The 143,321-nt window shown below is 48.8% G+C and overlaps 1 protein-coding gene and 1 long non-coding RNA gene across 3 annotated transcripts; one reads left to right on the top strand and one right to left on the bottom strand.

The window, feature by feature from the left end:
• Positions 1-68,377: 68,377 nt before the first annotated feature.
• LOC114899133 lies at positions 68,378-93,195 on the bottom strand. Its single transcript, XR_003794517.1, has 3 exons — positions 92,966-93,195; positions 92,146-92,397; positions 68,378-69,539 (listed from the first exon to the last, which is right to left on the bottom strand). It is a non-coding gene; the product is annotated as an uncharacterized LOC114899133 (long non-coding RNA).
• Positions 92,393-106,083, top strand: TBX3 (T-box 3). Of its 2 annotated transcripts, XM_029229577.1 has the most exons (8): positions 92,393-93,290; positions 94,951-95,218; positions 96,129-96,188; positions 96,451-96,597; positions 98,581-98,657; positions 99,991-100,148; positions 101,609-102,285; positions 104,126-106,083. In XM_029229577.1, the coding sequence occupies exons 1-8, from the start codon at positions 92,902-92,904 to the stop codon at positions 104,585-104,587; spliced, it is 2,238 nt and encodes a 745-aa protein (XP_029085410.1). In that variant the 5' UTR covers positions 92,393-92,901; the 3' UTR covers positions 104,588-106,083. The 2 variants fall into 2 exon arrangements, with proteins under 2 accessions (XP_029085410.1, XP_029085402.1); XM_029229569.1 differs by lacking the exon at positions 96,129-96,188.
• Positions 106,084-143,321: the final 37,238 nt, after the last annotated feature.

Raw genomic sequence — 143,321 nt, 5'->3', positions numbered from 1 at the left:
TGTTCATAAAAGCTTTACTCACAATAGCTAAAAGGCGAAAACAACCCAAATGTTCATGGACAGATGAATGGATAAACAAAATGTGGTTTTTATATACAACAGAACACATACCAAGGAAGGAAATTCTGACACCTGCTCAACATGGATGAACCTTGAAGACATTACGCTAAGTGAAATTATTAGCTGGTCACAAAAGGACAAATATTGTATGGTTCCACTCCTAGGAGGAACCTAGAGCTGTCAAATTCATAGAAACAAAGTAGAAGAATGATGGTTGTCAGGGGCCGGGGGAAGGGGGGATGGGGAATTAGTGTTTAATGGGTACAGATGACAACAAAGTTCCGGAGATGGAGGTGATGGTCACATAACAATGTGAATGTACTGGGAATTCCCTGGCGGTCCAGTGGTTAGGACTCCGTGCTTCCACTGCAGGGGATCCCCGTGCATCCCTGGTTGGGGAACTAAGATCCCACAAGCTGCATGGTGCAGCCAAAAAAAAAAATTGTGAATGTACTAAATGCCACTAAAATGTACACTTACAAATAATCAAAGTGGTAGATTTATGTTATGTATATTTCACCACAATTTTTTAAAGTGAAAAAAAGAACACATCCAAAAGAAGAATACGTCCACGGTCCTCTGACCTTCTGATACCAAATGCCTTCATGCCAGCCCCACGCCTACAGATCACCAAATGGACAGGAAAGGAGGCAAAAGAGGAAAAGAGGCAAAGAAGGTTCCCTCCTCAGTTGGCCCAAAAGATCCATGTCTTCCAAGAGCACTGTGGGTTCAGCCAAGCCCCAAACACGTTTTGCCTGCAGCACTTCATTCCGGCTGTAATGAAATTACGTGTGTGTGCTTACAGGGAAAGGGAGCGGTATGGTTTTAATTTATTTATGCTCAGCGTCTCAGAACGCAGTAGGGTAGCTGCTGTTTGATGCTGGAGGCATTCTGCAAGGCCTTTGCCTAAGCCTTCGTTCTCTTCGGTAACAAGAAACCAAGGTTAGCTCAGACTAAATTGTCTTGAAAGTCTGAGCGGAGAAGGGGCTCCAAACCTAGAGCTTGCCAAGGAAACACATTCCCTCATCCAAAGTAGGCATGAAATAAGGATCTGGTTCCTGGGACCCAGGGGTTTCCCACAGAATTCAGAAACTCAGAATTATCCCAAAATCTCAGGAGCATTGTGGTACAGAGTCATTTGGGAAGAGAGAATAGAGAGAAAAAAAAAAAACCTTTATCAAGAACCTACTGTGATGCCAGGGACTTGACAGATGTTCTTTCCATCAAACGCCATTTTTCTGATAGGGAAACTAGGCTCCGAGAAGTAAATCGAATGGATTAAAATGTTAAGTGGAGCTTGAACTTGGATAGGGCTGATGCCAGCGTCTATGTGTTTCAGTTTAACCACCTGTTACCATTACCATGGCTGTGTAACAAATCACCCCAAACCTGTGATGTCAAACAACCACCATTTTATTATGTTCACAGATTCTATGAGTCCTAAATTTAGAAAAGGTAGAGCAGGTATTATGAGTCAAACTGTGTCCCCCACAAAAAATATGTTGAGGTCTTAACCTCCAGTATCTCAGAATGTGACCTGATTTGGAAATAGGGTCTTTACAGAGGTGATCAGGTTAACGTAAGGTCCTTAGGAACACCGAATCCAAGATGACTGGTGTCCTTATAAAAACAGGATATTTGGTACACTGTTGGTGGGATTGTAAATTGGTGCAACCATTGTGGAAAACAGTATGGAGGGTCCTCAAAAGTTAAAAATCGAACTACCATATGACCCAGCAATTTCACTTCTGCGTATTTACACAAAGAAAACAAAAACACTAATTTGAAAAGATATATGCACCCCAGTGTTCATTCCAGCATTATTTACAATAGCCAAGATATGGAAGCAACTTAAGTGTCCACTGATGGACGAATGGTTAAAGAAGATGTGGTGCATATATATATCCATATATACAATGGAATATTACTCGGCCATAAGAAAAATTCAGTCTTGCCATTTGCAGCAACATGGATAAATCTAAAGGGTATTACGCTAAGTGAAATAAGTCAGAGAAAGAAAAGTACTGTATGATCTCACTTATATGTGGAATCTAAAATACAAAACAGATAAACAAACAAAACAAAACCAGACTCATAGATACAGAGAACAAATGGGTGGTTGGCAGAGGGTAGGACATGGAGGAGGGTGCAAAATAGGTACAGAGGATGAAGGGGTACAAAACTCCAGTTATAAAATAAGCCACGGGATGTAATATACAGCATAAGGAATATGGTCAATAGTACTGTAGTAACTTTGTATGGGGACAGATTACTAGACTTATCACGGTGATCGTTTCATAACGTATGCAAAGGTCAAATGACCTCTGAAACCTGACACCTGAAACTAACATAATATTATACATCAACTATATCTCAATGTTTTTTTTTGGAGGGGGGGGCGCCGCGGGACCCGCAGGATCTTAGTTCCCCGACCAGGGAGCAAACCTGCGCCCCCTGCAGTGTAAGCGCGGAGTCTTAACCACTGGACCGCCAGGGAAGTCCCTAAATTTTTAAAGAAGGGAAATTTGGAAACCGAGACACACGCACAGAAGAAAGACAACGTGAAGAGACACAGCAAGAAGGCCACGTGAAGATGGATGATTGGAATGCTGCTGCCAGAAGCCAAGGAATGCCAAAGATGCCCAAGAAACGACCAGCAGCTGGAAGAGGTGAGGAACGATTCTTCCCCTGCAGGCCTCAGAGGGACCACGGCCCTGCCAACACCTTGATCGTGGACTTCTGGCCTCCAGAACTGTGAGACGATAAAGTTCTGTTGTTTTAAGCCCCCGAGTTTGTGGTGCTTTGTTACGGTAGCCCTAGGAATCTAACACGCTAACGAGAGCAGAGGCCAACACAAAGCTGAGTGTTGCGGTGCCAGCTCGTCATGTCCCCTGCATCCAGCCCCAGTCTCCTGTAATCTGCTTTACACATGGGATTTCTGCATGTGATTGCATTTGAAAATTATTCCATAGTTATAAAAGCACTTTCATTTTACGAGACGGGAGATGGAAACTGAGGTCCAGAGACAAGGGGGACTTGCTCGAGGTCACCCAGCGGCTCAAGCAGCGTCTTAAGACAGGAAGGCAAGTGTTCCGGCTGTCGTTCCTGTTTTCTCTGCTGTCGCCACTCATTTGGGGTAAAGGCCCAGGCAGCTTGGGGGCAGGCTGTGTTCAGGGTGTCATTTCACGTGGCTCCACTTCAGAAGCTTATTTTCCCCCCCTTTTCATCGTTGCCCTGAGACTAAAAGATGGTGCCCTGATTGCATCAAGCGCCCAGGCTTCAAGGCCAGCGGGGCACGAGGGCTGGGCCGCCCCTCCTAACCGTGACCTTACAAGCTGCCCTCTTGGCAAAGGTGAGCGGGGGGTGGGAGCTGGCAGAGCAGGCCTGGGGCACAGGGTTAGGCCCTGATAACCTGAGATCAAAGCAGCCTGTCAGCAGTGTCAGCTGAGAGGCCGCCAAGACAAGCGACGCGGGCGGCTTTATCTCCCCGCTGGCCCGAGAGCCGGGGCGGGGAAAGCACCACGGTTCCCGGAAACTATTTCTGGAAGGCCAGGAGGGAGCTGATGGGGCCCTTGCTCATGGCACGCTGGCTCCGGGTCTCCTGCAATCTCACGCACCCCGCCTGGTTTCCTCTGTCTCGCGCTTGGGTTCTTTCCTGCTCTTTCATCCACAATTTTCCATTTTCATCTGTCCGTGTGCTCACACACAACAAAGATGGTTTTCTCAGCCCTGCAGTTCCCGCTTTCCATTTCTCTCTTTCACACACAGAAGATGGCTGTTGCCCTCACCTCCCTGCCAACACACACACAGCTGCCTCTCTGCCTCCTGGCCCTGTCCATCCTCACATTCGCAGACAACCAGATTTCTTCCACCTTCCTTTATACACGTGTGCATTTTCGCACGCGTACGTACACACACACACACACACACTCACACCTGCCTGGTTTCCAATCTCCAAACCCTCTTAAACCAGAATCCAAAGACAGCTGCCAATTAAAACAATAAAAACTTCTAGCCTTGCTCTCAGTTATTATGAACTCTGGGACCATTTATACCAGCCGATGCCTGGACTTTTTATTTTTTTTCCCTTCAAGGTGTTGACCCTTTCATTTGCAGCTGGAAGAAACCCAGCCACTGTTCCTGCTCCAGCTGTGGCCTCTGTCAGCTGGGCAGCCCACAGCTGGCCAGTTTCAAACACACCCACTGGAGCCCAGGTACCTGGGCACTTTTAAAAAGGAAGAAGGGGGCTTCCCTGGTGGCGCAGTGGTTGAGAGTCCGCCTGCCGATGCAGGGGACACGGGTTCGTGCCCCGGTCCGGGAAGATCCCACATGCCGCGGAGCGGCTGGGCCCGTGAGCCATGGCCGCTGAGCCTGCACGTCCGGAGCTGTGCTCCGCAACGGGAGAGGCCACAACAGTGAGAGGCCCGCGTACCACAAAAAATAAATAAATAAATAAATAAATATAAATAAAAAGGAAGAAGGGGGGAGGGGAGGGAATCTACATTCCCAATACATTATCTGAGAGATTCCAGAAACTTCCACACACCAAAAGTTTGAATTTTCCTCTCTACCCTTAAACTCACACCTGATCTCTTGACCGGGTGTCCAGCCTGGCCAAAAGGAAGAGAGAGGGAGAGGGACATTGATGTATTTGCTACTTTCCGCCATCAGCACCTGCAGGCTTCAGAATTTCCTCAGACTAGCTGGGCTGGGACTTCCCTGGCGGTCCAGTGGTTAGGACTCCGCACTTCCACTGCAGGGGATACGGGTTCCATCCGGGTCGGGGAACTAAGAGCTCACATGCCGAGAGGTGCAGCCAAAAAAAAAGAAGAAAAGAGAAAAGAATAGCTGGGCTGGTGGAATGGGAGACGGGATGGGTTCAGGGAGTCACGCCCTTGCCTAGAGGCAAAGGGAAGGAAAGGAGCATTTATGGAGCCCCTGCTGTGTGCTGGGTACCTTTCCCATCTGTTCTGGGAAATGTCCAAGAGGCTGTGGGTCCCGCACTCAGCACAGTGCCTGGCACATAATAAACACTCAATACTTTGCAAATACGTTGCTCTTTTTCTTAGCACCTTCACAACACAGCATGGATATCCCCATTTTGTCAATGAGGAAAATGAAGCTCAGAGGGGTTTGGTGACAACCACCTAACACAGCCCATACATGCCAGAGCCCGGCTCTCCCCCCCACACCCTTCCTGCCAGCCACGTAGCAGCATGGTTGATCGGGGGAAATTGTATTGCATCCTTTTGCTTCTCTCACAGAATCAGGTTTTGGAAATGTGCTTTTCCTAGCTTCTTGCGGGTCTGGTTAAATCTGAGTATGACACCTGAAAGGGCTCCTACAGACCCCCTACAACCCAATCACTGATGCTGAGATTAAAAGCAAACTGAAGCAAGGGGAAGAATAGAGGGGCTGTGTAGTTTTCACCTACCCTTATCAGGGTAACAGCTTCTCAACGTTGCTTTGGGAAAACAAACGTTCTTTTACTGGGTATAATCATAGTGGAGCTGTCTATCACGAGCTCACCACCAAAGGGAGGGCCTAGGACCCAAGCTCAGCCAATCAGATGCTCCCTCCCAGGAATTTGCATCCAAGTTAGGGCTGAAGCTTTACAGCTCATTCATCTCTTCACCCGAGTCCATGAAGCCCTGTTACCCAGTTCCCTTAGCGCCTGTTTTTTTTTTGCTGTTTTTGTTGTTGTTGTTGTTGTTGTTGTTTTGCGGTACGCGGGCCTCTCACTGTTGTGGCCTCTCCGGTTGCGGAGCCAGGCTCCAGACGCGCAGGCTCAGCGGCCATGGCCCACGGGCCCAGCCGCTCCGCGGCATGTGGGGTCTTCCCGGACCAGGGCACGAACCCGTGTCCCCTGCATTGGCAGGCGGACTCTCAACCACTGCGCCACCAGGGAAGCCAAGCACCTGTTTGTTTCGGTGGCTTTGTTCCTCTATTCTACAATCTCCCTCCTATCCTTCCAGTAAATTCCTTCTTGGCATACATTAATGAAAGTCACTTTTGCTGCTTGCAATCAGAGAACTCTAGGTGTTACAGGAAGGCATGCAACCAAAATCACCCAGCAAGGCAGTGGCAGTGAGGAGACTGGAACCCATTTCTGAATCCCAGTTCGTTACTTCCTCTCGGGCCTGGAAAGACGTAAGCGGCTTAATTCTTTCTTTCACCCTCTGTATCACTTAACAGCTCTGCGCCTCAATTTCCATAACGGAAAAAGAAATTGGAATATTAGGTCAAATACTATGAAATTGCAAGTTTTACAGTTCCAAAAAAGGGCAAATATGGGACTTGCCCTGGTGGTCCAGTGGTTAAGACCCCGTGCTTCCACTGCAGGGGACACCGGTTCAATCCCTGGTCGGGGAACTAAGATCCCACTTGCTGTGCAGTGCGGCCAAAAGATTAAATAATAGGGCTTCCCTGGTGGCGCAGTGGTTGAGAGTCCGCCCGCCGATGCAGGGGACACGGGTTCGTGCCCCGGTCCGGGAAGATCCCACATGCCGCGGAGCGGCTGGGCCCGTGAGCCATGGCCGCTGAGCCTGCGCGTCCTGAGCCTGTGTTCCTCAACGGGAGAGGCCACAGCAGTGAGAGGCCCACATATCGCAAAAAAAAAAAGATTAAATAATAAAAAATATAAAAGGGCAAATAGATTGGCAATATCATATGAAATGTGTCCAGATCCCAATTCCAGTTCATCAGGAGGGTTTTTCCACATTAACAAGGAATTCTCTGGACACCCAGCTGGTGTTCAGTTTCAATTCTGACACTACCTGGAGATAGGGTCAGATTCCACTGGTTAAGGGCTCAGTCCCACGAGACTGTCCCTCCTGCCCCACCCCACCCCATCAGACACCAGTCAAAAGCCCAGGTTGTTACTTCTGCTTCTGACCTACCAGTCACAAACTGGGGGTTCCAAAGACCCCCTCCAACTCAGGATCCCCGTTGGAAGTACAGATTGTTACCTATACTTCAGACCAACTAGCTATAAATCATAGGTTCCCATCACCGCCCCCGCTCCCGCCTCGGGTTCAATTAATTTGCTAGAGCAGCTTACAGAACTCAGGAAACCCATTTACTCACTAGATTACCAGTTCATTATAAAAGCATATAACTCAAGAATAACCAGATGGGAGAGATGCATGGGGCAAGGCACGTGGGAAAGGGTACAAGGCTTCTATGCCCTCTCTGAGGGCACCATTCTCCCCAAACATCCATGGGTTCGCCGACCTAGAAGCTCTCGGAACCTTCTCCTTTTGTGGTTTTTATGGAGGCTTCATTGCACAACCATGATTGATTACATCATTGACCATTGGCAATTGGTATCACCTCTAGCCCCTCCCCACCTCCCCGGAGGTTGGGAGTGGGGCTGAAAGTTCCAACCCTCTAATCCCTTGATTGGATATCCGGGCAATCAGCCCCCATCCTTAGGTGCTTCCAAAAGTCACCTCATTCACATAACAAAAGACACATTTATCAGCTCTCATCACTCAGGAAATTCCAAGGGTTTTAGGAGCTCTGTGCCAGAAACAGGAACGAAGACCAGATACATATTTCTTATCATAAATCAGAGTATCACAATCACCAACGCCCCACCTGGACTCATCCGGCCCTCGTCTCACTGGTGGTGTGTAGCCCTCCTCTCCAAGACCTCAGAATGGGAATGTAATGACTTCTGTGACTCAAAAGTCCAGGAGTGGATTCTAGTCTCAGGCAGAGATGCAGCCAAACATTGAGACTAAGCCTTTGTGAATTTCCCCTCCCATCTCTCAGCTGCAAGTCTCATTTAGTTGACTTTCTTCCAAACAGGCTCTCACCTCACGGTAGCAAAGAAGGCCCTCAGAAACTCCAAGCTAACATCCTACTAAAGTAGCAACCCCAGCCAAGAAGGTGTTCCAATTTCTTCACCATCCTATTAAGAGTCCCAAGAATGAATCCCATTGTCCTTCCTGGTTTAGGCCGGTCACATGGTCAGCCACAAGCCAATCACTCTGGCCAGGGGTCAGAATGTTCAGATTGGTCAGGCCTTGGTCACGTGCCCACCCCTGGACCCTGGGGATGTGGGTCAGCTTCACCTGAATTGTCTGGACACAGAACAGAGGAGGAGCAGCTTCCAAAGGAAAAATCAGGGTGACTTACACAAAAGGAAAAGCAGGAAAAACTGTCGATGCCCATCCTATATGTCCTGCTGGTTCACAGTGGCATAGCTGTACGTAGTTCAATGCACAGATCTGGGTCATACATACCTGCATCTGAAAGCTGCCTCCATCACTTTCCAGAACTTAGGCAAAGGTAATCTCACTGAGCATCAGTTTCGTCATCTGTAAAGTGGACAGAAAACAAGTTTCAGCTCACAGGTTTATAAAGATGAGAAAAAATGCAAAAATAATAGGAAGTCTTTCACAAAACCAGTAATAATAATGCAGTAGTTACTTTGAAAAAAATCTCAGCTCTCAATGCCCATAAATATCCTAGTTCCTGGCTTCTAGACGAGATTCTCTTGTCTTTCTCTGTCCTCTTTCTTCCTCAGTTATTTGATGCTTTGCCTTTTTTTTTTTTTCTCCTGCAAAGAGTAAATACACACACACATACCCCCCCGCATACACACTCACAAACACGAGTCCAGCCCAAATAACCCACTCATATAAAATAGAGGAGGAAGTGAAGATCTGTGGAATTCATTTATATTCAGCTGTGAGCAGCCAGAGACTCGTGTAGTGGAAAATATGCAAAAGGCTTAAAGGAGGAAAGAAGGTTTAAACTTGTAACTTTCCCAAATCATATTGAGACATTTCGTTCAGCCCTAATGACAGGATGCATAGCACATCTGTCAAAAACTGTGCTGCATCTCCAAGCAGAGACTAAATAAATTGAGCTTCCGCACCGTGACAGCATAGGCTGAGATTACTGTCGGTTTTGTTCCACTTTTGTTTGGGTTTTTTTGCCTTTTTTTTCTCTCCAAGCCATTTTGTTTTTGTTACCGTCTTTGTGAGATTTGCTCCTGTTTTCTCTCTGGTTCTTCTTTCTTCCACGCAAGTGGGAAAGGACCTGAGTCTGCATGGACCGCAAAAATCCACCCGACAGCTTCCAGAGGCTCCACATAGGTCGCAGGATACAGTATAAGGTCTAATGATCAGGCCCTGAGGGTCCCTCCCACCTGGACGCCGACTTCAGCAAAGACCCCATATCTACTCCTTTTTCTAGTGGCCGATGCAGGAGGCCAAGATCAATTAGGCAGAGAAAGGCTGTGATTTGGTGTCCCACGTGGTCTGTGGTTGAACTGATATTAGCTAGTGGTGGGCAAAAAACTGATGAAATCTATGGTCGATGGGTGAGAGAAGGGCACAGTTTCAAGGATAAATCTGGGCACTTCCTTGGGTCTGAAGAACCTAATTTAGTGGTGAGCTGGTTCCTAGGATTTCCACTGACATCAGTGGAGCCCCACTAATGCAAGATCAGCATCGGGGGCTTCTCGGCTGGATATCTTTTTTGTTGCTGTTTTGTTTATTTTTTTTGAAGCTTAATCAATTGTAGAGCTATCTGGTGGGATCTATAGCCCCATGAGCTATATTTTATATATGGCTTTTGTTTTCTATTTTTTGGCCATGTGGGATCTCAGTTCCCTGACCAGGGATCGAACCCTCTACCCCTGCATTGGGAGCATGGAGTCTTAAACACTGGACCACCAGGGAAGTCCCATTGGCTGGATATCTTGATGGCACTCCACCATGCTGGTGCTCAGGTCATCTCACCCACATACCTTAAGGTGTGGCACTCCTTTCTGCCTTTCAGGGTAACACTAGGGCACCAGCCTCAGAGGGACAAGGGACGGCAAAGTCCAGAGATGAAATCAACACACTGAAATCGCACATCCTTGAATGGATGGGGCATTCAAGAGTGGAAAACCTGAAAGCGAGTCAGAGGAACTTGGATCAATTAGATGCAAGGAAGAGATGGCTGAGGAGCTCTTGAAAATATTTTCCAAGCCAGTGGCAAGAGAATGAGCTTGGAGAGGGAGACGTGGGCCAGACGAGCATCACCCTAGGCACACATGGGAGCCATGGAAAGGCGGAGAGCAGGGCAGTGATGATCAGAGTTGCATTTCAGAAGATCACGCAGGCTGTGGGGTAAAGAATGGATGGAGGGAGGGAAGACTGGAAACAGTTGACAGAAGGCTCCTGCGGAAATCCAGAAAAGGGAGGGAGATGGGCAGATCGAAGACATTGGGAAGAGAATGGAGACAAGTCAACAGCTCCAAGAACTGTTCAAGAAATAGGATTAGAAAGAAAGACAGTTTTAGGCACAAGAGACAAGGGGTGAGCACCTAAAAACTTCCACCCTAAGAAGAGTGAGTCTAAGCTATTCCCCTACCTTTAGTTTATCTAACACAAGTTAGAAATCTTTTTTTTTTTTTCCTTTAAATTGTGCTCATGGACCTATGGTATCCCTACATGTCTCCTGTCATCGTCCTTGTGCAGAATGCTTGATCTAGCAGGCTCTGAAATCAGACTGCCAGGGTACGGTTGTATTATTTAGAGTCTTCATTAGAAGCATGTAGAGATTGGATGCATTTAATAGTTCTCTTTGATGATCTTAGTAGGTGAGAAGAATTAGTAGGTGAGAAGAATTAGTAGTAGTAGTAGTAGGTGAGAAGAATTAAAGGGATGAGATTTTGAAGGCTCCAGAACATTTAGCAAGCCAATGTCCTTATCCAAATTCAAAAGGATGTGATCTTAATGCAGCCCTTGGCAGTGGAGTCAGGAAGGCAAAGCTGTGATGGAGAGACACTGTTCTATGTAAAGAAGAGAAAAAAATACTTTCAGGAACTCAAAGCTTAGAGCTGACATTGAAGAAACACTGAATGGTCCCCAGCCCTCTAGCGAAAAGCACACGTATCTGCCAGCCTGTGTCAAATACCAGCTAATCAACAATCCAAGTTGCTAAGATTGTCCATCCAGTGGATCTTATCCAAACAGGCTGTCCTCAGGCTGAGCAGGGTACAACTAAAGGAGCAACCAGGGTGGGTAAACTCACCACCCTAGAGTAAATTAAGAGCTCACTACTCAATCCAGATCACAAATGGAAATGTTCTACGTGGACATTGGCCATCCTTCATGAGTAAGGTAACTGATCATCCCAGTGTGTCTGGGACTTTCAGGGCTAAAATAGGGAAAGTTCCAGGCAAAGTCGGACCCCTGAGCCCCACTTGGAGCTCACATCACCATTTTGAATGGTATCCTTTTCAATGGTGAGTTCAGAAAACATATTGACCAATGTGGGGTCCATGTTACTGGGAAGGAAAGAAACTCAATTTGCTCCCTTGCATCTATTCCATCCATCTTTTCCAGTGGAAAGGAAATTGGTACAGCTACAGGGGTGAGCGCACGCTCTGAAATCAGATGCAATGGGCTTAAATACTTGCTTTCCTCTATAAAATGGGAACATGCCTAACTCATGCCTCTGATGTTAGAAAATGTATGGCAATACAGGGCTGGACACGGTGCCCGGCTTGCAGCAAGTATTCAAAGCCATGAGCTGTTTTTTATTATTAGAACTTTCCATCGAACCCCACCCCAACCCCAATCCTCTTGATGGAACGCTACTTAGAGCTTCTAATCTCTCTCTTGGCATTTCCCATTTGACCTAGGCTTTGAGAAGCTTCTGTAATTCATCCTCCCTTCCCCGGGCCTTAACTGATAGAGTCCAGTTACCAGGTTCCTCTTTGCAAATTTGTAACTGAGAAGATTTAGAAAACCTTTGACTAAAGTGACTAACATGACTGAATATGAAAGGAAAGCAGAACAATCGTGTCTTTCCCTAAGAAGGAATGGGTTATCTCTAGGGGGAAGGGAGTTTTCTAAGCCCCGAAGATGTTTGTTAATGGACATAATGTGTATCAAAAGCTTAACGCGATGATCCAAACAAGGCCACCGTCAAATTATTATCTCCTACCTGAACAATGGCAGTGGCCTCCTACCTGGACTACTGCTTCTGCCTTTTGGCCCAAGAGTCTGTTCTCCACCCTGCAGCCAGAGGGATCTTTTTATTTATTTGGGCGGGGGGGCGCTGTGCCACATGGCTTGCAGGATCTCTGGTTCCCAGACCAGGGACTGAACCCGGGCCACGGCAGTGAAAGCACCAAATGCTAAGCCCTGGACTTAGGGAACTCCCCAGAGGGATCTTTTTTTTTTTTTTTTTTTTTTTGCTGTACGCGGGTCTCTCGCTGGTGTGGCCTCTCCCGTTGCGGAACACAGGCTCCGGACGCGCAGGCTCAGCGGCCGTGGCTCACGGGCCCAGCCGCTCCGAGGCATGTGGGATCTTCCCGGACCGGGGCACGAACCCACGTCCCCTGCATCGGCAGCGGACTCTCAACCACTGCGCCACCAGGGAAGCTCCCCAAAGGGATCTTTTAAAAATGTAAGGCAGCTTGCCCTGGTGTCCGTCATCAACAGGAGAAAGGATAAACTGGTATATCCAGACAAAGAAATACTACCTCACAATAAACAACAAAAAAGTATTGGTCCAAATTCGAGCATGGGTGAATTTCAGATACATTCTGCTGTGTGAAAGAAGCCTTACACAAGACTACATACTGCGTGATTCCATTTATATAAAGTTCTGGAATAGGCAAAACTCACATATGGTGAGAAAAATAACAGTGGTTGCCTGGGGGCAGGTCAGGAGGGAGAGGTACAGCGATAATACTCTCTAGCTTGATAGCGGTTAGGGCTGCACAGGTATGTCAAAAATTGTCAAAATTCAAAGAATGACATGCTTAAGATTTGTGCATTTCACTGTATGTAAATTTGCTCTTTAAAAACAAATATTAAACTCTGCTTAGTGATATGCATGCCTAAATGTTTGGGGATGAGGTCACAGGATGTCTCCAAGTTATTTTTGAAATGCAACAAAACAAAAAGAGGAATTGATAGATGGGTAGAGGGATGAATATAGGAGTAGACGTGTGATGAAGCCAACAGAGGAAAATGTGAAGTGTAGAATCCACTCGGTGGGTACATGGGTCCTCTCTACATAATTTTTCAACTTCTCTATATGCTTGAAATTTTTCATAATAAAAAATGGGGGAGATTTCCTGGTGGTCCAGTGGTTAGAACTCCAAGCTTTCGCTGCTGAGGGCCCGGATTCGATCCCTGGTAGGGGAGCTAAGATCCCACAAACTGTAGCAGTGTGGCTAAAAAAAATTTTTTTAATAAAAAATAAATTTTAAAAACGGGGTGGGGTGGGGAAGGGGAGTAGAAAGGGAGATATGTCACTCCTTTTTAAAATAGCTTCCCTGTTTTAGTCAGATGCAAAGCCACAGCACTTGCCCTAGCAGGGTCTACAGGATCTGGGCTCCTTCTGACTCCTAACTCTCTGGCCTCATTTCCTGCCACCATCTAAACAATCTGCAATGATGATTGAAGCCTCTCGACCACTTTACTTCCAGCCATGGCAGCCTCCTTGTGCATCCTCCCACATACCAACCTTGCTCTGGTGTCAGAGCCTTTGCTCTTCTGTTCCTTCTGCCTGGAACACTGTTCCCCCATTTCACAAGCTCGATTCCCTGACTCCTGCAGTCTCTGTCCCCGTGTCACCTCCTGACTACTCAATATGAAACAGCACTTCCTCCCATCACTCTCCATCCCTTTACTTATTTTAGGTTTTTATCACCTGCTGGTACAATATTCATTTGTTTATTGCCTATCCCCGCTCCCCGCCCCCAGCAATATAGCCACTTTGCTTTGTTCCTTGTGGTATGTTGGCACCTAGAATGGCACCTGAAAGATGTTCCTTCAATACTCATTTAATAAACAGGTGAATGAATGCATGTGATTACTGACACTCAGTAATCTTAACTGAGTACTTGGTAAGTGCTGGCCCGGAGCTAAACCATTGACTCCCATGCTGTCAAATAGCCTATGGCTATTTTGACAACTGAGAAAAATCGGAGTTTGAAAGATTGATTTACCCAAAGACAAGGGGTCAAGGCTGGAAAAATCCAACTAGTTCTTCAGTTCCAAAGCCCAGAATCTTTCCACCCTGCCACAGGGCGGGGAGGGTCTAGAAGAGGGAGTCACATGGGAGAGAAGGTGTGAGCAGGTCGCCAGGACTACCCTAAATGCAGACGGAAAGACCCAGGTGCTGGACTTCCCTGGTGGTGCGGTAGCCCGTGCGCCACAACCACTGAGCCGGCACTCTATAGAGCCCGCGAGCCACAGCTACTGAGCCCATGTGCCACAACTGCCTAAGCCCGCGCGCCTAGAGCCTGTGCTCTGCAACAAGAGAAGCCACCGCAACGAGACGCCCGTGCATCGCAAGGAAGAGTAGCCCCCGTTTGCCGCAACTAGAGAAAGCCCTCGTGCAGCAACGCAGCCAAAAATTAATTAATTAATTAATTAAAAAAAAAAAGACCCAGGTGCCCACACATCCAAGGACATCAGACTCTTCTCCATTGTCAAACTTCCAATGACACCTGGTGCCCCCGGCCCCCAGTCTACCAGGATCAAATGGGCTGACCAGCATTACTACTGGGCTTCCAACTTGAGTGGCTCTGGTACCTCATGGTCTGTGTTTTTTTGTTTTTTTGGGTTGTTTTTTGGGTTTTGGTTTTTTTTTTTGGCTGTGCCACGTGGCTTCCAGGATCTTAGTTCTCGCACCAGGGATTGAACCCAGGCCCCAGCAGTTAAAGAGCAGAGTCCTAACCACTGGACCGCCAGGAAAGTCCCTGGTCTGTGTTAATAAACTGCCTCTCAGTTGCAAAGATGACCTTAACTCCCACGTCAAACATCTTTCTTCTGTTTCCTCTTATACACAGGCTATATCTATTGACCTTAACACAGCATTTTTTTTTAATAAGTGCTGAAAAATGTTAGTTTTCTCCAAGGTTAACTAGTCCATATCAGATGATCAAGTTCAACATATGGGGGAAAAAATGTCAAGAACATTTGCAGTTATTCACAGATAATCAGTCAGTGAATGGGCATTCAAGAAGGGAGGCGCACGTCAGTTGTTGCCACATGTGTGTACTGAGCACCTACTATGTGCCAGGCATTGTATCACACACTAGGGGATGAGGAAGTGGGGAATGGAGTGTGTTCCCCACAGAGCTCAGTCACTTCCTGTGTGACCTTGGCCAAGTTACTCAAGCACTCTGAAACTCGGTTGCCTCATCTGAAAAGTGGAGATAATTTCACCTCCTTAACAATGCTTTTATTGTGAGGAACACAGGAGACAATGTACATTACAGGGTTTAACACAGTGGCCAGAAGACAATAGCCCAGGAAAAACATGCTAGTTCCGTGCCCACGTCTCCCTCCCCTGCTCCCTCCCACTTCAAGGAGACCCTGAGACATACATGGGGAATTCTGAGGTCTGGGCAGACCAGGTTAAGTGCTCCAAGTGAGGAAGTGACCCACAGACTATTTAATTCTTTAATTCTATGCCTAGGAATAACTCACAAAGGAGGTATTTTTGTCCCCATGTTACAGAAGGGAAAACTAAAGTTCAGAGAGAATAAGTAACCTGGCCAAGATAATACGGTTTTTAAGCTTTAGAAGCCTCCAGTTCTTGTCTTGTTCATCTCATGGTAGAGAGAGATGGATTCCAACCAGCTGCAGAAATCCACACGGCTGCTTGGAGGATGTAGCCATTTCAAGAGTCCATTTTCACAGCATAAAGATCCGTTTTCCTCTAATACCAAACTCGGCATTCCTGAGGAGTCTGCGTCCTGGATTCCATAACCCAGAGCTTTGCCACTTTCCTTCCAGTTTTGGCTTTAGCCCAAGTGGACATCAGGACAAATTTCCTCCTCTGAACACAAGTAAAACATTCAGATTCACAGAGACCTCCACCCGACACCACCCATCTCCTTCCCCTGTTATCCCCATATCTAAAGAGATTTGAGAAAGATGCTGCTCAAAATCTCTTTGTGAACTCCCTCCCACTGGTTGGTTATGTCAGACCTACTTTTTTGTCTCTTGGTGACAGGGTTTTTTAAAAAGGAGAGGGGAAATCCAGCAGATACTAAGACGTCCTCCTCAGACTGGAGGACTGACCACCCTACCATTAAAAATATGCATGTTCCGGTTATTTACAATTACCTGTTTGTTTGGGAAGGCTTTTTTCTCTTTCTTCCAGGTCCGCTAGCTGTGTATACAGGGAAGAGGATGGTGCTGAGCCGGTAAGATTTTTTTTTTCCCTCCCTGTGTTTATCCACCAAAGAAAGTATTTTAAGTACTTTGTTTCCATTATGCTATTCTGAGCCCATTACTTGGTGGGTGATTAAAGATGGCTTTTGGCAAGAGAAGAGAAAGCAAAGTGTTTGTTACTTAAATGACTGCTAGCCTTTCCCAGGCAGTCTTCAAAGGGGAAAACATAAACACATGGCATTCAAAATACATATTGGCTTGGTACTGGGAGCCCTGGAGGACATCTGGCCCTTCACCTTTGCCTGGAATCTGAGGAGCTGGGACAGGAGGCATGAAAAGGGCTCCTTCTAGGGCATCTTGAAGGCAACTGACCTCTCTGGGTCCTTCTATCTTCCTCCGCACCTGTGTGGTCCTTGATTCTTTCCCCTGGCTGGGGTCTTCTTGGGTTACTTCCCAACCCTTCCAATTGTGTTTGGATACAACCAAGGACAAGACATATGGGCTCTCTACGTTCAGTTCACGGGGCTTAAAGTGTTCTGGCATGGTCTACAGGCCTTAATCAAAAGAATCCCACAAGCATGTTTCCAAGAGGTGATAAAGTTCACAATGGAGAAGGACAAGGTGTGTAATGGGCCTGGGAGTAGGAATCAGAATTTCTCTTGGGGTCAGGGAGGACTTCCTTTCATGTGCAAATCTGAAAGATAAGCCCAAACTGGGTAGGAAGGGGTCTCCTAAGCAAAGGCAGTGAGGAGAGAACAGGACTTTTTTTCAAAAAAGGGAAAGAAGGTGGGGTAGCTGGAATCCAGAGGACAAGGGCAAGGTGATGTAAACACGTCAGAGAGGTCTTGAGTGCCCCTCCCCCCAGTATAACCACATAGCAGGTGCTACATACAAGGGAGTAAAAATAGGAGTGGGAGGAGGAATAGAACAGAATAGAAGCTACAATAGAAGGGGCCAATCCCTGCTTGCTTATCTTAACAGCCAGGTGGCCTTTGGGCAAGATATTTCACTGCCGTAAGCCTCAATTTCCTCATCTGTCAAATGGGTATCATTCGCCCTACCTCAGAGGGCGTGTGGTACATAGTTGGAGCTTAACTTCAATGCTGCACTTTTCTTTTTTCACTGAGTATCTTGGGAGACTTGCATGAAGCCAAAAAACCCCATCTCTGATCGATGGCTCATTTGGATGAAGGCCCAAGACCTGTCAGTCCCACTGGCCAGGGGACCTCCCTGCAAGGTTGTTGTAATCACTTACCCTCCATCCCTCCAGTCAGAAGGCGCCTCTTTGAAGTCAACATCTGATCTCTCCCCGGGATCTTGGGGACATTAGTATCTCCCTGGCCTATCTCCCAAACTACTGGGACAAGCCAATGAGATAAAGGGTGGGTGAGGTCTTTAGAGGATTCCTGTTCCCCTCCCTGGGCTGGGGAGGAAATCTGCATTGGTCTAGATACGGTTACAAGTTGCACAAAAGCATTTTCCCTGAACTCACACCCTTAAGTCAAGGGCCTCTAGAATTCAAAATGGCACCTGCAAGTTCGGGCATGTCCAGGGCGCTGAAAACATCTGGGAATCTCTCTCTTCTGGAGCCAAGAGGGCAGCTTCAGAACTCCAACTGCTCAGGCAAAGTGAAGGCACAGGCTGGGGCAGCCCCCGTGCTTCCTCTGCTCTGACATCTTGGGTGCCAGCTCCATGCTGGGTGCTTTTCTCCACCCCTCTTCATTTCCTGGTCTCCACCATTCTGGGGGACAGGGATAAGCCTTCCCACTTTTGACAGATTTGATCAAGTGAGAAATTCAGCTACTTGCCCAGAGTCTCAGTTATGAAATGGAAAAGAGAACTCCTGATTCTGAATGCCACACAGGTCTTTAGTCTTCGATGCTGTCTTGACGGCTATTTAGCCGCGCCCCCCCTCCATCCAAAAATTAGATTACCTGGGACCCAAGGAGGCCCTCGAAGAATGCTCAGGTGGATGGAAGCCTCCAGGTGGGGGATCTTTGCTTTGAATGTTGAAATTGGATTTCTAGAGACTCCCAGGCTACCAACAGATCACTGACATCTTACATCCTCTTAGTCCTCTTCCAATCCCATCTCCTCTGCTAACCTCACTCGAGTTCTAGAAGGTACAACCACAATCACCATAATCGTAATTGGCCCCATTTATTAAGTACTCTCTAAGTGTTAGATACTGACCCAAGCAATATGTATTTCCTCACGGTATGAATTTCAGCACCTGATAAACTGCTGTATCATCATCCCCATTTCACAGATGAGCAAAGTAAGGCTCAGAGCGGGGAAAGTCTTCACCCAAGGGCACAGCTGGTAAGTGGCAGAGTCAAATCTGAAATTCCATCTGGCTGATCCCCAGTTCTCAACCACCTCAACACTGCCTGCTTTTCTGCCTTCACACTTCGACAACGGTCAAAAAGACAGCACCAAAATCTAGTGAAATTCTGCCCGACGAACCCTGAGGCCCGACCCAGGTTTGCCCGTCCCTCTCCACCTCCACCTCCAGGCATCAGGATCCCCGCCTGTGGAATAAAGAGCCCCAAGGTATTGCTCAAATCCTGACAACAGCAACTCAATGCAGAAGCAGCATCCCCCGCGTCCTCAACCCCATCCCACTTCTCAGTCCTCCTTAGGACCCTTCTCCCTTCATACGGAAAATGGGTGAGGGCTTAACAACTCACCCTGTTTCTCTTGCAGACTTCCAAGGAGGAAGGAAGATGCCTGAAGTCATAGCTGGGCTCCTTTGGGCCCCAGGGCAACACACCCTGGGCTTTCCCTTAGGCTATTCCCATTCTGGGAGCTTCACCTGGCCTTTTCCATGCCTGAAATTCTCCTTCATTGACTACAGTCCAGATCCTGAGGTTGGAATCTGAGCCTTGCCCTCCAGGATTTAGCCCCATCTTGACTGTGAGCTTTGAGAAGGGGTAGACCTAAGCCTTTAGGGCCAGACAGAGCTGGATTCGCATCTCAGTACTGCCAGGAACCAGCTGCATCGTCCTTGTCCCTGTGAAAGACACTTAGGGGGTTCAACATGGATAAAGGTCCTACTGTGTGTTAGGAACTTTGTTACAGGGCACAGTGTTGAATAGAGAAACAAGATCCCTGCCATCTCAGAGCTTTCTTTCTAGTTGGAAAAGGGAGAGGGGAGCAAGTACATAGGAGATTTTCAGAGGTAAATAAAAGAAGGTAGAAGGATAGGAAATGGCAGGGGGATCATATTTAATGCACAGCAAATGTCTTCCTAAGGAGAGAACATTTGATCAGGAAGACTACCGTATGAAGGATCAGGGAAAGAGCATGCAGGCAGAGGGAAGAGCAAAGGAGCTTGCTGTGCTTCGAGGCCAAAATAAAGGTCAATGTGGCAGAAAGGGAGTGAACTTGAAGGACAGGAATGCAAGACAGGATTGGAGGATGTCAAGAAACAGATGACAGAAGGCTTTGTAGATCATAAAACAGAGTTTGGATTTTATTTTAGAGCCATGGGGAGCCATTGGAGGGTTTTAAGAACTTTTTTCACTCTTTTACAAAAGAAACCGTCTTTAGGATCTGTCAGACTCTTCCAAAGTGGCTGTACCATTTTGCGTTCCCGCTGGGCATTCCAGTTGCTCCACATCTTCGTCAATGCTTGGCATGGGTGGTCTTTTTCATTTTAGCCATTGTGTTGGGTGTGTAGTGATACATTGTTACTGTTTTCATTTTTATTTTCCTGATGACTAATGGTGTTGAGTACTTTTTTATGTGCTTTTTGATTGTTCATATATCTCCTTCTTTTGCCCCTTTTAAAATTGGGTCATTTGTCTTCTTATTAGTGATTCATAGGACTTCTTTTAATATTCTGGATACATGTCCTTTGTCAGATAAATGATTTACAGATATTTTTTCCCAGACTATGATGTGCCTTTTCATTTTCTCAACAGGGTGTTTCAAAGAGCAGAAGTTTTAAATCTTGATGAAGTCCAATTTATCATTTTTTAAAATTTTACGGTTTATGCTTTTTGTGTCCTAAGAAATCTGTGCCTATCCCAAGGTCACAAAGATTTCCTAGTGTGTTCTCTTCTAGAAGTTATATAATTTTCGCTCTTTGGTTTTATCTTATATTGTTTACCTTAGGTTAGAAAGTTAAATATACACTTACCATACATCTCAGCAATTCAACTCTTAGATGCCTACCCAAGGCAAAGAGAATCTTATGTCCACAAAAAGACTTACACTTGATGTTCATATCAGCATTATTCATAATAGTCAAAAACTGGAAATAACCCCAATACCCATCCACAGGCGAATAGATACACAGTAGCACAACCATGTGATGGAATGCTGCTCATCAATAAAAAGGAACCAAACTTGATCCATACAACAACATAAATGGACCTCAAAAACATGATCCCGAGCAAAAGAAACCAGACAAATAAAGAGTCCACACTGGATGATTCCATTAATATAAAACTCTAGAAATGATCAAGTTCTTCTACAGTGACAGAAAACAGATCAATGGTCACCTGGGGCCAGAAAGTATGGGTGGAGGTGGGCAGGCGACTGGGGAGGGACTGGAGGGAACTTTGGAGGTGAAGAAGGATGTACCATATCTTGATTGGACTGGTGGTTACACGGCTGCATACATTTATCAAAATTCATTGAACTGTACACTTGAGAGAGATGCGTTTTATTTTGCCTCAATAAAATGGAATTTTGAAAAATAAGAGCAAAACAGATGGAGAATATGTCCAGGGCGGGGACCAGGGAGGAGATTTAGGCCACTGAGTCATCCAGGTGAGACAAATGAAAGTGGCTTTGTCCAGGGTGGAAGAAGCAGGTGGTAGTATTTGCTGGTGTGGGTATTATTCTTATCATCTTCTTGTTGTTGTTGCTTTTTTGCCTCGTCTTACCATGAGCCAAGGACAGGCTCTCATCTGTAGATTAATGGACCATTTCCCCTCCTCCACTGCCGGCCCTCTTCTCTGCCCAGTCATCTCTCAAGGTTATCATGTGGAACAAAGATCTGACTTCCATCTGGACATTGCACAGCTGAGGCACACACTCAGGAAAACATGTCACTGGTCAAGGTAACTGAGAGCACCTGTGATGTCACCCCCAGGCTCCCAGGCCCCTCCCCATTCTAAAAATGGCCTCCAGTCTTGCCCCCACTCCAAATCTATCTCTATAAACAGAAAGGCTTGGTTTTTTTTCTTTTTGCTAATGAAATTCCCTTGCATAAAATTCCTCAGTCACTCCCCGTTTACCCTGAGAATAAATTTGAAATTCCCCACATGATCTGAGCCCAGCCAAACTCCATCTTCATCTCTCCCTGCTCCCTTCCCCTGGATAATACCTACTCAACCTTCAGAATTCAGCTTAGATGCCACTTCCTCTGGGAAGCCTTCTCGTCCTGCCCCTCAGGTGTGAGTCAGGTCTTCCTACTCAGTACCTTGAGAACATTCTTCCTAACTGTCATCATACCACTTAGCACAGTGCATTTTTATTTCCTGTTAACTTGTCTGTTGCCTCCAGATGGAAGGGGATATGCACAGGGGTTGGCACACTTGTGGTTCGTATTTGTTAAATGTTATGGACCATACAACCTTCGGTGCACAGAGGAAACCAGGATTAGAAGCCACTACTGGCTGACTCCAGGGACTTGGTCTGTCTATTGTCCCACACAGATGTTGGTGGAGGCACAAGAGTCTATCTGGACTAGCAGGCCCCAGAAAGCCAGGGCCCAAGTATGCAGGAGCCTGGAATGGCAAATATGCGCCACTGTCCTCTCCCGTATCCATGGCAGACATTACTAATGGATCACAACACTCCTTCTCACTGATCCCAGGCTCAGCACAGGGCCACAGACAGTCTCCACCAATCGATCCAACCCAGCACCTGACATGTAGTCTAAATACATGTGATCTCCTGTCCTACATCCCGTTTTAGCAGGAAAGGAGAATGAGGCTAGAGAGAGAACTGGTTTCCCAATACACATGTAAGTTCATGTGAAAACAGGGACAGGATCTCTCCTCTCCCAGTTCAGTACTGTTCTCCTACCCCTCCTGGACTCTGGAGACCAGCTCCTCACACCATGCGGTCAACCTACCCTCAGGGTGTCTGGAGAAAGAAGTATATTTGTGAAATTAGACCAGGTGACTCATGGAAGGCTCTGAAGACAAGAATAACTTAGGATGGCCCAGGGGACTGTCTTTCCTTTTTTAAAGTTGTTCAGAGGCAACTCCAGCCTTTTTCTCTTTCCTGTGAGTCTAGCAAACTACCTGCATGTCACATGTTCCTCACCATCGTGGAAGTCCAATACCTGGGTACGTGGGCTGCAAACCCTTTAGGGATGAGCAGAATTTCCAAACCGGAAAATGCAAGACTTCCCAAGACACATGCTGAAACACAATGCCCCACTTTCTCCTTTTTCAAAAAGGAAATTTTTTATTTTGTGATAATTTTAGATTGGCAGACAAGTTGCAAAGATGGTACAAGAATCCCCCTTTACTCTTTTTTGTTGTTGTTGTTGGCTGCACCATGAGGCATGCAGGATCTTAATTCCCTGACCAGGGATCGAACCCATGCCCCCTGCAGTGGAAGCGCAGAGTCTTAACCACTGCACCGCCAGGGAAGCCCCATCCCTGTTTACTGTTCACCCCGTTTCCCCTAACGTTACCATCTTGCCTTACTATGGGATGTTCCCCCAAATGAAGAAACCGACGTTGGGACAGTATAATGAACTAAACTCCTGATTTTATTCAGATTTCACCCATTTTTCTGTTCCAGGATCCAGTCCAGGAGACCCTGTTGCTTTGAGCACTTTCCCTTTTTGATAAATCCCTTCCCTGGCTTTCTCCCTTTCTCCTGGCGGCTAATTCCCCCTGGCACTCAGAAACAGTTGTTTGCTTATTCCTTTACTCTGCTCTGATTCATTTTATGGATTATGGTTTGGGAGAAAGCTTCACCTGACTATTTCTAGTATTGTAAACGACCCTTCTTCAGCACATTCATTTTTCCTCTTTCTGTTTTAAAGCCTAGTACACGTCATCAAAATGGCCACTGGCACTTCCTGGAAAACTTGGCAAAGCATTTTACTGTATTTCTAAAAAAAAAAAGTTCTGCTCTTTTTTCCCAGCCCCCACCCCAAACCTCGTCTGTTCTTTTATGACTAAGGATATTTATCTCCTTTCTGCTTTAGAAGTTTATGGGCTGCTTTTCCTTTGAATTCCAGGCCAAGGTCAGTAGCCTTTTGATTGTGATGTCACAGTGTGTTGCCTTGGTTACCACTATGACATCATCAGACAAACCTGGAGGCCCTATGCAGGGGCGGGGAGAGGGTCTTTGAAACAAACTGTCTCTTTCATCTGCCCTTTGTGAAGAAACTGCCGCTGCTTTTGGAAAAAAGTTTTGAGAAATTGTGAAAAGTTAAAGGGAAGAGGTTAATGCGAAGATTTACTACCTCCCCCCAAAATGCCACAGACCCCTAAAAGTCAGGCCACAATCAAAGGCTGCAGACTTCTGAAGGGGAAAAAGCTAAAGGAACAAATGCATTCCTAGAAACCAGAACCCAGTATTTGTAAAAAGACCATCAGTTAGCCACAAGAAGAAACACACACACACACACACACACATGCACACATGCACGTACACAGATACAAACTATCAACCAAATTGCCTCGAGATGGAATGTATTTCACGAGGTGTCTCTCAGTCTTTAATCTAATCTAATCTGTCTCTCCCTCGGCATAAAAGCGAAAGCAAAGAAAGGAATTACAAGCCAGGAATGCTTGGTTTAAAAGGCTTTTTAATAAAAGGAGAAAGGAAAAAGAACAAAAGCAGAGTGAACACTCAGCAGACAGTTTTCATGCCATTAAAACAGCATCTTGAAAAATGTTCATCTTTTTTTTTTTTCCCCCTTAGGGTCAGGGGAATGGAAGAAAAAAATGTGTTTTTATTGTGAACATGTGTCAAGAGGACTCTGTCGCATAAACTCGGTACCCACAATAAGTATATTTGTGTAGTAATTAATGTGAGATCAGAGACGCATGTTTTGCCAAAAGGCCATTGTCAGCATGGGGTGTATTATGTGGGTCAATAATCTAGTTTTCCGAATGCGGTGTACATCCCTATTCATTATAATTAAGCACTCTGTCATCTAACGACAAAGCAAGCTAGAGTGACTCCCAGATGGGATTATACCTAAAACACAGTTTCCAAATGTTTCTTCTTGGCAAATTTTTTAAGGAAACTCTCTGCAGAAGGAATGTCAAGACATCTGTAATTAGATCTTGGAGAAAAGGGTGGAAGAGTGGGGGGGGCAGTTTTTATTTTGTCTCTCCAAGAAACTCCATGTAATTCTCTGTCCTGGCTGTCAAGGGCCTTATCCATCAGAGGTCCTCGAGTCGTCTGTCTTGGCCTTCGCTGTCTCCTAGGGTCTCCAGGAACGCTCTTGCAATGTCAAGTACCCCCTCGGAAAGGTGACTGCAGCAGCTCTGAAGGCAGAAATGGCGGCGTCCAAACAGTCTCGGGCCAGGGCCGGGCTTCGAACCTGGTGAGATGCTGTTTCTGAGGGTTTCTGCTTTGTTACGGGTCTGGAGGTCTGATGAAGGGAGCAGGATGGGGTGTGTTTTGTGGACCCCAGGGCTGCGCTTTAGAAGTCACTTGTACGACAAGGACAACCCATTCATTTAAGCTTTTCGCTGGGGCCACAAGGAGGTGCATGTATTGTGGAGCCGGGGTGCGTACCCCCATCCAGGTCTGACGTTGGACGTGGGTCTGCGTCTGTCTCTGGTTTTATATGTTGCGTATGAACATGCTTCCGCACGCCTGTGGGTCTCAGGCATGTGTTGTAAGCATGGGATGCCTCTCTGTGCATGCGATGGGAGCTTCGGGGGGCATCTCTGAGCTTGTCGCCGTGTGTCTTTCAGTGGCTCCTATGTGTCGCCCCACGCGTGGAGCCTCTATAACCTCCAAATATCCTGCATTCATCATTCATCATACTCTCTTTTCCAACCAACAGGCTATCTGCAGACCTCTCAGCTCTTTATCACCCAAATACGGTCTTAGGGTGTTGGAAAAGCGAAACACATCATAAATCTCAAGGCTGGCTAGAACCTGGAGACTTTTAAAAAGAAAGAGGAAAGTGGGAGGGAGGCAGGAGGGAGGCGGGAGGGAGGCGGGAGGGGCGGGGGTGGCGAAGGGGGCATTTTGATGAAGCACTTCTCCCTGAATCCAACTTAGAAGCAATTTTCTCTTGGCACTACTAAGTGGGATCAATCCTAGTGTTTGGGGTTTCTCCTCTCCCCCAAGCCCCTCCCCTTCTCCATGCTAACAGTCAGGAACAGATGTGCCCCACTTTATAAATGCTGACCAGCTGGGGAGGCTGGAGCCAGCGTCCACAGGGCTTTTCCCAAATGCTGATGCCCGGGGAGGCCTCTGGGAGGAAGACTGGGGGTCTCTCAGACACATCTTATGGCCTGCTTGTTTCCAGAAACTTCTTGGGGTTCCCTGAAAGGGGAGTGTTCAAGAAAATAGAGAATGCCTATAGCCTTTGTTTGCGGCATCCCCATGGCTGTGTTGCTGTTCGTTAAGACCTGAAATGCCAGAAGGATAATAATCTGAGGTCCTCTGGACTGAGACGGGGCTGGTGTGGGTGACAAGGATTCAAGAAAGAGGTTCAAGGCCAAGGCTTCCCTTGAAATGGGTGAAAAGAGGGGAGCTTGATCGTTGCCCATGTAGATGATTTTTTTCCCCTCCAGACGATTAAAAGGCCCATTTGTTTTTAGAAGTCTCAACCCGGCCTATTGGTTCATTTCACATATCAGTTTGCAGCGTACTCCCCTCCGTAGGGCTGCTTGGAAAACACAAAGGCAGGAAATTCAATTCAACACAGGCCTGGTGACATCTGTGTGTGTGTGTGTGTGTGTGTGTGTGTGTGTGTGTGTTTGTACAGAGGCTGACAACGTGTTCTCCTCAATCAGATCATTGCCTTGTAGAGTTACTGTTTCTGCAGCTTTAGAAACAGCTGGAGGGATTCTATTAAGAATCGTTTAAATAAAGCTGCTCATAAGCCGTCCACTACAGGGTTTGGGAAGGAGATGAAACCTGTCCCATTTGGATTTTTTTCCTGACACAGTCTTCTCCCATTCTCCAAATGTGTTCACTTAGTATGTTACCCCCTCAACACACACACTTTTTGATTCAGGTGTAAAATACATAGAGAAAAGCACATATATCATAAGTGTACCCAGCATGTAGATTTAAAAACGAAACAGACATCCCCAGAAGTCCCCGTGGTGCCCCTTTCCAATCTCTGTCTGACCCCCACTCTCAAAAGAGCCACCACTGGGACTTCCCTGGTGGTCCAGTGGTAAAGAATGTGCCTTACAAGGCAGAGGACGCGGGTTCGATCCCCGGTCCGGGAACTAAGATCCCACGTGCCGCGGAGCAGCTAAGCCCCCGCGCCACAGCTACTGAGCCCACGTGCTCTGGAGCCCGCCCACGCACCACAACTAGAAAGAGAAAACCCACACGCCACAACTAGAGAGAAGCCCACGCACCACAACGAAGATCCTGCGTGCCACAGCTAAGACTCGACGCAGCCAAAAAGATAAATTAAATAAATAATAAATCTTTAAAAAAATAAAAAAAAGGGCAACCACTACCCTGTTTCGCTCTGCCTGGTTTTGCACTTTGTATAAATGGAATCTCACAGTATCACACTTCAGGATATGGCTTCTATAGTTCAAAATGAAGTGTGTTAAGATGCGCCCCTGTTGTTCTCTGCATTTGTAGATCAATGGTTTTCATCCGGGCAACTGTACGCCTGCAGGGGACTCTGGGCTGTGTCTGGAGGCACCCTGCAAGGCACAGGACAGCCTCCCACAACAGAGGATCATCTGGCCCAGAAGGCCAACAGGGATGAGGTGAAAACCCCCAGCCTAGAGCAATCGCTCTCGTGGCCGGTCTTGGATTCCTCGGAAACACCATTTTTAAAGCTTCCTGGATCCTCACCCAAGCACAGCGGAGTTAGCCTAAACTAAACTCCAAGTTCAAAGCTTTGACTCAGAGGCGGGTTTACTGACCTCTAGTTCTATGGCCAAGGTCGGGGCAGGCAGGGTAGTGAGGGATTGGGATGGAGACAGGGAAACACAGAAGGCTTGTCCCCAAGGATGTCTGAATCTTGCCCGGCGAAGAATTCAACCTTAGAAGGTCTTAACAAGCCACCCGTGCTTCTTTGGCAAAAGCAGGGGAAGGAAATGACAGAAAAGTTCTGACGAACAGAGCCACACCGCTGCACACAGACATAAACAGACAACCGCACAAGTCCAAACATATACCCCCCACGGCTCTGAACACACACGCACGCACGCACGCACGCACAGACACAACTCACCAGCAGGCCCATGCTCAGAGAAAAAAAGACTGAGGTTGTTTTTAAAGGGACCCCTCTCCAAGTCCAGCTGCTTAAAGAAACAGTTGGGTAGTAAGGGGCAGGGGGATAAAATGGAAGACTGAGATTGACACATACACACTACTATATATAAAATAGATAACTAATAAGGACCTACTGTATAGCACAGGGAACTCCACTCAGTACACTGTAATGGCCTATATGGGAAAAGGATCTAAAAAAGAGTGGATATATGTATATGTATAACTGATTCACTTTGCTGTACCCCTGAAACTAACACTACATTGTAAATCAACTCTACCCCAATACAAAAAAAATTTTTAATAAATTTATTTATTTATTTTTGGCTGTGTTGGGTCCTCGTTGCTGCACGCGGGTTTTCTTTCAGTTGCGGCGAGTCGGGGCTACTCTTCATTGTGGTGCGCGGGCTTCTCACAGCGGTGGCTTCTCTTGTTGTGGAGCACCGGCTCTAGGCGCGTGGGCTTCAGGAGTTGTGGCGTGTGGGCTCAGTAGTTGTGGCTTGCAGGCTCTCCAGCACAGGCTCAGTAATTGTGGTGCACGGGCTCACTAGCTGTGGCACGCGGGATCAGTAGTTGTGGCTCGCGGGCTCTAGAGCGCAGGCTCAGTAGTTGTAGTGCACGGGCTTAGTTGCTCCACGGCATGTGGGATCTTCCCGGACCAGGGCTCGAACCTGCGGTCCCTGCATTGGCAGGCGGATTCTTAACCACTGCATCACCAGGGAAGCCCCAAAATTTTTTTTAAAAAAAGAAAAGAAATAGTTAAGATGACTGCACTCAAGGAAACCTACCCAAGGCAGGGACCTCGTCTATCTATCGCTTGGGCCTTAGCTAGGTTTCTCAACCTCAGCACTATTGCTGTTTTGAACTGGATAATTCCTTGTTGCAGGAGCTGTCTTGAGCATTTCAAGATGGTTCGTGGCATCTCTGGCCTCTACACTAGAGGCACCCCATGTTGTGGCCACTGAAGGTGTGTCTAGATATTGCACAATGTCCTGTGGGGACATTGGCCCCAGCTGAGAACCCCTGATGTATCCCAGTGCTGGACTCACAGAAGCAGCCCCTAGATGAAATGTTTGTTGACTGAATGAGTGAACCATTCCCATTCTTTCCTGAAAATAAGTGAACGCCCGTGGAAACTCAGATGACCTCTCCTCTTCGGCAATCACATATATACCTAGAGATAAAAACACAGGCAAACAGGGAATTCCCTTGCGGTCCAGGGGTTAGGACTCCGCCCTCCTACTACAGGGGACCTGGGTTCGATCCCTGGTTGGGGAACTAAGATCCCGCAAGCCACATGGAGAAGCCAAAAAAAAAATTTTTTTTTCTTTAATTAAAAAAAAAAAAAAAAATAGACAAACAGAGATGGCCCTGGGCTCCCTTCTAGGCCAGAGATCCTGGTCTCCAAGGTTCAGGGCTGGGTAGGATAGTAAGGGGTTCTGCCGGGGTAGGGGACTTCACTGACATCATGACAGCCCTTGAAGGAGTGGCCCCCAGAGAGACGCCTAAGCCACATGTGCTCTGTTTGACTGAGGGACATTAATGCACTTTTCCGGACCCTGATTGGGTTTTAATTGTGTTTGGAATATTGCGCTTCTCCACACACCAGCTGAATTCGCTGTTGCATTCAGAATTGTCTTCACTCTTCCCTTCTCTTTTCTCTGGCTTGTCTGCGGAGTTGCAGTTGGTGGGGGTAGGGAGGGGTGATCTGGACCAGAAAGTGCATCTGCGGAATTTTCCACACGCAAAGGTGAGCCCATCTGAGGCTTCCTTTGCGCTCTGAACTTTCCAGGGACACATGGGTCTGCATACAGGCTGGGAAGTGGGACTTCAGGCAGACTTAAGTGTAGGTATCTACTGTTTGCATGTAAAAGACAGTACTTAAGGATTATACATTCATTCAGTGAACATTCTCCAAGTCCCAGGCACTGAAGATGCAGAGATAAAAGATGTTTCTCATCTTGTAGTAGCAAGAGATAGAGTAACAGTTCATTTGTCATTTATTTTGTAAATATTCACTCATAGCATCGTCAAAATAACCCTCTGTAGGTAGGTCCCATTATTCCTCCCAACTTACAAGCTCCCACAACAAAGAACTGTCAGGCCCCAATGTCAATAGCTCCGGGCTAGAGGGTTGGAGTTCTAACCCCTGTGCTTCCGCCCCGGGGCTGTGTTTAGGGTGTCCCAGGAACACACTCAGCCAACCAGAGGAGCCCCGACGAGCGTGAGGACACAGTCATTGTCATGGATAAGGGTGTAACCACGCTGGCTTAAGTCCAAATCTTCACTGTGCCCTTTTAAGTTAGGTGACCTTGGGTGAGTTACTTAGCCTCAGTGTCCTGGGTATATTAACCCTTCCCTCATAGAGGTGTTGTGATGACTATAACCGGACTAAAGAACCCCACGCTGTGCTGAAAACCTCATAAGCGCTCGGTCCAGGTAAGCTATTATCCAGCAGGATGAGAAGGATATATCCCAGGCAGGCAGAAGAGATCTAAAAGCTGCTTCAAGTCAGGGAGACACTGCATATAAAGGTCCTCAGTAAACATCAAGTGCTATGAGCATATCAGTTGTTATCTTCAAAACCTGGATTGACCCCTGAGTCCACTGAGGTTTATGAGAGGTTCTGCTAAACGGCTGGACTGGTTGACCTCTCAAAACCAGGATGACCCCACTCTGAGAGGAATCACCCAATTTTGCCAATAATATTTACCCAGTTGACTTCACTGTGACGGCTTGTGTGTTTAGTCCAATAGCCTACAGCCTTCCAGCAAGGAGTCAGTGTCTCCCTCAGTAAAGAGCGTAGGTCGCACTTAACCAGCTGTTAATGATCTCTGAGCCAGAAGTGATCTTATTTCTTCTTCTTAATATAATAAATGCATAATTTCATATGCATTCATAAGCATTTTCTCTACTCCATAACCCTGGGCTCAATCCTGGCCCCGCATCGTGCTTTGTGTGTTATCTTGGACGGATCATCAACATTTTCTGACCTCACTTTTCTGTCTGTAAAATTGGGTTTCATTGTATCTACCTCCAGCACTTTTTAAATCCATCCCCAAATTCTTTGACACTCATCTCATCCAAATACGTATCTATGTCCCTTCCCCTTGAATCTGGGTCGTCTGTGACTGTTTCAACCAAGAGACCATGGCAGAAATAGTGCTGTACACTTTTAAGATGGGTCACAAAAGGCGATACAGCTTCTGACTTGTCTGCCGGAACACTTGGTCTTGGAGCCCTGAGCCACTGTGTTAAGGCTACCCTGAGGCGGCCACGTTGGGAGGAATCCCAGGCCACATGCAGAGGCCTGTGCAGGTGCTCTGACTGGCAATCAGAATCTTCAAGTCATACCAGCCTCAATCCTTCAGAGGATGTAAAGGAGCCTTCAGATAATTTTGGTCCCCAGCCATTAAGTCACCACGTCATCGAGCCTTCCCAACTGAGCCCTCTGTATACACCTCACGGAGCAGAGACAAGCTATTCCTACTGAATCTTGGCTTAATTCCCGACAGCAGGAGCTGTGAGTGGTTTTACGCTGCTAAACGTGAGGGTGATTTGTTACACAGCAAGAATAACAGAGCACTATATCGAATGATCGTTGCAAGGGTTAAGTTCGCTCATATATGTCAAATGCCCTCCCTCGGGGCCATGGCACAGAATAGGCTCTCAAAGAACATTAACTCTTCTTCTTTTTATACTTTTGTCTTTACGGCCTCACATCCACCACCCCCCGCCCCACCCCTTGCCCCCAGTTTTATTTGACAAATAAACCTGGGAGAATAGGTTCCTCTAGCTATTTCCATCCTGTCTAGACCATGGACTCACTATGGTAAACAAAATCGTGAAATGATCATAACAGATCCAGATCTGGCTTGAAGTGCAGATTCACAGCAAACCTGATCATAGACTCTCCACACAACGTTAGATTTCACCCATCTCAGGATCTTTGGGGTTGCAGAGTGAAAAAAAAATCCTCGCAAGAGAAACTGGAGTGTGGTCCAACTCAAAGGTATCTCATGATACCTAGTCACAAAGCAGAGTTCTCAGAGATGCAGCATCTTGATGCCACAGGGTGTCTCCTCTTGGGCAAAGTATCCCAAATCAAGAGTCAGCCACAGGTCACTGAAGACACGCCCCCTGGAAGAATCCCACTCAGGGCATTCTTCGCCGGCTCTGCTTCTATCAGATCTGTGGAATCACTAGGGTTAAAAAGATGCCCCACTGTCCTCCCTCTATTTGGGTTTAATGAGCATGAATGATGCCAAGCTCTCTGCTGGAGGCTGGGAATTCAGAGAAGGAATTCCTGGCCCCAGCACTGCGGAGCCCAGCACTGAATCCATTTTCACATGAGCAAGTCCTTCGAATAACCCAGCACTTTACAGACTAGAGAGCATCTTGCTAACATAGGCAAAGTTAAGTGAAAAGCCAAGTCCGGCATGGGGAGTCTAAGGGTGTCTCCCAAACCAAGAGGCCAGACAAAAAGGAGAAGAGTTGGGAGCGGGGATCGGAGATGTAAGGGTCAGGTGAAATACAGAAAGTCAGAGTAAATAGGGTCGGGAATGGGTAAGTAGAGGCAATGCCCCAGAACAGGCCTAGCTATGGGTGAAAATGTTTTGGCTGCCCTAACCACTAGTTAACTAATCCAACATCCATTCCCAACAGCTTTTTCCCTTCCTACCTCCTATAATAGGGTCTAAAAAAGAAAAGATTCACTTCCCTGGCCTCTTGGTAGCTAAAGCAGTCCATGTGGCACAGTTTGGGCCAATAAAATGTAAGCAGAGGTCTGTTGGGAGGATTTGGGGGAGAGTTTCAATTTCTCATCAAGGAGAAATGCTCAAGAGGAAAGCCTTCTGGTGCCATCCCTTTCTCCTTCCTGTCTTTATGCAGACGTGATGCCTGGAGCTGAGGCAGCCATATTTAAAAATGAGGAAGGCAGGCACAAGAAAAAACGGCCAAATGCTAAGGACAGTGGAGTGATAAAAGACAAAGCCGGATCCTGATGACCTCATAAGGCAGCTGGATCAATGTCAGCGGCAGCCCACCTCTGGACGACTCATCATGTGGGAAAGAAAAACAAAAAAACCCAAAAACTCTCTCCTCGTTTAAATCACTGTTAGTCGGGCTTTCTGCTACTAAAGGTCTTCTTAGGGGATTCAAATTTCTGTCTTGATATACAGTTATTGGTGGGCGTGGCACACCTTTGTTTGATGGGCTGTGGGCGAGACACATATCCCACCTGATAAAGTGTTTGCAACACATCAGCTAATCCCCGAGGTCTTTGTGAACAATTGGAAATGATCTAACTGCCCAGCTGCAGGGGATGTATTAGCTAAACCTTGGTGCATCCTTATAATGGAACACAACTCCACCCCTAAGAAATAATGGTGTAGAGACAAATTTATTGGCAGGGAGAAGCCCATTCTATGTTAAGATTTTTTTTTTTTTTTTTTTTTGGCTGCGTTGGGTCTTCGATGCCGTGAGTGGGCTTTTCTCTAGTTGCAGTGAGCGGGGGCTACTCTTCATTGCGGTGCGCGGGCTTCTCATTGCGGTGTCTTCTCTTGTTGCAGAGCACAGGCTCTAGGCATGCGGGCTTCAGTAGTTGTGGCACACGGGCTTAGTTGCCCTGCGGCATGTGGGATCTTTCCGGACCAGGGCTCGAACCCGTGTCCCCTGCATTGGCAGGTGGATTCTTAATCACTGTGCCACCAGGGAAGTCCCTATGTTAAGATTTTTTTAAAGCAGGGTATCAAACAATATGAGAAAAGGTATCTAGAAAGATATTCACCTGAAGGTAGATAGTGGTTGCAATCTGAGTTTTTGTTGTTGGTGGCGGTTTTGTTATTTTCCATATTATTTGAATATTTTACAATAGGTACATATAGTTTTTGCCAATAAAAACTGTCATTAGCAGCATACGCGATAACTTATTTTCATCTAAAACGCATGTACCATACCCAGAAGACTGGAAAGATATATGGTAAAGTATGAATACGTAGCCCCATGGGGTGGGATTACAGGTCATTTTTTTTCCTTATCTGCCTTTTCTACTTTTTTTCAATAATGAGTATATATTACTTGTTTAATTTTTCAAGTTTTGTTTTTGAAGAGCTACTCCTCTCATTATGTTTGCCAAAGCCTCAAAACCTCCCCTTGGGAAATATTTTAATCCAATCAAGATCTTCTGGCCCTGGCAACAAACTCCAGGACTGGTATACTGTGATTTTAAATAACTAGCAGGATGTAAAATTAGGAGACGGTTGAGTCCCCAATTTCTGGTCATTGTCAACTTTCCTAAAGAACTCCCTGAATTGCTTAATCCAACCCGTTGTATTGCATTTAAACTCCCAAAGCAAAAGACAGAGTGATAAGAGGAAAATCCCACCTCCTGATACCACAGATAAGAAATTCCCCTTCCCTTCTCCTTGAAGATAAATCATGCTGACCCACCCTCCATGGATTCCCTTCTTGCAAGAAGAGTCATAAAAATATGGCAGGCCAAAGCATTTGGAGAAGGATGACGGAATGACAGAATGACAGAAAAATATACGATCAACTTAGCAGAGGTGGTCGTCAGTTTGGGGGCTCTCCAGAGTTCAAGCATGACCATAAAAGACCTCAGCATCCCAATGACTCCCCCAGGAGAAAGAGATCTCCCTCCAAATCCAGCCTGTCACCTAACATCGGTGAGCGAGAGTGCCCCAGGGGGGCAGGAATTGGTTTATCTGTGCTTGAAATAGCCAAAGATGGAAGGAGGAAGACCAGAGGGGTAGACAGAGAGGGCCTTCTCTAACGATTTAGGGCTCCGGATCTCCCCCCAAAAGTCCCTCTGGTGCCCTAGGGGTCCCGGAAAAGTCAGCCCAGAGAAGGCAAACATGGAAGATAAAACTCCCCAGGCTTGGGGTAGGAAAGAATCTGGAGGGTCCAGTTGCCGCTGTCTTGCAGAACTTACACACGGCCCGCAACATGCATGACCTCTGGTTCACATCAGCACTGCTGCTCAGAAGGAGGAAGCTCACTGCACCCTGCCCAGGCCTCCCCACCCTGGGGAAGATTCAAAGCCACTGGCTTCGTGGCTGGTGTGGCTTCCATTAACCCAGAGGTTGGTGCTGAGGGCTTCTCTAAAAGTTAAGCATCGAACGTAATGAATCACGAGAAACCAAGAGCTCAGGCCAGCCCAGTGACCTTTAAAGCAAGATAATATTACTCAAAAAGAACACAGTTATGGAACCATTAAGACAAACAGGATCGGTGCAAGTGCCCTTCAATTCCCACGGCAGACGACGGTCTGCGGAGACTTGGAGACAGGGCTCCCCTCACCCCTTCCCCTGCTTCCTCCAGCCCCTACCTCGCTGGGCCAAGCACACTTCTTTCGTTCCTTCCCAGATAAACAGCAAGGATGATGCTATGTGGTGGGGTGGGGAGATGCAATCGCTTAAGAGAGCATTTTCCATAATGAGATCCTTGTATGGCCAAGGATTTACAGCATCAAAGCCAGTGTTCATCTTCGTTTCCTGCCTACTGCTATGGACGCAAATAACTATCAATACCCCCTCCCCAGAATCAACCGGGATTCTGAAATGTGCTAGATCATGCAAAAGACTGTGTGTGTGTATGTATACACATGCACACTTACCCCTTTATTCTTTTCATCCTTCAACTTCTGCATTGCCCCAAGTTTTGCATGGAAATAGATACAGGGTATTTTGAGATCTAGACCAAATCCTGACTTCAAGAAATCAGATTAGTTTCAGGCAGTGCCTGGGTTCAGCGAGAGGCCAGTCCACCCAGAAACGTAAACCAATTCCAGCCAGGGCTAGGTGAATGCTCACCAGACAGACGTACCGGCCCCAAGTATGTCTGAGGGGCCATACAAGGCTCGGCTCAGACACCACACACTTACACACGCACACGCACGCACACAGTCATTTTGGGCTTGGCTGTCATAAAACTTAAGACACTTATATGGGGGTGAAAGGTCAGGAGGGGGGAAACATTATTTTCTGTTATTAATTACACCTTATCCATTCTACATGTGCTGCACTCGTCTTAGATAAAGTTACAGTTCTATTTTATTAGGAAGCCTCCGGGATCATGTAAAGGGGGATTTGGGATTGAGACAAAGGAAATCGCAGGATGGGATGCAAGGAAGGGTGGCGGGCAGGGGGGAGCTCATTTGTTCTCCTGCTCAGAAGCCCAGGGGTCTCCTCAGCACATTCTTGAAATAGCTCGCTCTGCAACTGCTAAATGAACCTGGTCCCCAGATCAACTCAGTCCCAATCGGACTGCAAGCTTCCTGAAGGAAAGGACAGGAGGTGAGAGGGAAAGAGGACAGTGAACCCTCTGGCCAGGCTGTTGCTGAGTTCAAAGAGGGGCGTGAGGGCAGCCATGGGGCCGGGGGTAACTTGGAAGTTCAAGTCCACATCCGGGTCACCCTTACCCGCCCCGCAATGGGCAGCTGCCGGAGGGGTTTCTTTCCTTGCTGGGAGCTCCCACCAGTGGGAATAAGGGGTAGAGATGGATGCTGGTGGGTTAGGCAGATAGAGGGCCTCGGGGTCCAACAGGAGGGCTCTTTGAGCGCCTTCACCCTTGGTGGATAAGAAGAGAAGTCTCAAGTGTCTATCACAGGAAAGAAGGAACCAAGACGCCCCAGTGGATGGAGAAGACAAAAAGGCAGCATGGAAAAGAGACGGTCTCTTTCCTAGGGAGCAGCCAGAAAAGAGCCAGGGGGACAAAACCTGGATTTAAATCCTGGTCCAACTCTTTCCCTGGGCAAGTTATTTGCTCCCCCTGAACCACAGTTTCCCCAATTCGGAAACTAGGAGAATCACATCAATAATAACACGGATCGCACCACTGTCACTAATAACAGCAGTGACATTAAAAGGGCTGTGACAATGATCAGAAGAGTGCACCCTTCCTAAGGCACTGTGCGATAACATAATGGGAAGAGCCTCAGAGCCATAAATCACAGTGCAGATATAATTTATTGTTATTAATATGATCTGCCCTGTCCTTCCCCAGCCCCCCGGGCTGCCAGGAAAGTCTGTGCTCTGTCATCATGCACTTGAAGACAGGTTGTTTTGTCCCTTCTCTCCTCTTGTTTCTAATCACAATGTTCTAATTCTCCAGCTGAGGTTGAATTCAATTCTCGGCCGGAGCTGGATGCCATATATTACCCCCTGTCCGGGCAGCAATCTGGCTTCTGTCTCCTAGAGCTGCCGTGGGCCCCGTGCTTCTTAGGCACCAGGCGCTGGGCTCAGCTGAGCACCGGTGATGGTTTACAGCCCATGGCAATCTCCTGTGATCCCCATTTTACACAGGAGAAGACTAAGTCTCAGGAAAGACAGCTGGATTTAATCGCAAGAGTGTCTCACTCCAAACCAGCACATCTTTCTGCCCTCCTGAACGCTTTTTTTCTTTTGGCTTGCGGGATCTTAGTTCCCCAACCAGGGATTGAACCTGGGCCCCGGCAGTAGACGCACCGAGCCCTAACCACTGGACTGGCAAGGAATTCCCTTTTTTCATTTTTTTCTTTCTTTCTTTCTTTTTTTCCCCTGCGGCCACGCCACACACCATTCAGGATCTTCGTTCCCCGACCAGGGATTGAACCTGCGCCCCCTGCAGTGGAAGCACGGAGTGATAACCACTGGGCCACCAGGGAAGTCCCCCCTTTTTTCCTTCCTTCTTCTTCTTTTTTTCCTCCTGAACACTTAACATAATTCCACCAGGTCTTCGATAACTTGGGAAGGCAGTCCCCACCTGTTACTAGAATGTCTATCTCACACACAAGGGAACTGAGACTCAAGAACTGGGGTCCCTTGGAAGAGCAGGCCCTGCTATCCTGAGTTCAATGAAGCATTCACCAACCCTCAATTCTGATTTCAAGGAACATGCGAGAGAAAGAGGGAGGGAGGGAGGGAGGGAGGGAGGGAGGGAGGGAGGGAGGGATGAAGGCAGACTGCGGTTGGAACGTCTCTATCTGCCCAGCAGCATGTTTCCCGGGGGTCCCGCCAGGAATTCAGGCCTGTGGGCCCCACTGGGAGTCCTGCCAATGAATCCAGGGCCCTGGCTGCCTTTGATCCTTCCCACCGTCCATCCCTCCCCCGATGTAATCCTGCCTTTGCAGCCCCAATGTCTACTTCGTGGTACCCCAGCAGTGCCTCCCAGGGCACCAGGCTAGCAGGGGACTTTGAAGGCCTGGTGACGCTGATAGGGAATTCCACGTTCTGGGAGAGAAACGTGAGTCAGGATCCCAAGAATAAAGCACCTACTAGTCCAAGATATGGCATTTCAAGTATCACATCTGCCCGCTCATTTGCTCTCTGTTTCTACCTCTGTCGTCTTTCTCCTTGTATGACTATGTCTTTGGGTTTCAGTTTCTCTTTGCAGGTACCGCACGGTATTTCTGACCCTCTCCTGGCCCCCTTCCTCTGTATTTCTGGGTAGGGGTAATTGTCTCTGTCACTCTCTGCTTTTTTTTTTTTCTCTCTTCTTTATCCTTTTCTCTCCTGCATTTCTTTCTGTGTGTGTGTGTGTGTATGTGTCTCTCTCTCTCTCCTGTCTCCTTCTGTCTCTCTTTGGACTGTTCCCATCTCTGCCTGTGTTTCTCCCCATGTGATCTGTCTGTCCCCTTTGCTGTCTCCCAGGACACCAGGACAGCCCAATCATTCCACAAAACGATTTAGCAGAGGCAAAAGCAGCAGCCACAGAAACATGGCTCAGGTTGGGAAGAGTCACCCTAACCCAGAGCCACAGAGCACGGGTGAACCTGTCCATCGCCTTCTGTCCATCACTAAGAACGGGTCAGGGGTCACAGAGGATGCAGGTCATTTCAAGTACCTGAACCTGTTGCTGGGAGAGAAAACCCTGCTGATGGGGGGGATTCCTGGGAGGTTTGCTGCATAGGGGTGAAGAGCCTCCACTCTCCCTGAGAACCTTCCAGACACGCTCATCAATTCCCAATTCACTCTTCCGACATCACTAGGGGCTGCCAAGCCCACACTTACAGATTGATCTCCACTTCCAGGTCCCCCACCAGTGATCACAGCCAAAAACGTCCCCTTGGCTAAATCTTGGAGCTCACCTACATTTTGAAACTTTGTGAACCAAATGAATCCACACACACAAGGCACCAGGACCTCCCGGCGGCAGCCCCGCTCTCACCTCAAACACATACATTTTTACCTATCAAGTGTCTACCAAGAACCCAGCATTTGCTGAGTTACTTCACTAACCTTCCTTCTTTTCGTCTAGACTTCTCAACAGACCGGTGGATATCATTAATCCTCTTATTAAAAAACCGGAGATCTCAGAAAACTGAGATTCAGACAAACACAGTGACTTGTCCAAGGTCACACAGCCAGTAGGATAGGTGCCCGGCCGAGCATCTCTTTTCATATGTAGGAAAGACAGCTGGAAACTTGCCTGAGCTTTGATTTTATTTTTCCTGACCCTCCTCTCACTGACTGATCACATCAGAACTGGATTTTGCTTCCAGGCCAAGCATATTGGGTTATTTAGCTTCCAGAACCCATACCAGTGTAGAAACAGAATTTCTCTTCTCTAGAAAACTGCCCTTTTTTTTTTTTTTTGGCTTGGGAAATGCTGCTTTCTCCTCCATTTCGGGGCAGGAGGCATTCCGGATATTTAACTTTTGGAAGGCAGTTTGCATCCGGGACTGTTTTCTGCCTTATTAAACTTTTCAGAAACTGTATCTCTTTTAAACAGTCTGTAGGGGCTCTCCGCCACCCTGTCTCCCCCCGCCCCAGCAAAGGACCCTCTCCATCAGCCCACACGTTCCCGCATCCCATCTGTCAGAGGCCAAAGCCAAAACACGTCCAGGGAAAAGCTAGAGAGGAAGGGGCGAGGCAGGGAGAGAGATGTCTAATCATCACACAACCTTTGAAACGTACCTCGAGCAAATCGACTTTGTCTAAAACGCATCCAGCATTTAACATTTAATAGGAGCTGATCAATTTAATGCACCACATGCCTTGGGTAAATGGATCCTTCCCCTTTAAGGGTCTGTTGACGTTCGGTGAAGGAGAAAAACAGTTGTTATGATTCAGAAACTCAGGATGAACCCAATTAATCAATGCTGAGATGATTTGAATCATGTGGCAAATGCTTGGTCACCTCTCTGATATCCTATCCCCATCCCTGGGAAGATGCAGACATGATTGATGTCACCTGTGACCACCATGTCTCCAGGCAAGACCCCCCCAAACCCGGCAGACAGAGAAACAAATTAGATCCAAAGGCCCGGGATCAGTTTCAGAGGGGACAGGCCTCCAGCTGGGGAGGGAGAGGTCTCTGGGGGGGCCTGGCCTGGCCTGGCCTGTCTGTCACAGGCAGGCAGAAGATAGAGGCCAGACCATATGGGGGCTGGGAAGGAGGGCGCACTCAGGGATGGGGTGGCCAGGGCCTCTGAGAGTCTTAGAGCCCTGAGTATGCCCATATCTTTGAGGGCTTTAAAAAAAATTTTTTTTCTAGTGTACAAATAATTGCTCAAGCTTCTCCTGCCTCTTAGAATTACTTTCAGGCGTGTCTGTCCTGGGCCTTGACTGGGAGGAAATGGGGTCCAAGAGGGAGGGGGTAGAAGAGAGTGTTCATCAGAGTTATTTTGATTGCTTTGAAAGTCTCTGCCTGTTACACACACACACACACACACACACACACACACCATCGCTTTCCCCTGGCAGCCCCTGTGACTGTCCTCATTGATATGAACCTCGGCCAGGTCAGTTCCACACCCCCAATGTCACCCTCACTTTTTTTTTTTTTGGCCACGCCGCAGGACATGCACGATCTTAGTTCCCTGACCAGGGATCCAACCCGTGCCCCCTGCAGTGGAAGCGCAGAGTCTTAACCACTGGACCGCCAGGCAAGTGCCAGTACTCTGCCTTTTTACATCAGCCTCCCTTGCCTTCTTCCCCCGCCAGGAGAGAATGGACCATAGGACAGGGGCCACTTATGCGTTCCTAGATGCCTTGGTTTCTAAGAAAAGACCCTAATATTCTCTAGGGTCTACATCCGTGTGCACACACACATTGTTTTCACCCCTACTCCAAATAACGTCTGCGGTTTATGAACTATACAGGAGGCCTGCTGTCTCTTTCCTTCTTTTCCTATCTCCTTATTCATTCTCTTTGTTCTTTCCTCCCTTCTTTGTCTTCTCTCTCCACCTCCCTCTTCCACCTCCCTTCTTTCATTCATTCATTCAACAAACATTTCCAGAGCACTGCGGGCACTTCTGGGGGGGTGTGGGAAGAAGGGGAGATAAGGTCCCTGCCTTTGGAGTGTGCAGGAAAGATAAGCAGAGGAGAGAGCAGGGATGCCCCCATTTCCTCATTTTTCTCACCTTCTCCCCAAAGTCTGTGCTGCTGCAGAATTGTCAGCGCCTTTAATCCCGTTTCACAGTTCTGACCTCAAAGGCTTTCGCAACACCAGCCTTTGATCAGGAGCGCAGCCACTGAATCCTTGTGGATAATTCACCTTTCCGTCCTGAGGTACCTCCCCATGATGTCTTCTGGAACCTTCCAACCATCATCCAGCTCTCCTTCCTGTGAAGTCACTGGAAGTACAAGACAGCCAGAACCTCATTTACCTTGTCCAGACTGTATCCCAGGCACCCAGCCCCTAACACAGTGCTCAGCACATAGTAGGTGCTCTAAACGTTTATCTGCTGAATAACAGAATGGAAAGGGCTGCACCCACTTTCCACTTGACATCACCCTACTGGCTCTACAATGTGCTCATTTCACAAAAAATTACACCTTGCCTCCTCCTGAAAGGTTTTGGATTGTTCACAATGCAGATTCCTAGGCCCCCAAAGAGGTGGATTCTGTAGCTCAAGGGTGTGGCCCTGGAATATTCATTTTAACAACCACGCCAGGGGACTTCTATGCACACACTCCTCAGACGACTCTCTGAGAAGCTCTACCGTGGATAATAGGGAGCCATTGAAGGTGTGGGCGCAAGAGCATGACTTGCATGGTTTAAAGAAGGTCCCGGTGGCTGCAGTCTAGAAGGTGAAGCAGCAGACCTGGGTGGGGCGGGGGGTGGGAGAGATGAGTTAGGAGATGAAGTTCCAGAACTCTCTTGAGAGCTTAGGGGCAGAATCTTCTTAGAAGGGGGTTTAGGGGACTCAGAGCATGTTTACTTGGGGTATTTTAGGAGAACTCATGGGGATTTCCAGGAGGCTTCCTGGGTTTCACCTCGCTTCCCGGGTTTTACCTCTCTTCCTGGGAGGAAAAGCCATTAAAATCCAGAAACTGGCAGGTCTCAAGTTTAGAATTTGCCAAATTCGTGGAGAGAGAGTAAGTTGGAGAAAGGAAAGCTGGGCCGCCTTTCCTTCTTCATTTCCTCCCCGGCCATTTCCGGAAGCCCCTTAGCAGCCCCCAAACCTCCTACTGCAGCAGCACCCCACCCCGCCCCAAGCCGCAGGGTCTGGAGGGACCAGGCTCCCGGCTTCTACCCTCCTGGGGTTCTCAGAGGAGCATCTGGCCGCGGACCCTGGGCTCTGGCCGGCGGCATCTGTTTGCAGTGCTTGAGTCAGTAGTTTTATTTCTGCTCGGCGGTATAACATAAACCATCTTGTTACACGGCAGGCCAACGGGGCGCGGAGCCGGCTGCTCTGCAGTCCTCCAGCGGGACCAAAGCAGAGCTTAACTGAGCTGGTGGGCTTGGGCAAGGCCCCTAAAGCAGTCAGAGGAAACGGCTGCTCTTTGGAAAGTTCTCCCCAGCCTGGGCCTCTGCCGTTTGAATCCCAGGGCAGCTCCTGGCTGACCCCTGGAATCTACACCACCCACCACCCCCACTCACGCAATCACATGCAGATCTCCCCCATCTTGCCCATTTCCGGAGGCAGCAGAGATAGGTCAGAACTATTTGCTCCAAGGGTGGATGTTAGTTAAAAGCTTGACTTCTGGGGTCAGCCTGCCTGGGCATGAATTCTGGCCATACTATTTGGGGCAAATGCTTTCACCTCCCCGGGCCTCAGTTTCTGCATCTGTACAATGGGATTCACAAGCATTCCTCCCATGTAATAGGGCTATTTTGAGCCTGCCATCAGGCAGTATCTGCAGCATTGCTGTTTTTTGTTTGTTTGTTTGTTTAAATTTATTTATTTTTGGCTGCTGCGTTGGGTCTTCGTCGTTGGGTCTTCATTGCTGCGCACGGGCTTTCTCTAGCTGTGGCGAGAGGGGGCTAGTCTTCGGTGTGCGGTGTGCGGGCTTCTCACTGTGGTGGTTTCTCTTGTTGTGGAGCACAGGCTCTAGGTGTGCAGGCTTCAGTAGTTGTGGCACGTGGGCTCAGTAGTTGTGGCTCACGGGCTTAGCTGCTCCGCAGCATGTGGGATCTTCCCACACCAGGGCTCGAACCCGTGTCCCCTGCATTGGCAGGCGGATTCCTAACCACTGCGCCATCAGGGAAGTCCCCGTTTGTTTTTGGCCTCGCGGCATAGGGGATCTTGGAGTTCCCCTACCAGGGGTCGAGCCCGTTCCCCCTGTATTGGAAGCTCGGAGTCCTAACCACTGGACCACCAGGGAATTCCTGATCAGGCAGTATCTGTAAAGCGCTTGGCAAACACTCAGGTGCGGTGGGCACTCAATAAACATTGGCTGTTATTCCAATCATTAGGATGTATGAAGTGCAAAGACCCGGCCAGAACTGGAAGCGGCCGCTGGCTTTGGTCATTACTCTCAGCCCAGCTGGAAGGAAGTGCACACCCTCCCAGGATGCTGAGGCAAATACAAAAGGAAGTCCAACCTCTTCCCCCACTCCTCACAGGGTCCCAGCTCCTCACAGGGTGGGGTTCCCAACTTTGGAGGAAGAGACAATCTCCTCCTATGCCTGACTCCCCAAAGAAACAGATGTGGGGGGCAGTTCTGAGAACCTGATGCAGGGACAGGACCCCCAGTCCTCTGAATCCCCATATCAGGGGGGAGGCTTTGGGGATGAAGAAAGAAAGAATCTATATTCTGGGAGACCCCAAGCTTGCTCCAAGCTCACCTACACTAAGGGGGGTGCTATTAGCCCTGACTACAGAGGTGGGGGGCCTGGACCTCTCTACCACGCCACAGACCTTGACCCTGGACATTATCAAAGACAGAAGGACAGTTCCCATGCCCAGTGCTTGGCAGCCTCCCTGGTACCCCCGCCTACAGGGGGAGACTGGGAGATCCCCTCCACTCTTGTTTTTGTATCTTTTTTTTTTTTTTCCGGTACGCTGGCCTCTCACTGTTGCGGCCTCTCCCGTTGCGGAGCCCAGGCTCCGGACGCGCAGGCTCAGTGGCCATGGCTCACGGGCCCAGCCGCTCCACAGCATGTGGGATCCTCCCGGACCGGGGCACGAACCCATGTCCCCTGCATCGGCAGGCAGACTCTCAACCACTGCGCCACCAGGGAAGCCCTGTTTTTGTATCTTTAATGTCTAACACTTCACATGTGAGAGATTCTAAACAAATAATGAATAGGTGAGTTCACACATGTGTGCCACAGTGAGTGAAGTGTGTGTGTGTCTGGTGGACTTGCGTGAGGGTATGTGCACACATATGCAATGAAGATGCTTGTATCTGGGAGAGGTTGCACACGTGTGTGCAGGCAAGTGTGTCCCTACAGCTGGACGGATATTCCCTTGAGGGCCTGCTGAGTGTCCCTGAGGTCCTGCCTGGGGTCGGACAGCCTGGGGGCAGCACACCCTCAGATGCTCACTCCAGAGGTGGCAGGATGACCCTTAAAAATTGAAGATGGGGTTGGCAGGGCATTCAAAACCACTTACAGAAGCCCCTTTATCTGGAAAGGAAACTAACCCCATTACTAATTGTAGCCAAAGTCCCTTACGCTGGAGCCTCAGGGGTAAATGTCCCCTGACCCAGGACCAGTTGGGCCAGGACAGCCGAGGACCCACAGCAGAGAGAACCTCAGATCCTTGCTGCCGAAGTGAATTTGCATCGATGTGGTTTTCTGTCCACTGTCGGCTACAAATCACACTGACCGGTTCTGCTGTCTTATCCATCTCTGCTCACTTCCTCTCTGTTTCTGTCTCCCTCCAGGTCTGTTTCTCCCACTCACAATGCCTTTCTGTCTCTGTATCAATTCCGGGTCTTTATTTTCTCTCTCCCCCCTCTTGATTCAGGCTTCCTTCTCTGTCTCTCTGAGTCTATTTCTCTCTGTCCGCCCCTGAGTCTCTCCTGTGTCTACCTTCTCTCTCCCCGTGTTTCTCTGTGTGCCTCAGTATCCTTCTGTCTCGTGTTTCTCCCTCCATCCTTCCACCTCCGAGCCGGCCTCCTTCTCTCTTTTCTGTGTGTTTCTCTTCCGATCTCTCTCCATCCATCTCTGCCCTTCCGCCTGGCTCTCTCTTCTGTGTGGGTTTGTGTCTCCGCATCTCCCTGCGCCCCCGCCCCGCCCCCCCCCCCAGCCTCCCCGCCCCGCCGCTGGGCCTGGGGATCGTCACTCAGCGGCCCTGCCTGATCCAGCGCGGGCCCCTTTGTTCGCAGCTCCCTCCCCCTACACTCCCCCCACCCCCGCTTCGTCCTCCAGGCCCTGCTTTCCCTTCCTCCTTCCCAGGCCCGACAAGCTGGGCCATCTCTCCAGCCCACGATGTGGAGAAGTGCGCAGCCGCGCCGCGAGTGCCAGGGCACAGGGAGGCTGAGGCTGAACGTCTGAGCTGGAGCACCCCACGACACCTCGGCTGGGGCCATTACGGAAACACCCCACCAGTACTCCCCCAACCCCATGCGGCGCAGGGGGGCTGGGAAGGGCTGGTTCCAGGCCGTCGGAGGCGGGACCCCCATCCCTGACCCCATCCCTGACTCCGAGTGGCCTTGGCCAAGTAGTGTCCCTCTCTGGGTCTGTAAAATAATGCCCAAGGCCCCCTCTGACTCTTCCTGGAGGCACAATAGTTTTATCCACCACTGGCTGCCCCATGCCTCCAGCCCCCAGTGGGGTGCCTTGTTCCCCCCCCCCCCCCCCCCCCGTGTGTTTGGTACATTGCCTGAACCTGCGTCCCAGGAACCTCCAACCAGCTGGGCCCTCAGGCTGCCTTCCTCTGCTGCCCTGGGCACTGGCTCCCACCTCTGCTCACTTTATCCTCCCATTTCCTGGAGCAGAATAGGAAAGCCTGAGATTTCTGTAATTTCTCCACTGCCTCAGGGAGTCCCTAGGAATGGAGACAGCTCTATAAATCAGCCCTAGAGCATCCATCAGCACATCTGTGGAGCTGTTGATCCCAGCGTTAAGGGATACCCCTCGCTGCAGGAACAATTCACTTCCTGGGACTGTTCTGTGTCCCAGGTGTCTTTGGGTGTCTGTGATCATATCAGGGATGGCCCAGCTCGGTGTCAGATTTAGGGCAGGGAGATGGGAGTTTTCTTCTGTCTGTCACGTTGCCTGCTCCCTCAACCTCTTCTCTCTGCCCTCTATTTTTATCTGTCTTTCTCTGTCTCTGGGCCACTTACTGGCTGAGCACCTTGAGCAAGTGTCTCCCCCTCTCTGACTCTCAATGTTATACTGTAAATTGCAACACAGCTGGCTTACAGCGCTGCTAGAAAAAGTGTAGCCCTTAAATAACAGCACTAAGAAGAAGAAGAAGAAGAAGGAAAAGGAGGAGGGTGGGCTGAGCAGGGCTATACCGTGTCTATGCGAGCCTAAAACCGGTATTCACATAAGTCAGTCTGGTTCGATATATATACAGGCATAGCACACAGAGCTTCTTGGTCTTAGAGACCCGCAGGCCAAGCCTAATTACTCTAGCCAAGACCTTCACCCTCCAGCCCCCACTCCTCGGGCTCAGTGGCCCCAAGAACAGGAGGCCTCAGAGGAATCAGAGATGGGGTTATAACCCACTTCTCATGTAGAAGCCCAGAGACTCCATCGTTGGGCTGGAACCAAGAAGCCTTTGGGGTGCCTGCCAAAGAAAGGGCACTTCTTCAGCGATCCAGGGAGCTTCCCAATGCCACCCACCCTCCAAAGTCTGGGGAGCCTGATTTCAGAGAACCCTGGGATTGGAAACCCATTCTACTTGGCTCTGAATCTGCTTTTTGGTTGTGGCCTGATGAGCATCTAAGAACATTACGATCACCGATGATTTAGCAATTAAACCATCTAACCCCTGTACCACCATGATTTTGCAGTTGGAGTAACTGAGGCCCAGAGAGGTTGAGCAACTTGCACAAAGTCACACAGTAAGTTGAGGACAAAAGGGAAACCCAGGTCTGTCTCTGGTGCTCTCACGCCCCTCCCTTGCCTCCTCCCTCAGGGCTGTTGTCAGCACCCTGGCCTGGGAGGGAGCCGGTAAGCCCCAGACCGTGGGGTTCCACCTTTGTTCGCCCTCCTGACTTGATACGGACGGAACTGAAGGTCATGCTCCACCCCCTCACCGGGCCTGTTTCCCCATCTGGAGGGTGGCTGGACCGACTGTCCTGAGATCCTCTCATTCTGTTTTGAGGTTTGTATCAGAGAAAGTCAGAACCTGCTTCCACCGCAATGCGCCAAATTTACACAAAGTGAGCCCCGCCCCCCCCCAACAGCCTCCTCCCTTCTGGAGCTCTGAAGCCACGACTTTACTGGCTCTGTGACTCTGAACCAACGGCTTAACCTCTCTGTGCCTTTTAAAGGGAATAGTTGAAAGTCCCTACCCATAGGGCTAGTCACGTAAGAAAAGAACCATTTTTTATGGAGAGCAGAGTAAGTGCTCAATAAAGGATGTCTACTCTCATTATTTTTACTCTGATTATCAACTGCTAATCTCTGTTTCCCCCACCTTCAATGTCAAGACCTCCCGGTCCACTTCTGCCCTCAGTCTTCTCCATCACCCTCTCCGTCCTTGGACTACAAAGAGGTAGGGTGAGAGACCGATGGTGGACAGCCCACAGCTTGTAGACTGGTGCCCCTGGCTAGCCACCCAGAGCCAAGGCTATATACCCTAGTGGTGGCTGCCTTTGAAGTCACCATCTTACGTAACCCCCTTGTCCCATCCCCATCTTCCTGTTCCTTGGGGAGGAAAATGCAGTCCAGGGTCAGTAAGCCTGGGATATCTTTCACGTGGCTCAGGAGGGAGCTGGGAAAGGCTCTCCCCAGAGGCATGACACTGGTGGTTAGGAGTGCCTCCTCCTGAGTTCAAATCCTGCCTCCAGCGCTTCCTCACTGTGTGACTTTGGGCTGCGACAACATCTCTGTGCCTTGCCTTTACTGCCATGTGTTAAGTACCTAATTCATAGAGTCACTGTGAGAAACACTTGTGGGAAATAAGCAAATGGCTTAGAACGGTGCCTGAAACATAGCGGGTGGCTTAACAAAGGAAGGGCACTTGTTAAAAGTAGTTAATAATGTTATGTTAAACCCTAAGTATTGACCTTTATTCTTCTGAAGAGGGTTCATTCAAAATAGGAGTTGAATCCCAAAAGGGTGGCTGGGAAACTGACCTCAGCCTCAGTTTTCCTTATCTGTAAAGTGGGGATAACACCTCCTTGCCAGGAAACCAGTTGAAAATTGAACCAGGCGATCAGTGGAGAGAAGGTGCAGGTTTACATCACCTCTGCCCTAGTCCCTGTGCGTCTCCACTATCCTCGTTCCCAAAACTTGGAATATGGATTAGGGAATGTTTACACCCACACACCTCATCGTAATCCTTAAGAAGAGGGACCACGGGGGCAGCTATTCGAATGCTTCCCCTCCCTTCCCCCAATTCGTCCTTCCAAACGGTCTGAAGGCGTCTGCCGAAGGGCTCCAATCCACCGGAACTCTCGGGGTAACTGCCTCCGCCTGCCCTCGCGGGTGTAGACCGAGATTTGCGGGGACGGGAGAGAGCAAGAATGTTTGTGCAGCCTTCAAACGACTTGGCCGGCTGCAAGAGGGGAAAGGCCGCTCCGGGGAGAGTTCACATTGAAATTACACGGCGGGGAGAACATGCAGATCAGCTCTGAAGCTCATAAAACAGAGCGAGGTGACTGAGAAGAACAAACACGCCTCCAGAAGGAAAATGTAAAAGTTCGTAAAACGCGCTCTTCAAAGCCTGACCGGGAGGGGGTGGGGGGCGCGAGGGAGGGGGCGGGCCGTGGCAGCCGGGCAAGGTCGCCGCCCTCTGGGCTGTTACGAGCGGGGGTCTAGGAGGGGGAAATGGGCCCAACCCCCATCTCCTCCAACCGAGGAGGTCAGCGCTCCTCTGGTCCCCTCCTTCGACGAGCTTGGGCCGCTGGAAACGAGAGGGCGTGGGCAGAGCGGCCCGAGCGCGAACCCACGCAGGGCCTGGGGTCTTGGGGAGAAGCACCCTCGCCCCTTCAGTTGGATGTCGAGGACGGGGACATAACAGAAGCTCGGTCCTGAAAGGCAGGCAGGGGCTAGAGCACTCACACGCTCACTGGATGGTCACCGGAGCTCGGGGCATTGTTTGGACTTTACTCAAAGAACACTTGGGACACAACATTGTAATTCAACTATACTTAAAAAAGAAAAAAGAACACTTGGAAAGCCTACTGAACCCTCCAGAGTCAAGACAGCCCACCTTCAAACCCCTCCTCCCGCTCTCCATCCTCCCATCCTCGCCCTTTCCTTCCACCCGGGAGAAGGCCAAGGTCGACTCCTAAGCCCAGGCGGTGCGCCCTGCCCTGCGCTCTGCGCTCCTGGGCTGGGTCCCCGCCGACGCGCCCCGGCTCCCCCGGTCAGGGTCCCCACGCTCAGCCTCCTGTGCAATTCATTCGCTCCTACAGACACCCGGGTCATTCGCCGGTTAATTCCCGGACGCTTTAACGAAAAGCCTGGAAGTTAACCTCACGCCCCGCTCGCACTGCCCGATGGCGCGGCAAGTGGAGGATTCTCGGAAAAGATCAACCGCCGCAGCTCCCGAATCCCGGCAGCCCCTGGCCGGCGGGTGCCGAGCTGACGAGAGAGGAACTTTCTATAACCACTTACTGGAGCACAAAGCCGGAAATTGGTCCTGATGCGGGACCCTGTAGCTTCCTACGTGCTTCTACGGCTTCCAGCCTCGGTGGAACCTCAGTGATCTCCAACATGGAGAAATTGAGGCTCGGAGAGGTTAGGGTGCCCCCCAAAGAGGCTGCCTGGACGAGACGGAGTCGGGCCGAACCCAGGGTTTACACGCTTTAAATCCCGGTTGGGCGCGTTCTGAGACGCCCTCCTGACCTCCCTGAACTGGGTCAGCGCGGGGGTACATGCCGCGGAGGTACATCCCACGGAGGGATTCGGCCTTTGACCCGCCGATGCCCTGCCGGGGAGAGGTCAGGTGTATTTCCCTGGTCGTCATCCTCCCCGGGCTGGGGAGGCCAGTTTCCCCGCTCCTCTCCTCCCGCTCCTATCCCTCCCACCCCCCACTGAGCTTCCTACAATTTCTTGTCCAAAGCCTCACCTCTAGCAAGGGAATTCAAATGTGCCTCTTCACTCCAAAGCCTGTGCCCGTATTCTTTCTATCAGTGGTTCTGGAACCTTAGTGAGCATCACAGTCACCTGGAGGGCTTGTTAAAACCAGATTGCCAGGGTCCACCCCCAGAGCTCCAGAGGTCTGCGGTAAGGCCGGAGAACGAGCATTTCTGACTGGTTTCGGGGTGCTGCTGGCCCCGGAATACATTTTGAGAATGACTGCAGTATATGCCGCAGTGATGCTGCATTCCTCTGTTCATAACATCTAAATACTGTGCGTCCTCCCAGACTAAAGCCCCTTAAAGGCAAGGAAGCCGGCCTTCTCTGTATATTCCCAGCACTCGCCACAAGGCTCTGCAGACAAGTGCCCATAAATATTTGGGCTTAATCATGATCGCTGAAGATGCCGTTTGCAGAAGTCTAGTGCGTGCCTTCTCCTTTTCTGGGCGCCTTAAGAGTAGCAGTTTATTTAATACGAGCAACGACGCGGGAAGGTAAGACACGATCTCCGTTTTACTGATGCAAAAACGGAGCCACAGAATGGGGGTGCCAGGCACTGAGATGGAGAGAAAGGAGACTCAGGGGCAGTCTTCTTCGTGGAAGCCAGGGTCTCCCAAGAATCAGCAATCCCTGTCTTCCTCTCTGCTAGCCCCGGGAAACCGTCTTAAAGGGATGGCTGGGGAAGGACAGGCTCTCCTGGCAGGTGACGGTAAAAAATAGGCAACATCACCATCATGGGAAGACCTGGGCCTCCAGAACCGCCTCAGCCTAGAATGTGTGCCCCTCACACCCCTGACACCTGCCTGTGGTGTTCTGGCCAATCCATCCACGTACCTGAGGCTGGGAGAGACCCAGTGCCGGAAACACCATACTTTCTGCACTGGAGTCCCCCCATTCCACCCTCAGCCAGCCTTTCTGAAGGCTCCAGAATCAGAGCTTCGGGGTCTCAGATTCCAGTGGGTTCCACAGTGTAGGGTCAAGAGAGATACCTGTCCAGCCAGTGGAGGACGGGTGAAGAATCTAGGCCTTCTAGGCACAGCCATAGCCTCACCTGGAAGAAAACTGTCACCCAGCTGACACAGGGTCAGGGAAGAGCCGAGGGCACCCCTATCTTACAGCCTCCAGGTAGTTGTGGCGCCCAAGCTCCTGTGTTCAAACTATTTTGTCCCAGAGGTCTACACACAGCACGGTGTTCCTGGGCCACATCGTAAAAAGATTTACAAGATGATGTTAAACTGGCAGTAAAAACAATTAACTTTAATGGCACCTTGGGTGGATGTCTGGGTGGGACTGAGGGAGGGCCCATGCTTCCTCCTTTCCTGACCGGAAAGCCAGGTGAGAGAGAGGACCTGCTTGCTGTCAGGCAGCCCTTTGGGTTCAAAGTTTCAAGGTTAAATCAAAAAGAGGGGGCTTCCCTGGTGGCGCAGTGGTTAAGAATCCTCCTGCCAATGCAGGGAACACGGGTTCGAGCCCTGGTCCGGGAAGATCCCACATGCTGCGGAGCAACTAAGCCCGTGCGCCACAACTACTGAGCCCGTGTGCCACAACTGCTGAAGTCCATGCGCCTAGAGCCCGTGCTCCGCAGCAAGAGAAGCCACCGCAATGAGAAGCCCGCGCACTGCAACAAAGAGCAGCCCCCGCTCGCCGCAGCTAGAGAAAGCCCGTGCGCAGCAACGAATACCCAACGCAGCCAAAAATACATAAATAAAATAAATAAATTTATTTTAAAAAAATCAAAAAGAGGACTGGACTAGGGGGCTGGAGGAGAAGAGTTCACATCCCACTTGACAGCTCCCAGCTGAGTGATCCTGCACACGCCCCTTAACCACTCTGACACTTGGTCTTTTCATCTATTAAATGGGAATCTGTCGAATGGAAATGTGTGAAAAACCTTTTCAAATGGGAATTTGTAAAGAAAAACGTAAATACAAGTCTCCTTCTCGGGGTTGTGAGGCTTGCAAATGAGATTTATTTGGAAAGGCGTCCCATATGCCTGACATTTGGATGTATTTATTAAACCTATATGTGAGTGTCCGTGCATAATAAATGTTAGTTTCTGGAGGACCCAGGCTCCCTGGGCATAAAATGAAGGGGAAAGACCAGGCTACTGCAGAGGCCAGAGCCCCCTGGTTCAGAATCCCAACTTAACCAGCATCACTTACATGTAGGTTTCCTGCTAAAATTGACCTGCTTGTCCAGCCAGTGACCTCGGAAGCGACCCCCCGTGCTCAGGCAGGCTGCAGCCCCAGGCTTTGAAACTGACCTGGATTTCTAGAAAGCTGGAAAGGAAATGAGAGTGGCTAGGGGGCGGGGGACTGGGGGGAGGGTTTCTGCCTCCCATGTGCCCTGCTCCGGTCCGGAAAGCTCTAATTCTGCAGGTCTCCCTGGCCTGCAGACAATTAACTGTCCATCTCAGAGAGACCTCTGTGTCTGTGTGTGGCCCCCTCCGCCAACGAGGACCAGGGAGACATGCCGCAGCAGAGGGTCAGCCCAGGGAAGGAAGTCGCCCATTGGCCTGTTTCTCTGCTTTGGGAAATCAGTGGGGAAATGGAAGAGGGAAGTTAGGCTCCTCCTCCATCCTCCTCTCCCAGGGGCCAACTCTACATGCTGCAGAAGAGGCTGGCCCTGCCTGAGACCTGCATCCCTCTCTAGGACCTCCTCAGGTCCCATCCATGAGGCCCCTGGCTCTGCCCCTCTCTGGGCCAGCCACCTAAGGTCTCATCAGCAGACTCATTTGCTCTGGAACGAAACCCCTGTCATCAGTCTCAAGGAAGCACCTCTGGATGCCTAGTTCCATTTATTTTGCACCCCTCTCCCCCAGCAGACATATTTCCCCCTGTTTATTTCAGGCAGTGTTTAAAAAAAAAAAAAAAAAGTTGGAATGATGGGGAATTCCTTGGCGGTCCAGTGGTTAGGACTCTGTGCTTTCACTGTCGAGGGCTTGGGTTCAATCCCTGGGTGGGAAACTAAGATCCTGCAAGCCACACGGCACAGCCAAAAAAAAAAAAAAGAAAAGGTGGAGTGATGATCCAGAATTAGGTGGTGTGATGGTTAATTTTATGTGTCCACTTAACGGGCTAAGGGATGCCCAGAGAGCTGATAAAACATTTCTTCTGGGTGTGTGTATGAGAGTGTTTCTGGAAGAGCTTAACATTTGAATCGGTAGACGGGGTAAAGCAGTTGGCCCTTAGCAGTGTGAGTGGGCTTCCTTGAATCCACTGAGAGCCTGAATAGAACAAAAAGGTGGAGAAAGGGCAAATTTGCTCTTTGTTTGAACTGGGACATCTATCTTCTACCGTCCTTGGGCATTGATGCTGCTGGTTCTTGGGCCTTCGGACGGGGACTGGAGCTTACATCATTGGCCCCCGATTCTCAGACCTCTGGACTTGGACTGAATTACACCACCGCCGTTCCTGATCTCCACTGAATTGGGTTTTATTTCTTGCTGCCAAAAATAAAACTTATAACGGATACACCTTTTCTATCTCACAGAGTGACCTTGATTGGGTTATCCTCAGGGAGGCCTCTTCACTAAACATCCTTTGGCAGAGTTGGTGGGAGTGGGGGATGTCTTTCCTCCAGAAATGCCCTATCGTTCTATTTCCCCATTGGGTATCCAGGTTTGATTTTAGGCCTGGATTCTATTCCAGCAAATGATGCAGGCTACTCTAAGGCTAGGTCATAGAAGATCATTCAATTCCCACTTGATCCTCTTGTTCTGGGTGTTCAATCCCAAGGTAGTCTTACTTGGAACCCGGTCGCCGTGATGTGGGAAACTGCAGGAAGACGCCATGTGGAGCTGCTCCAGTCGACTGTCCCAGCTCAGTCCAGCCTTTGAGTCATCCAGCCCCAGTGCCAGACACATAAGCGAAGCAGCCTTAGGTGTTTCCAGGCCCCTAGATGTTCAGATTGCTCCCAGCCACTCAGGTCTTCCAAGCTGAGGCCTCAGACATCACGGAGCAGAGACAGGCCATCCTTTCTGTGCCCTTTGTGTCCAAATGCCTGACCCACAGAATTTGTGAGCATAATAAAGCAGTTGTCTTTAGGCCACTAAATTTGGGGTGGTTGGTTATGGAGCAATAGAAAACCATGTAAATGTACAATGCCCTTCACCAGTCTGAGCCTCAGTTTTCCCATCTGCAAAATGTGGATATGAACACCTTCCAAAGGTGATCCTGGGAGTGAATGCGCTCATACAAATAGCAGATGAGCAGACACGTATGCCTATTGGACTTAAGAGGTTAGAACTGTCCAGCTCAGACAGAGGCTGGGAGCATAGGTGGGGCACCCTGAGATTCTCGACACCCAGATTACCTGCTCCCTTTCACCACACCCAGAAAAAACCAAATCAGTGCTTCAGCAAGCTCTCACATCCAAAAAGAAGCCCGCAAAATATACATACCCTGCCACCATCAACTTCCCTTTCCATGCCAATCAAAGAATTAATTTCCAGAAAGCAAGACTGCCAACGGCAGAAATAAATCACAACTGGGCAGGAGATGAACATTTTCCAAAGAGGAACAATTTAGCAAAAATCTCTCCCCCGCCACCGTCTCCAAACCAATAACAATTCGATTATTCAGCCGCCACCATAAATGATGAAGCAGCCACATGGCATCCCTGAGTGGGGAGGAGGAAAGGAGATGAAGACCAGCCAGAGAGACATACTGAAAAGCACAAAAAGGAAGCCAAGGGCGGTAACCCTCCGCAGGACTGGGAGAAGGAATAACAGCTGTCATCCTCATGGTCACTGGCATAACACTTTGTTACACGAGGCTTTTACATCCATTATTGCATTTGACCCTCTGAGAAAGCTTGAGAGGTTGACTGAGGTGATGTAATCCATCCCCGTTGAACAGATACAGGACGTGGCGCTCAGAAAAGCATTCAGCTGTGATAGAAAGAGCGCCCAGTTTGGAGGGAGTTGATTTGTTCACTTATTCCACAACTGTTTTCAAAGCCTATTAGGTAGTGGGCACAAGACCAGGTTCTGGGGATACATCAATGAAGACAATAAACCAAAATGCCCATGGAGCTTAGATTTTGATATGAAGAGAACTATAATTCAAAAAAAAAAATAAACAGGGAATTCCTTGGCTGTCCAGCGGTTAGGACTCAGCCCTTCCACTGCAGTGGGCAGGGGTTTGATCCCCGGTCGGGGATCCTGCATGCCGCAGGGTGCAGCCAAAAATAAATAAATAAATAAAAATAAACAATAAGTAAGGGCATTAAATGCTCTTAAAAGGCAAGAAGGGCTATGATAAAAACAAGTAGAAGGTAAGAAGAATGGGGAGGAAGAGGACTGCAGTTTTGGTTGGGGTGGACAACAAAGGCCTCAGTGAGAAGGGAGCACAGGAGCGAAGGCTTGCAAGATAGGAGGGAATGAGTCTCACAACAGTTTGGGGAAAGAGCATTGCTGGGGAAGGAAATAGCCAGGTCAAAGGGCAGAGGTGGGAGCATGCCTGCAGGTTCTAGGACCAGCAAGGACATCAGTGTAGCAGAAGCAAGGAGAAAGGGAGTAGTAGACAAGGAGGTCAGAGAGGTAAGAAGGGGCCCAATCAGGCCAATGTAAGGACTTTGGTGTTTACTGTAAATGAGATGGGAGCCATGGGAGGATTTAGAGCAGAGGAGGGACCTGACCTGACATAGGCTTTAGGAGGATCCCTCCAGCTACTGTTGAGAACAACCTATAGCAGTCAGACTAGCTAAGAGGCTACTGTGGCAACCCGGGTGAGGATGACAGTGGCTTAAACCTCAGTGGCAAAGGCAGATGTGAGAAGAAGGGGTTGGGGACTTCCCTGGCAGTCCAGTGGTTAAGACTCCGTGCTTCCACTGCACGGGGTATGGGTTCGATCCCTGGTGGGGGAACTAAGATCCCACATGCCACACAGCCAAAAACAGAGAAGGAGGAGGAGAAGAAGAAGAAGAATGTGTTTTTGAAGATAGGTCTAATAGGACCTCTGCCTGCTATGTCCCAGCATCTAGAACAGTGTCTGGCACCTGGTAGATGTTCAATAAATAGTTGTTGAATGAATAAATTGGGCTGTTGGAGAAGGTCTCTTAAAGGAGATGAGCTCAAAAGCTGAGGTTTAAAGGATGAGTAAGACACAAATAAAGAAAAGGGACAGGGGATCTAGGAAGAGGGCGGCCCCAGTGATTCTTGCCTCCTGGTATTCAGACCATGTAGAGTCTCCTCCCACATCAGATGGGGCCAACCTGAACAGCGAATAGGATATGCAGGAAGGATGGACTGTGCCTTCCGAGGGTAGGTCATAAAAGACATTGTAGCTTCTGCGTCGCTCCCTCTTGAATCTCTCACCCAGGAGGAAGCTGGCCTGTTGTCATAAAGGCATACAAGCAGCCCATAGAGAGTGCTCGGAGGGAAACCGAGGTCTCCAGCCAACAGCCAGTGCCAATTTATCATTTGTGTGAATGAGCCATCTTGCAACTGCACCCTATGGCCCCAGTCAAGCCTTCCGATGACTGCAGCTCCAGCCAACATCATAACTACAACTTCATGAGATCTTGAGCCAGATCTACCCGGCTAAACCATGTCCAGATTACTGACCCAGACTTAAGTTTGGGGTAATTTATTACACAGCAGTAGCTAACTGATACAATGCCCATATCTGAGGGGAAAAAAGAGACCAGGATGGCTTTACCTTTACGTATGTGGGAAAGAGAAGCAGGAGATAAGGACCAAGGACCTAGCAAATACCAAATTGTGGAAAGCCTTGCTGGGCACAAGGAGGGGTTTAAATTGTACTTTAATTGCCCTGGGAAGTTATGGGAGAATTTTTTTGTAGGGGAATAACATGACCTAGATTTATACTCTCAAGATCCCTGTGGCTGGTATTCTGAGAATTGAGAGGAGAGAAGCACAAGGAGAAACCAGGAAACCACAAGGAAGCCAATTCCACCACTTACTAGGTGAGTCACCTTGAGCAAGTTTATCCCTACACCTTAGTCTCCTCATCTGTTAAATGGGTGTAATTGTCCCTAGACTTACTAGCAAAGATTATGAGATGATATATGACAGGGGCTTCCAGGGGTGCCTGCTTGCAATACATGTTCTGCAAATCTCAATTCATCCCTGCCCCCTGCCCCTCCTGTAAAAACAAATTCCCTCAGGTACCCCCAAACCATAGAATTTGTGTTCTAGTCCTAGGAACTGACAGATTACAGAACAATCAACAAGCTCAGCCACACTGGGTGCCTTCTGAGTGTCCGGCACCATGCCAACCTCTCTCCCTGCGCTATCTCATCCATCCTCCCCGTCACACTCTGAGGCCAGTAATTACTATCACGGCATTAACTTCAGAGCCTCTGTGCTCTTAGATTCCCATGATGTCACATCACAAAGCAGGTCTCAGCTGTCACTTCCGGTCCCCTACCAAAGAGGCCACAGAGACTGTAAGCACTGGAGGAAACCCTGGTCTTGATACGGAATTCTGCCCCTTGAGCGGACACTGGAAAAAGAAGATCCTGCCTCAGTGACCCGTCTGAGATGGAGCTCATCACCTTCTCACTCTGATGTCCCCAGCTGGACTTACCTGTCCTGCCAAAGGCAGTGAAGAAGAGTGGAGAAAAGCACAGCATCTAGAACAGTCCACATGGGTCCAAAGCCCAGCTTTGCCACTTGCTAGCATGTGTGACTCGAGGGAGGTTGTGCAATCTCTCAATGCCTCATTCTCCCCATCTGTAAAATGGGGGTAATGGCTGCACCCCCTTTTTAGGGCGGGCCTAAGGAAGGAGCTATTTGTATTTGCAAGATGCCTGGACCTGACAGCCGCTGCTCTGCTGATAAGCTGGCCCAGCCTCCCATTTGCCTCCCTTCCCCCAGCCCACTGTAGGTAGTCAGTAAAGGGTTTACCCCAGCCCAGCAGGACCTGGGCTTCCATCCCGGTCCTGCCATTTCCTAGGTGGGTGGCCTTGGGCAAGTTCAATCTCTAAGCCTCTGTTTCTTGATCGTCACAGAAGGCATGGAAATACCCACCCCCCCAAAGCTCTGTGAAAGTTAGAAACCGAATATATCAAGAGCTCATCGCAGTGCACAGCACATGGAAAGTATCCAATGATATATGAATTCCATCATTTTTTATTTTGTGCTTCTCCAACTTGGTGAAAGAGTATCCACTTTAGGGCCTCTCTGTTGTTTTCTCTGATACACATTGTCTGTCTTCCGTGATGGAAGAAGAAGAGGAGGAGTAGGAGATACAGGAGAGGAAAACGACCAATCCCTGTGTGCCTAATAGGCGTCTGGCATTGTTCTAAGTGCTATACATGGACATTCTATTCGATTCTCATTATAATCCCCCATTTTACAGATGATAAGACTGAGACCCAGAGAGGTCACAGGACATCCTCAAAGTCACACAGCTGGGAAATAATAAAATCAACAGATTAAGCAAATAAATACTGCCTTTAAAATAAGACTCCCATTAAAGGGGGACTGGAGAGTGGCTGGAAGACACACACGCTCCAAATTCCTCTCCAAGTGCGACAGCGACACACTTGAGCCTATCTGGGTGCTGACAGGTGGAGAGAGTGTTTTCTGCAGGGCTTGGGGAGCACGCAGCGGTTCCAGGAAATTCCCAGCGCATCTACTAAAAGGCACCCAAGAGTCCCCTTTCTTTGAGGAAAACGGTCTCAAGGTCACTGGATGTGTTTGTCCCAATCGGAGGGTCAAAGAGGACAGGTGTGGGGTCAAGTCTGTGCTGCTTATTCTCTGCCCCCTGCCCCTCCACACACACAGATCCACACTCCATCTTCTCTGCTCTGCCCGGTACCCAGGGAGTGACCCCTGCAGACACATCACCAGCTCCTTGCCCTCTCACTTTTGGTTACACTCAGCTTCTGGGCAGCCCTGGCAGCAGCTAGGAGGGAGAGTGGATTAAGAGGTCCTATCGGGGTGTCTATTCCCTACCCCTCCCTGAAAGTGACCCGCTGTGACTGGGGCTCACTCTGGAAAGCCCAGCTCCACATTCCAGCCCTCGCTGGCCCCATACACCTCCGCCTGGTCCCTGCAACCCTAAGCGGGGTGACGGTTCCCACTATTGCTGGCCCCAGAGAACTTTAACATCCTTTGTTCGTTTCCTTAACCTTGCTCACCACCACCACCACCCCCTGCCATAAATAGCCCTTGTATCAAACTCCTCCTGGTTGAATTGTCTGGAATGAATTCTGTTTCCTACGAGGACCTTGCCTAATCTAAAGTCAGGGGTGGAACGAATCAGAAGAGAAATCCTGGTTTCTAATGGTCTCTCCAAAACCCATCGCAGGTGAAGTTAAAGTAGAAGAAGTCAAAAGATCTTTCATGGCCTCAGACACCGCTTCTCTCCAGCTTTCTTCAGACAAGCTCAGGCCAGTGTAAAGAAGAGACTAAATCTGGTTGCTGTATCCAAAAGGACCTTAGATCAAATCTTGCCTCTATCACAGCCTGGCTATGAGGCCTTGGATATGCCACTTAACTTCCCTGAGCCTCAATTTGCTCATCTGTACAATGGGAATAATGTCCACCTCATAGGATTGTTGAATGGACGGGATAGCAGATGGAAAGTAAATCACATAGTACCTAGTACCATCATAGGTGCTCAGTAAATTCCTGGTCTCCTTCTCATCTCCTTTCTCTAACTTCCCTCTTCCTTTACCTAAATTCCTCTCCTTGACCCAATCAGTAAGGAGGCAAGGAAAAAAATAAACAACCATCATCACATCAACACCTTAGGACTGCGTCATGGCTCATGAAGAACTTCCAGGGCTGCTGTTTCATTCCTTCAGGCAAGGTGAAACTCTTAAGAGGTGAAAGGACGCAGCTTACAAGTGTCTCCAGCCCACTGGCTCAAGAACATGCTCGAAGACATCAGCATTTAGATCAAAAAGCCAGAAAAATTAGGATTTCTAGAACCCAGAAAAACCTCAGTGACCCACTCTGATCAGTTACTCATTGCTCTGAAATAAACCACCCCAAACGTAAAGGCTTCAAAGGATCGCGGCATATTATTTCCGGTGGGTGGGCTGGGGCTGAAGAGTCTGAGGGGTGAGGTTCCCCAAGAGGCAACCTCACCATACCTCCTCCATACCTCTGGAGCTTGACGGCAACAGCCAAAGACTGAGACCTGTCTCCTTCACACGTGTTCTCAAAAGTCAGGAGTCCAGTTGTAACTTCTTTCCCCGGCACCTGGACCACGACATGGTGAGAACAGAACTCTTTGAAGGCCCACCCTCAGATGCATGTGGCATCATGTTTACCACATCCTATTGGTCAAAGCAAGTCACAGCATCAGCCCAGGTCCAAGGGGATTGGGAGGAGTGGCAAAAACAGTGCAAAGGACTGTGGGAGGAATTTTTGCGAACGTCCTTGAAATCCACCAGTCCATCTTCCGGTCCTCCAACAAGGCTGGGATCCCAGCTTTGCTGTCCCTCACTGGTAGCTTCAGTTCACTGGAAAGTCTCATCTCAAATTTTTGCACCTCTGAAGGCCGTGAGGAAGTCATCGCTGTGACTCATATGGGCAACGCAGCAGTTCAGCCTACAGGCTAATCTCAGTCCACCCTCATCGTCACACGACAAACTCGGTGCTTCTCCGTAACTCAGGGGGAGGTTAAACTTCCAGGCAAACAGGTTTTTGAGTCAGGAACCACATAGCTCTCTCCATTTGTAGATGAGGAAACTACAGCCCGGAGAGGTTGAGTGACTTCCCTCAGATGACACAGAGAAAAAGAGAAATTGAACCCAGGGCAGCTCCAGTGTCTAATCTCTTTCTCTCCTCCCTTTAAGCACTTGAGAATCAGGAAATCACAGTTCTAACTCTGCTCCTCTCATGGGGAGGGAGCCTCGCTTTCCCCCATCTGGCTGGTGAAGTTGGTCCTCACCTCCCCACACCTTTCTCCCAGGTGTGCTGTGAGCACTAACGAGTTAATGTGTCTAAGAGCCTACAGAACCTCGCATGAGATATAATTACAGAGAATTACCATCCACGGTCTTCTGGGAAGGATTTTGTCATGGAGTAGGTAAATAAATTATATCCTGTGGCTCTCCCTTCCCACGGGCTGATTAACTCTTCCAGAGAATGTTCCCCAGTGGTTGAGGTGATGGAGCCCCTTTGCCAGCCCAACGTCCCACAACTTGGGGCTCCCTTCTGTCTCCGAAGACACCCTGGGCGGCTCTCAGCCTAGAAACACATCTCCTCTCCCATCCGATTCTTCTCAGGGTGAATCCAAACCCCTTGTTGGAAGCCCACGTGGGTCCCTCCAGCTCCAGCCCCAGGTGAGCAGGGTTCTAAGAGTTAACCATCCTCTGCAGAATTCCTGGATAAATACCATCCAGGCTGCCAGATTTATTGCCTTTTAATGTCTCCCGTGTGGTTCCATTAGCCCTTCCTTCTGATACCTCTATCTTTTCCATCTGACTTCTCTCCACCCATACTCCATAACCCTGGGTTATGGATTTTCCCATTAACTCCTGCACTGAGGTCTGGGCATAAAAAAATCAATGGGCTCCCCCCCCCTTCCCCACCCCCTTCCCCCCCCACCCCGGCATCCAAATATTTACTTAGATCCTCCTTATCTTTTCCCGAGCATCTCACTGCTTCTCTCATTTTCTCCCACGAGCTGCCAATCTCTCCTCTCCCACTTCTGAGGACTTCTCAGGAGAGCCACGACCACTTGTTAAATTGACCTCTAACTAGGCTGAGTCATCAGCCCCTGCCCTGAACCCCTTCTTTTTGTTTGTTTCAGTTTAGCCAATGCATGCCCTGAGCTACTGTCCCTAACCTAGTTCCCACCGGTTCCACGGCCGGCCACTGACCTCCGTTATGTATAACCTTCCATGATTTGCCTTCGCTGGAGAACACCGCCCTAATTGCTAAGCCCAGAGTTCCACAGGCTGCTGCAGGATTGTCTAATGGCACTAACCTGTCACTTCCTCCCCTTGTGACCTTGGGTAAGTTGCTCGACCTCTCTTAGTTTCCTGATCTGTAAAACAGGTGGATGACAGTACCAACTTCCTTGATGGTGGAGGTGGGTGAGGCTAGGATTAGACTTGTGCTATGCATCCAGTGTTTGACACAGCACAGGGTAAGTCCTCGACTTATCTTAAGGCTCAATAAATATTAATCCTCATTATTTGCCAACCAGCCAGGCACTCACGCCCTCACCCTTCCTGGTTCGTACCATCAAACAATTTGCCGTCCTCTAAACACTTTCATGCCCCTATCCACCTCTCTGTGTGCTATCCCCTCCGTCTTGAATATATTGCTTTGCCTCCAATCTGACCTGGAGAATTCAGCTCACCTATATGGTCCAGTTCAAAAGTGTCCTCCAAGCAAAGCATTCCTCAGTGACCCCAGAGTTCATCATTCCCTCCTTCAAATCTCCACAGCTTTTCATGTTCTGACACTAGAATCTTCAAGACTCAGCCCAAGGATCACTCACTCTAGAAGTCTCCCCTGGCACTGTGTAGCAGACTCCAAGGGCCTGGCATGTACTTGAATGAATGAATGGTGAATGCAACCAACTCAATCTTATTTTCAGTCACCTTTGTTAATGTGCTGTTATGTACATATTTTTCTTTGTTTGTTTCATGTTTTATTCTTTCCTTCTATACTGGTCTTTTAGACCTTTAAGCTGTTTGTCTTAGACTTAAAATATTTTTAACCTGGAGAAATTGTGTTCAACCCCTTTGTTCATTGATTCATTGAACAAAATGTACTGAGTGTCTACTACATACCTGGAAAGGTTCTGTGCTAGGAACTGGGGATACAGTGTGAATCAAACAAAAGCGTTCCTGAGCTCACAGAGCCTTAGGGAGGAAGACAGATAATGACTGAATCATCCCATAAAGGTACAACTCTGATAAGTGCCATGAAGGGTATAGAATAGAGGGTTTATACCTAACCTGCAGGGTCAGAAAAGGCTTCTCAAGAGAAGTGAGCTTTGAGCTGAGATCTGAAGGATGAGTAAGAGTTACTCAGGTGATGAGGGGAACACCCAGAGCCTGTGGAAGAGAAAGTATGGCAAGAAGAAGTGGTGAAAATCAGAGGATCTTGTATCAGTCAGCTACTGCTGTGAAACAAGCAACCACAAAAACCTCAGTGGCATCACCAAGAAGCATTGGTTTCTCATGTGTTTTCAGATTGGCTGATCTTGGTTGGACTCACCTAGGCTTCTCAGCTTCAAGCCGCCAGTTTGACAGGGCTTAGCTCCCAAACATAGGTTGTGGTCCAGTTGGCTCCATTCATGTGTGTTCACTCTGGGTGGGAGCCAGGCTGAAGGGGCAACAGCTATTCAGGGAAAGGTCTTCAATCAGTGGTAACTGACATACAAGAGGACAAGTGGAAACATGCAATGCCTCTTAAGCCCTGGGGTCAGAATTGCCCGCTGTCATTTCTGCCCACTTTTTTTTTTATTATTAATTTTTATTGGAGTATATTTGCTTTACAGTGTTGTGTTAGTTTCTACTGTACAGTGAAGTGAATCAGCTGTACATATACATATATCCCCTCTCTTTTGGATTTCCTTCCCATTTAGGTCACCACAGAGCATTGAGTTCCCTGTGCTATACAGTTGGTTCTCATTAGTTATCTGTTTTATACATAGTAGTGTATGTATGTCAATCCCAATCTCCCAGTTCATCGCACCCTCCCCCCACACCTTGGTATCCATATGTTTGTTCTCTACATCTGTGTCTCTATTTCTGCTTTGCAAATAAGTTCATCTGTACCATTTTTCTAGATTCCACATATAAGCAATATTAGACAATATTTGTTTTTCTTTTTCTGACCTACTTCACTCTGTTTGACAGTCTCTAGGTCTATCCATGTCTCTGCAAATGGCACAATTTCATTCCTTTTTATCATTTCTACCTGCTTTTGATTGGTTGAGGCAGGTCCACATGACCAAGCCCAAGGACCAAGGTCAGGGAAGTTACCTTAATCTTAGATGAGTGAAACCACCAAGACACAAGGCAAAGAGCATGGATACAGGGGTGTGAAGGTTTGGGGTTCAATAATTCAATCTACCACAAGGCAAGAGCAGAAAATAATGACTGAGAACTTGAGACAAATTGAGGTGGAGAAGACCTCGCAGGTCTATTGAAAATTTTTGGTCTTTCTCGTAAGAACAATGGAAAGCTACTGGAAATATATGTAGCGTGACAGTGATTTGGACTCTGAAGTCATCCTCTGGCTGCTGTAAGGAAGCAGATTGGACAAGGACACGAAATGATAAAAATTCCACATGTCTGATAGCTTTCAATCCTGCGTGTGTTTGAATGTGTGTGAGTGTGTGTTCATGCCGCTACATTTACACACCCAGTTCTTTCTCGGAGAGGTGATGCCCTAGGATTTATCATTGTACACATCTGAAGACAGCTTATCTGTACATTCACTGGTACAGCAATTCTACTGCTCCATCTCTCAAGCTCCCTGAGATTCACACTTTTACAGCACGGAGAGCCCGGAAGATTTCCACGTGTTTTACAAGTGTCAATCTATTTCACTCCCGAGAGGTGTCTCCCTTATTGTTGTGATCACCATCATAACAATACCAGTTTCCAAACATTCTGTACTTTAAGTTTGCAGAGGATTTTATCCACGGGCTCCAGGAGATAGGACAGGAAGCTTCAGCCCCGTTTGATAGATGCTGAGGGTTGGAGAGGTTGTCTGGCTGACTTGTTCACAATATCAAGAATAGATGAATCTGAAGCCATTTATTTGCACTCAAAACCCATAGCTAGCTTTTCAGCCAGTTCCCCTGTCTGACCTGGTCATGATATTCTGATCAGTAAGTCCAGCCAATGCTGTTTTTCTAAGACCGTTTGACCAGATGGGGCAGCGACTACCTAAGAGGTAGGTTCAGAAACGGGTCTATACCCAAGTCCCGGGGTTCCTCCAAACAACTACAAACATTCCTGAAAGGCCCTGGCTTCCCTCAGTCAAGAGAAACATCCATCTGAAGGGTAATCAGCCAGAAAAACCTGTTTGCCAGCAAAAGTTCACCATTTTCACAAAGACAGAAAGAGAGGGACTGTGTGATTTGAACAGCCATCAGCCTGAGTGGCAAGGAATCCAGTCTGACTTTCTTGCATCGCTACGGAACCACACTTCAGACTCGATGGCTTAAGTCTGCACTCGGCCCACCGTAGGGAAGAACCATGGTGGGGAGAAAGGATCACACATTGTCGAACACAGAAAACAAGCGTGCACAGCAGGACTGCAAGTTTGCAAGGCTGGGGTGAAAACTCAAGCTGTTTCCCTCTTGTCAGCCTTTTTGAATGGGAGGGCAAGATTTACTGCTAGCATTGGAAGGTGGCTTTTTACAGCCATCGCAAATGGATTGGAGACGGCAGAGCAGTAGACTGCCCTGACCACGGAGGGACTGTAGAAGGCTCGTTTAAAGACCTATCCAGCATCACGGACACAGTAAAGCGGCGCTCCTTGCCAGCGAAAAGCATGGGGGATTCGGCTGGAACCTTTGGGGGCCAACACCCTTAAACACGTAGCCGAACTGCTGAGGGTTTCAAGATGTCAATGTTTTCAGTACAGTCGCTCAGCCTGGCGGTTTCTGTCCACTTAGCAAGATCTGTCTGCAGTGCAGGCAAAAGTCTTGAGGTCCAGTTGATGGGGGACTGCATTTATTACTGATAAAGGTGAAGGAAAAATGGCTTGTGTCTGGGTAACACCTGGCCCAACAGATTTACTGTTTACATAGCAGATATCTGTAATTTAACCCGAGCTGCTACTAGTTCCCTGTGGATTGCCCATTTTTGTCTAGCTTAGTCTCTCTCTTTTTTGATAGGCTGGTTCCTTACATGTTGAATGAAATATAAATTATTAAAAGACATTCCATGTATATTAATTTATTTAAAAAGGACTCCTGAAAAAATATATTCTGGCATGAATATATTTCACAAAACAAAAGAAAGTGTTGCATCAGTCAAAACTATACATACACTTATATATATATAATGTATACACACACGTATATTAATAGAACTAGGATACATGTCGTTACCATGGTGACTTATGAGGAGAGGAAGTAGCAGAGAGTTATAAGAGAGAGAATGACTTTTCACCCTACCATTTTGTACTTCTTACATTTGATACCCTGTACATATACACACAACCTACTCGAAAGGAAACAATACTTTTATTTATTTTAACGATGTGTATAACATATCGGGAACAAAAGGAAAGTGATTATTATTAGAGTTGTTATTAAGTTTTTCTCTAGATTTCAGATTTATCCCATGAGCATTTTTTTTTAATGTGCTTCTTTATTAATGGGTAATACATCCATAAATGACACACTTCCAAATAGTTTACAGTTGAAAGTAGGTTCACCTCCAGTTCTGGTTTCCAAGTTCAACTCCCCATAGGAAACCAGTGTCTCTAGATAAATATTTATGTGAAAATAATAGTGAAGGTTTTATTTGGAACATGGGTCCCGTGTCAGCTTGGGAAATATGGTGATGAGAATATGTATGAAAAGGGGTATATGTGTGTAAGGAGGTGAGGGTGAGATTTGTAAATACTTAAAGGTAGTTCAGGCCTGCGGGTCGGTACACCCGGGGCAGCCCCACCGTCACTGCTGACGCACCTTCAGGCTCAGCTCTGCAGGGGACCAACCCCCATTGCTCTGGAACCCAGGACAAAGGAAAGCTGAGCTGGTCCCCAGCGTATGGAGGGCGGGTGGGTGTGAGAGGGTTTGCCTGGGAGGGAACCCAAGACTGAACAGCTTCCATTGTCTTCCTTCTGGTTTCTTTTTTTTCCTTCCCCCTCTATAAGCAAGTGATTAATGCCTTGCAAAAAGGCACAGACACACCTTCCCCTCAGCAAGGGAGCCCCTGCCAGGTTCCCTAGCCTTAATTCTGCTGTGAACACTCATGGGGGGGAGGGGTGAAGAGTAAATCCCCTCCTTCAAGAAGCAGACCTGAGGGCAATGTGGTTTGTTTAAAATCTCCCGTCGGCTCTGATGGAGTGAGTACTTTAAAATGAAAAGTGAAAAAAACAAAGACAATTCGCCTTTCCCTGAGGCAGCTTCCAGTTTGTAAACCTCTCCGCACAGGACCCTCCCAAATGGACACAGCTGTGGCAGAATCTTCCTTTCCTTCTCCCAGCACCGGTGAACAGTTGGGAGGTGGGGGGGGTAGGGGGGAGAGGGACGGGGTCCGATGGATCAACATTTTCAGAGAGTTTCACAGGCTCCTTTTTCATTTGGTTCGCAAGGGGCTTCCTGACTGAATTAAGAAATAAATTCCTTACACCTGAAGCTAACACAATATTGTAAGTCAACTATACTCCCATAAAATTTTTTTAAAAAGAAAGAGAAGGAAGAAATTCCCGATGATGTTGTGCACACCCCTGGATTAGAAACGGGCTGACCACTGAGTACAGGAAGAAATTCCCGGCACATTTGTTTGTAAACGTTATCGCTTTTAATTTCCAGTTGAGTGCAGTTCAATTATATATCATATGTCAAATTCAACAGAAGAGATATATCATTTGGAAGCATGAAAATTTAGATAGTGGACGGTGTCTACTCAAACCTTAGCGTTTAGTGACGTGGTGTCCTCTCGAGAAATTTGGGAGTATTTCACATAATAAATGAAGACGAAATGAAAGAAATGAAGTATCACTGTTGTGCAAACCCCTAATGAAATAATGGATCCATCCTACAAACAGTCATCAGCAGCTACTCATAAACCAAGAAGAAAGACAAGTGGGGCTTCCCTGGTGGCGCAGTGGTTAAGAATCCGCCTGCCAACACAGGGGACACGGGTTCGAGCCCTGGTCCGGGAAGATCCCACATGCCGTGGAGCGACTAAGCCCGTGCGCCACAACTACTGAGCCTGCGCTCTAGAGCCCACGAGCCACAACTACTGGGCCCGTGTGCCACAACTACTGAAGCCTACACGCCTAGAGCCAGTGCTCTGCAACAAGAGAAGCCACTGAATAAGAAGCCAGTGCACCACAACGAAGAGTAGCCCCTGCTCGCTGCAACTAGAGAAAGCCCGTGTGCAGCAACAAAGACCCAACACAGCCAAAACTAAAAATAAAATAAATAAAGTTTGAAAAAAAAAGAAGAAAAATAAGTGACATTGCAAGTCTTTTGATGCGAGCACACACCACCAGGACTTCCCTGGCTTCCCAGTGGTTAGGACTCTACGCTTCCGCTGCAGGGGGCACGGGTTCCATCCCTGGTCGGGGAGATCCCACAAGCCGCACAGCGCGGCCAAAAATAAATAAATAAATAAATAATAAAAGTGAAAAAAATAAAAAGTACATACCACCATCCATGAAGGCGATTTGCCAAAAGAATGGACTCTGAAGCTCATCAAACATCTCTTTCTAACCACTGGTCTATAGGAAATACAGGGGACAGAGAAACACAATAAATGACACTACAGGGATGCAAATGGCAACAGCCAGAATGATTCCATTATTTCTACTGACAATTTTTTCAGGGAAAAGAAATGGGAAGTGGACGTAAGAGATATATAATCAAAAACAATGTAGACACATTGCCTGTAACCTAACTGGAACAAACCAACTGTGATAAAATAAGAAGAATGGAGATGACTGGGAACTACTGAGTACTAACTGGGTATTTCATAAGATTACCCAGTCATTGCTTTTGGGGTGTGTGTGTGATAACAGTCTTGTAGTTGTTTTTTAAAATTTTTATTCTTATTTTTTGGAGATACACACCAAAGTATTTACAAATGAAATGATATGGTGTCTGCATTTGCATTAAAACAATCCAGTGAGGGTACGTAAATGAAACAAGATGGGCCATGAGTTGATAATTATTGAAGTGGTGGTGGGTATATGGGAATTCCTTCTACCAGTTGCTGTACTCTTTTACGTTGGAAATGTTTCAGTAAAAAAAAGTTTGGAGGGAATTCCCTGGTGGTCCAGTGTTTAGGACTCTGCTCTTCCACTGCAGGGGGCGTGGGTTCTATCCCTGGTCGGGGAACTAAGATCCCACAAGCTGAGCAGCATGGCCAAATTAAAAAGAAAAAAAAAAAAATTTGGAGACCGCTAGCCCAGACCATGAAAACCAACAGACATATGACCCTCACTCTGACCAAATGGTGCCAAGGAGAAGGTTGGCTGAGGAGGAGTGAAGAAAGCTAATATTTATTGGGTGCAAATTCTGTGCCAAGCATTAGAATAAATTCTCTCTCCTGAGTGATTTTGTCTTTCCTTTTCATCAATTGTGGGCAACTGATCTGCTTGGCTCCATTTTATAGATGAGGAAACTGAGGCCCAGAGACCCAAAGTGACTTGCCATACGATGCCAAGACAAGACTAGGCGCTGATGAGCTAGGACATCTAGCCATTAGGATTTTTTTTTCTTTGTGACCTTGGACAATTACTTTTCCTCTCTGGGCCTCAGTTTCCCCAGTCTTAGAAGACTGAGCTCAAGATTCATAGGGTAAAGTTTACTCTTCGGTGTTCTTCTGCCACTCCTCCATGACCTTCCTGTTTCTTCCTTTCTTCTGTCTTCCCAGAAATGTGTCAGAGGCAGCCTGGTATGGAAGAAAGAGAAGTTGAGTCCTGGGTTCAAATTCTAATTCTGCCTTATGCAGACCTTGGTAAGTCACTTAACCTCTCTGAGCCTCACCTTCCCCAACAATAAAATAGGGATGAAAATAAGAACTACCTAGAATGATGGAGACGGTGGACAAAGGGTGCCCAGCTCAGAATCCAGGATTGTGTTCAAGTAAATGTGGGTCTCCTGCAGCTGTCTTCTCTCTCACGCTTCCTTTAAAAATGAAGCCCCCAGGAATTCCCTGGCGGTGCAGTGGTTAGGACTCCAAGCTTCCACTGCAGGGGGCACGGGTTCGATCCCTGTTTGGGGAACTAAGATCCCGCATGCTGCGTGTGCAGTGTGGCCAAAAAAATAAATAAAAATAAAATAAAATAATAAAAAATAAAATAAAAATGAAGCCCCCCCCATCTTCCATTCACAGCTCCCTTTTCTGATTTATATTTTTCCATATGACTCAGCACCACTAAACATTTATTTTTCCTCTTTATTTTGTTTCTCATTATTCTCTCCCACATTAGAAGGTCCTTGGGGACAATTATTTTTATGTGCTAGGCTCGCTGCTATATCCTTAGACCGAGATGCATATGGCCCCTTGGTAAACATTTGCTAAGGAATGAATGAGTTGAGTGAATGGATATTAGAGCCTGTAATGGGACCTTTAGATAAGGTCCACTGCAAGTCAGGAACAGGGCACAGGTCTTGCACAGAGTAGCTGGTCCATAAATACTTTTGTTCTCCTTTTACGGGGACCCCAGAATCTGCTGAGGTTACCTTAGTCAACGTTAAGCTACACTCCATTTACCTGAGGGCGTTCTGACAGTTTCCAGTTTTCGTGTTTCTGGTTATCCCCTAAATAAGCCTCCAAGTGCCTGTCCCAGTAGCTCAGAGTTCTTTGCACTGTATTTCACAGAGGACAGTGGCAGCTACTGTCCTGGGGCCATTTGCAGCTTCCCTGATCACAGAGGTTTGACTCAGTGCTTTGTTTAAAGGCAAAAAATGCATCAGCTCAGTGTCTTCACCCTTACGAAGGGGTTACCCAATGCTAAGGTCGGACTTGTCCACAGACCCTTTGGGGCAAAAGAGCTGTGCAGGAGTTATGGTGTTGGTGGAGGGGAAGGGGCAGCGATCTTTTGTCTAGGTGGGAAAGCTGAGGTTTTAGAGGGGGCAGAGCTGCCTAGAACATCACCCCAGAGGTGGGTGTGTAGGATGGAGGCATTGCTGAACACTCTGGGGAGAAAATTCCCTTCTCTGAGCCAAACCATCCCAAGCCAGACCTCGCTCCCCTCTGGGCCTATTGAGAAATATTCCCTGAGATGTTGTTGATAATGTCTTTCCTTTCTGCCTGAGCTCGTGGGATCTGTAGATTGCGCAGGCTTTCAAAGCCATGGCTCTTTCCCAGAAGAACCTTCCTAAGAGACCAAGCGCCCAATTCATTCCCTCTACACTTCAGCAGTTCTTACCCTGCTGTCCTCCAATGAACTCTTACAGGGGTGTCCCCGAATAGGATTCAGGCATCTATGAACTTGGATGACTCGCAGTGAAATCAGTATTTTCTTCCATTATGAATATAGGTGACCACCCACGGGAACACTCGCACTGGCTATGACTTGGTCACCAAAAGAATCACAGGTATTTTCATAATCGCGTTACAGGTGTAACTGAGATCCCCAAATGTTGTTTTGCTCGTCCCGACTTCAAAGGTACAACATTAGAGCCATGGCTGGATTGTGTGATTTAATGCGTTCCTAAGGAGCATATACGTTACTATATATATTCATTTAGTAACTACGCTACTATTATATTTTTAATATTGCTTTTACTTAAAATTGTAATCCTATGTCTTGTAAAAAGAGAATTCCAAGGCGGTATCCACAGGCTTCACGAGATTGCCCAAGGGCTCTGTGGCCCAAAAAGGTGGTGAAGCTGTTCTTGGTGATGGAGAAAACAAAGGGAGGGTTTGAGTCATGATTCTGAGGCTCAGGGAAGAGCAGAGCCTAGAAACCCCAAATCAGAGCACAGGATGCTTGATGCTGCCGTAGCATTAAGAAGCTCTAGGAAAGCATGCTGAGCAGTGCTCTCCAACGCGTCCAAAGGGGTACGAGGGGCTTCCCTGGTGGCGCAGTGGTTGAGAGTCCGCCTGCCGATGCAGGGGACACGGGTTCGTGCCCCGGTCCGGGAAGATCCCGCATGCCGCGGAGCGGCTGGGCCCGTGAGCCATGGCCACTGAGCCTGCGCGTCCGGAGCCTGTGCTCCGCAACGGGAGAGGCCGCAACAGTGAGAGGCCCGCGTACGGCAAAAACAAAAACAAAAAGGGGTACGAGGGTGGCAGCTGAACATAGCTTTATATGGAACTAAATCCCCGAGGAAGAGAACCATTCCCCTTTCAATTCTTTTTCGGACCTTCGGACTAAGTCCAGGCTCAGATGAGCGCCCACCTCCCTGTCTCGATCACCCTTCTAACAATCACTGCAGCATCAGCAAAGCGAGAGCGAGCCTCCAGCTCAGAGCCTTGTAATGTTGCTTTCTTTCCACTGCTCGCCATTTTCTGGGTTCCTTCTACTGCTGGGAAGTGAGACACAAGTTTGATTTACGGTATCCAGCTAAAGATTTAATTTTCAACAAGTTAGGTGTTTTGAAAAAGTGAGTAGATGCGGACTTCCCTGGCGGTCCAGTGGTTAAGACTCCGTGCTTCCACCGCAGGGGGCACAGGTTCGATCCCTGATCAAGGAACAAAGATCCCGTATGCCACACAGTGCGGCCAAAAAAAAAGTGAGTAGATGACTGAAACATATGTTAAGGAAATCACTGTGAAGGTGAAACCAAGGTATATAAAAAGATCTGCCTCCCCAGCCACTCCCAATTTTACCAGTAATGGAATGGAGGCCAGATACTTGCCCAGTGCCTGCTAATTCTCAGGCAAAGTGCTTGGCTTTCCCCTGTGGCTTCTCTGGTAGTCCGTGGCCTGCAATCTGCTCCCTCCCAGACTCCTAGACCTCTGTGGGGCTGAGGGGAGAAAGTCGGAGACTCAAAGTTCCCAGCATGGGTGTCAAACATGCCTTCTGAGTGCCCTGGCTCCAGGGTCCCCCGTCCTGAAGGACCCAGCTGAGTGGGCCTTTCATCGGCCTCTGAGAGGTGGCAACAAGTGTTGGGGCAGAATGCCTGCTGCCCACTGCCCCCACTTCTGCGGACCTGGCCAAGCGCTGGGAGGACTGGAAGCAAGATTCCAGAGGCATCTGGATATTATCAGTCACTCAACTGTCTGGCCAGTAGGCTGTGGTGGGGCTGGTGGCAGGGGGCAGAACCTGGCTGGAGGGTAGAGTTAGGAATCCCACACAGATTCCTGGGGCCAGACCCAGCTCCCGGCGGGAGGGAGGAGGGTGGCTGTGATGGACCGGCTGCAACCCCTGCACCCTGCCCAGCCCTCATTAGGCGGTAGCACCAAAGGGATCAGAAATTCAAATGATGACGTTTGTCTGATAGAGGAAACAGACAAGGTGGGAGGGGGTTGGCGGGCAGTGGGGAGGGAGCGGCACTTGAGGACAGCAACAGGGAAGGGGGGTGCGAGGGGGTGGGCAGAGCTTGCCCTCTGGTCCACTTGAAGATTCCTGCTTCAAAACTAACCCTGATGGCTTCCAGACAAGTCGGCACCAAGGGTCATTTCTGGAGGCTGTAAGTGTTGCCAATGGCAGCTGTAAGCACAGGTGTAAATCTGTCCATGCATTCCTCTGCGTCCCCCCCCCAGCTCTCTGCACCTGAAGCAGGTCCCCTGTATAACTACAGGCCCACTCAGGAGGCCTAAACACACAAACACACACACACATCCACATGAGCACGCATGCCCACGGTTAATGCTTGGCCTGCCTTGGGGTGTACAATTCTTTTTTTTTTTTTTAGTGCTCCTTTAAAGCAAACTCTATCAGCTGTTTGTGAAAGCAAAGCAAACACAAGCCTTGCAAGAAGACCAAGAAGCAGCAGCAGGAAGAGGAGGAAGAAAAAGGAAAAGAAATCCTTTTATTTGCTACCATGAAAATGTCCTTTTAAAATACCTTTCTCAGCAGACTGGGAGGCCAGTAAGGGAAGAAGCAGGGCCAGAGGGAAGATGAGCCCTGGTTTATTTGAACTAGTTGGAGTGATGCTTCGGGGAGGCGGGAAACGTCATCTTAACCAGGCTCCTCTCTAGTATCTAACCCCCTCCTCATCGCTCACCACCTTCCCCTGGTTAAACAAGGATCTGCTCTCCCAGGAATAGCTGGGGACGTTCCCCATCCCCCCCCCCATCCTCCTCCAGAGGGAGCAGCTGAGAAATTGCATGCACAGCCCCTCTCCATCTCGCCCAGTGCACTCTTGAGAATCTGGAGGACTCTGGTGGAATGTTTCCTCTTCTTGGCCAACTGGACCCTACCAACCAAACCTTCCTTGTGGGGTTGAGTGACTATGTATTGGGGGGAGGAGACAGGCTTCCATGCCTAGCCGATGGCAAAGAGAGAAACGCATTGTCTTTTTGCACACTGACTCGGAAGCTCTCAGCCACACATTCCCCCACCCCTACCCCAGAGGCCTTGTAGGGGGCCCCTGGAAACCCCTAATGAATGATAACTTATCTCCTAAATTGCTGGTATCTGACGCTTCGTATGGTGTGAAAACCATATTCCCTTAAGGCTGGAGGCTACTTCAGGAATTGGTCAGTTGCAGTAGCTCAGTCATGATTGAATGGAGGCATTTATACTGTGCTAGATAATCTTCTAGCAAGTTAAGGCATATGTCGGGGGAGGGGGCCAGGGCGTGTGGCTGGGCTGCCCCAGACCTCCCTGGGCTATCATTTCCCCACCGTCTCTCTTCTCTCTACTTTGGGGCATTCCTCTTCCATGCCCTTTCCTTCTGTCCCACATTTTCCTCTGTCGTTCGTTCTCTGTGCTTCTAGTTGCTTTTCTCTTTGTCTCCTGAGTTTATCTCTCTGCCTCTCTGCGGGTGGGTAAGGGTCTCTGTCTATCTCTCGGTGTCTGTCTGTCTTCCTCTGTTTTCTCCTTCCTCCCTTCTCCCCAAGTGTCCCCTTTCTCTCTTGCTTTCACTCTCTCCACACTCCCTTTCGTCATCCTTCTCCGTCTCTCCAACTTTCCTTTCTCATCACTCCCCTCCCCCATGCGCTCTCAGGCTCGGAAGGAGTGGTCCCAGTGTCCTCGAGGATTGAGGAAAGGGATGGTGGACTCCTGCTGCTGACTACAAATTGGGCAGCTGCTGTCTGGGCCTCAGAGTCTGGGGTCATCAGCCATACACAGCTGCGCTGAGAGCCAGGAGGCATCCAGGACCCCTCCCAGGAGCCTGAAATCCCTTCAGCCCCGGTCACAGGCAGCCCCCTCCCCATTTACAGAGCTCCTTGCCCCGGGGGCTCTGCCCAAGGATGCTCCAGGCACCCAATCACGTTCCTTCATTTTCCACAAGTGCCATTCCCTCAATAGATCTGACAAACTTTTTTTCTCAGTTCGGGAGATGGAAATGGCCTGGGGCAGATGGGGGGGCGGGGGGGGGGGGGGTGGTGGAAAAGGCATTGGACCCCAAGTCAGGACACCTGGTCTCCAAGTCCTACTGGGACCTGAACTCCAATGCAAGGGAAGGAAGAGAGCACTGTCTCTCCTGGATCACTTGCGGTTTTGAGATCCTGAGATTCGGGAAAGGAGCCCACAGCGGCACTAAACCTGGATTGGGAGGCTTGAGGAAGGCTCTCACTGTAGGATCAACTTGGGAGGAGGCCAAGGAGCTTTAGGCTGAGCTGGAAACGGAACTGGGTAAGAGAGCAATGCTAATAGAGAGAGGGCTTAATATATGCTAGGTAGTCTTCTAAGAAAAAGAATATGTTCTTGAGGATACTCTAAATATATATAGTATATATTTTTAGTATATATGTGACGTACTAAGTATATATACACTGAGTCAATACGTTTAGTAAATACATATATAAATATACTAAGTATATACTGATTGTATCTATTATATATAGATAGTTATATATAGAGAGAGATAGATATATAGATTGTTTTATGATATCTAGAGAGACGGACAGAGAGATTAGGGTGCCCAGCTAATGCTTAACGAGCACTTACTATGTGCCAGGGGTTAGACTGAGTGCTGTACACGTGATCTCATTTGCTCCTTGCCTTGGTCCTCTATGGCAGGACCTATTATCCCCAGTTTTCAGAGGGGGCAACTGAAGCTCAGAAGAGTTAAGGGACTCCTCCAAAGCTCCAAGGCTCTAACAGGCCCCCTTTTAAAGCGCAGTAGCAGGTGTGCCAACACTTTGCTGGAACGCACCTTGTCTGAGGCCGCAAATGTACCAAGGCCAGCAGCAATTACAGTGGAGCGGGCAGCGCCACAGGCAACCAGTCTTCCCCACACCGGAGCGCGCACCTGCTGGCTAGGACCTGGATTGTCCTCGCCTCCAGGTAGCCGGGCACACCCATGCGGCGAGCTGAGCCCCACCAGTCTGTAGGTCGCGCCTGGGGGAGACTGGGGTCGTGGAAGTGGATAACAGTCCTCGGAGAGGGGGAGAGGGAGAGGGCGGGCGGCCGTGGTTCCAGTCTTGACTCCCCTCCACACACGGGAACCGCGGTCCCGCCACCCCCAATCCGTTGGCCATTCCTCCTCTCCCAACTGTTTCGTCTGTCGCTTCTCTGATCTGAAAGGGGCGGAGAAACTGAGGCCCAAAGCAGTTTGCGCCAAACGCGTGCGCCAAGCTCGCCAAGCTCTTGCGTGCGCGCCTGACAGGGACTTGGCGAGCGGAAGCCACAGTCCCTGGCCTCCCGCGAGGGGCAGGAAGCGAATGCCAAGCGCGGCGCGGGCACCTCGGGGCCTTGAGCGAAGCCAAAGTCGGTGAAGCGGGCAAAAGAAGAAAGAAAAAACGCGGTTCCGGACTGCTGTTTGGAACGCAGGCATTCATCGAATCATCCACTGGGGTCTGCTCCTAGGACCCCGTGGATGCGGCTTGGGGAGGGGCTGGGCGGGCGGGCGGCGGAGCAGGGAGGGCATGGAATCGGATCGAGTTTGCTTCTGTCGCTCGGATCCTGGCAGTTGGTGGCAGCTGGATGTCAACCCGGCTCCAAGCCTCGAGATGTGAACAGCTACCTGGACAAGTGGAAGAAAGTGGGAGAGACTCTGGCCTCAACTTCCGAGTCCGGATTCGAGGGGGAGGAGGAGAGAAACAGAAAGACTGGTGGGTGGGAGACCAAAGTGGAGACTGAGCGCGAAAGACCAAGAAAGAGGGAAAGAAGTAGAGTCCGAGAGAGATTCGGGCCTTAGCTCTAAGCTGGAGGAGGCAACGCGATTCTGGCGACCCTCTTCCTGTACATAAATATTCAGTGCCAGGCCAGCAGGACCTCTGAAGACCCCCTGAGCTCTTGGCGGGATCAAGGGGCAGGCACCGAATGCCTGATTCAGGGTGAAACCCTTAGCCGTGGCATCCGCTTTGCTGTGTGACTCTAGGAAAATCACTCCACTTCTCTGAGCCCCCAGTTCCACCCCTCTAGTTCAGAAAAGGGCACTGGCACGTGGCACAAAAAGACCTTGAAATAAGTGAGTTTACGATTGGTGTCTCCCCTTCCTTCCCTCCAACAGAGCTGCTTTGGACGGAAACACCGGGATCTTCGCTGCCAGGGTTACCGCAGCGAGACCGGAGGAGGTGCTGGAGGAACAAAGTAAGGCAGGCACACCGCAGGCGCTCAGCAGTTGCTCGTGTGCCCCAGGCCTGCCTCAGTCCTAAGTCCTCATCGCATGGGGACACGGGTCACGGGTTACCGAAGCCTTTCAAAGCCGTGCATTATCTCAGTGTTCTAACCGCAGCCGGGAGCCCGGATCCTAGGTGACCCAAGGATGAAGAGTCGTGTACCCAGGAACACACAGCAGGCCAAGGGCTCCAAAGCCCGTGTTCATTTCCACCCTGTCTCCCCAAGTCAGCGCTTCTTGGCATCCCCAGCGCCGTTCCCAGACCACCCAGCCCCAGATCTGCTAGGCGGAGGCTGAGGCTTTGGAGGGAGACGTCCCAGACGAAGAACTTGGAGAGAGACGAAGCTGGGAGAGGGGTGGGAAACCCCGAGCAAAGCTCAGGAGAGGGGGCGACGGCAAAGACCGAAAAGGGAAGAGAGAAGCGGAAGGAGGGAGACAGAAAAAGGGAGAGAGACGCGGAAAGCTAGAGCCCGAGGGAGCGCGGGAGCGCGCGAGCCCGCTCCGGGGCGCGGGGTGCTGGGGCGCCGGGTGCAGGACAGCCCGAGGCGCCCAAGCCGGGTTCCCCGCCGCGCCCCACCCGGCCCAAAGGGGAGCGCCCCACCGACCAATTTGGCTTGCACAAAACCCGCGCCCCAGGGGTCTTTGCCAGGCCGCTGGGGCTTGATTCATTTCTTGACTAATTAACTGGAAGCTACGTCGCCCCTTCTTTCAGGGCCCAATTAATTCGCCGCGGGCGGTGGGGCGGGGGTCTTGCGGCCGAGGCGCCCGCCTGGAGCCCCTTTGTGAAGGGCTGTCTGGACCATATTGATTCTACATACACACACGTCCCCCTCCTTCCTTCGTACAAAAAAAAAAAAAAAAAAAAAAAGTCTTGAAAGCTCTGGATTTCGCAGTTTAAGAAGGTTTGTCAGACTCGGAAACCGCCCTCCCCCCCTCCCCCGCCATTGCATTTGCTTCCAGAAGGAAGGGACCAAAGGATCAAAGCAGCTGCAGATCTGCCTGGGAAAGGTTTAAATGGAATGTCTCCTCCCAAAAGGGCAAAGAAGTACAGGAAACAGATCACCTCTCTGTACCTACCGTATGTATGCGCGGTGCACCTACGACCTTGTCGTTAAAAGCCAGACAAGAAGTTAGACCATCCCCAGGTTGAATCTCAGCTCCACGAGGGACCAACTAGCTGTAGGAGCTCGGGCAAGTCTGTATGTCTCCGCATGACTCAGTTTCCTCATCTGGGAAATGGGCATCATTGAGAAGGCGCCTGCCTCCTCGGATTGTTGTATTTAGTGGGCTGATGTGTGGGAAAGCTCTTAGAACATTATCTTCCTCGTGGGTATTTCACAAATCTTATCTCCAATAAATAGGATTTTTTTAAACAAACCCATTTCGCAGATGAGGAACAAAGGGCTAAGGAGAGCGGACCGGCTGCAAAAAGATGCGGGTGTCTGATTCCAAGGCCGAGAAACTCCAGAACGAAATTTACCAGAGCTTCGAGAGCGCTTGGCGGGCTGGCTGGGTGTGGAGAGCACTCTCCGGACCTAGTGTTCCCAGAGGCTCCCTCGTGTGAGGCTTGAGGCTTCTTCCCGTCCACCTACCCCCATCCTCGCTCCAGTTCGGTAACTTAAGCGGGGGAGCGGGAAACCCTAAATCCCGAAACCTTTTGGGTGCAGCAACGCGGCACCCAGCGCGCAGCAACGAGGGCGATTTCCGAGCGGTCGTCGAAATCGTCGAATCGATTGTATTGACCTCGCCGTGGGTCAGCTTGTCTCTTCTATCGATCAAACCCAACGAAGTCTAGGATAAAAATATAGACGGAAGGAAATCACAGCTGTCTTTGTAAAGCTGGTGGGAAGTGGGCTTGCCGCTGTGCGAGGGCGCGTGGGTGACTCAAGGCTGTCCCACCCCCTCGCAGCGAGTCGGGGGAATGAGCTTCTCACCCCACTGCCCTTTATTCGATCACTGATTCATTTTTTAGTTTGTTCTATTTTTAAAACATAGAAACCAAACAAGAATTAAGTTTATTCAATCAAACAACATTTGATGAACACACCGCACGTGCCAGACTGCGCCGGGCACTGGGGTACTGAGGGGAGGGGTCTGCACAGAAACATAAAACCCTGGTGGGGGGGGTTGTAAAATCTTCTTTGCGGTCACTTTTTAGCAATGCGACCTCGGAGGAGACTCCCTAGCTCTCTGTCCCACAATTTCTGGTCTGTAAAGAGCAGCCATGCTGCTCAGTCCTAGGCTAGGTGTACCTGCTGAAAGGAAAAAACAAAAACAAAAAAAAACGGATCGGAGAGTCTAGAGGTTAGATCCCTCATCACAGCCCCAAGGCAAGGTCGGAGCTGGGACGAGCAGATCTGGGGATGGCCTTTGCAACCTCAGTGGGTATAAACTTCTGCTCCCCCTAAGCTGGCCCAGGATGACCATGCCCGGCCAGGTCAGTAGCGCCACCAGGATTTCCAGGGCTCCCAGACTCTGCCTCTTCCCGGGAGCGAAAATTCACCCAGCCTTCCCTCTCCCCAGAGCGCAGAAGAGCTGGGGGCTGACTTTAGTTCAGCCTTCCTGCCCTAAGACCTGGAGCTTCAGCCCTCTCCCACACCACCTTTCCTGGGCCTTGACTTTCCTCATCTTTAAAATGGGAATTCTCTCTCTTTTTTTTAAACTGCAGTGAACAAAGCTCAGGACCATAAGCATCAAGCTGGCGAGGACCCATCTCTTCACCCACGTGTCTCCGGTGTTCAGCAGAGTACGGGGGCAAATAAGCCTCTCGGTCAGTATTTTGTGGGATGACCAAGTGGATGTTTCTATCCACTACACCAAATTTCTCTTCCCACTACCAACTTTTCACTGTCTCGTGTCAGAATCTGTCTGGGGGAGCAGCTAACAAATTTAATGCCGTTTTTTAATAAGTACTCTTTGGAAGTGGTCACTTGTTTTTCATGTGCACAGAGAAACCCCTGTAGTTCGATGCCTTCTTTCCCTTTCTTCACTGACTTTCATTCCTATATCAAAAGATTATTTACTGAGGACCTACCAAGTACCAAGCAGTGGGATCAGAGCTGGAGATGTGATGAGTCCCATCCCTCCAGGAGCTTACAAGGTGGAGAACTAATACTAGACTCTCCTACCAAGGCCATGTAGCCGATTAACTTCTTTGGTTAAGGTTGATTATTTTTTTCTCCTTTCTAGCTCTATAAGAAACTTTGGACAAGATTGCAATGTCTAACACAGTGCCTGGCACACAGAAAGCACTCAGTAAGTGTGGCGTGAATTTATTCTTCCCCAAATTGTAGCCCACAGCTCCTCCTTTGGCTGTGCAAGGGCCAGCCTGAGGTCTTAAGTGCCTTCAGAGAGACACTCCCAAATGAGGACTCTGGCAATGTGCAGTGCCCCAAGTCCCCAAGGAGCCAGAGATCATCCCAGCCCTGAGATTCCCAATTCCAGATGCAATTCTGGTTGGTAAGGCCAGCCACTCAGATTAGACGGAGCATACCTGGGCCGGGGGACCACGGGATTGGCCTTTGCAAAACGGGACATTGGACGGTGAGGTTCTGCAAACCGTGTACACTTTCTGCATCTCCATTACCTATCAGGCTGTCCTCCTTTCCAGACCACTCCCCCCAAATGCGAGCGCGCGCACACACACACACACACACACACACCCCTTTCCCAGTAAACAGGAGCTAGTGCAGGTGACACCTAAGAAACGAGGCACTAGTTTGCCCTGAGAACCATCTTTCCCCACATCCCCGTTCTTGCCCAGCCTCTCTTGGTCCAGCTCCCTGATCTGGCGGGGCTCTGGGTGACCCTCTCCCGCTCCAGACTCCAGGAACAGCTCCGGTCCCCTGGTGCATCGGGACTGCCACTGTGATCGCTCAAAACCGAGGTCCCAATCCCGCGCGTCGGCGGAGATTCGCTCAGGCCTTGCGGGGTACAGGAGGACGACTGTCCGCCAGCCTCGTCTCCCCCCAGCGCCATCCAGCGGGCGAGACGGCAAGGGCACCCTGGGCAGAGGTTCCTGGCGAGTCCCTCCCGAAACGAGGTACGGAGGTTTCCAAGCGGGAAGTGGTCCCTTCCTCCAGCCACCCCCCACCTCCAACTTAGGGCACATCTATCTCCTACCCTCCCCAAGTACTCCCCGCATTGCTTAAGGCTGATTCGGGTTCACCCAGCGTTCAATCCCCTCCCACCCCCTTTTATTTATGCCCAACATATGCACTGGACAGGGAAGTTTTTAAAGGAAGGGGGAAAAGGAAAAGAAAGAAAAGTGGGGAAAATAGTGTTTGCTCCACTGCTTAGAAACTTTCCTGTGGCAGCTCGGGGGTTTCATCCCAGGCTGGGTTGACGCTTTGCCTCTTTTTGTTGCGGACATGTTAAATCCTGCCTTCCTAATTCTACACCCATGACCTGATACTGGCTGGAGTCAGGCGCCTTGATTCCCTGCCCTTGCATGCAACCTGGGCTGGAAAGCCTCCTCCCGCGTGATCCCCGTGGGTGCCAACCCCCCGGTGATGGGTCTCCAGAGTGGCAACTCAGCCGTGGACAGAGCTCTACACGCAGAGGGTGAAAAACACCCCTCTTGATACACCCGGAATGTTATCGCTAATTTTTTGGAAAAGTGCCTGTGTACACACATATTACATATATTATTGAGCGGGTTAGCTCAAGACTAAAAACAGCGAACAGCACTTGGGGTGGGGTGGGGTGGGGGCGTATTCTCCAATTCCCTGCTAATTTGTAACAGACAGACTTTATTGCTCCGAGAGAAAAGGAGTAACTGCGGTGCCGCAAAACAAATTTCACTCTGTCTATATTGATCAAATGGGAGTCAGCCCCGTGAGGTGTGATTACAATGCACTTTTGAATCTGAGATTTAATTTCATATTTGGGGCTACTTGGAAGTCCATATATACACACTTGTACCCACATAGAACATCTTAGAAACACACATGCATATTCTATTATGTTTAAATAACGCAGGGAAGTATAGCCTTGAAGTTGGGCCCATAAACCGCTCAGCTAGCTCTCCAAACATTAGGAAGATCTAAACTGAAGCTCAAAAAGCATCTGGCTCTACTCTCTGAAAGCCCACCTCTTCTCCAGATTCAGCTGGGGGCAATGTTCTGATACCCCAACTAAAGGGAATTTACTTTTTTTTTTTTCTTATCCCTCTCTCACCCAATCTCTACAACTCAAAAACTTTATACTAATTCAACTCCAATATCCCTGTTATATAGAAATCTGTCCCATTCCCTTAAAAAAAAAAAGAATTCATAACCCGCACTCAAAAGGGCTTTCATTGACTCCAACGATTCTCAGTTCTAGACGGAGGAATGAAATAGAGGAGCCTGTCCTGGTTATCCACGGCATTAACACAGGGACATAAAAGTGAGTGCAACATCATATATTTACTTGTCTAATAGAAAAATCCTAACTCTGCTGCACCGTCCTCCCCCCAACACCCCAAAAGAATTAGGGTCCAGCCGTGGATGGGTGGGTGGGGTAGAAGGGGGGATTGAAATGAAGCCGCTTGGAATGGAAAAAAAAAAAAAAAAGCAAGGCATTATTTACACCTGCAAACTTTGGATGGTTGTATTCGGCCCCAATTGGCTTAATTGTAAATCTTTTCCGCATGGCCCCAACTCCTGGACGGAGCGTCTGGGTTTAATAATGCGCCCGGGTACCCCAGCAGCGCTGAGCTGCAAAGACAGAATCCCCCGCCCCACGCCCACTCAGCTCAGAGGTCATTATAGCAGACCCCTTCCCCCCCCCCCCACCCAAACCCTGCTTGAGGTACCAGAAGACCAGACTCAGACTTGTGGGGAAATCGTATTTTACCGTCTGAAGACAAGAGAAGCTATTTCAAAAGCAAATATACCCTCCAAGTCAGAAGTGGGAGGTGGCGCTCTCCCCCCTCCCGCACCCTCACCCCCATCTCCTGAGTGTTTGACTTGCACCGGGGCCGAGTGGGGAAAGAGAGGCGTCTACACTGGAAGCCAGAAATAGCCTCAGACTCCCCAGGCTGGCAGCGTAAGGCTGACCTGTTCATAGAACTTGCTGCTAAGAAAACATGTAAAAACACACCCCCGCGGTGGGAGAGGAGATGGCTTCCTCCACCCCACCCTCTCTCTGCCCGCAGAAAACCTCCCCGGGCTCAGCCTGGTTCCCGCGGAGAATGGCAATTGCAATCCCTTGCAATTATTTTTCCACCACTTTGAGAGACAGAGGGTGCTACATGACTCTTTTCTGTTGGGTACCCCCCTCCCCAAGGTCTTTACTATCCCCCCCCCCCCCCCCCCAGCCCCCGCCCCATTAGTCCTTTGCCACCGGAGTGGGGCGGGAGTTAGGAATCGAGGCTGCAGAAAGACACATCGGACGTCTGGGGGAGGTCAGGAGCTCCTAACTCAATCCCCCCCGTGATCCCAGTTTTAGGGAAAAGACGTGAGTTCCGCGGGCAGGGCCGACCGCGCTCCCACTCGGGATGCCCGCCTCGCCCCGCCCCGGCAGCCGCAGACGGAAGGCAGGTAACCCGCGCAGGGAGCCAGTGCCCGCGGTCGCGGGTTCCCGGGCCTGGAGGGACCTTGTCGTGACCGAGAGCCGGGGCAGGCCAGCCTGTCCGAGACCCCTTTGCTTCCCTGCGGGCCAGTGCGGACGTTGGGGCGGGGGGGGGGGGTCCCCGATCCGAGCACCGGTCCCCTCCACCCCCGGGTGCGGGTGTAATCCGAGGCCGCGAGCGTCTTCTCTGGTTCCGCGCTGGGCCAGGCCTGGAGCCGCACCGAGGCACGTCCAGCTTCCGTATTGGGAACCGGGGGAGGGGGAGGGGGCAGCGGTAGGTGAAGCCGCCCCCCCCGCTCCACCGCCACGGGCGGAAACCTTCGCCAAAAGGACCTTAGGGGGAGTACTGGGCTGTCGCTGTCTCCCACTCCTTACGGGGCCTGAAGTTTTCCTTTCCCACGTGAAAGGAGGAAAGGGCATTAGGAGGGAACGCAGGCGGCAGGTTGGTTCCGAGATCCGCAAGGCCGCTCCTCTCTGCCCTCCCGCCCGCCCGCCCCCCCACCAGAAGGATTTTTAATATTTGGCTTGGAGATGAAATGAACTGAGGCCTGGGCGCCAGCTCTCAGGAAAGGCTCTCTCACAATTCCAAACAGTCCCTCTTTCTATGTCAGTGTGTGTCTCTGCCTCCCTCTCTCTTCTTCCTCTAAAACATAAATACAAATTTAAAAAGAAAGGAAACTTCTCGAGCCCTCCTGTATTCCAAGCCCAAGCTGGAGACTTTTTAAAAGGCTTCTGGGATCTCTAAGGCCAAAACTTTCACCCAAGCCTTCAGCTGGCTTGTACCAATCACTCCCTGGATATCCCACAAGACTCGAACAGGATTTATGTATTATTTGGAGACAAGGACGATTGGGTCGGGAGCAAGGCATCTCTGACTTAAAATGAAATCACATTGTTGAGGCCTCTAATTTCTTTCACTGACACAGAGGAAGAGGCTCCCCAGGTTGCCAGGTAATTAACACACAGAGGTGCAGCGACCCCTGCGCAGTTATCTGAGTGGCCGTGGTAGAGGCTCAGTGATCACAGAATGCAGAGTGAGTAAAGGAGCTGGTGCCTGATTCCAAATTGTGAGAGGTGTGTTTGGCCGGAGAGTTGGCAGCCATTCGGTGACAGACAGGTTTGTAAGCCCCCTACCTGCCAAGCCTGCCAGAGGAGCAGGTGAAACCACCTTCCAAACACCCCGTGTCTTAGAACCACAAAAGGGTATATTGTCCATAAGATTGTACAAGGGAGGAGGAATTTGATCAGTTTCCAATATGACAGTAAAGCCTGGAACACTAAATGCCCACACCCCTCCAATCCCCAAAACCCCTTGACCACACAGGCAAGACAAATTCCTCCCCAAAGCCATTGCTCCCCGAGAGACAGCTATATCTCTTGTGGGCTTCAGTGGATATGAAAGAATCTCTGTCAGTGTTACCTCCTTTCCTATCTCTTCACCCTACTGGATTTGGGACACATGAAAACATTAACTTTGGGAACACAGGAAGATTGTCTGGCTGGCAAGGAGCAGTGGCGAGGCTACAAGAAAGAAATGAAAAGAAGAGAGGAAACACACACACACACACACACACACACACACACACAACTTCGGTGCTCACTGGTCCCTTTCATTTATCTCCTGTCTTCCCTCTCTGCTCTCACCCTTTTTAATTGAAACCCAGTAGGGGAAACAGTAATGGATATTGTGCTCAAATTGAGAAAACGTGTCTGTGGCTACCGGGGGACAGTTAGTTCAGCAGATTTGGAGGAGCTGATCTTTCTTTGCCCTGTCAACCTCCCTGACAGTAGCGGTCATCTGATTTGCCATGGCCTCTCACTTACAGATCACCCTGTTCCCTCCGCCCCGTCAGCTCTTACAGGGCAAGACCTCACTGCCCCGGTGCCCCTGGCACCTAACAACAACACCAGAAATAATGGATAGAAGCAAAAGCAGGAAGTCACAGAATTAAGAGCTCCTGTACAGTTGACACCCTCAATCTGCAGTTGGGGACTGGAGAATATATTTCCCTTCACCTTTTTTAAAGTATTCTGTCCCGGAGATCTCCACCACACCCCCAGGCCACATTCTTGGGACACATCGCTGAAGGGCCATTTATACCCTTACCTGTCTCGACTGAAAATCTGGAACGAGGACATTGAAGGAAGAAAGATTTTGGGTGGTGAAGGGTGCCTGGTGCCTGAGGCCAAAGTCAGCTCTGCCTCTGAGTCTTGCAGATTCTGGGTCAGATAAGATGAGAGGAAAAATTCCCGGCCTCTTCCTAGTGAATTCATTTCTGCTGGACTAAGAAATGTCCATTGCATTATCTTGGGTTTTTTTTTTTTAAGTAATTGGGTAAAACACACAAAGAGAGCATTGAAGATGTAGATTGGTTTGAAATTAGGAACCCACAATTAGTTCCTTTTCCTGACAGAGAGAGAGAGAGAGAGAGAGAGGGGTAAAAAACCTTCACAGATGTATAAGAGGCATGCTCCCCAGACACACACACACTTCCTGCATCCTTGCCTCCTTGCTTCCCTTCCAACTTCTCTAAATCACTAGCGGTTTACAAATTTGCCATTTTGCAGAGTGATCAGCTTTGATGAAAGGTGGGTGCTAATAAGAATAATGCAGAGGGTGAAACCTTTTCATTTTGCCTCTGCCAAAAACATATTTACATTAAAGGGAGGTATGATAAGCATGGATTAAGTGTATAACGAATGATGCTCTAGAAACAGCATAAACCGGCTGGCGCCAAAGTGAGCCTCTGTACTAAAAATACTGCTTACCCAAGCTAGACAACTTTGACAATCTTCTCTCTCTTTCTCTCTTTCTCTCTCTCTCTCTCTCTCACACACACACACACACACACACTTCAGACTCTTGTACTGAATCGCCCTAATCAATAATTTAGAGGGCTGTCAGAGGACAGGGAAATGTGCCTTACAGGAAAGCCCTGTGCTGCTGGGGCGAGACAGAGGCTAGAAGCTGGGGTTTAGAACCCAACATGCTGCCCTTCACCCTGGGCTTCTGCCTTGGAAAGGAGGGAGAGAGAGAAAGAGAGAGAGAGGATGGGAGATCAGAGCATTGGAACAGGGGTGAGAGCCTGCTCTGGGGAAAAGGGTGACTTTGGGGATACCAAAAGCAGAAAGTGATTCTTCCAACCTACACAAATGGGCCCAGTGCTCTTCTATCTCTTAGGACACATTATCTTCCCAGCCAGGGGTGTGAGGGGAAGGTGTTTACTTGAATCCCGGGAAGAGGTATCTCCAGCCTGTCATGGTTCCTGGAGAAGAGGAGGGAGGGAGAGAGGGAGGAAATACAGAGGCAACCCAGAAATACAGAAAGGTAGGAGAGAATTCAGAGAGGACCAAGAAAGCCAGAGAAAATAGAAAGGGAGAAGAAGAAAGAATAGAAAAGAGTAAATCAAAAACAGAAAGAATAAGAGAAGTAAAGGCCGGGAGGTAGCGACTGAGGAGACATATAGAAGCCAAGAACAGGATAGATGCCAGGGAAGGAAGAGAAAGTAAAAGAAAACACAGGAAAGACCACAGATCTGCAGTCACAGAATCTTGAAAGACAGAGAGACAGGATAGCCAAAAGAAAAAAAAAGGGAGACAGAAATGGGTACCCTGTCTGATGTAACCAAGAGGATTGTGCCCACCCCGGAGGGAAGAAAGATGGGGAAACTGACCAAAGAGATTGATCCTGAAGCCTCCAGACCTGAGAAGAACTAGGCTCTTAAAGCAAGTTGGGGCGGGGGGCGGGCAGGGCGCGCCGAGGGAAGATGCGAAACTCCAGGAGGAAGATCAAGCCTCCCAGGTCTGTGAAGTCCTCCTTTGGCTTCAGAGCTGCGTGTGGGAGAGTCAGGGTTTGGGGTAGCACAGGAGTGCTAATGTGGGGAGGAGGGGGCTAGCGGCGATTTGCGAGAGAAACAAGAGCAGTAACCTAGGCACTCCCAAGGGAGCTGCCTCCCTGAGGTCCGCGATAAGAAAATCACGTCCCGGCTTAGGGGAATTGAGCGCAAAGGAGGATGGGAGTCCTGTAGCGGGCACCTAGTCAGTTTCAACGCTTGTCAATATTAAAAAAAAAAAAAAAAGCCTGGTATCCCACGAGCGAGGGGCACTGGGCAAAAACAAGGAACCATCTCTACCCAGAAAGCCCCTCCCCAGAAAAAGTTTACGTCTTGACCGACTCCCGTAGTAAACTTCTTAATTAGGCCTGAGACCCCCGGAGAAACCCCTGGATGTCCTTATGTCAACAGAGTTCCCCGTTTAGGGACACCTCGGACCGAAGAAAAGCTCCGCGTCAAACGGTGGGTGAAAGTTTAAGAGGGAATAAGCGTGTAATAGTCCCTCGCCAGACCTCACACATGCTGACGAGAATATTTACAGCAAACTTGCCAAAGTAAACGACCCCGCCTACCCACCATCCTTTCCCCTTCCACCGCCCCCCCCCTTTTGTAAACTTCAGATAAACACCATTCGGTCACAAAAGGGTCGATGTGCCCCCTTATAGTTTGAGGCAGGCTGTGTCATAGGGAAGAGTGGGATCAGCAGAGGCTTCCCGGGGAATTCTTCGGCAAGACTAAGCATTGTCTGCCGTATCCTTGGCCTGGTCTGAGGAGAGGTGATATGGTTGCGCGCGCGCGTGCACATACGCCATTTATTCTGAGGCTCCTCCTGCCCTTCCACTTTAAAATCCGCACTCATACTACTTCTTCACTTTAAACTCTGCAGACATCACAGATTTGGAGAGGTGTGTGTTGGGTTTTTTTTAAATTAAAAAAAATTCAGGCCTACAATTATGTGAATACTCTTTGCAAAAGATGGAGGAATGTTGGGGGGACACCAGAAGTTCCGCGCGTCCTCTCGGATTCAAAATTTGGCCCCCTTCTCCCGCTCTTTTAAAGCACCGTTTCTCAGGCTCTGCCCAGGGGCAGGCTCCTTCAGTGTCTCCCGTCTGCCTTTTGTGGAACGTGAGGCGGGGAGATCGAGGGGGTCTGCGTGGAGAAAAAAAAAAAAAGACCGTGTAGAGCCCGCGGCTAGAGCCTAAAAGCCCGGGCCCAGGGCGCGCTGGCCTGCGAGTTCTCCCGGCCGCCAGGCCTGGCACAAGTCTTCGGAACGCGCTAGCCAATGTTTAACCCGAATGCGGTGGCCACCAGGCCGCTTTTGTTTGTTCGCAAATTAATCACCCAGCGCACGGCCGGCGCCAGAGTGGGTTTATCACCCACCGGGAGGGGGGCGCGGCGGCCCCGCAGAGACAAAGAGGAGTTCGCACCTTCCCGCTTTTGATCCCAAGTTACTGCGGCCTCCCTGCAAAATACGAGCCTCCTGGGGCCGAGTCTGGGAGGTCAGTCATAATTGGCGGAAGTTTGCAGACCATTAGCAAGATGTCGACATTTTCGATTCAGAACCCCGCAAACTTTCCTCTCCCCCCTCCTCCCTTGCGCGCTGGAGTGGGAGTGGGGGTCAGGAGTGGCAACTGGGGTGACCCCAGGGTTAAGTTAGAGCTACGGGCAAAAATAGGCACGTGAGGGAGGGGGCCGTATGAGGGGCTGAAATCAAGGCTAGGTCCACCTCCGCCGTTGAGGCCAAAGGCAAGTCGAGAATTTACAAGTGGAATCAGCCAGCTCCCCTCCCACGTCCAAACCTAAGGGAGGCCAGAATGCGGAGGACCGAGTAAAATGTCTCTCTCCTGGGCATCTGGACGCTTGGGGCACCGAGCTGGGGGGTGGGTCAGTCATCTCGTGGCTGCAGAATTACTTTCCTTCTAGTTGGAACGTCGGGGCAGAGATTGGCCGGCGAGTGCAGGCAGAACCAGACCGGGGGTTTGGGGCCGCTCCTGAAAGCGCAGCGGTGAGGCCCCGGGCTCCGGCGGCCAGCAGTGTGGGGGAGGGGCGGGTTTCAGCCTCCAGAGACTCTTGAAACCCAGTGGTGACCTCCGTGGTCGGTGTAAGAAGGGGGAAGGCCTGGCTTCTCGCACCCTTCGGGATCGGGCCGCCAGGGACGCGGGAGGGGGGCGTTGTGAGCCGACACCCTGGCCCCCGCCGCCTCTTGCTCCACCACTGCAGAGAGAGGCCGAGAGGACGCCAGAGAAAGACCGAAAGGGAAAGAAAGGGGCGAGGTGGCGAGCCAGACGGAGTTCGCAGAACCACTCTATTCTCTCTGGTGACTTCAGGGAATTCTTAGCGCTGGCGCCAAGCGCTCTTAACCATGTGCGTCAAAAATGCGAGGCTGGAAAATCTTGTCGCCTCAAAAGTTCCGCCCCTATCTCGGCGCGGTTGGCCCACAACGGAACTGCATTTTCACCCCCCACTTGCTCTCACTTCGGAGTCTGGGAGCTGGGGGCTTAGGGGGTACACGAGGCAAAATGTAAGAGAGGACGGTACTGGCTGTCGACACACACACACACATATCCCAAGCCTGGGGTTTCTTAACCCCCTAGGCCGCGCAATCAGCCGTTCCTTCGTTCCACTGGAGAAAGCTCCCAACTCACGAAGGGTAAAAGAATATTGTCCCCAAGATTTCCCTCCATCCAAGCAGGGACGGCCCAACTCATTGGCCCCCAGAAATGGGAAATGTGGGTCTGGGGAATCCTCTGACCCGGACAGGGACCTGCGGTAACAGTTACCAATTCGGCGACAGGTCTGATAGCTAAGATCCGGTTACCTCCCTCCCCTTCACCCTTGCTGAGGCCCCCCACCCTACCTGAATTGGAGCCGGTCACCTCGTCTCTGGGATGGGGGCGTTTCACGATTTGTTTTACAAATTCACCCCCCGACTTCTGGCGAGATAAGTCCCCGGGTGGAGAAAGAACTGAGGCACCGAGAGATAAGTGCGATGCCTGGAGAAGATACAGGGCTGGCGCACCTCCCCCTACCAGCTCCTCACCGAGCCGGCCGCCGAAGGGAGGGAGGCGGCTGGATGGGGACAGGCCCAGAACCTAGTCCCTCACTGCGCTCACTTTGTTCAGATCTCCCCTCTCCCCTCTGCACTCACACACACATTCAGGTGGAAAACCGGGAGCCCGATTCCAAATGGAAGACGAGATCTAAAAGGGCTGGTAAATGTATTTCAGAAAAGCCCGAGTCCGCCTCCCGGAGTCAGTTGAGCGCAGACCCGGGCAGCCGCGCAGGCTAAGTGTTTGCGTGTACGTTGTTTTCGCGGGTGGCTGGGTCCCAGTGGGCCGGCGCGTATTCGCGTACAGATGTGCTAGGAGTGTTTGGGTCTCCGCTCATAGTTTCGGGTGGGGCACGGTGGAACGCGAGCCCCCACCAGCGTGGGCTGAGATCTGCCTGCATCCGTGTGCTCGGGAGCCCTTGAGCCCTGCTGCCGGGGAGACCGGCACCGAGAGACACCCGAGCTCGGGAGTCCTTTAGTGGCGGCCGGGAGGAGCTTGGCTCCACGTGGGGCTGGAGGGTGTGCGAGCGTGGAGACTCGGTGGCGCTCGCCTCTCCGCGGCGGTCGGCTTTTGTTGCGCCCGGCGGCCGGAGGACAGCTCGCGGGAGCCTGGGCCGTCCGCTCGGCTCGCCCGGGGCCGGGCTAAGAGGGTGAGCGGGAGAGAGAAACGACCGCGGCGGCCAGAGGCGAGACGAGCGCGCGAGAGGCGAGCGCCACTGCCCGGCGCCGGGCGCGCTCTCCGCCTTCCTGGCCCGGCTCGCTCGCTCCCGCCTCCCTCCCCAGTGCTCCTTGCCCGGCCTCCTCCCTCTATCCCGGGCTGGATGGCTGAGGCATTTCAGACGTGGGCTGAGCCAGAGCGAGCGAGCTCTGAGGCTGCAGCGATCTCTCGATAAGCCACCTAGAGGCGACTCGGTGCGCGCGCTCCTCAGTGGCTCCCCGCCCTCCCTCTGATCATGTTGACATATTCACAGGATAGGCAGTAGTACCGATGCGGCGCTGCGACGTTACAGTTTCCGACACCTTCTTTTTATAACTCGGCTCTATCCCCCAGCACTCGACCTGTGAAAACCACGCCTATGCAGCAACACAATTGGTCCGAAAGCGTCAAAGAGCCAATCAAGAGGCCTCCGGCTCTCCGCAGCCCACAGCAGAGCCCGACCTTCTAGACCGCCGAGCAGACGCCCGGGGAATTCTAGAGGCGGAGGAGGGTGGCGAGGAGCTCTCTCTGGCTTTCTCTCGCTCCCTCCCTCTCCTCGCGCTCCCTCTCCCACTCTGTCTCTCTCTCCTCTCTCTCTCTCTCTCTCTCTCTCTCTCTCTCTCTCTCTCTCTCTCCCTCCCTCTCTCTCTCTCCCTTCTTTTCATTCCCCTCCTCCCCCCTAAATCCTCCCTGCCCTGCGCGTCTGGACGCAGATTTAGGAAGAGAATTCGCTCACGTTTTAGGACAAGGAAGAGAGGCGCGGGAGAAGAGCACACCAAGATTCGGATTGAAACCCAGACACCAGGCTCGGAGCGGATGAAGGAGGAGGAGGGCGAACGGAAGCCCGTTTGCAGTACAAGTTTTGATAGCGCTGGTAGAAGAGGGCTTCAGTCAGAGTTGTTGTTGTTGTTTTTTTTTTAAAGGAGGGAGACTTTTTCCGCTCTCTCGCTCGCAGTTCAAGCCGGTCTAGCGCAACTGCAGACGCCTCCTGCGAGCCAGAGGGAGAGGCAGAGAGATAGGGGGGCGGGGGAAGAAGAAGGAGAAGAAAAGGTAAAAAGTCTCCTAGGAGAACCGTTCGCATTTACAACAAAGAACTGGGGGCTGGAGGGGGACTGCCGGGACCGAGGGCTGGCGTGTCTATTTCGAGCCAAGCAGCAGGGCTCCGGCACGAGTCCAGACCCGTTCCTCTCGCCTCGTAAACCGACTTCCAGGAGCGGCTTTTTGAAAACGCAAGACACAAGGACAGTCATCCGAGCGACTATGTCTCCTGATTTCTCGCCTTGCCCTCTTTAAAAGCGGCATTCCCCTCCCGAAAAGACACTTCTCCTCCCCTCACTTTGAGGTGCTTTAGTTGTGATCCCCCCCTTTTTTGTTCTTTCTTTTTTTTTCCCCCCCCCTCCAAACTATGCGCTGCTGTTAAAAAACAAAAACAAAACAGAACAGCAGCTGCGGACTCGTCCCCGGCTGGAGCCCAGCGCCCCGCCTGGAGTGGATGAGCCTCTCCATGAGAGATCCGGTCATCCCTGGGACAAGCATGGCCTACCATCCGTTCCTACCTCACCGGGCGCCGGACTTCGCCATGAGCGCGGTGCTGGGTCACCAGCCGCCCTTCTTCCCCGCGCTGACTCTGCCGCCCAACGGCGCGGCGGCGCTCTCGCTGCCCGGCGCCCTGGCCAAGCCGATCATGGATCAATTGGTGGGGGCGGCCGAGACCGGCATCCCTTTCTCGTCCCTGGGGCCGCAGACACATCTGAGGCCTCTGAAGACCATGGAGCCGGAAGAAGAAGTGGAGGATGACCCCAAGGTGCACCTCGAGGCCAAAGAACTTTGGGATCAGTTCCACAAGCGGGGCACGGAGATGGTCATTACCAAGTCGGGAAGGTAAGCAAGCGGCGGGCCCCCTCCCCCAAACTACTGAAGGTTTCTTTCCTCCTTTTCTCTCTCGCCTCCCAGAACGGTCGGTTTGCCAGTTATTCCGGCTTAGAGGCAAACACAGTTCCCCCGGAACTGTGTACCAGAACTGTGTACAGAGACCTCCCCGGGCCCTGCCCCTGTGGTAGGAGATTTCAGCTTACCTGGGCGTCTGCAGCCGCCCGTTTTTCCTACCTGGGTCTGCATCCCGGGTTCCGTACAGGATAGGTAGAATTTTTTCAGTGCTGCCCAGACATCTCTGCAGGAAGAAAGAAAAGCACCCCACTGCAGGCAGTTCAGTGTTTCAAACCTTTCTGGAACGTCCTTGTGTCTTTATAGATGTTGTATTTTTGTCTGGTTCATTTTGCTCTCGGAGAGAAACACTTACAGCCCTTTTTGTTTGTGTGGTAGCAGGAGGCCTGGAAGGAGCTGCCCTGCCTTTGCTGCCCTCCAGCCTAGCCCCTGGGTCTGCAGGGGGCCTGAGCCTGCCCCTGCCAGCGTCAGAGAGAAACCGAAGGGCATTTGGGGTTTGTCCATACTGCTTCGTGTGTCTGTAATCGAGGGAGAGTTCAATAGGCAATTTTGGCTAATTAAGATTATGTTTGCAGACCCAAGGAGCCAGTAGGAAGCCCCATACTGCTGTTTCATGTGTGAATATTATCAACCACATTTTACATAACGTTTAGAGGTCCTTGCCTGACCAAAACGTGCCTGTCACTTAAAATCACTGATTTTTTTTTTAATGGCATCGAAGTCTACCAAGGCATAAAGTTGAAGGAATAAAAAGAAAATCCCTCTCTTCAGGTCTTTAGTTTTCTGTCTTTCCAAGCTAAATGAGGCCCAAGTTTGCCATAAAATCCTCCCAGAAGACACATAGGCAGTTTCACAGCGACCCGCTCTCTGCTCCCTTTTAAGTCAAAAGCACAGAATGCCAACGCCTCTGGAAAGTAAAAAGCAATTTGGTGGTGGAGTCTTGCCGTTTTGGACTGGCCCCGAGCAGTGGGGAGAATGTGGTTAGCGGCACGATAGGCTGGTGATCAGGCCTGGGCGTCCACCCCAGTCTACAGAATTCGTTTTGAGAACTCACCAAAGTACAGTTTCATTTCGCCAGCAGCGGGACTGCTGTTCCACAGCAGGGAGGGGTGCAACTTGACATTTCTTTTCTTGATACGTTTAACATTTTCTCATCAATGGGTGGTGGAAAATTCTACCTCGACTGACTGAACTTGACTAAAATCCTACCCAAGCTGTTTACAACTAGACACCCAGAAAAAAAGGCAGAGGAAAAGGCAGAGGCAGGAATTTCCCTCTCAGGAGGGCAATCTATAAAGTCATACAAGAGACCACAAAAATTACAAAGAAATTATTAGATGATGTGGAGAAATCCAGTGCCACAATTCATTTGTTTTGAATCTTGGGACATTTAAAATAGAGCCATTTGAGCATATTTAATCCTTCTGTTGTGGAAGGAAACAACTTTGCATCCAGTCGCCCTACTCTGAATGGCACAAGCTCATCAAATGTAATCGAAAGTTTTAAATTTGATTTAAATATTTTAGGTAGAAGATCAAACCCGGGAAACTGAGTGATATTTTTTTCTTTTTTTCCTCTCTCTTCTCTCCCCTCGTAGGCGAATGTTTCCTCCATTTAAAGTAAGGTGTTCAGGGCTGGATAAAAAAGCCAAATACATTTTGTTGATGGACATTATCGCTGCAGATGACTGTCGGTATAAATTTCACAATTCTCGGTGGATGGTGGCGGGAAAGGCTGACCCTGAAATGCCAAAGAGAATGTACATTCACCCGGACAGCCCTGCCACCGGGGAACAGTGGATGTCCAAAGTTGTCACTTTCCACAAACTGAAACTCACCAACAACATTTCGGACAAACACGGATTTGTAAGTTTCATTGCTTCCCTTCGATAAAATTTTCTCTTTCTTCTCTCTAGCAAAGGCAGTGCTTCCACCTTCCATGTAAAACCACGAGTTTCTCCCTCGCTCTCAGTTGCCAAGCATAGCGAACTTGCTCGATCCGCAAACAGAGATGGAGAGAGTATTCCAGGGTGTTTCTCTTCAGATAATGGAAGGCCTGGCATTCTGAAAGAAGTGAGGCTCATGTTCTGTGGCAAGTCCAGGTCTTGGTAACTGTTTGACCTGACAGGGAAGTTAAAAAGCAATCGTGAAGACGTAAAATCAGTGTCAAAGGTAGATGTTCGTAAGGGATTTGTTTTACGATATCAAACTTCTGTTTTGAAACCAGCCATATTGTTGCTTAGGGGAGTTTTAAGGTTCGAAGTCTTGACTCTGTTGGTGAGAGGGTGTGAATACAGATTTTGAAAGATGTTCTTCCCTTGGACTAAAAAAGAATTGGGCTTAGGTGAAAGTCAGGTTTACTAGAAATGAGACTTAGATTTCCCAGTACAAAAATTGCATATGTGTTGGGAGTATATGTATGGATTCAGGGAGGGAGTTCCTAGAAACTTTCAGGAGACTTAGATTGCTTGTAAAAGTCAAGCAAAGGACCTTTTGCCCCCTGCCCCTACGCCTCCCCAACATTTCAATAAAATAAACAGAGTGATAAGTGAGGAATAAGCAGAAAGATTAGGCCCAGGAAGACGTGAATGGCACGGAAATATCTTCAGGGGGCAGGAATTGCATTTGAAGCCCTTGATTTGATTAAGGCATAAATATTCCTCTCTAGAGTTCAGCCTTTCAGGGCTTTAAGTGGATTGGGCTCGTCAATTAGTGGGCACTTAAAAGACTGAATCATTTTGTAAATTAAAATGCATGTTTTTCTCTATCTTTTAAGACTTTGGCCTTCCCAAGTGATCAAGCAACGTGGCAGGGGAATTATAGTTTTGGTACTCAGGTAGGCTAGGGTTCAAGGTACGAATCAACCTTAGATGGTGAGGGTGGGGGAGGACCCTTTGGAAATTGAGGAGCAATTTGGATTCTCCAGAAGATTACGTGGGGAGCTGAATGTTCCCACAGAGGTACTCCAAGGAGGTGGGCTTGGTACAAGCGTGGTGCCCTTCGGTGGGGTAGACGTCGGCCTGACAGGGGTCCTAGGGTCCTGTTCTTCCCACTAAATCCTCTTGTGATGTGTGTCTCTCCTCTTCCGGCCCCTGCAGACTATACTGAACTCCATGCATAAATACCAGCCTCGCTTCCACATTGTGAGGGCCAATGACATCTTAAAACTTCCTTATAGTACTTTTCGGACGTACTTGTTCCCTGAAACCGAATTCATCGCTGTGACCGCATACCAGAATGATAAGGTAACCAAAGTCGCTTTTCTTTTTAATCGTGATATTAACACCCACTTCCCCTCCCCCCTTTAAGCTGCTCTGGGGAGAGGATAAGAAAGTTACAAGAGCATTGGGATGGGACTCTGATTTTTCTTTTGTGATTTGACCTTCACTGGAGCTTTGCGGGGAAGGGGCACTGGCACACTGCAGAGGCAGAAGGAAAAAAAAAAAAAACTTGACCAGCTAGGAATCCAATGCTGAGTGAAAAAAAATGCCACACTAACTTTGCCAGTGAGAAGCTCCTGTAACCACCCGTCCTTACTGTTGCCCGCCCCACCCGACCCAGGGCTTTCTCCTGTTGGTTTCAAGGTTCATCCTCTTCCCCTTCAGGAAGAAGGGTCAAGAAATCAGGTTCGAAAGGAACCAACTAAAATTGAAGGCAAAAGCCATTCGGGATCTTGGGAGGAGAGTCCCAGCAGAGACCAGATTTTCTCCCCTAGCCAGAAATCCCGAGTAGCTGGTCTGGTTTTTATTACCTTTTACGCTGCTGTGTTTTTTATGGTGTGTGTGTGTGTGTGTGTGTGTGTGTGTGTGTGTGTGTGTGTGTGTTTGGAAAAACCTACTCTGATCACAGGGTCATGCTAATTGAGTTGTCTGAGGCTTTTGAGATGAGATGACCGAAGTCACCACTTCATTTGAAGGGTTTTTTTTCTCCCTGGGCCTGAGGCCGGGGATTACGAGTACCCCCCAATGGAACAGCAGGCAGCACCTGGTATGTAAAGCTATGGTGGCCCGAAGGCCATGGGCGTGTGCACGGAGAGATACAGAGACACAGAGAGACACAGAGAAAGTGAGTCTCGCTGCGGGTTCACCAGGCGCCAGCTTGGCTGTTAGCAGGCAGTTAAGGGGGGCGGGGGGTAGGGGGTGGGGGGCACCTGAGGACCTCTGCCCTTCAACTTCTGAACCCTGGACCTCAGTGCCAGTCCAGCTCACTAGATGACGACGCCCTACATTTTGAATTCACTCGCACTATGAGTGGGTCCTCTGGGGCCCGCTGATGGGGGTGTTCCAGGTCTGGTTCCTTGGTCTGGAGACTAGGACATCAGGACCTCCTCTCCCTGCAAGAAGTGCAAGCAGGATTTATTCCAAGAACAAGAATCCGTCCAAGGGGCCCTTTTCCCACCTCTAGCGAACTCTGTATACATCATCCCCATCCCCGACCCCACCGCAGGGAAGGGATTTGAAAGATTACATACTATTTTTCCTCAGCGTGTAAAAATGCACGCACCCTCTAGACCCAGAATGCTATGAATCTAAGTTGTTAACGGAATAATAAAATATAGCATTTTTGATCAAAGCGGCCATGGGCCTTCTCCACCTAATGGCGGTGGCAGGGCATATAAATGAAAACAAATGTTTCCAGTGGTCATTCGGTCCTTCTAAATCTATAATTGTCAATATCGTAATTCCTGAAACACACTCCCCCGACACCCAGCAAAAAAATCAAGCCCACTCCAGCACAAGGGTAGTGAAACCCCATAAATCATTTTATTAGATTTACAGAAAAGGTTGGAGGATGTGCTGTGTGTATGTTTGTGCGTGTGTTTTGGGGCAGGAAATATACCATAACATATTTTACGATCATTGCACTGTATAAAAAAATCTAAAGGAAAGCATAATTTTAAGATCTACAGGTTGCCCCTTGACAGCTTTTCCATTTCTAAGCCCAGGCTGTTGGCTGCCCAGGCAAGATCATTTCAGCCTGGAATCCCTGGTTTGGCCTCCAATGGGAGATGCCAGCCATGACACAGTTTGCTTTGGTTTTCCTCCTGGCCCCCTCCAAACTTCTTCTGTGTTCGCCTCTCTCTTTCTCTTCAACCTGGCCTATCCAAATGACTTCTCCGGTGGTTGGAAGTCAGATTTCTAGTAGATTAATGAGTTGGGGGAAACACTCCCAGAACATTCTAGAAAGTGAAGCCAGTGTCTCTTTCTTGCTTGTGTCTCCTTCTCTAGATAACTCAGTTAAAAATAGACAACAACCCTTTTGCAAAAGGTTTCCGGGACACTGGAAATGGCAGGAGAGAAAAAAGGTGAGCTGAGACAGTTGTCTCTCAGATAATTTAGAAAATCGCTTTTCTAGGTCCCGACACTCAACTGTTAGAAGTGGGATGCAGGCACTTACCTTGAGAAGGGTGGGGGAAGGGCGGGGGAAGGGTGGAAAACAGTTTGATGCCCCTCAGCCAAGAGCTTAACCGATTTCGGTACACCACTTTCTCTACCTCTTCCATGTTACCTTAAAGGAAGTTAACTAGGCCACCCCATAGAAAGATGTCTCTGCAAGAAAAGTATCAGGGATACAGATTATGTACAGATGCCTATTAATTTCTAATTAGTTTAAGTTCATCCTGGGCAGGTCCCAGGAAAGGACTAAGCCATTCACAAAATGCCTTGGAATTTTTGCAGTCTTGTCTGGCAAATACCCTCAGACAGAACTGAAGCCCCTGGAGACATCTATGGCCCCCTCCTTCTGTGGGGACATGTACCATTCTGCATTAAGCAGACAGCTGGCTGGTACATAAAAGAAGCTCTCCCCTCCCCCACCCGCGTTCAAAGAATTTCGAAAATCCAGAAAATCAGCCCCAATTTTTAACCTATCCCCTGGGGGAGGGGCTGGGCATTAAGAAATAATTTCTCACATCAAAATAGATTTTTTTAAGTCCAATTAATGTGTTGGTGAACCGATTACAGTAAAGTGCACCATGAAATAACCACTTCTTCCCAATCTTAGCAACCCGTGCGGAGTTGGTCCGCCCTTTGTGTTCACTGCTCTGAGTCCCCTGTTCCCCTCAGTCTGTGAGGCAGGCTGCTCAGCTGTCTCTGGCTGGCTCCAATCTCCCGTCTTGCTCTTTACTTTTTTTTTTTCATATCATGGTTTATTTCATAAGATGACATCATAATTCATGTCTAATTCACAAGAACAAAGACTCAAACCCCTCCTGCCTTCCCGTTGAACTCTGAGGGTAGGGAAATCCAGGTACAAATGCATGATCATGAGATGGCCCAACCTGATATCTAGTGGCTCAGGGTCACCAGGCATGGTCCTGCCCCTCATGAAGACATTATCTTGCCATCACCTGGACCTGCAGCTCCCAAAGGAGCAATCGGTAACTCTTGGGGAGGTGTGAGAACTGGAACCAGTGAGGCCCAAAGTTGCTCTTTACTTTTAAACAAGATTTCACTGCCCCAGCCAATACCCCTTCCCTAATGAATCCCTCTGGTCTTGAATAAATACACCCAAAGCCTTCTTTCCCCCTCCCATCCCCCTGGGCATGTGTGCGCCTCTTTGGAGAGGGTGAGGCCGCCTGAGAGGGGAAAATCCTCTTCTGATGTGTAACGCTGGGTGTGTGTGGGCTTCTGCCACAGAAAGCAGCTCACCCTGCAGTCCATGAGGGTGTTCGATGACAGACACAAAAAGGAGAATGGCACCTCCGACGAGTCCTCCAGTGAGCAGGCTTCCTTCAGCTGCTTCGCTCAGTCCTCCTCTCCGGCCGTCTCCACCGTAGGGACATCCAACCTCAAAGGTAAGTCTGGCCACCTCTGATTTCTCAGATTTCTCCAGCTCTTGGAAGCCTGAAGAGTTGGGGGCTGGGGGCACCCACCAGGGAACCTGACCCCTCCAAAGCTTCAGATCCTTCTAGAAGTTTGTAAACAGGAGCCAAATCTCACAAAGGGTGATCAGGTGTGTCCCCCTTCCCTAAGTTCCTCTGAGAGCTCAGACCCCTTTCGCCCAGACACTGAGTTGGCAGGGAGGAAGGAGTGGTCCCAGCTCCTGTATTCCCTCTGGGTGGGCGCCTGGAGCATCCCTCTCTCTCTCTCTCTTTTTCCCACACCCCCCACCCCACCCCTCCAACCAAGCAGCAGCTGACTTTTTTTCACTCTATCTTCAAACTCTAGGTTAAAATGTGTTCGGCTGGGGGTGGGAGGAGTCAGGGGATTTTCTGCCACCTGGAACAGGGAAGGTGACCAAGAGAAATCCAGCTATAGAGCCACCATGGACCTGTGAGAAAAGATGAAGCACTGAGAATCTGGGTTGGGGAGGGCAGGGGTGGGAGAGGAGGAGCTGTTCAAATCCCCAGTTGGTTTCCTGTGTTTAAAGAGCAAGAACTATTTATTTGGAAAGACACACATGCTCTCAATAGGAAGAGACCTGTTTTTTAAGTGAAATAAAATGAGAGTTCTTTATGTCTTCAATCCATTCAAGCTTTAAACACAAAACGGGATCCCTTTTTCTTTTTTTTTTTTTACTGGTAGGACACCCACAGAGGGTGTGGTGAGAGCAAAAGAGAATCCATGATTGTCTTCAGGCAGTGAGTGGGCTGCTTATCACCCATCTCTGTCTGCAGAGACAGGGGAAACAGAGAAGGCTCAGTGGAGTGTGTGTGTGTGTGTGTGTGTGTGTGTGTGTGTGCACGCATGTTAGGGGAGGAGTGTTCAATTCTGCCACTACCAATTCAAATGTCAGGGTTCTCTCCAAACAAATCCTTCTGAAAGAAATCCACAAATTTGTGGAAGGGACTGCTCTCAATCACTCAGGGAACAAAGAGAGGGTAACTAGAAGGTGTTCCCGCAGTGAGTTTTAGTGTAAGTCAGTTTTAATTTTTAAAAACTGAATTTGCAATCGAATGGGGAAAAAGGCCAGTAAAGGCTTTGTCTGACCTAGTAGGACCTCAGTCCTCACTTGTGTAAAATAGTAAAATTCACTACCCATTTGGGGAAGGATCTATGGACGGAGGGGTGCCGCTCTATCTACATACTTGAAATTCGTTACTAGCTTGTTGCATCCTTCCACTAAAATTTGCGGTATCATCACTCCCACTTTGCAGATGAGAAAACTGAGGCGCAGAGAGGTTAAGGGGCTTCCTGGGGTTACACAGCTGGGAAGTGGCTGAGCTGGGATTCAAAGTGGGGAACTGGAATTCTGCTGGCCTGGGTTTCAGAGCTAACGCCCTTCTGCTTGGCTTTTGTTTCCCTCCTATGGCAGATCTGTGTCCCAGCGAGGGTGAGAGCGATGCCGAGGCCGAGAGCAAAGAGGAGCACGGCCCGGAGGCCTGCGACGCGGCCAAAATCACCACCACCACGTCGGAGGATCCGTGCCGGGACAAGGGCAGCCCGGCGGTCAAGGCGCACCTCTTCGTAGCCGAGCCCGGCGGCCGGCCCCGGGACAGCGGGCGGCTGGACAAGGCGTCGCCCGACTCGCGCCACAGCCCGGCCACCATCTCGTCCAGCACCCGCGGCCTGGGAGCCGAGGAGCGCCGGAGCCCGGGCCGCGAGGGCGCGGCCCCTTCCAAGGCCGAGGAGGCGCGCGCGCTGCCGGGCAAGGAGGCCTTCGCGCCGCTCACCGTGCAGACGGACGCGGCCGCCGCGCACCTGGGCCAGGGCCCCCTGCCCGGCCTCGGCTTCGCCCCCGGCCTGGCCGGCCAGCAGTTCTTCAACGGGCACCCGCTCTTCCTGCACCCCGGCCAGTTCGCCATGGGGGGTGCCTTCTCCAGCATGGCCGCCGGCATGGGGCCCCTGCTGGCCACCGTGTCCGGGGCCTCCACTGGCGTCTCGGGCCTGGATTCTACGGCCATGGCCTCGGCCGCCGCGGCGCAGGGACTGTCGGGGGCGTCCGCGGCCACCCTGCCCTTCCACCTCCAGCAGCACGTCCTGGCCTCTCAGGTATTTATCAACCGCCTCTCCGGCCCCTCGTTGACTCTCGTTTGCCTGTCCTTAGATCCCAGACACTCACCCAGTCCCCCTGCCTAGAAGCTTTCAATAATAATTATTATTATTATCATCATCATTATTATTACTAGGTGCAAGACTTATTGATTCATCATAACCTCACACTCCCCACCAAAACTTAAAAAAAATCTTTTTCTAAGTTAAGGGCTATTTCTAGCAGAGTAACTAGATGGTAATAACAGATAATAACTCTACACAGCACGCACTTTGTGCCGGGTGCTCTTCTAAGTACTCGATCTATTCTGACTTCAGCGATCCTATGATCACCTCCACCTTCTAGATGAAAGGACAGCGATCAGAGATGTTGAGTAATTTATCCAAGGACACACAGCTGGTAGGTGGTGGACCTGAGACTCTACCCCAGGCAGTCAGTCAGATTCCAGGGCCTTTTCCAGAGGCTGTGATTTTAGCTTCAGAGTTGAAATGTCTCTTAAATGTTTCACAGCCAACCCTCCCCCAAGACTTAGAGGAGGGAGAGACCATGACCTGGTAAGGGAAGTGACTCCCCGGGGAAGAGTTGATTCTTGAACCTCCAATATGAAGCTATTTCCCTGCTCCCCCACCCCTCGCAGGCCAGCCTGTTCCCCAAAGGGTTAATGGCTTGTGCACACGTGGGAAATGTCAGAGAAGGACAGGCTGGGGCTATGGCAGGCTTGGCGGCCTGTGTATGGCTCAGACAGCTGTGTTGGGGCTCCAGCAGCTGGGGAGAAGTCTCAGGCTGCTGAAAATGCTCTGAACCCCGGCGAAAAGGTTCTATGGGGTTTTCTGCATGCCCTTGCCTTTTGTTTTGTCTGAGCACATTCATCTCCCTTCCCTGAGCCAAGAGGCAGGACTGGCCTCCCCCTCTGGAAAGAGGAGGGGACTGAGAAAAGGGCTGGCTTCTGCCCTTCCTCCATCCCTCCCATCTCCTGTGCTAGCCCTTTCTGGAGACCCTCCTGTCATTGGTGGGCAGGTGATAGGCGGGCGAGGGCCTGCCTGGGCAGACAGGTACTAATAGTACCCAAGGCAGTGGGTCAGAGAGAACTAACCTGGGCCAGGGTCCCCGGATTTTTATTCTGCTTCTGCCACTTGCTAGCTGAGTGAATTCCTACACCCGGGGCCTACCTCAACTCAGTCTCTCCACCTGTAACACCAGCATATCTGGGGCTATGTGATTTCTTGGTTCATAGCAAACACCCTTTACTCTTTCCCCCTCCATCCTGCCCACCCCCGTTTTCCTTTTGCTTAAGGATCTTCCCCAGATTTTTTTTTTTAAACTTCTAGACTGGAGTAGGAGGACGGAGGGGTGGCGCGACAAGAATGAAAAAAGATTCATGTCCAGTATTTTATGCCCTCTGGTTTGCACCCAGCTACTTTTGTGGGGTTAGACTGTCTGTAGCCCCATTTAACAGGTGGAACAACGGACTCTGATGGGAGAATTTCCAACCGTCCTATCGGCCAGGCACCCTGTGTGAAGTATATTGCAGGCAGCAGCTCATTTCATACCCACAAAGTCCCCCAGAAGTATGCGAATTATTAAACTTTTCCCTGGTTTTGCCATATAAGAAAGCTGAGGCACAGGGAGTGAATACTTCGGCTTAGGTTGACACAGCTCAGATTTGGACCTAGACACAGAAGTTTGAGTGTCCTGCGCTCTACCCCCCAGGGAGAGAGGTTAAGGACTCACCCAAGGTGGGGACGGGTGGGGGAGGGGTGATGGATGAGGTTGGCTCCTCCCCACTGCGCAGAGCCTGGGCCCTGACTCTTCTGCCCCTGCCTTCTCTTCCTCGCCCAGGGCCTGGCCATGTCGCCTTTCGGAAGCCTGTTCCCTTATCCCTACACGTACATGGCCGCGGCGGCGGCCGCCTCCTCGGCAGCCGCCTCCAGTTCCGTGCACCGCCACCCGTTCCTGAACCTGAACACCATGCGCCCGCGGCTGCGCTACAGCCCCTACTCCATCCCCGTGCCGGTGCCGGACAGCAGCAGCCTGCTCACCACCGCCCTGCCGTCCATGGCCGCAGCCCCGGGGCCCCTCGATGGCAAGGCCGCCGCCCTGGCCGCCAGCCCGGCCTCGGTGGCCGTGGACTCAGGCTCGGAACTCAACAGCCGCTCCTCCACGCTCTCCTCCAGCTCCGTGTCCTTGTCGCCCAAACTCTGCCCGGAGAAGGAGGCGGCCACCAGCGAACTGCAGAACATACAGCGGCTGGTCAGCGGCTTGGAAGCCAAGCCCGACAGGTCCCGCAGCGCATCCCCGTAAACCCCTCCCCAGAAAAGTCTCTTCATTCCAGTCCAGTCCAGTCTGCAGTGCACTTTGTTGGATGTCAAATAAACCACGGGCGTGCAGTGAGGTCAGCCCTTCTTTGTGAAGCCCTGTCTGGGAAGGGGTGCCGGACTCCCTGGAGAGAATGTGCTAGAAACAAGCCCTTTCTTCTTGGCGTGGTTTATACATCCGGGATCTGGCTCAGAAACGTCGGTTGCACTGAGCTCTTGGGGGTGGGAGTCAATGCCTTGGCGGCCGGAGCACCTCCTTCGAGGCTGGTCTGGAAGCTGTGGGAAGATCGAGGTAGCCAGGCCCCAGGAGGGGAGGGGTTGAAAAGCTCCCCCAGTGCAGATTTATATATATATATTTTTTCCTTCACCGTGTCAAGTGGAAACAAATAAAATTGAAAAAAAAATACCGGGGACAAATGGATACATTAATATGATTCTGTTTGTGAAGATTAAAAACTTTCTAGTGACCTGCGTATCAGTTCTAAATAAATTACTGGGTAGCATTGTTTGGGGAGGGAAGTCCCTGCCATCCTTGTTTAGTCTCTATTAAGGAAATCTGTGTCTTTTTAATATTCTTGTGATGTTTTAAGAGCTATAGGTCTCTTTTTGCATGTTCCACAGTAATGTATTTGTGGGTTTTATTTTTGAATGCTTGCTTTTAGAGAGAAAAGGACATTACCCCTTACCCTTTTCCTCGATTCTCGACAACCCCAAGGGGGATGATTTAAAGGGAAGGGGGTGGGGAAAACACCAAAAATGAATTTATTTTATCTAAGCTCTGTAGCAGGATTCATGTCGTCCCTCTGACAGTTCTTTCTCTTTCCTGTATATGCAATAACAAGGTTTTAAAAAATAATAAAGAAGAAACGAGACTATTAGACAAAGTATTTATGTAATTATTTGATAACTCTTGTAAATAGATGGAATATGAATGCTCGAAAAATTAAACTTTAATTTATTGACATTGTACATAGCTCTCTGTAAATAGGATTGCAGCTGTCAGGTTTTGTGGTTTTGTTTTCCTATAGTCAGTTTTATTTCAAGGTCACAGGATCGCTTTTAAAAGTAGAAAACACACTTTCTGCACCGACACCGACACACTTTTCAAAAGAGTCGTCTGCAAAGAAAAAAAAATTTTTTTTAATGTCCAAAAGTGGGGAAAAGTGCTATTGCCTATCTTACCAAAACTTGGGGAGGTGGTTCTGAGATTGCTTGCGGGTGGGGTGGGGAGTGCGGAGGCTATGGTTTGACTTCATGATTTTTCTTTTGTATTTGTATTTGCTAGTCTGATTTCTTCAAAACAAAGTGGAATTGACTACTTACTGTCTTCAGTGTTGATGGTGTTTTGAATTGGTGCCTATAGAGATATATATTCACAGTTCAAAAGTCAGGTGCTGAGAGCTGGTTTAAAGACAAAAATTCATGAAGGTATATTTTGTGTTATAATTGTTGATGAGTTCTTTGGTTTTCTGTATTTTTGCCCCCTCTCTTTAAAATATCATTGAAATTTCAATAAATTTTTATTGAAATGTCTTTGGGCCTCGTGTTAAGTGCTTTCTTTAGGGAACTTTACTGAAAGTGGAGAATGGGCCTCTTTCTCTCCTGGCTTCCTTTAGCCCCTTCTCTTTGCCTTTAAATAATTAAGACCGCCCCCACTGAACCAAAATGAGATGTCACTCAAGTTACAAAACTAAAAACAAAAGTCCCTTGCTCGGCGGTGGCGGCGGCGGCGGCGGCGAAGGGAGCGGTTTCAATCTGAAATTACTTTTCCTTTAAATTAGGAAGCAAAACGAGAGACGGAAGGGGGGCTGATTAGAATTGGATAGAATAGCAATTTCAGATACTTAAGTTTTAATGGAAAAAGAATGCTCGCTCCCTAAGTCAGTGTTTCCCGCACGAATCCGAACGTTTTCGTTTTAGGCTCGCTCTCCCTTTGCACGTCGATCTGGGAAATTGAAGTCAATTTCTCCTTGCCCCAGTGTGCAAAAAACGACAAAACAAAAACGAACAAACAAACAAAAACTAGCAGAATCTCCTTGTGGCCAGCCCCGGCTTGGCAAGGCAGCAACCCTCCAAGCTGCAGGAGAAGGAGACGAAATCGAACGCCCCCCTGTAGTCCCCGGTGTCTCAGATTGGACCAGGCTGACCCAAGACACCCCTCAGAGGCCTCAGCCCGAATTGTGCGTGCGAAGCGCGGCCAGCTCTGCGCAAACTTTGCGTCACGGGAGGGAGGAGGGCAGTTTTCCCCGCAAGGGAAAGGTAATTCCAGGGCGCAGAGTTGACCCCCTCCGAGGGAAAAGTCACCCAGGAGGCTGACACCCTCCTCCAGTTCTTCCCTCCAACCAGCCTCCAGACTGTTTGGGGAGCTGCCTTTTGAAGTTCGATTTATCTTTGAAACATTCAATAAAAAATGGTGAGGCCATGACAGTCTTTGGTCTCCTGCCCTCCCCACCCCAGCCTCGCCTCGGAGGTGTGTGTGTGTGTGTTGGGGGCTGGGGGGGGATTTAGGGAGGACGGGAAGGTTCTCCAGGCCTTTGCTTGCCCCAGGGGCCTTGACTTGAGGACGCAGCCGGAGCCTGCCTGGCGGCTGCCGCCCTCCCTCCCCTTCCCTGGAGCCCGCCAGCCCGGCCCCAAGTCCCTGTCACCTTCGGGCCCCTTGAATGGCCGACAAGGAGGACCCCCCCTCCCCGCCCTCATGCTGTACTTGGAAGGGGATAGAGGTCGAGGCCTTTTGGAGAGGGGGGCATAGCCCCTTCCATCTCCAACCAGGCACGTGGTGAGCCCCATAGCCTCTCCGGCGCTGTCTCCCGGGGTGGGAGGGAAAACATTCAGGGTCGGAGGTGAGGGGTGGGGGGGAGCTTTGCAAGGCTTGGGGATCTTTGGGGCGCTAGCTCCCCGGAGGGTCCGAAGATTTCCCGGGCGTGCGCCCTATGCGCAGCGGCCGCAGCCGACTGGGACTGGTTGTTGGCTCAACGATTACGCGCGGTGCCTGCGCCCCGGGAAGGTGGCAGTCGGCTCGGGGTGCTCGGCAGCGCTCTCCCCGAGCCGGGGGTGGGGGATGGGGGGGGCGAAAACAGCCTCAACCTGAAGGAGGGCAGGAATGCTTTTCTTTCACGGTCCAGATTTGCTCACCTCCTCCCCACCTCACCCCCCAAATTCTGGGACGGTGCTCAGACGTGTATCTAGCCTCTCCCAGTGCTTGCCTTTTTTTTTTTTTTTTTTTAAATCTCCCGTGTATCTTATTTGTATATAGTGATGTTAATGAGTAACTCTGGTGGCGCTGATGGACTGGGGGTGAGCGGCTCGCAATCTCTCTGGATTTCGTTGCCTATTACTCACCTGGCGCCGGTCGCAATCTCGCCGCGGGCTTTATGGTGGCGGCGGCCGCCGCGGAGGCCACTTGGGGCCGGCGCCTTCGCCTTTTTTTTCCCCGAGCTTCGAGTGCCACCTATCTGTCTGGCTCGCGAACGCGCCCCGGTGGCCGCCGCTTGCTCGGCTCCCCAGTGCCTCCCGGGTTCCGGAGCTGGGGCGTTTCACCTTTGCCCCTTCTCATCCTCGCCAACCCCAGTCCAGGCTCCCCTCCTCCTCTGCCCCCCGCGCCACCCCCCCACCTCTCACCCCAACGTCGGAAGAAGCCGCCGTCGTCTCTTTCCTGGATATCGCTTTCACTCCTCTTTGGGCCTCAGATGAGAAAAACAGTCCTTCCCGACTTCGGGTTTCCAAAGAGCCTTCGGAAATTCAATGAGAGGGATCCTCTCTCATAATTTTCTCCCAAGTACCTTGCCGCTCCGTGTAGAAACCCCTACCAGTTCGCCCGACCCTGTCGGGCAGGGGATAACCTGAGTTCATGCTGGGTAGATGGCGAGAGAAAGGATCCCCCCTCCCCAATATACACCACTGAGATTCGACCCTGGATGCAACTCCCCTTTGCCTGATTAGCTTTCTCTTTCTTTCTTTACAACTCTGTTTTGGTTTGGTTTGGTTTGGTTTGGTTTTTTTCGGTTTCTACCCTGGCCGCGTCTACAGGGACGAAGGGCACATGGCTCTCGTGAGCAGCGGTCCGTAAAGGGCCCGGGCCGGGGTCAGCTACCGCAGCCTGCAGGGCCGAGCGACTTTGTGATTTGTAGATTTAAGGTGACAAATGCGGGTGCCGGACTGAGCCCTCCGGCCCCCGCCCCTTGGGAAGGTCTTCTCCAAGCCGGGCTGCGCCCAGGCGTCTGAGACCGGCGGAGGGGGAGGGCGCGGGCTCGTTTTTTTGCTGTGCTCGGAGTCGCGGGTGAAGGCGTCCGGGTTCCTGCTGACCTCCCGGCGCTAATTGCAGGGGCCGAAGGGCGCGCTCGGCAGAGGCCGGGGTCACGACCCTGCGCTCCCTCCTCCCAGGTCTCGACAAGCCCGAAGAAGCCGGGGGTGCGCACGCGGGGTGGCGAGTGCGAGTGCGCGTGTGTGTAGAGCCTCCCTCTGGATCTGCGCTGTACTGGAACCCACCCCTCCTTTGTGGGGCGAGTTCCCGGCGCGTAGGCCCTTACAGAAATTCCATCCACGAAGGAAAACCCTTGTCCTGACCTTTCCCCTAAGCCAGCAGACAGGCAGCCGCCTTTGGGCGCTGCAAGAGGCTTCAAACGCTTCGCGTCCGTGCGCTTTTCTGCCTCGCTGGTTTCCAAATTTGACCTCACGGCAACCAGCCAAGAGAGTGGCTATTCGAGTGTAGATGCGAGGCCGCGATCGCGACCTGGCTCTTATACACATAGCTCTAGAAAGTTCACACCTATGGGTAGCTGTTTGGGCGTTCTGGGGTCAGGAGCTACAGGTGTTAGAAGTAGATGCGTGTGCGCGAGCGTGTACGTACTTGTGCGTGCTCCACCAGTAGACGTCTCTTTCAATTTGTATTTCGAAGTTCCTGCGCAAGACAATTCCGGATGTAGATGCCTTTGGTTGTTTTATAATCAAGATGCGTATAATCAACATGTATATGTTGCAGATGTCGGCGTTCAAAGTACACGGAACAGCAATAATAAAATGAGCTGGCATACCAGCATACCAGGGGCCCGTGCACAAGCTAGGTACTCGGTTCAGGCACCCCACAAAAGAGATCTCCTTCAACACCGCCTCACAATTAACCCTATGGTGTGTGAGGACGACCTTTACGCCTTGTTTTACAAAGGAGGGAACTGAGGCTCAGAACTCTGAAATCACTAACCCAAGAGCACCCGGGACACTGTGTAGCCAGGATTCGAGACCAAGTGGGCCCCAGAATCCAGTGGAACCACTGTTTCTAGTTCAGGTGGAGGTGTACCTACCTGCGGTGCGTATATCCAAGACGTAGAGAAACCTATGGGCGTGTTCTGGATTTCGGTGTGCGTCTCACGCGCTTTTCATATGAGAACATTTTACATTTCTTCGGGCGTCTCTCGTGCAGTGAGAAAGTGCAGTTTCTATCTCGGCGTCCTTACAGAACATTTTACATTTCTCCGGCCCTCTCCCCCCCCGTGCGGTACCGTCGAGGAGGAGACCGCACGCTTGGGACCCTGGTTCCCAGGCGGATGAAGCGAAGGTTGGCTGGTGACAAAACCCCACTTACAAATACTTGCGGCGGGGCACGGAAGCTGATACAGTGTTCTCGTCCCGATCTGAGTCGCTAGGGACAGGGAGCTACAACCGCGCGGGCGCGCGCCAGGGCAGCAGGGCGACCACGCTAACTCCAGTTTCCCTCTCCCGCCGGGTGGGAGAGCGAGACTCGGGCTTTGGGTGTCTCAGGCTTTTCACCACCGGCCTCCGATCCTCCCCTGCGTCCCTAGCACTTGCTGAGCTCCATCTGCCCGGGCGCGAAGGCCGGGGACTGCAGGTGGGGGCCCTGCCGGCACAAGAATCGTTTATTCCCTCCCGGTTCGACCCTGCTCAGCTTCCAGGAACTTAAGCAAATTTGGTTCCTCGGCCCCTCGTTCTCTCAACTCTTTGGCCCCAGGTGGGAGCCGAGCGCTCGGCTAGTGGGGAGATAGATCCGCTAGAGGCGGGAGAAGGGATACGGAGGGCGCAGCCCCACGCAAGAAAGGGGGTGCCTGGTTATGAGACAGCGCGGCCCAGGTTCCCCAGCCTGGGCAACTGTAGGCCCCATGCACCCAAGGAGCCCAGGCCCGGGTCTGACTGCAGGCTGGGCGGGGAGGGCGGTGGGGTACGGGGAGGACACAACACATTGCTCAGGTAGGGAATAGGGACCCGTCTTCCTTGCGCCCAAGACGCAAGGCGCTTTCTGTCCCGCGGCTGGGCTGAAGTCAGGCGGCCTGTGCCGGTCCGCTCGCGCAGCTTCGGGGCAGTCCCTGGCGGGGGGAGGGGGGGAGGGGCTTAGAAAAGGGACATTGGTACCGTCCGAGCCGTCCGGCTCTCCACACCCCCCATCCCCCCATCCCCCCAGCCCAAAGATCCGAGTCAGCCAGTCTATTTGAGCTTTTGAAATGCGATCCCCCGCGCCACTTCGGTTTCCCGCTAATGGCCCGGGCTCTGGTTTCGGGTTGGGGGATCGCACCCGGAGGAGAGGGGCTGCTTCCCCGGGGCCCGCGCCAGCCCGCCCCCGTCTAGGCGCTCTTCCCGCCGGCGCGGCGGGCCCAGGACGGTACGCTCCCTGCCCCTTCAAGGTCTCCAAAGCGTCAAGGACACCCAGGCACGGAACTGACACTCGTGCACTGACTTCCCTTCTTGCCACTTTCGCTCCTTGCCGCCCACCCCAGTCCCCAGCGCGGGCGTCTTTGACGTCACTTTTTTTTCTTTTTGTGCCGGGACCAGGCACCCCTCACCTTCCCAGGAGCTCCAGGGGAGCACCCGCTGTCACGGCCCGTTACTTTAGTCGCCTCCACGCCCCAATCCTCCCAACCCGAGGTGTGAGCCTGTTACTGTTACGGAGCCAGTGTTACAGCGTGTCTGCCGGATGGTGTACCCACACCCCAACGCTGCCTTGTCCCAGGCGCCCCTCTCCCGAAGGCCTGCACCCTTTAGCTATGGACATTCTTTAGGGTGAAGGCTCTCAACTGGAGGCCAGAGCACTTGGCTTCAGCGGATCCCCAGAAATCACATACAAAAGTTTGTTGCTGTGCATATATGCAGATTTGGGGGGAGGGAACCTGACAATTTTCCTGTTTCTCAGACATGTCTGAAGCCAACCAAATTAAGGTGCAGTCACTGCTCTGAGGACAGAAAGAAATGGGGGGAGAGTTTAGGGTGGGTCCTGGAAGCCCTTGTCTCGGCCAGGTCGAATTTAGCTTTAGGGACTAGCTCCAGCTCTCTCCTTACCCTTCTCACCTTCTCCAAGGACACCATTTCCTTGCTTATTTTGAAGCTAAGCTTCCAGACCCGGAAAGCCTCAAGCATTGTCTAATTAGATGACTAATTAATGATATTAACTTATCAACCACATGATCATGAACAGTCATTATCACTCCCAATGACTTCTGTGTTAATTTCCTGTTGCTAAGGTCAACCCCACTCAGCTAGCACAGGTAATCAAAGGAAACCACTTTTCATAAAACAAAATTGCTTTTCACTACACACCCTCCTCCCACCTCAAGATCTAGGGCAAGGGGAGACACAGAGGAGTCTCCTTTGTGGAGAGACCATTGGGGTCCGGGTTAGGGGCTCCCCTGCATCACCAGCCATCCCCACGTACACCATGGTGATCTGGCAGCTTTCATCTTTGTTCAGATCTTCTGAAGGACTTAGTTTGTAAAATTAAAACCACATCTGGTGGTACTGGGGACCTGAATTTTGGAAGATAGATGCGTATGTGTTGGCAGGGGGAACAGTTTGGGGTCTGAGGGTCACCTGAGCCTTTTCTCCAGGGCGGAAAAAAAAAAAAAAAAAAAGAAAGAACAAGGTGAAGGCTGGGATGTCTTCCAATGCAGAAATTTCCCTTTATCTTTACTGCCCAGCAGAGCCTAGAACAAAGTAGGCACCTACCCAAAGTGTGTGTGAGGCCAGCCTAAACATGCTTAGGTACCCCATTAACTTGGAAGGCTGAGGTTACAGTGGAAATATTTTAAAACGTCGCCTGCGTTTTTCTCTGTCATGCTTCCCTCTTTTGTTTTATTTAAGCAAACACACCAACCACACATGACCATTTACTAGCACTTAAAGAAACGTGCTAAACAGGGCAGAATGTTTGAGGAAAGAGGGAAGGGTTCTCTTGTTTCCTCCTCTCTGATAAAGTAAGACCCCAGGGGAAGCCCCTCATCCCCCCAGGCCTTGCCTAAATAAACCCCTTTTGGTCGTACTTGGCCACTTCGAGATGGATTTCATCCTGGCATCAGGACAAGATGGATTTCATACGAGGTTATGTAAGCAGAGGCTCCCAACTTCTCTCCACCGCTGCCATCTCGGCCCCCCTAAATCCACAAATTCCCCACCGACCTCAAGTTCACTCCAAACTTTCCCCCAAGACTTTCCTGCAGATGTATCACAAGAAAAGCGTGGATGGTGAGACCAGTGTTTGGCGACAGCCTGGGCCTGCCTCAGGGAGCTGAGGACGCAGCGCGCTTCCCCCTCCCCCTCCCCATTTGTCGATAAACAGGCCATTTCTGCGCTGGTTTTATTTGACATAAAAGCCCCCCTGGTGTTACTTCCCCCGATTTCTTGACACATACTGGTCTCTGAGTTAGAACAGAGACCTAAGGTGAGAAAGCTCAAACAGGAAGGGGAGACTGCAGTCAATCAACACTAACTCTTGGTTTCTCCCGGGAGAAAAAAAAAAAAAAACTCAAGCTACCTGTTTTGCAGAGCTCACGGGAGGGAGGATACAGAAAAAAAAAGCAGCTCAGTTCCAACCGCCCTCACTCGCCTTCGCTTGGCCGTTCCTTTGCCGCCATCTGCTGGTGCTATGGGGAACTGCAAGGGGGCTTTTTCAAGACTTGGCAAGTCAGAGGGTCACTCACTCATTCATTCACTCACTCATTCATTATTCATTTATTTATTCAGCAGATAACTGTACCTGAGACACAGTCTCTGTTCTCATGAGATTTGCAGTCCAGTAAAGCCAGTTTCATGGCCATCCCCTGAAGGTAAGATACAGAGGGATCAAGGTGTCAGAGGAAAGCCAGGTTCAGCCTGCCACCTCTTTTCATGTGGCCTGTAAGCTAGAAATGGTTTTTACATTTTTAAATGGTTAAAAAAAGTCAAAAGAAGGATACTTAGTGCCGTGCAAAAAAGACTTGATAATCACAAAATCCAGCCACACCCATTCACTTACATATTCTCCCCGGCTGCCAGAGTGAGTTGTTTTGACAGAGACTGTATGACTTGCAGAATCAGAAATCTTTGTTATGTGGTCTACTGCAGAAAAAGTTTGCCGGCCTCACATCTAAAGAAAAGAGTGGCTACTACACCCAATTTTTAAAAATCAGTTATTTATTTATTTGGTTACACTGGGTCTTAGTTGTGGCAGGCGGGCTCCTTAGTTGTGGCGTGCATGTGGGATCTAGTTCCCTGACCAGGGATCGAACCCGGGCCCCCTGCATTGGGAGCGCAGTCTTATCCACTGCATCACCACGGAAGTCCCCTACACCCCATTTTTCAAGATGGAAAACTGTGCTACAATTCCCGAGAAAGTCTGGAGGACTTTGGGAGAAGAAAAAAATGCAGACTAAATAAATAAATAAAGCATAGAAATTGTCAAAGCTATTTTTAAAACAAACAAACAAAAAATGCAGACCAGAGGCCCGGTTGCTTGAAGGCTGGACTCAGAATGGATTAAATGAAGCTAAGGATAACAATTTCAAAGTTGCTTTGAAATGAAAATGAGCTACAGAGTGGTGAGACTCCCAGCACCTAGTAGGTTCTCAATAAAATAGCCATTCACAGAAGATCACCTCCGCAGGGCAACAGCACAGGATCCTGCAGAAAAGGCACTGGTTGCAAGACGTGACAGCTTCGGTTTAAAAAGACCCTGACTAAAGTCAAAAATAACAGATTGTGGGAGTCTAAGGAAAGGGAATGGTGCGGGCTTGGGCAGACTCCAGGTGAAATCAGCTTTGTTTTAGATTCTTCACTCAGTGAAGGAAAAGCAGAACGCCCACAGCGGCAAGACAAAGGCTGAGGCTTCCCATGAATGACTTTTTTTGTGATTTGCTTTGCTTTGGGCTGAATGAAGGCGACATAAGTTCATGTTTATTCCTTTCTAAGGCTTGCAGCGATTCCAAACACAAAAGAGGTTACAACCATTTCTCTCTCCCTCTTTTTGTCACTCCTTCCTTCTTCCCTCCCTTCCTTCCTTCTTTCTCTCCTTCCCTCCTTCCTTCCTTCCTTCCACCTTATTCCAGATAACAGCCTTCACTCTGAGGGTCAGGGGAGGAAACTGAGGCTTCGAGAACTTCAGTGATTAGCCCAGGTTTCCGCATCCAAGGCGTGATTTCATCACAAAGCACGGGGCTTCTCTTCTGTGTTCTTTCTATGAGGACACCTTGCCTCCCTCTCAGCTTTGGCCTAAATGAGAGCCTCCTTATTTATCATTTGGAAGCCCCAGGATGTACAGAATCCAAATCCAAGCTGAAATGAAGGCAATTACCCAGATAATTTAGGTAAACGTTGGGGTTGTGTTGTGAGTGTTTTAACATCCAGGTCTGAATTATTGGTGTAATTGTTTCCACTCCTCCCCCCTCACTGCTCTGTTCAAGAGGCAATTCTCCCGACAGCCCCTGTTTGTTTTGTCCGGGTTGAACAGGGCCCAGTAGCTAAGGAGAGCCGGCTAGAACAAAACCCCCGGGGGTGGGGGGGAAGGAGGCCGGCCTAGAGGGCCAAGCCAATTTGTGTTTGAGGTCAATAACCTTTGTGTTTCCATCAAAACGCCATGCATGAGGCACACTCCACCCCTAGCAATTCTACAGTGAAAAACTCTTGCTTCCAACGTATGAAACATCAAAGCAGCAACCGCACGTGCGCATCTCCGTGTGTGCCCGCCCGTTAGAAAAGGAAATTAAGCAAATAAAGGAGAATTTTTTAAAAACTGAAAATAAACCTTCTCTAATTTCTTAGAAGAAGAGAGTGAATCGTAAAGTCGTTTTGTCCCCTCCTTCTCTTCGCCCCCCAACACACACCCCCAGGTTTCCAATCTGCTTAGGAGGAAAAAAAGCTTCAGCTCCTGGAAACTTCATTTCCCTCCTCTTAAAACAGGGTCGATAATAATCCTTGCTTTCTGGGGTTGGTGGGAGATAATATAGATGCAACGGAGAATCCAGGACTGGCATATAGTAAGTCCGATGTCCGCCTGCTCTTATTATCAGGGACGAGGTCTGAGATAGTGTCTGCTAAAGTGGACATAATCCAGTACATTTCCAGAAACAAGGCAACTACTCCCAGACCTCCCAGCCAGTATCTTTCCCGGTCGGCTAGTACACACAGCGAAACAGGAAGGCTGGTGCCCCATGGACACCCGAACAATGGGAAATCCATGCATTAAAGTTTTATAGGCTGTGGTAGATTAGTTCAAAAGAAACAGAGTCTGGAGAAAAGCAAGCTGGGTCCAATGACATCAAGTAGAAGCAGGAGCTCCGAGTACATAGGCTTCTTGCCTCTGTTCTTATTTATTTATCGCTGCTGATCATGCCAGGCAGGGAAGCAAGAGGTTGGCAGGCTTACCCCTCTGTTAGAGATAAGGAAAGGAAAGCCCAGAAGGTCAAGGTTTTATGTTAGGACCTGAAGCCATTTCAGGGCCAGAGAACTCAGTGTTCAGTAAAAACAAGGCCAACTCAGCAAGTGAAAAGGAGGATAAAAATGTTGAGTGTGGATCAAAACATTTACGGGGACGATAAAAATCAAACAGGTATATTATCTCCAGTCACTTCGTGTCTATGACAACCTTTCATTTGGAACTGCCGTCCTCGCCCCAAACACGCATCAGATTTGCATCCAACCTCAGGCTTGTTGAGTCAGAGTTTGGGGGACAGGCCCTGGCCTTGGTACTTCTTAAAAACTCCCTGAGTGATTCCAAAGCACAACTAAAACACTGATAATGGAGCTTTTTCTTTTTTTTTAATAAATAAATGTATTTATTTATTTATGGCTGCATTGGGTCTTCGTTGCTGTGCGCGGTCTTTCTTTAGCTGCGGCGAGCGGGGGCTACTCTTCGTTGCGGTGCGTGCTTCTCATTGCGGTGGCTTCTCTTGTTGCAGAGCACAGGCTCTAGGTGCGAGGGCTCAGTAGTTGTGGCACACTGGGCTTAGGTGCTCCGCGGCATGTGGGATCTTCCCAGACCAAGGCTCGAACCCGTGTCCCTTGCATTGGCAGGCGGATTCTTAACCACTGCGCCACGAAGGAAGCCCCTGATAAGGGAGCTATCGATAATCCCTCCAGGGTACTCAAATCTCATCCGTAAGTCATGTTTAGCAGTGAAAAAAAGAACACTAATATTTTCTTCTTTTTGAGTCAAAAGAGGCTTTGAAAAGAACAAGAAGGAAGGCATTGAACCCCAGGCCTAAAGTTTGGGTTATTAGGTTTCTTCCCCAGGGTCTGGTTTCAGTGAATCCATGACCCCCAGGCATCGTAGGCAGAGTTGACGGATAATGCGTAGATGGGCATTTTTCGAGGGAGGTGGTCCATCGTTTTCATCAAATTTTCAAAGTGGGTGCCCCTGCCCTTCTTCCCAAACGTTTAAACGTCGTTGTTGCAATATTAAATCGAACTAAGTATATCCCAGGAAGGAGGTTGTCGAGGGATCAAACTCCATCTCATGGCGCTAACCCCACTGCTGTCACGTTCAGACTTGGGTTAAAACTGCTCAAGGCCATGGCCTTATCTTCTTTGGTTCTCCTGGCTCCACTGACCCTGGTGACCATGCCTTCTTGATGTCTCTTTCTCCCCTCAGTTCCCATGACCCCACGGCCCGCTGGTTCTTCCCCTGCATCTCTGGCCATCTTCCCATTAGCACACTTGCAGTTTCCTGCTTTTTCCCCATTTGTATGTGATGCAGCCTCTCGATTGCCACTTTGGTCCCCCTCACCCCTCTGTATATGCGTCTCCCTTGTCCCCTAACCATCACCATGTTGCCAATTTCAAAATCCGTCCTTCTCCAGGCAGACAACCAATTTTCTGTCTTGCCACTTAGAAAAGAGAAGTGCTATCCTCTTCTTGCAGGGTCATTGGGAAGATTAAGACTGACATTATATGACAAGTGAGCCCAACACCGAAGGTCTTCATTTGCTCGGGCTGCCATAGAAAGGACCAACTGGGGGGCTTCAACAACATAAATGTATTATCTCACAGCATTGGAGGCTGGAGGTCCCAGATCAAGGAGTTGGCAGGGGTAGTTTCTTCTGAGGCCTCTCTCCTTGGCTTGCAGGCGGCCTTCCAACCAGATGGATTGTCCAAACTCGCACAGTTACAAAGCGGATTCAAATCCCAGAGCTCTCCTCGGCATGCCTGGGTGTCACCGTAGAACAGAATTCCCTGTTTGTTCCGCACAGAAGATGTGACACGCAATGGAAAGCTTTGGGCAGAAGAAGCCTGTTGTGGAAGCAGATGTGCCTGAGGAACCCAGGGTCTACCAGGTGGTGAGCTCCAGGAAGGAGCTTCAGGTAAGTTCCTTCTTTTCCTCCGGACCTCCATATTCATCACTGTGAAATGGGTACAATGGACCAGTGGAATTCCCAAGGCCCTCGGCAACATATCACAGTCAGAATCAAGGCCAAATGTCTTGCCCATTTCATTTCGCTTCTTTTTTTCTAAAAGACTCCTCATGTTTAGCACAAAAGTCCTGCCTCACCCAAGGAGCTACTGTGTTTCATTGGCTGAAGGCCATGAGACCTCAGAGAAAATAGGGAAGGCACACATTTATAGCCAAGGAACCCCATAACCATCATCATCTCTTTCCTCTCGACTTCAAAACCACCCCCGTTCCATTTCCTTTCGGTGCCGTATTCGTTTTTTTACAAGCTCAGAAGGGACTGCAAACATCCCCTCCCTCATCAGGAATGCCAGTTTTGTTGTCCAATGTCAAGATTGGCGCCCGCAGATGGGGGCGTCTTTGGCAAGAAGTTTAATGAGTTTTCCGTCTTCGGGGTGGCGGGTGCTTCCGTGATTCCACGCCCGCTCTCTCCCAGGCTTGGACCCGTGGGCTCTGCCGCCAGGCGGTCCCAGAGAACAATCCACTCTTTCTGGGACTGACATCAGTTCATGGGAGTGGGGAGGAAGTAGCCGAGAGTGGGGGCGGGGGCGGATCCTGCTGACACTGCGGGGAGGCCACAAAAGCTGGCATTACCATGTCAGTCCCTCCAGTAAGGGCCTTGTTTGTGGTCCCTTGTTTGAGGGTCATAGAGAGCCGGGCTGAGCGGAAATAAGGGAAGAATGCAACCCCATTGTCCACGGCTGGGAGACTCAAGTGGGTCCCTGGTGAGGTGCCCCCTCCCAGGAGGCTCTCTTGACAACCACTTCAGACAGACCCCTGAGTCTTCAGGGAGTAACGAAAGGCAAGTGGGGAGTGGGTGGGAGCTTGCACACTCCCCCCTGGGGCTCCTGAGGGCTTAGGGCATGAGGTTTTAACTCAGAATCGAGAAGCATCCACACTGTTCACTCTTTTTAAAAAAATGCCCACTTTGTTTTTGGAAAACCTCCCCCGCTCCCCGATTCCACCCTTGAAATCTCAAAACATGAGGCATTGAGGCATTGAGGAACGGACTCAGAAATAATAAATGGTCAGTATTAGGGACCGAGTCCTTTTTCTGGACAGAAATGGCTTAGTATGTACTCAGGATGGGACCTTTAGATGACCTGGGTCTGTATTTTGGAGGGGGGCATGGCAACCACAATATCGTCCACTCCCGCTCCCCTCAAGCCAGCCTAACACCATAAAGGAAGGCAGGGAGGCCCTGGCTGAGGGAGGGAGTTTACAGCAAACATTCTCAAGGGGGGGCGAAGATTGATTCCGGGGGGGGGGGTGAAAATCTTACTCTATGTCGAAAGCAAAGATACACATGCAGTACATACATAGATGTGCAGTGTTTAATATCACAGTATCTGTGATATTAACATTTCCTGGGGTGGGGCCATTAGGAAAAAAATGTCTAAAAAGTTTCCGTAAGGGGTGCAATAATAAAAAGTTTCAGAAACACTGGCCTAGAGAATATAGATTCTGTCAGAAGGTCTGCATTTAAAACCCAGCTTTCTCGCTGTGTCTCCTTGAGCCAGTTACTTAACCTCTCTGAGCTCAGCATTTTCACACTTAAAGCAGAGACTATGCTACAACCCTATCTACAGACTCGGGGCTTTAACACATTGAAAGTGGCTAGAAGAGCATGTAGCATCTAGTATTTGGTCACTGTTTGTTACTTTTATCATTAGGAAGGCACAGAATCAACTTTATCACGTTTCTGTCTTCCGGGATTTGCAGGTAATTATGCCGGCTAGATCTCCTAAGTTGAAATCCTCAATTTTCAGGCCTCAACTAAGAGATGCAATTGTTAAACAACTGATTAATTCGGGTTTTAATATCAGACCTGGTTTGCTCCAGGCACTCAGAGATGAGGACCACAGGGCCTGCCCTCAAGGGCTACAGGCTACCATTCTGACCCATCACATTTCCTTCATGCCTATTAAAAATGCGGTCCTGGAGAGGCCCTCCCGGGAACATGCAGTTCTATCTGTTATCAATCAATTTACTCTCATTATCCTCCTCCTTAGGAAACGGCGCCATGTTTCCACCCCGGGTTCTAGCAAAGCTCTTGGGCGGTGCTTCGTTGTAATGAGGACCTAACAGCACCTTCCTTTTAACTAAGGGCTGGTTATGAGCTGAGTCCTTTGGAAATTTTCTCATAGAAACATCACCGCTTTCCACCAGGAGTAAGTAAACCCCACTTTGCAGATGAGGGGATAGACTTGGAGAAGGTATGTGACAACCCCAAGGTCACAGAGTGAGTCACAGCAAATGAGATTTGAGCCCAGATTCCCCTGATTCCAAAGATCTCTGAACAATGCTGTCTTCCACGGAGAGCCTCCAAGTTAAAGAGAATAACAAGAGTTTTACTGATGGCAGGGAGCTACTATAGACCCAGAGGTGGCTCTTGACAACCGCTTCAGACATTACGTTGTGGCCTGTGTTGTACTAAATGCTAATGGCCATTGAAGTATTTGATGATCCTGGAAACGCTTTTATTCCCATTCTTCAGTTGGAGAAACTGAGGCTAGGACAAATTAAAGTCATTTGCCTATGATCACACAGTAGGGGAGCGGGAAGGATGGAGTTTGGAGTCTGTGCTTCTAACCACTTCACCATGTCCCATTCATTCATTTTCCATTCCGTACTGAGGATTTTCTAGACTGATTGCTAGAGTCTCTTCCTATGGCTCCTTCTCCGAAGATTTTCTTTTTTGGTTCCTCTTTGTCCCTCTCCCCCTGGTAAATATGGTTGGAAAGGGAAAATCCTGTTGAGGGATTCACATGAGACACAGGCTGTGAAATGCAGTCCCTTCTCTCCCTCTGACCCGAGTGCTCTGAACTAGAACAAACACATCACCTGTCTGGGTCTCAGTTCCCTCATCAGTTCAAACAGCAATAATAAGATTGGTCCCAAAGGGTTGTTGTGAAGCCAAAGGAAAGTTTGTGGACAAAACACCCACAGGGGAGGGCTTCCCCCCTGTGTTAATTAACACAGGAGATGCACTTCTGTTGACACTCCTGGAACCTTGAGCAGGGTCGGCTGAAAGAGTGGAGGGGCTGGCGTGGGGCCTCCAGACTCCTGGGACACCTATGTGACTCTCCTGTTGTGGCCACCACGGTACACAGGGACCACGTTTGGGAGAGTCCCATGAAGCTGAGTCATGCACAGAGAAAATGCCTTGCACTAACGTCAAATTTCATTCACTAACTCACTCATTCATTCACTCACTCACTCATTCACTCACTCATTCATTCACTCACTCACTCATTCATTCACTCACTCATTCATTCATTCACTCATTCCTGCACTCATTCATTCCTGCACTCATTCGGTCACTCATTCATTTGCTCTTTTACTCATTAACCCATTCATTCATTCACTCATTCATTCATTGATTCACTCATTCATCAACTTGCTCACTTCCTCAACCACTCAATCATTTAGGCAGATATTCACTCACTCACTCATTCACTCACTCGTTTCTTTACTCCTTCATCCACTCACTCAATCATTCACTTGCTCATTTACTCAGTCCCTCATTCATTCACTCATACTCTCAGTCATCCACGTAATCATCTACTGATTTGTTCCTTCTACATTTAACACTTTGCCCCTCACGCTTTGCACATTACCAACAGTTGTTTGGGGCTTGCAGCTGTGAATAAAATGGTCAGGATCACTGCTCAAATTCTAAAGGGGGCAGGGAGATTAAAAATCAAGTAAAAAATGCACCTGATACATAAAAATTGTGATAAGTGCTCTGAAGACTGAACAGACTGATGTGAGAGAGGGGCCACTTAGGAAGAGGGGGACCAGAAGACCCTCTCTAAGAGATGACATTAGAAGCAAAACCTAAAAACAATAGACAACAAGGGGACGAGCTGGCATCAAAATCAGCACTTTTTCTGACCCCCTTCCCAATAACTTTGCTGCTTTGTTATTAAAATGTAGATAAGCCTCATTTTTTTTTTTTTTTTAAATCTAAAGATAAAAGATTTCTTGGAAGAATGCACTCCCAAAGTGCTTAGCACAAGCCTGGTGAATTTTATCTTTAGCAAAAATATTATTGTTTTGTAACTGAATTTATTTTTTTAGAATAGGAAGAACATTTTTTCAAGTCCCTACTCACAAGGCCCCTCTCCCGCCATCATTTTAATACTTGCAAAATCTGGAAAATATTATGTTTTAGGGCTATATCACCATTCTATCCAAACGAATAGATATTTCATTTGTGATTTTTGTTTTCCCTTAAACCTTTGTAACATTCACCTTAGCATCCCCATCTCCTAGATTTCCCCCAGGAGAAATTCCAAGAGTCGGAAGGGCAGAAGGAGAGATAAGCATATTCTTAAGTTTTATGATACATTTCACCAAACTGACCTTCACCGATTCACACTTGCACCAACCCAGAAGGAGAACATCCAAAGAGACCTTTCTCCCTCCTTGGCAATCCCAGTTGGCCTGCTGGGGAGGACAGAATTAGGAATAAAGATCGCTTGTCTTTGTGAGGACAGCTAGACGCCACCGGGTCCAGGACTCCCAGCCTGGGGAAGGGAGATTCTTGATAAACATTGAAATGCAGCCACCTCTCTTTGAAAACAAGGGTGGGTTGACTGTTTAACAGACTGGGGACCACAGCACCAGGGTCTCAGAAAAAACCCCATCCAGGATCCACTAATTTATTCATCTACTGCCTCGTACCTTCCAGAATTTTAAAAGCAGAAAACAAATATTTGTTTATTCATCTTCTTGTCCCCTGAGATCTCAGACCACCTTAAGGTCTACTGATCGGAGGAATGGACTCAATGAAATATTTCAAACTTTAATAAGTGGAAGGTCTTTTAGAGGGATGACTTGGCAATGAACTGGAATTCAAGGGTTGAGGGCTTTTTTACATAGATGTTTCGAAAAATCTGGAACTAGATCAAATATCCAAATGTAATGAACTCCCTGTGCTTCTCATCTAGTTTCAACAATTACCAAACTTTTGGCGAGGACCTTGTCAACATTCTGACCTTTGGGGAGCCCTCACCCCATATCTTAAAATGCACCCACGTTACATAATAAATATAATTTCGTATAAATACAGTTTTGAGTTATGCTTTGGCAAGTTGGCATAAAATTATATTTTGTCAACATTAAGCATTTAAGAATTTTAATTTGGCAAGTTCATCCCCTCAACCACTCCCCTGGGCTCGTCTGAAGAAGGGTGTCCATTATGCCCAGTGGTTAGACTGGCCCTGCTTTAGATGTGCAAAATGACACCTGGATCAAGAAAAAGGAGCCATTCCACCTGTTAAAAGACCACCTTAAGGTCTAGTGATCTAGTGATTGTACTTATGACAATTCTTATGACAATGGGCCTTTAGGTCCAGGGGGTCTGGAGGAAGAATTGTCAAAAATTTCCCTACCAATGGAAAAAAAAATCAAGAAGGTGAGATTCCCCCTCCTCCCCCCGTTTATTTTTGCTATCCTGTCTGTCTTGAGCATTCCCTGTGTCCCAGATTGTGGAAGGGCCTTGCCATTAACATTCAATCATCATAGAACATCATAGTGCTATAGTAGGTATTACTTTTCCTATTGTTTTTGCTGTTTTTATTGATGAGTCAATGTTACTCCTGTCACTGATTTTCTTTTTTTTTTTTCAAAAATCAACTTAATTTCTATTAGCTACAAACAAATAATTGGAAAATGAAATTAAAATTTGACACAGCAACTTCAAAAACTAGAATATCATTTGAAATGAATTTAACAAAACATATGCAAGACTTCCACATGGAAAGTGCAAAATATGACTGAGAGAAATGAAAGGAGAGTTAAATTAATGAGGAAACATACCATGATTATACTATTGTTAAGATGTAAATTCTCCCTAAAATGACATATAGATTCAGAAAATCCCGATAGAAGTTGTCAGGAGGCTTTTGTGGGTTTTGTTTGCTTGTTTGTTTTTCTGTTTGTTTTTAAGATTCTTTTCCTGTATAGGCCATTACAGAGTACTGAGTAGAGTTCCCTGTGCTAGACAGCAAGTTCTTATTAGTTACCTATTTTATGTATAGCAGTGTATATATGTCAGTCCCAATCTTCCAATTTATCCTCCCCACCCCCTTATCCCATGTTTGTTTTCTACATCCCTGATGTCACTGGTTTTCATAAGGAAACACAGGCTCAGAGAGGTAAAATAACTCACCTAAGGTAACACAGCACCTGCTGGAGTCTGAATGCAAGCTCTGGTCTTATCCAGTAGCTGATAAGATCTCTTGTGATCTCTGCTATCTAAAACCCAGCCCCTGGGTGCAGAATTTTGTCTCCTCTGCTTGAAGATAAATCTGTCATCCATTTCACCTTCTCCAAGTTTTAGTGTTCTTTTTGGTTGAACAAAGATAATAGTAAATATCTACTTACCCAGTGGTCACAGGCGTACATCAGGAAATATGTGACAAAGTCCCTTATAATGAGCAAAGTCTCCCTTAGATGTGAGTTATTCCTCTATCTCTACTGCTACTTTCACAAGGAAAGGCCAGAAATAGATAAAAAGGGGATTAACCAGGGAAATGATCCTCTGTGAATGCTAGCAGGTGACATTTTAACCTCTCACTACTGGGTCCCCAAGATTTGGCCCATTGTCCATTTGGTGCATAATAGGTGCTCAATCAATATTTATGGGAAAATAAAAAGGAATAAATTCTTAAATGAAAGCATGGGTTCCTAACCTATGAACCCCAGAGGCTCAAGGGATGGGTTGTGAGACTGGCTATGTGTTCCCATGAATGAGAGGCCACCTACTTTCTGGGTTCTGGGTGTGTGCAGTTCCCTGGGTGGAGAATAACAGGCATTCCTGGGATCTTCAAAGGGTCTGTGATTCACAGAAATGTGGGATCAAGCCCTTCCAGCAGTATTTGCCCACAGAATTTGCCTCCTGGTAAAGTTTTCCTCAAAGTACAAAGTGATAAGAACAGGGTTTAAGAGATAATAAATAAATAAACAAATAAATGTAATTAGATAGGAATATATGTGTGTACATATATCTTTATATATTTATATAGAGATGTAATGAAATAGCTATATATGCAATTATATGTAATTAAATAACTATAGATGTATGTGTATATATGTTTGTTTCTCAAACCTTATTCAACTGCTCTTGTATATTTATAGATAAGTATTATATATAAAATTTTCATTTCTGGCAAAAACAATTACGTAACAGCAACCAAAGACATGTTGGACCATGCACAATTCCACCAGAAAATTGGCGTTCACTTCTCCGCTTTCTCTTCTCGTCCTCGCGTTCAGGAATTTGAACGTTGGCTTAGAGTAGACAGTGTTTTGAAATTTACTTGTTTTTTTTTTGGCCACACCGTGGGGCTTGTGGGATCTTAGTTCCCCAACCAGGAATCAAACCCAGGCCCACGGCAGTAAAAGCACAGAGTCCTAACCACTGGATTGCCAGGATTTACTTGTTAATTTGATTGTTATTACTCAACATAATGTGTCTCCCATGTTGCTAGATAGATTTCCTATAATCGTTTTTTTTTTTTTTTTTGGTACCCGGGCCTCTCACTGTTGTGGCCTCTCCCGTTGTGGAGCACAGGCTCCGGACGCGCAGGCTCAGCGGCCATGGCTCACGGGCCCAGCCGCTCCGCGGCATGTGGGATCTTCCCGGACCGGGGCACGAACCCGCGTCCCCTGCATCGGCAGGCGGACTCTCAACCACTGCGCTACCAGCGAAGCCCCCCTATAATAGTTTTAATCATTATGTAATCGTCCGCTCCCTTATATAATAACTCGCTTAAGACATAGGTTATTGTGAGAGTTGAGCGAATGTAAAAAATGATCTTGGAACATGGTTCGGCACATACGAACTGTTCAACAATGGTAACATTATTTTCATTTCATCCTGACAACAAGTTTATGAGGTAGGTATTATTATTACCCTCCTTTTGAGATGAGAAAACTAAGGCAGAGAGATGTTAGGTAACTTACCCTGAGTCACACAGCTGGTCAGGAATGAAGTCCAAGAAATCAGTGAGTTAACCATTTCTGAACTCCTGGATCTTCTATCTGCCCCACCTCCTACCTTGGGGCAGGATTACTTACAGTACAGGGACCCAAGCCTTTGATGTGCTCATTCCATCTGTTTGTCTGGAGATCAGAAAGGAATACTTGGATTTATTTATGTAGTTTCTGACTCCAAAAGGCCTCTTGAGATTAAAGAGATGAGTTATTTAATTGCATTGTTGGGTTAGATGATTACCCTCCAATGGTCAAGACTTTCCTGCTCACCCTGCTGGTTTTATGACCTCAGGCAACACATTCCAGTTTTCAGTTTAAATCTCAGTTTTTTCATCTCTAAAACTCTCTTCCCAGAGGCGGGCTTCACTGGCACCAGCACGATGCAATCTACCAGACTCTGGACCCCTGCCCCCTCTCACTCCATCCATCCAGCACCCCAAGTTCAAACTCATATCCCAGAATTCCCATTCCTGCTTCCCTTCCCACCCCCACCCCCCTCCTCTGCTGAGTAACCTATGGTGGCTTCCCAGTATCTCCAGGAGCAAATCTACTTTTCCTCATCTCTAAATTGAAGAGAATAACACTGCCCAAGTCAGAAGTTTTTTTATGAGGATTCAATAATAAAATACATTTCTTTCATTTATTTTTAAATTTTATTAACGTATAGTTGATTTACAATGTTGTGTTGATTTCTGCCGTACAGCAAAGTGATTCAGTTATACATATATATATATATATTCTTTTTCATATTCTTTTCCATGACGGTTTTTCACAGGGTATTGAATATAGTTCCCTGTGCTGTCCAGTAGGACCTTGTTTATCCATCTTATATATACTAGTTTGCACCTGCTAATCCCAAACTCCCAGTCTATCCCTCCGCCACCTCCCCTTGGCAACCACAAGTCCATTCTCTATGTCTGTGAGTCTGTTTCTTTTATTTATTTATCTATTTATTTATTGGCTGCGTTGGGTCTTCATTGCTGCGTGTGGCTTTCTCTAGTTGCGGCGAGCGGGGGCTGCTCTTTGTTGCGGTGCACGGGCTTCTGATTGCAGTGGCTTCTCTTGTTGTGGAGCACGGGCTCTAGGTGCGCAGGCTCAGTAGTTGTGGTGCGTGGGCTTAGTTGCTCCACGGCATGTGGCATCTTCCCGGAGCAGAACTTGAACCCGTGTCCCCTGTGTTGGCAGGTGGATTCTTAACCAGTGTGCCACCAGAGAAGTCCCTGTCAGTCTGTTTCTGTTTCCAATGTGCCGAACATAGTGACTCCTCAGAATAAATGTATTATTACCTTCCTTATTTTTGTTGTCTTGAGAGAAGGGACGTGTCCAGCTAGTTAGAGAACTAGCGCTCATTGCATTGGTCTGTGGCAATTTCCAACACACTGCCAACCTACACAATATTTACATCCAATTCCATTCTGGATTGGGATGAACTTTCTCTTTGAGAAGGAAAAAGCCAGTGGCGGTGGAGCTGAACAAGCCATCAAAAATGTCAAATTCTAAAGGAGGCCACAGGATGGCTCTCCCAAGAGGCCTGGCTTGAATAAAGAAAGCCCAGTGTGGTTCATGAACGCTTTTCCTTGCCTGAGAAATAGCATTCTGTTTGAGGTTCTGGGACCCCCTTAGCCTCTCAGTGGCTCTGCCCCTCAGGAATGGGAGCCTCTTGGGAAACGTTCCAGGTCCACTTTCTTTGTTTCTCTCGATTTCTCCCCGGACTCACATCTTCTGGGCACGGACTTCAGCTATCTGATTGGGGTTGTCTCAGGGTTTTCAACCTGTGTGAATGCAAGGACAGAGCTCCAGACAGCTAATCTTGCCCCTCCCCAACCCTTTCAAAGACATCAAGAGAAAATCCAGGAATCACCTAGTCATCCCAAACCTCCAAAGCCGATTCAGCTGTGCTAGTGAAGACAAGTCTCCACTAGCGCTATTGTGGGTGTTCCCAGCATTCTGGCTGATAAGGAATAGCCTCTGAGAAGCCTCAACGCGTGCGCAGGAGGCCAAGTGGGTGGAAGGTGTTAACAGTGATCACCTCTTACAAGAGCAGGTACCAGGCATCTTCCAGAACTCTCTAGCTTCCATTCTCTCTATATACTTGTCCAACAGCCTGCCAGCACTGACACGCAATAAACCCCTCGGAACAGAGGAAGATACCGAGGTTCAGAGAGGTTAAGTAACACACCCAAGGTCACTTAAGTGGTGGAGCCAGGAAGTACACCCAGAACTTGCTACATGACAGATGGACTCTAACTTCTGGTCCTAAGTCTTCTGTGTGGCACCCCCTACCTCCAATTGTCCTACATTTAAAATCTGCTGCTGGAGAACATGACTTTCAGAAAAGAGCTGTTCTGCTTCTTGAAGTAAACAGGTTCCAAGCTATTTGTGGATCAGCAGGCCTCTTTGGCCTTGGCACATACTCAAAGATTCTGGTGATCCTGGGGAGGTTTGCAAAATAAGGTCCCTGCTCATTCATATGCATTGATGGTTGGCTTGCATTGGACAAATGCGACTCCAGAACCACCTAGAAGTAGTTTACTGAAGAAATATGGATGCACACTTCTCCTCTCTACCACCATATACATATCCAACATCCGGAACCGCGAGATTTTTTTTCTTAAATGGAAATCCAGTCAATTTTGCAATGGCCGAAACTTGTAAAAATGAACCATGGATTCAGTGCCCGTATCAACTTAGAGATTAATTTGTTTTACTTTTTGTATTTTCTTTGCAACGTATTTTATTTTATTTTTTGTTTTGTTTTGCCATTTAAATATCTTGCCCATCATTGGACACTTTCCAAATTATATTCTTTAACTGCAAAACTAATACGTCTTATTGTTAAAAAAAAAAAATTAGGGACTTCCCTGGTGGTCCAGTGGTTTAGACTCCACGCTTCCAGTGGACATGGGTTCGATCCCTGGTCGGGGGACTAGGATCTTGCATGCCACTTGGCTCAGCCAAAAAAAAAAAGGAAAGAAAAAAGAAAAGAATAAATCCACCCCCGCTCCCCCAACTCAGGCCACCTTTAGTCCTCCCATACTCCAACTCCCTAGGAGTAACAGTTGTGTGTGTGTGTTTAAAGGAATTTTTTTTTAATCTGGTGAATTATCTTAAATATCAAATTTTGCAAATGTTCAAATACCTTGAAGGCCTGGAATGTAAAGATAGAAGAAAGCCTAGATTCTTCTCTGCGGCATTTGAAGACGTTGCTTATAACTCTGCAAACCACCCCCTCATCTCCACTTTTTTTTTCTTTTTTTGTTTTTTTGACCGCACCGCCCGGCTTGCGGGATCTTAGTTCCCCAACCGAGGATTGAACCCTCACCCTCAGCAGCGCAATCTCAGAGTCCTAACCACTGGACCGCCAGGGAATTCCTGCCCTTTTTTTTTTTTTTTAAACTACTAACAATTATCAAGCACTTCTTCAAGTAGTTTATCCTTCTCACTAACCTATGAAGTAGGTACCACTGTTCTCTCCCATTATACAGATAAGGAAACTGAGGCTGGGAGAGGTGAAGCGATTTTCTCCAGATGCCTTAGCTAGCAAGTGGCTGATCTAGGGAGCCCCTCTCCTGTCCCGGCCAGAATTTCTGTCTCTGTGCCATCGGTATTTTGGATCAGATGATTCTTATCTGTTTGGGGTGAGGATGGTCCTATGCATTGTAGGATGTTTAGCAGCATCCCCAGCCTCCACCCACTAGATGTCAGTAGTAACACCCTCTCACCTTTATTTTGACAACCAAAAATGTCTCCATACATTGCTAGATGTCTCCATGGGAAGTGAGAACGGCCACTTTAGGCTAACATCTCATTCCCAAGCTGTGATCCAAATGTTCTTGGCCAGCATGTGCCAATAATTGATTGAATCTTTTTTTTAAAATTAATTTACTTATTGTTAATTTTGGCTGTGTTGGTCTTCACTGCTGCGTGCGGGCTTTCTCTAGTTGCGGTGAGCGGGGGCTACTCTTTGTCGTGGTGCATGGGCTTCTTATTGCGGTGGCTTCTCTTGTTGCGGATCACGGGCTCTAGGTGCGAAGGCTTCAGTAGTTGTGGCATGCAGGCTCAGTAGTTGTGGCTCGTGGGCTCTAAAGCACAGGCTCAGTAGTTGTGGCGCACAGGCTTAGTTGCTCTGCGGCTTGTGGGATCTTCCTGGAGCAGGGCTTGAACCTGTGTTCCCTGCATTGGCAGGTGGATTCTTAACCACTGCGCCACCAGGGAAGTCCCTAATTGATTGAATCTTAATCTGGTTTATGAGTGTCTTTCTCACTTGTGTCAAGGTCTTTACCCCCTCCTTTCACCTTCCCAGAAACTCTGGACCCACTGATGTGTTCCCTCTTGCTTCTACTACGGCAAAGCATGTAAGTTTTATTCTTTTCCTTTCCACACTTACTCCATCTCTCTGGGTTTAGGGACATGTTATGGCTGCATCTAATCCCTCCCCACCTTGGCTAGACCCAGGGAAGGCCTTAAAGGCAAGGGCTTCCTCTATTTACAATCGCTAGGACAGGGAAGCAACCTAAGTGTCCATAGACAGATGAATGGATAAAGAAGATGTGGCACATACATACAATGGAATATTACTCAGCCATAAAAAGAAACGAAACTGAGTTATTTGTAGTGAGGTGGATGGACCTAGAGTCTGTCATACAGAGTGAAGTAAGTCAGAAAGAGAAAAACAAATACCGTATGCTAACACATATATATGGAATCTAAAAAAAAAAAAAAGTTCTGAAGATCCTAAGGGCAGGACAGGAATAAAGACGCAGACATAGAGAATGGGCTTGAGGACACGGGGAGGGGGAAGGGTAAGCTGGGACGAAGTGAGAGAGTGGCATGGACATATATACACTACCAAACGTAAAACAGATAGCTAGTGGGAAGCAGCCGCATAGCACAGGGAGATCAGCTCGGTGCTTTGTGACCACCTAGAGGGGTGGGATAGGGAGGGTGGGAGGGAGATGCAGGAGGGAAGAGATATGGGGATATATGTATATGTATGGCTGATTCACTTTGTTATAAAGCAGAAACTAACACACCATTGTAAAGCATTTACACACCAATAAAGATGTTAAAAAAAAAAAAAAGGCAAGGGCTTCGAGATTTTCATCTTCCTTACACGTTGTTTTGTTTTTTCCCCAGAATGGTAACCACTAAGCTCATATGACTATTTATTTATTTATTTTTAATTTAATTTTTTTTTTTTGGCTGCTTTGGGTCTTTGTTGCTGCATGTGGGCTTCTCTAGTTGCAGCAAGCAGGGGGTACTCTTCATTGCAGTGTGGTGGCTTCTCTTGTTGCGGAGCACGGGCTCTAGGAGCGCGGGCTTCAGTACTTGTGGCTCTTGGGCTCTAGAGCGCAGGCTCAGTAGTTGTGGCGCACGGGCTTAGTTGCTCCGCGGCATGTGGGATCCTCCCGGACCAGGGCTCCAACCCGTGTCCCCTGCATTGGCAGGCGGATTCGTAACCACTGCGCCACCAGGGAAGTCCCTCCTTACACATCTTTGATCCCAAAGCCAAGTGCAGGGTCTGGCACAGAACAGGTATAAACATATGCTTGGCACATGGAAAGAAAGGCACACGGGAGTAACCAGTGACGACGTCTGGGCAGGGCGGGGTTAGGGAACGACTGAATTTTCCCTTTCATCTGCATATATCTGTGTATTCTTTGAACTGAGAAGAAAAAAAAAGTATGAGCTACTTTTATAACATAAAAAATACATAACAATTTTCAATAAGGCTGGATACACAGGTTGCTCCCAAATTAATTTTGTTCATTTTTTTAAAAATTGAAGTATAGTCAATGTACAATATTGTATACATTACAGGTGTACAATAGAGTGACTCACAATTTTTAAAGGTTATACTCCATTTCTAGTTATTATAAAATATCGGCTATATTCCCTGTGTTGTACAATATATCCTTGTAGTTTATGTATTTTATACATAGGAGTTTGTACCTCTTAATCTCCTACCCCATTTGCCCCTCCCCCTTCACTCTCCCCACTGTTAACCACTAGTTTGTTCTCTATATCTGTGCGTCTGCTTCTTTTTTTGTTATATTCACTAGTTTGTTCTATTTTCCAAATTAATTTTTTAAAAATAGCTACACAAAGACATGGGGGAAAATACAGTGAAATGTCACAGGGGTTGTCCCTGGGGAGGGTTCCTTTTGCTTTTCTGCCTCTCAGGGGTTCTCACGTGATGCCTTAGAGGTACCTGTGCAGGCTCTGGAATGACACCAATCCGGCGTCATACTCGGGCTCCATCGCTCGCTAGCTGCATGGCCTTGGACAAGCAAGGTCATCTTCTAGTGGAAGACCTCATCATAAGGGTTTGGAATGGCTGACAGAGGTAAGGACTGGAAAACAAAGAACTTAAGAGCTCCTGCAGCAATTGTCATTATCTTTTTCATCAAACGTGCCCTTTCTCTTTTTAACATGAAAAGAAGAGCAAAGCCAATCAATGTTCCTTTAAAAAAAATCCTGGGGGAAGGTTATCAGAAAGTCCCCACCACCCTTCCCCCGTTCAGGGTTCTCCCCTCCACGGGCAACAGCTGGGCCACCTAGTGCCTCGGGGAGGTCCTGAGAAAGCCCAGTGGCCAAAGCAGAAGAGCCTGCCTAGCCCCAGGCTCAGAGCCAACTCTAAAAAACCCAGAGACCTTTTACAAATATACTCGCAACTCATGGGAAAAACAGCGCTGCCGCGTATCTCCCTGTAGTCGAAAATCTTAAAGAAATCCATTTTTTGTCTTTTCCACGATATTTATATGAGGTCAATTCCACGATATTTTGATAACCTAATTATTTGACTCAGGCTGATAAGAAATCTGTAGCTACCATTTGTCAACCCTGGTGGAGCAACTAGGGCAGCCAAGAAGCAGCTGGGGATGGGACATTCAGAGCAGATGAAATAAAGATCTGAGCCCTCATTGGCCAAGTTCTGCTAGCCTAGCTTAAGCTGCCTAGCAACCTTACCGACACTGGCACCTTGTCACGACTTTTACAGGAACGACACTGAGGCTGAAGGTGACAATGAGACTTAACCTGGGCCACCAGCTGGGCAATGATACAGCCAGGGTATGAATTGAATTCAGACAATTTACAGAGATTCAGGACACCTTTAGGATAACCAGGCACAGCCTGGCCCAGTGCCCTGTAGAATCTTGCTGCTACTCAAAGTGTAATCCACAGACCAGCAGTAAAGCCTCACCGGGAGTCTGTAAATGTGTACATTCTCAACCCACCTCCCCTACTGAAATAGACTGTGCTCAGAACTGGCTTTGTTTTCTGTGTTCCGTGTCCCCTGTCTCCGTGCCTATCTCCATGGCTTTTGACCAGGCCTCTGTCTTGTCTCATCCGAATCACCCAAACAGCCTTTAATCTGCTCCCTCTTGCTCTTTCTAAACCCCTGCTCTAAATCCATCCATGGCTCCACATGGCCTCTGCGTTAAGCACATCCTGTTCTGGATCCTGACTTCCGTGGCCTCATCTCTCATCTCCCTCCTTCACTGCAGCCCACACTCCATGGTCCAGCCTTATCAAGGACTTGCCCTCCCTGGTATGCACCCTGCCCCTGGGGCTTTGCGTGTTCTATTCTCACTGCCTGGAACATGCTTGCTTTTCTCCATCCCCAGATTCACGTTACCTGCCCTTTGCTTCTCATTTAGCTGCTGCTTCTCCAAGGAAGTGTTCCAGCCCTTTGAGCTTGTCCCAGCAGAGGTAGCGTCACGTGGCGCTGTGGTGCCTGCCTGCTTACTTGTCCCCTTTTAGATTTTAAGCACCTCGAGGACAGAAGTCATGTCTTCCTCATTCATGGAAGTTTCGGCACTTAGCCCTAGATCTGGAACCCAGTAATGGTTGGTTGAATTAACTTAAAAGAACTCTTAAGTTCTGCTTCTTACAGCTGGGCAATTGATGTGAAGCCTCGTGGTGCTGCAAGAACCAGCCTCCATGGGATGCTTTATGTCTTCTATTTTATAACATGTGTTTCGTTTTTATGTTTGTTTTGTGAGTCATAACTGCATAGGATACACACGGTTTAACAGATTCTCATAAAGGAAACACCAGTGTTAGCAACAGGCAGGACATAGCACCCCGCATCTCCCGGAACAAGTAACCACGACCCTGGCTTTTGGGATAATCCTTCTCTTGCTTTTCTTTATTGCGTTAACCCCTACGTATGCATCCCTAAGCAATGTAGTTTAATATTGCCTCTTTTGCTTTTGAACTTTACATAAATGGAATCATGCTGTATGGGTTTCTTGGGTCTGCCTTCTTTCCCTCGACATTCCATCTGTGAGACTCATCCATGTGGTTGCAGGCCACTGTGCGACATCATTTTTTGGTTTGTTTGTTTGTGTATTTGTTTTTTGGCCGTGCCATGCAGTTTGCAGGATCCTAGTTCCCCAACCAGGGATCAAACCCCGGGCCCCCTGCAATGGAAGCACGGAGTCCTAACCACTGGACCACCAGGGAAGTCCCACCATCCGTTTTTATTGCTGTGTAGTTCACTGTATGGATGTGCCACCATTTCTCCATTCCACTCTTGGTGGACCTTGGGGCTGCTTCTAGTTTGAAGCCATCATGCAAATGATGTGTGAACAGCCTTCCTAGCTATGCCTCCTGGTGTGTGTGCACCTGAGTTTCTCTAGGGAGAAACTGCTGGGGTGCAGGGTATGTATGTACTCAACAAACAGTCCTCTAATGTGATGATAAGAGCCTTCTGCACTCTTCGTCTCCTGGGTCAGAATAGGAGGCGTTGGGAGTTTTCTTCTACAGCCTATCTCAATCTCTTCAAAAAGGTCTATTATAAAGGGGGAAAAAAAAAAAGAAGAAGAAGAAGAAAGAGAAAGAAGACTTCTAGTCTATAATCTCAAATTGCCCAAGGGGCTTTCTGTTGACCTGCCAGAGGCATGCTGTGATGGAAAGAGCGGGATGGAGCTTCTCCTACCTTTGATGCCTATCTGAGGGAGGCTGGAATGGTACTTGGGCTTCTCCCGTGACTTAGCTGTGAAGATTGCTTTGGGGCTTCTACTTTTTTTTCAACAATAGAGGACTCATCGAGTTTCTGCATTGTATTTTATCATTTTTTCCCTCATGGAAATACTGATGGTCCTTTCTAATTATGAAGTTGATTTTTACAATCTCAGGAAGAAGGAAAAAATCAGAATTCCAAAAAGTATAAAAAGGGAAATAAAAATTGTTGCCATTTAGAAATATATGTGTGTGTGTATGTGTTTGTGAGTGTATATATATATATACATATGTGTGTGTGTGTGTGTGTGTGTATATATACATACACATTATTGGTAAAATTTGCATGTGGATGGCATATTAGATAATAGAAAGTACTTTCTTGTGATAGTGAAACAGAATATCTTTGCTCTTAGGAGATACATGAAGAATTAAGATGTAAGGCACCCTGATATCAGAAACTTACTTTCAAACGGTCCCACAAAAATAACAATCATAACATGGATAGACATAGAGGTAGGTATGAATATAGATACAAGTATAGGCATACTCATAGATACAAAGCAAATGTGGCAAAACGTCATCAGTGCTGAATCTGGCTACAGAGAGTATGGGAGTTCTTTGCACTGTACCCACAGCTTCTCTGTCAAATTTGAATTTTCTTCCAGGCTTATCGAGACACAATTGACATAAAACATTGTAAAAGCTTACATCCCCACAAGGTGATGATTTGATACACGTATATATTACAAAATAATTACCGCAATAATAAGGTTAGTTAATGCATTTATCATATCTCATGGTTACATTTGTGTGTGTCTGTGCTGAGAACATTGAAGATCTGCTCTCTTGGCAACTTTCAAGTATACAACAGAGTATTGTTAACTACACACACCATGCTGTACATTTGTACCTTTTGACCAACATCTCCCCATCTCCCCTACACTCCCACCTCCTGACAACCAGCAATCTACTCTCTTTTTGCTATGAGTTTGGCTTTTTCAAGATTTCACATACAAGTGAGATCATACAGTATCTGTCTTTCTCTGTCTGACTTATTTCACTTAGCATAATGCCCCCAAGGTCCATCTATGTTGTTGTAAATGGCAGAATTTTCTTCCTTTTTTATGGCTAAATAATGTTTCATTGCATATAAATACCACATTTTCTTTATCCATTCATCTATTTATGAGCGCTTAGGTTGTTTCCATACTGTGTCTATTGTGAACTGCTGCAGTGAACATGAGGATGCTATGAACCCACTTATTACCTTTTGTCTTATTGATAGCAGCCATCCTAACAGGTGTGAAGTGATACCTCATTGTGGTTTTCTTTTTTGTTGTTTTTAAAATTTATTTATTTTATTTATTTTTGGCTGCATTGGGTCTTCATTGCTGTGCATGGTGTTTGTCTAGCTGTGGTGAGCAGGGGCTAGTCTTTGTTGCGGTGCGTGTGCTTCTCACTGCGGTGGCCTCTCTTGTTGCGGAGCATGGGCTCTAGGCACGCGGGCTTCAGTAGTTGTGGCACGTGGGCTCAGTAGTTGTGGCTCACAGGCTCTAGAGTGTAGGCTCATTAGTTGTGGCACACGGACTTAGTTGCTCCGCAGCATGTGGGATCTTCCCGGACCGGGGCTCAAACCCGTGTCCCCTGCATCGGCAGGCGGACTCTCAACCACTTTGCCACCAGGGAAGCCCCACACACACATAATTTTGCATGCATGAGATTGTACTACACTTGCTGGCTTGTAACAATTACTTTTTATTCAATAATACACTGTTTTCTCTTCATGTTAATGTCAAGGTCAGCCACCTCATGCTTAAAGGCTGTTAAGCACTATCTATTATATAAATATTCTTTAGTTTACTTAACCAATTCTCTTTGGTTGGTTTTCCCTATTGTTGGACTTCTAATTTTTCCAGTTTTGCCGCTATTATAAACAACACTGTAGTGAACATCCTTTTGTATTGATCTTTGCTTCTATTTCCCAGTAAGTTCTTCAGTATAAACAAGTTCTGTTTTTCTTAAGTTTTAAAACTTTTGAATCAAATTCTTCATTGTGTGCTTGTTTTAATTTTTTATTGCAATATATATATTTTTTAATTAACTAATTTACTTATTTACTTTTGGCTGCGTTTGGTCTTCATTGCTGTGCACGGGCTTTCTCTAGCTGCGGCAAGCAGGGGCTACTCTTTGTTGCGGTGCACAGGCTTCTCATTGCAGTGGCTTCTCTTGTTATGGAGTATGGGCTCTAGGCCTGCGTGCTTCAGCAGTTGTGGCACGCGGGCTCAGTAGTTGTGGCAGGCGGGCTCTAGAGCTCAGGCTCAGTAGTTGTGGTGCACGGGCTTAGTTGCTCCACAACATGTGGGATCTTCCCGGACCAGGGCTCGAACCCGTGTCCCCTGCATTAGTAGGCAGATTCTTAACCACTGTGCCACCAGGGAAGTCCCTGCAATATATTTTAAAACTGTTTTCTTGAGGTATAATTGACATATAACATTGTATTAGTTTTAGGTTGTCAACAATGATTTGCTATATGTACAAATTGTCACATGATTAACACCCATCACTTCACAGAGTTACATCTTTTTTCTTGTGATGAGAACTTTTAAGATCTATGTTCTTAACTTTCAAATATACAATACGGTATTGTTAACTATAGTCTGTGCTTAGCTGTTTTGAATGACTATCTGTTGGTTTTGCATCCTTAATCTGCCTGAAGCTCTTTACTTGACACTGTCTCATTTAATTTTTACAACAGTGCCATGGGGTAGGTACTGTCATTATCCATATTCTAAAGATGAGACCAAGGTTTAGCAAGGTTAATGACTCATCCAAAGTCACACAGCCAGCTTTATCTAATTCGAGGAGTCTGGGTGTCTAAAACAATTGACTTTACTTAAAAAAGAAGATGCGGGACTTCCCTGGTGGTGCAGTGGTTAAGACTCCACCTGCCAATACAGGGGACACGGGTTCGAGCCCTGGTCCGGGAACATCCCACATACCGCAGAGTCACTAAGCCCCTGCGCCACAACTGCTGAGCCTGCGCTCTAGAGCCCATGAGCCCCAACTACGGAGCCTGCGTGCTACAACTACTGAAGCCCGCGTGCCGAGAGTCTGTGCTCCGCAGCAAGAGAAGCCACCGCAATGAGAAGCCCGCGCACCACAAGGAAGAGTAGCCTACGCTCGCCGCAACTAGAGAAAGCCCGCATGCAGCAGTGAAGACCCAAAGCAGCCAAAAATAAATAAGTAAAATAAATTAATTTTTAAAAAAAGAAAAAAATTAAAAGTAAGATGCACCTGCAATTTCCTTCTATGATCAAACCACGCAAAAGAAAGGCTGATTCGACTGCCGTTCCCAAACCGGCATGACCAGAATCCTGATGGTGGTGGTGGTGGTGAGGCCCTCAGCTTCTGCTGGAGCTCTGCTGCCCCCTGGTGGCAATGCCCTTTCATTGCTTAGATGGTCAGTCTCTTAGCCGGGGCCGGTTGTAGTTGAATTCACACCCTTTAGACAAGATCACTAGCAATACTATAGTCATTAAATATTTTCAAGGGCCCTGCACTGAGACTTACATACACTATCAATCCAATCTTGCAACGTGGTGATTATCCCCGTGTCATAGAGACTAGGATTCAGAGGTTAACTGGTCAAGGTCATGTGGCTCTCTAATGACAAAAGTAATTCAATCCTAGTTTTCGCTGGTGCTTAAGGGAGCCCCATACTTCTCCCAATCTGGCACAAATCAACATCCTTGAAACCCTTTGGTAAATTTAATTTGCCCCCAAAGCAGTATAGTACAGAGATTTAGAGTATGGGTTCCAGGGTCTGACAGTCCTAAATCTTTTTTTTTTTTTTTTTTTCGGTACGTGGACCTCTCACTGTTGTGGCCTCTCCCGTTGCGGAGCACAGGCTCCGGACGCGCAGGCTCAGCGGCCATGGCTTACGGGCCCAGCCGCTCCGCGGCATGTGGGATCTTCCCGGACTGGGGCACGAACCCGCGTCCCCTGCACCGGCAGGCGGACTCTCAACCACTGCGCCACCAGGGAAGCCCTGAGAGTCCTAAATCTTAATCCTCCCACTGAGTGAGTAGTGCAAGTAAAGCTCAGGGTCTGGTATTTAAGAAGCAGTCAATAAATTAGAGCTTTATATTAAAGTAGTGCAAAGACCGGGGAACAGAGTCCTGGATGTGAAATGGTGAGAATCGGCAGCCTGGATTCAGGTCCTAGCTCTGATATTGACAAGATGGGAGCAAGTCCCTTTGCTCTCAGAAACTCTGTTTCCTCCTCCATCCAAGACATTCTTGCAAAAGCTATTTACTGATTTGCAGCCCCTGCTCTTGGCCTTGAATCTGATGCTGAGCCTCAGTTTCCTCACCTCTCAAATAGAGACAAGAAATAGACAAGTTTTCACAGTGTTCTTACCAGGCAGCAAATACACTGGTGCTACCTACGTGAACGTTCTGTTAATGAAAGGGGTATATGAGGATTCTCAGCAGTCAAGGGGCTTGAGACCTCCTGAGGGAGCAAAAAGGCGTAAACTGATGACTAAATGTTTTCTGAATGCTTAATATTTGCCAAGCACTCTTCTCTGTGCTCACAAGCGACCCATTTGATGCTCACATCAGCTTTAGGAAGGAGGCTGTTTTATTTGGTGATATGAATGAGGAGGGGGGCATGTGATACAGATCTAGCCAATCACAGTTGTCCATATCCCTGCCACAGTGATTGACTCAGGGAAGGCCATACGACCCAAGTCTAACCAATCATTTCCTTTCCTGGCATTGTGTATCTGGATGCTGGAAGAAAAAGAAAAAATTCCGTTAGCTCCCAAGGGCTGGGGTGATGTCAGCCCAGCCTAAGGCTGTCTGGGGTGGGTGATGCTTGCCCTGGAAGAAGCCAGGTAAACTGCATGAGAACGAGGCCAGTGCAGAGAAAAGAGCAATGGAAGAGAGTTGAGACCAGCTAATGTTGTTTGCATTTCAGTGTCCACTTTTTCTCTTCCAAGTACAGGAACCAGTGAATCCTATTTTTTTCTTAAGCTATTTGTTGGGATTCTGTCATTTACAACAAAATGGTCCTCACCCAATGCACATACAGAAACAATATTAAAAGTTATGACCACCAATATAATAATATTGATCTTTATGGCTTCGTGTGTGGTGGCATTTGACATTTTTGTGATGGGTTGAATGTGTCCCTCCCCAGCCCCCTTTGTGTCATTCGTATTTTGAAGCCCTAACACCCAATGTGATGCTATTGAGAGATAATTAGGTTTAGATGAGGTCATGAGGGTGGGATCCCATGATGGGAACTGTGCCCTTTTAAGAAGAGGAAGATGGAGAGATTTCTCTCTCCGTGCATACACACCCAGGAAAGGCCATGTGAGGACACAGCGAGAAGGTGGCCATCTGCAAGCCAGAAAGAGAGCCCTCGCCAAGATCTGACTCTGCCAGGACCTTGATCTTGGACTTTTCTGCCTCCAGATCTCCATGAAACAAATGTCTATTATTTAAGCCACCCAGTCTATGGATTTTGTTATAGCAGCCTGAGCTGTTTCAGACAGTCTTCAAGATTCAAACACCATCCTCTCTGCAAACCCTTCCTGGATTCCCCAAGTGAAATTAGCCACTTTATAATAAATGCATCTTATGTCATCGTTATCATTATGTTTTTCATTCTATAGAATTGTAAGGTCAGATGTGCCTTGACTTTTATGTCTTCTTGCTTCTGCTCATGATTTCTTCCACCTGGTTTGCCCTCTCCTCCCCATTTATAGGGAGTTAGCCCTGCAGTTATAAAGAACAGCAGCTTTTGAATCAGACAGAACCGAGTTCAAATTCCACTTCCTTCTATTTGTTAGCTCTTTGACCAGAGTCAAATCCCTTACCTTTCTGAGCCTCAGATTTCTCATCCACAAGTTGGGCATAATAGTGGCACAGGTTACACAAGATTAACGTGATCAAATTAAATCATGGCAAGTGTTAAGTTCACAATAATTGTCAGTGAATTCTTTAATAATACTTTATCTTATGAGGCTATTTCTTGGTGGTGTTTGAGGTTGTGGTCAAGGTTCAATGGGGGGGAGGGTTGGAAGAAATACTCTGTTGGAATGTTCCCATGATAAACCTCAATCTTGGTTAATCAGCTTGTATATATCAGAGGCTCAGCATAAGACACCATTTATCCCCAGAGATGAAGGAATTCCCATAAAACCTTAGGTCTCCAAACAAACATCTTCCCACACTCAGCACATCCCATTCCCACAATCTTGGGACTCTCCAAGGAATACGGTTGTCGGGGGAAGGACATGAATGAGTCCCACTGTGGAGGGATACTTTGCAAGAAGCTCTGTGCTGGATTCTTATTTTGCAAAGTAAGTCTTCATAAAGTGAAATGTCCACGTCTGCTTAGTTAGATTGGGAGACTCTCCTTTGGGTACCATAGCTCTGATGGCTACTGAATAATTTTAATTCTTCCCAGCCTCTTCTTGGGTAGGTGATCCTCGTCAAAAGCATGTGGGTTCTGCAGCCAGAGAGACCTGGGCAGGAATTCTGGCTTCTCCACTTCCTTGCTATGTAATATCAGTTCTCATCTTACCCCCTCAAGTCCTACCTCTACATCTATAACACAGGGATACATACCTTTCATAGCTGTCGTTTAAAGATTAAATTAGATGATATCTTTGCCAAGTGCTTTGATACCTTGTGTTGCAGGTACTTATAGCTTTGGGACGAACCACCTGAAAACTTAGTACCTTAAAACAACAGCAGCATTTATTTTGCTCTCAGCTACGCAGTATGGCAGAGCTTGGTGAGGACAGCTTGTCTACGCTCCACAAAGCATCAGTTGGGTGGTTGGAAGTCTGGGGGCTGGGATTATCAGATGAGTCACTCATTCACGTCCCTGGTGATTGGTGCTGGCTTGCGGCTGGTTCTTTAACTGAGGTCATTGGCCAAGACACCTCCACGTGTCCTCTTGGTGTGGCTTGGGCTTCCTTGCAACACGGCAGCTAGGTTTTAAGGGTGGGTTTCCCAAAAGCAAGAAAGGCTGCTTGGGTTCAAGGGGAGGGGAAATAGTTCTACCTCTTGATGGGGGGGATGTCAAGACTCTGGAAGAGACTATGAGACCAGAAATATCGCTATGGATTTTGGGGGACAAATACAAATTGCCTCATCTAGTAAGTGCTAAAGAAAGAGCAAGTCTTCAGATCTCTCCCTCTTTGAGCCTTACATGTATATTCCCTAATCTGTAAGACAGGATTAAATGACTCCTACTTTGTGGAAAAGTTGAAAAAACTGCAAACGGTATATGAAGATTTCCTGCTATGTAGTAGGTGTTCAATAAATGGGTCATTATAATATTAACTCATATGAATTCGGCCATTGCCAGGTGCCAGGCACTCCCTTCAGAGCACTTCATTGTGTTTTATTTCATTTCGTCTTCACAACAACGCTATGAGGTAAGTTGTATTATTATTTCCATTTTACAGATAAAGGGACTGTGGCTCAGAGAGGGTAAATGACTTGCCTAAGTGTCACACAGTAGGTTAGTAGGATTTCCAGGATTCAAACCTAGACAGTGTGACTTGGGCATGAACGCTTTCAAACGTAACACGGTACTGCTTCTTAGTGATAGAAATTGTTGCCCACTCAGTACAAAATTTTACAGTGTGACCCAATGGAAAATACTAAATCTATAGGGCAAGAAACAGAAGCCAATGTAGAAAACGTGATTAAAAGCTGAGACTTGGTGGGCACCTGGTGCCAGGGAGGCAAAGGCTGAAATTTAACTGTACCCACCAGTCATAAATTAACTCATGGCCAATCCTGTGGTTATCTAGAACTCCACCAAGGGATTTAGGGTTGACATGTACACACTGCTATATTTAAAATAGGTAACCAACAAGGACTTACTGTATAGCACAGAGAACTCTGCTCAGTGTTCTGAAATAACTTAAATGGGAAAAGAATTTGAAAAAGAATAGATACATGCATGTGGATAACTGAATCACTTTGCTGTACACCTGAAACTAACAGAACACTGTTAATCAACTATACTCCAATATAAAATAAAAATTAAAAAAAAATTTAAAAGTAAAATCACATTTTAGTAA

Source organism: Monodon monoceros, unplaced genomic scaffold (genome assembly GCF_005190385.1).
Source record: "Monodon monoceros isolate NGI ecotype Baffin Bay Population unplaced genomic scaffold, NGI_Narwhal_1 Super_Scaffold_1, whole genome shotgun sequence".
Classification (NCBI taxonomy): domain Eukaryota; kingdom Metazoa; phylum Chordata; class Mammalia; order Artiodactyla; family Monodontidae; genus Monodon; species Monodon monoceros.
This window is presented reverse-complemented; position numbering and strand designations above follow the sequence as displayed.

Excerpts from the sequence above, each read along its gene's own strand:
- TBX3 (XM_029229577.1), top strand. The coding sequence starts at position 92,902 with ATGAGCCTCTCCATGAGAGATCCGGTCATCCCTGGGACAAGCATGGCC. Across the intron at positions 93,291-94,950 it reads GTCATTACCAAGTCGGGAAG|GCGAATGTTTCCTCCATTTA; the intron begins GTAAGCAAGCGG and ends CTCCCCTCGTAG. Across the intron at positions 95,219-96,128 it reads TTTCGGACAAACACGGATTT|ACTTTGGCCTTCCCAAGTGA; the intron begins GTAAGTTTCATT and ends CTATCTTTTAAG.